The sequence below is a fragment of the Manis javanica genome, chromosome 14, assembly GCF_040802235.1.
Source record: "Manis javanica isolate MJ-LG chromosome 14, MJ_LKY, whole genome shotgun sequence".
NCBI lineage: Eukaryota > Metazoa > Chordata > Mammalia > Pholidota > Manidae > Manis > Manis javanica.
In genome coordinates this window covers 55,724,140-55,846,035 of record NC_133169.1, presented here as the reverse complement: position 1 = coordinate 55,846,035, position 121,896 = coordinate 55,724,140, and the positions used below count along the sequence as shown (strand labels likewise).

General features: G+C 38.7%; 1 long non-coding RNA gene across 1 annotated transcript; it reads left to right on the top strand.

Moving 5' to 3' along the window:
* The first annotated feature begins 866 nt into the window (after positions 1-866).
* On the top strand, positions 867-111,403 carry LOC118971979 (uncharacterized). The gene is made up of 4 exons (XR_005060728.2): positions 867-1,173; positions 1,755-1,983; positions 2,383-2,531; positions 110,794-111,403. It is a non-coding gene; the product is annotated as an uncharacterized lncRNA (long non-coding RNA).
* Positions 111,404-121,896: the final 10,493 nt, after the last annotated feature.

Genomic DNA, 121,896 nt, shown 5'->3' with positions numbered 1-121,896 from the left:
AAAAAGGACTTAGAGAATCCCCTCTGAGAGCCGGCAACAGTTAGTAGGGCTCTAGCTGCAAATGGGTGCAACAGATTTCTGTCCAGCCATATTTTGGGGGGCCCCCAGCCTGATTGTTGAGGGGCCTGCATATATAAGCATCTGCATGTTCCTTTCAGGCAGAAAGTCAAGCCAACTTCAGAGGATACAAAATAGGGCAAGAAGACAATCTCTGTTCCAGGGAGAGAAAGGATAGGCAACCAGCGGGTACTGGAAAACGAATTCACTAGCCACAATTCAAAGATCTAATGTTTACAAATATGGTTTGCCTGCCAGTTTGAAAGGAAGGCCCAATGTGACATTTTATCTTTTTCTCTCCCCAGGCAGCACAGAGATCTGGGAGAGCTGACTTTGGTAACAATTCTCACCCTTTGCCACCTTCTGCCAATATTCCAGGATCCCGTTTGCAAGCTCTGGAGCAAGTGCGGTGTCCCAGTGGATCTTGTGCAGGTCACCAGACTGAAGAGGGGGAAAAATAAATTTTCCTCTACCCTGTATAGTGAGACCCTCTTTTCTCTAGGCACCTTATAAATGTGTAAGTTTACCTAGTTTAAAAATTCTCCACTGTGGCCTCTGTAATTCAAGATCACCTTCGTTAAGGTTAACCTGTTTAGCCTTGGCACACCTGAGGCCTGTTCACCTGAGGCCTCACCTGGGATCCAGTCCCGCCCCAGACCCACTCCAGTTTCCAAGTCAGACTCAGACTGGCAGGACCAAGTCGGGTTTCTAAGTCAGATCTAGTCCGCCAGGGACCCATTCCTGTTTCCAGGTCAGACACAGTGCTTCTCAGGAGCCGGTCCGGCTTCCAAGTCAGACCCAGTCCAGTTTCAAATCCAGTCCAGTTTCCAAGTCGGACCCAGTCCATCCCTGGTCCCAGTCTGGTTTCCAAGTCAGGCCCTGACTGGCAGGACCATGTCAGGTTTCCAAGTCGGACATAGTCTGCAGCGACCCATTCCTGTTTCCAGGTCAGAGCCAGCCTGACTTGTGCCAGTTTGGTCCCAGTCTGGGAAAAGAAATGCTCCAATGAAGCCTGAAAGCTCCTAATGGCAAAGCTGCAGGGCTAGGATGTGCGCTCCAGAAGCAGCGAGACCTCCAGAGGCAGTGAGAAGGCTGCGAGCTCAGGGGGCTCAACAGGTAGCTTTCTGGTTGCTCATTGCTCCTGGGAGCAGTGGGGGAGAGGGAGGCTCCTGTGGTTGCCTTTTTTTGTTGCCAGAACTGTTAAAAAATCAGCTGAGATATATTAAGGATTTTAAGGATTTCTTTGAGCAGAAGTCATTTGCATCAGGTGGCATCCAATCTAGCAGATCGAAAGGATCTCCAAGGAGATGTACAAGAAGAAAGAGTTTTATTGACTTTTATAGGCAGGAGGGAGCAGGAAGAAGGAATTTATATGAGGCCAAAAGATTGGTTATTGCGTAGTTGCTTTTCTTCAGGGAACTCCGGGGGTCTCTCAGCAGTTACCTAGTTAATGCTGATCAGGCGATTTTTGATTGACCCGTTCAAGATTCCATTTCTGGAAGAGCTGAAATTGTAATTAAGTCTTGGTTGGGTTATGTGTGGTTTAGCATGAGCAATTCCATTTTGGGCCTGTTGTTTTGTTTTTTAACAGAACCACAGCTGACAAAATAGCCATGATAGCTAATTTGAGTCCTTACTATGTGCCAAGCATTCTAAAAAGTCTACAGATGTTTATCTTATTTTTATCCTTACTACAGGTGAGCATTATTTCCCCTCTTGAGATAAGGATATCCAGGTTCAGAGAATTTAACTAATTGACCACGGCCACATGACTGAAGACAACAGAGCCGGGGTTTGCCCCACAAAATCTTGATCCAGAGCACCTACACTCAACTGCCTTGGAAAAATCTCTACACACACGTGCAGGATTAAGACACAGAATATGCCCAGGATATAGATACAGAAATGAAATTGTTGGATTACAAGGTGTGAGAATTTTCCTAATTTTAAAGTCGTTGTGCCAGCTTCTATTCTCAATTCTGTTCTCATGAGTGTTTGAGGCTCCAGTCACTTCCCCGAGCTTACCGTCAGTGTTATGTCTGATCTAAATTGGTCGTCTACTTGCTGATCCCTTGAAGCCTAGGTCTGTGCCTTCAGCTCCACTTATTAAATCAAGTTTTGTTTCATTTTAGTTTTGTTCTTTTTTGAGCATGACCATCTTTAAAATTTTTATTTTATATTTAGTCTTAATTGTTACATTGTTTAAGGAGAGAGCATTCTCAAAACATGAACTTTAACACCACCTGGATATTCAGTTCTATTCATACTCCACTATAATCATCAAATAGTTCTTAAAATTCTTCTCCTTTTGTCTCATTTACCAAGGAATCAACTCCTATTTGCTGGTCATCGTTCTGATGAACAAGACACTATGCTGGATACAGAGCATACAAAAACAAACGAGGCAGAATTCCTCTCTGTGAAGAACTTACAGAGGAATTGGCCACATAAACAACGAATTATAATGAAATATGGTAAGTACTGGAATGGAAGTCTAATCATATGGCAAAAGAATACACATGACAAAGTATTTATTTTTGCTTAAGGTGGGGCTTAGGGTTGGTGACATATATACTGAGAATTGAAAAATGAGTAGGGTCTTCTTAAACTTTGAGGAGAAAGTGAAGATATTTAGTGAGAGAGCGAAACATAAACAATCCCTTGAAGGCCTGAAAGTTCATAACATGTTCAAGAATCAGCAAGTAGGGAAGTTTAGATGGTGGATGATGGGGAATTGGGAAAAGAAATTACAGCGTATCAAGCTGAGAGGATAGATTAGCCAAAACCTTGGAGGTGGTTGCCTGGGGTGGCTACTCAGAGAGGAGGAGAGTCATAGCTTACTGCCACCTCTCCAGCTTGCTTTTATTGGTTCTGTGTACAGTTTAACTTACATATTACTTTTTCCCTAAAAGATTTTTTTTTTTTACCACAACAGCTCTTCAAAACCTATACCACTTTTTAGATGATGACTCCTTTTTTTTCAGCATAACAACTTTCTCCCCCTGAAATCCACTAAAACACTCTGCAAATTTGTATTTCAACAGTACACTTTCAGGTAGAAGCACACTTACCTGTCATTTTAGACAATAGTTTCTAGTAAAAAAATATTACATGGGACAAATTGGAAATGCATTAGATGAACCCAAATGTTTTGCTTTGCCTACAGATGCCAAGCAAAAGGAATAAAGAGGTATCCTCTCCTACTACTCTGTCTTGTGCGTGTGTACTATTTCCTCATGTTTTGAAGCACATATTTTTCTATCCAAAGATTCCAGTCCTTTCCATTTATGTCAAAGCCTTCCATATCAGGTAGTTATTTTAGGGTTGAAGTCTCAAAGGAAAGATCGTCAGGCCCTTATGATTTTGATATTGAATGCCTGCCCAATATTCAAACGCCTGACTTTCCACCACCTTTCAAAGAATGATACCTACTGCTTCTTTCTCCAGTCATGATAAATAGTCCTCCTTTGGGACTATAATCAAATTTCATTGCATTACTTTGTATGTATAAACTGTATTCACTTTCAGATTGATTGTTTTATAGGTGTGCTTTTATTATTCAGTTGATATATTATCTGTCTGAGGAAAATGTTGGATATATTAGGTTGATATGTACATACATCCATATTTAAAAACTTTTCACGTAGTGGCTTTATTTTTGGTCATTACAGAAGGAATAGATGCATTTGGATTCCAAACAAGACCTCAGATGTAAAGGCGCAACTAATTAAAAAGAAATTGCAATCAACATCTGTAGGTTAAAAAGATTATGCCTTTATATCTGATTCCAAGAATTCAATTCTGACTACTTAAGAATAAATAGAAAAAACTATCTTTGGAAAAAAACTTACTGTATCAGTTATTTTATCAAGGGATATGCCAAACAATTAGTCTGTGATGGAAAAGAGTGAGGATGGCTGGGCAGCAGCCAGAAGTCCAAGAACATCTTTTCACCTGTGCTACCATTCTTGTCTACCTCATGAGGGCCTCTCTGCTCATCAGATTCAAATTACAAGCAGAGATGTCTAATCAGCATGGACTGGGTTATTCCTACACTTCAGTGATGACTTTGAATGGGAAACAGCGTCCCAAAGTAGGTTTCTGATTCGCTATGAAAATGAAGAAGGTGCTTGATGTAAGAAAAATAACAGATACCCACCAGATTCTGTCAACAGCCCACCATGCATACACACACTAACACATGCACCTTTGCTCCACGTATATAATACCTTTTAAATACCCTCAGGTGATGTAACAAATCTCTCTCAAACAGAAAATGCTCAGGCACTGTAGAGCAGACTAACCAAAATGATAACCATTTAGTGCCTTCAGCTCTGTGTCTGGAATCTCTGAATTACCTATCATCCTCATTCTGCAGCTACTCATAAAGCTCCACCAGGTGTTTATGTCTTCCCTTCAGGATCCTTTACACGTGTCGTGGTTGTCATCATTTTCCTGAGCACCTCTTAAACAGGGGCAAGCCTTCACATGGACATAAATATCATTAGTCTTGGTCTATTCTGAGGGTTCCATTTGGACCAACCATTAGCCAGTGCCTACGCATTGGGATAGAAACTCTTTGGGCTTTCCTTTTTTTAGCAGAAATAGCAGAAAAGGAGAGGTACAATTCAAAAGACTGCCCATTGGAAGAATGGTCCTTTTCCTCTGTCTTTCAGGGCCACAAATAAGTAGGACTGTAACTGAATAGTCGTCTGCACTAGCTGTCAGAGAGAAGTTTGGAGAACCATCTGGAAAACCAGCCAGTTGTTCATCCTCAGTCATCCGGTCCAAAGGAGTTGCCAATGAATCTACTGATACAGGTTTAGGAAGAAGTTCATCTTTTAAGTGTTTGACATGACATAAATCTCTCAAATTCTCCCATGTGGCAGGCTTACTGGCTATTCACCAAAATCTTTATCCTTTTGTTCTCCCTGGAATTATCTCTAGGCTATAGCTAGCAGTTTTTCTTCATAGTTAAGTGTGATCATGTGACTGTGTTCTAGCTAAAGGAATGTTAAGTAGAAATGATGGCTACCATTTTCAGACCAAGACACATAAAATGCCCTGTGATTCTTTTGCCGTCTTTTATCCCCCCTGTGACCGTGTAGATGCAGAGTGTTGCAATGCTCTAGAGAATGGCAGAGGTTTAAAAGGCGAAGGTCCTAGATTTCTGAACTACTATGTGGATGATGCTGCCATCCAGGACCACCCATACTGGACTGTCACATGAGCAAGAAACCCACTTCCATTGAGTTCAATGCCTGAAACTCTCCAGGTGCTGTGGATGTTAGTGTTAGGTCTGGCTTGGGGAACACTAATGTCTTGCATTTGACCCTTCTACCATAATGACCTTTGACATCACAGGTCATTGAGCTCTTGTAGGGATCCTGCCAGTGGCTAAAGATGTCCATCCAGGTACACACCAATAAGCTGGGAAATAATCGTTGGTGGGTTTGTTCCACTAGCCTTGGGCAAGTACTCCATTTTGGCATTTGACCCTACACGTCTGACTGTATCAGAGCACAGTGATTTTATAGGTTTCTGGAACCAAGGTTAGCTGGGACTCAGTATCCAATACTAGCTTAAATGTTTTGGTAATTCTCTTCCTTGTTTTTTGCTGTGCACAGTACCTTACGTTTCTTTGGGGAATGCTGGGGAGAAGGACAGGGTAACCTATGTATGGTGTTACAGTAAATCCTTAACATGTGTGCTTTTTACTTTATTGAACGGCCTCTAAGTATGGGGAGTTGGATCAGAGGCTGTGACTCTGTAGTGTGGGTAGCTCAGGCTGGTCTCAAGAATATTGTTGATGATAAAGTTCTCAAAAAACTTTATCACATATTATCTGTGGTCCATGATGAATAAACTTCACCTCAAGGTCTCTGTGTGTCCAGTATTCTTGGAACTTGAATGAGCCTTGTTGTTTGATATGAAAACCAGGGATGATATACTGCTAGTACACACTGGAACTTTGTAGTGGCCAGTCTCCATTCTTAGTATCTGTGCTCTACTGGTCATTAAGTATTTTGAATGTATCCTCTGATAATAAAGATGTGTGTTGTATTTCTCCCACCATCTAGACTTGACAGCCCAGAGTTCTTCCCGTTCCTCATGATGTGAGCAAGTCCAGTTATGATGGTCGAGGGCTAGATGGGGTTATATGTTTATCTCAGGGGATTTATATTTTAGAAAAATAAAGTAAAATTTCCCAGTTTTGAAATATGAGAAATTTATATCTACTCCAATCATTTAAAATTTATTATATATTTAAATCAGATTATTAAATTAAATATAATTAATGAAAACTTTCCACTTATTTGGGCTCCCAGAAGGAAATAAAGAATGGCCACCATGAAATAACCACTCTGCCAATTTTACTTGCTCACATTTGCGCAACTTTTAAAAGTTCGGTAATTCAAATCTTCTCCAAATATTTGAGTAAAAACTAATATTCCAAGAAGCTGTGAACCCAGTGCTCTGCCGCTCATCTCCATGTACACAGATACCCTATTGTGAGATGCATAGGGAAAAGTTATAGACACAATTGTGAGTTCATAAAAAGGTTTTAAAGTCATTCCTGATGCCTGTATTTTTTTTTTAAGTAAGGACTTCATGTTGACAGTCAAAAAGTGGGAGAGGAATAATGACCTTGATAAGAGTGGTAAATGGTTGAAACTTTACCATTAGCTTTGGGGAATTAGAAATGAAATGGATGGGCAAAATGACTACCAATTAGCAATAATCCTCCTACTCATACAGCTAAGAAATCAAGCTCTTGACTAGAACTGAAGCCAAACTACCATGGGGTTTTGCTCCTTCATGCTGACATCCATTGCCTGCCATGAGTACTGTTTGCAGCTCTTTAGATCACTCTGGATTATTTAGTCAATAAATTGATGTTTGCTCCAGGTATTCAGGTGGGTTTACAAGGGTGAGATTTCAACAAATATTCCTTTTCATTGATATTTCAAAGCTGAGCAATTAGAGAAAATGGTGAGGTGTTGGCTAATGCCCAGTGATTGCAGTTAGAAAGTAAAACGTAGTAGAAGCCTCCCTTAGGTATCAGAGTGACTAGTGTGTACCAATACAATGTGAAAAATCAAAGATGCTACTTGTTTTTCTCTAGCACTCCACAAAAGTGGAAGAAATGGCGTAACTTTAATTGGATACTCAAAAGATAAAAGGATTCATTTTCTTAGTATGGAATATTTTCTATCATTAAAACACCAGTTTTTTATTTTTTATTTTGATATCATTAATGTACAATTACTTGAACAACATTATGGTTACTAGACTTCCCCTATTATCAAGTCCCCCCCACATACCCCATTACAGTCACTGTCCATCAGTGTAGTAAGATGCTATAGAACCATTACTTGTCTTCTCTGTATATACTGCCTTCTCCATGTCCCCAGCCCCCTACATTATGTGTGCTAATCGTAATGCCCCATTTTCCCCCTTATCCCTCCCTTCCCACCCATCCTCCCCAGTCCCTTTCCCTTTGGTAACTGTTAGTCCATTCTTGGGTTCTGTGATTCTGCTGCTGTTTTGTTCCTTCAGTTTTTTCTTTGTTGATATACTCCACAGATAAGTGAAATCATTTGGTACTTTTCTTTCTCTGCCTGGCTTATTTCACTGAGCATAATACCCTCTAGCTCCATCCATGCTGTTGCAAATGGTAGGATTTGTTTTCTTCTCATGGCTGAATATAATATTCCATTGTGTGTATGTACCACATCCTCTTTATCCATTCATCTACTGATGGACACTTCAGTTGCTTCCATTTCTTGGCTATTGTAAATAGTGCTGCGATAAACATAGGGGTGCATATGTCTTTTTCAAACTGGGCTGCTGCATTCTTGGGATAAATTCCTAAGAGTGGAATTCCTGGGTCAAATGGTATTTCTATTTTGAGTTTTTTGAGGAATCCCCATACTGCTTTCCACAATGGTTGAACTAGTTTACATTCCCACCAGCAGTGTAGGAGGGTTCCCCTTTCTCCACATCCTTGCCAACATTTGTTGTTGTTTATCTTTTGGATGCTGGCCATCCTAACTGGTGTGAGGTGATATTTCATTGTAGTTTTAATTTCCATTTCCCTGATGATTAGCGATGTGGAGCATCTTTTCATGTGCCTGTTGGCCATCTGAATTTCTTCTTTGGAGAAGTGTCTGTTCAGGTCCTGAAAACACCAGTTTTTAAATGTTGTAGAACAAACACTGTGAAGACATTATATTCTTAATCATTGGCATGACCATTTGTCACTCGTGTGGGAGTCTGAAACTGTCACACAAGATGACCCACCCTCACTCTTTTGTTGAGACAATACCTGAAATAGAGAATCAACTATTTCTTTTTTCCCTTAAAGCTAGATAGAACAATATAATCTGAATGATTATCATTCTCTTTTCTCTTAACAAGACAATGTGCAAAGGGCCAAATATGGCAGTTTTGTTTGTTCAAAGGCCAAATACAGCAGTAGCCTTTGAAAAGTCTCTTTAGTTCAGCTCCAGGCAGCTCAAATCTTTTATAAAAACTCCAGCCCTCACTGAGTCCCCTAAGAGTGATCAACTTAAGATGTGTAATATGAAACTGCCGTGTGAATTGCTACTTCCCCCAGATGGGGCAAACCACAGTGTCTTTTAATGCACTAATGATATCAAAATACATAAACATCAGATGCAACTGTGCTGTCACATTGGATACCAATTTGGGAATATAACAGGAATTAGAACAGAGGGCACTAGGGAAATCACAGCACATCCTCACATCCTGCTTATTCCTGCTTGACGATTTCATAAAGGCCTCTTTCAATCAAACCCCCTTCCCAGGTTTGAATAATAGCATCATAACAAAGAGATAAAGCAGGAATTAGAATTTAGGACCCCCAATATTAATGACTAATGGATTTCCCATTTCCCATTGTACACTTTAACCCTTGCTCATTGGCTCATGGGGAATATTACTTTCTTTTTAGTCTCAAACGAAATAAAAATACTTTAGGGAAGTTCTTTTGGCCTCTGTTCTTAACTCATATTAACACTCATGGGAAGTTATGCAACTACGGGACTTTGAGAGACAAAAGGAACTTTTAAGCACTTTTTTTTTTAACTCCAAAGTTCCAACTATAAGATTTGACCTAAAAAAAAAAAAAAGCTTCATGATATTGTGATTCACATGCTTTCCTTCATAATTTCTTAACTTTCATCAGTATTTTATATTGAATGGAGAATCAATACTCTCTGCTTTTCCTAAGAACAGATGTTTCTTAATTGTTGAAAGTTTTACAAAATTAAAACATGGGACCTAGAAGGGGCATATGGATACACAATCTTCCAGACACTGAAAGTTCTCACATATTACAAAATGGAGAGGAGAGAAAATTATTGTTTTAAAAATATATGTAGTTTTAGAATTCTGTGCCTGTAGTGTTTCTGTAACAGTTTTAAAAGGCAACCCCAAACACTTCTCATCTCATCTTGTTAATAAATTAAATGAACCCAGACTTCCAACAGTCTTATTGTATCTTACAACTTTGACCACAGGTATTTTAAGAATGAATTAATTCAGCAGCGTTAATATCTTTCTCCTTCCACATCTTTTAAGCTAAAGTGTATTGAAGAATTGACAGCTCTAGAAAATATTTTCCCCAATTACTGCTGAATATAGTTGATTCTAAGAAATGTTATCAGGGTTGTCAGTGAAAGTAGCTGTTTTGTTAAATGGAATTTGGTGAGGTTTTCACAGATGGTTCGAGGTCTTCAGGTACACAGTGATTTTCCTCCTGAGCTCTCAGAGAAAACATGTAACAGCCATGGCAGCTCTTCATTTCTACATGCACTGCAGAAGAATTCTCCGAGAAGCCAGGTTTGGACTCTTTGCACTTTCAGTTCAAATGTACATTCTTTACTGAAATAGCATATGATTTCAGGCTTCCATGTTAAACAAAACATAAGCATTAGAGTGCAACATTGAAGTGTATGGTCAGCCAGGAGCTGATGAGCATGAATTTCGGGTTTCTAGAAAACCAAGAGAAAACAAGGAATTATCCTGCAAAAAAACTAGACTGAATGTTTGTGTACAAAGTTTACTACTATATAATCCCTGGGTGTGGCAGGGTGTTACAACTCTCATTGAGCCAAGCTAGCACACCATTCTTTACAAATGTGGTCAATTATTATTTCTTTAGTATCAAAAGACAAAGTACACTTCAAAGTGTAAAACTTTCTTCTATATTCAGCAATATTTTTTCCTCATCAGTCTGCTTGGCTTATGTAAAAAAAAAAAAATAAGACACTGCTTTAGTATAGGAATAAAACTTTGAAGGCCTTGAGACCAAGAATGAGATTTCACAAAATGGAAAAATATCTTACAGCCTGCATAGTGTGTCTGCTTATGAAAGGAAAAATAATAATAGGAAAGCACCCAAGCTTATAAATCATTCACTCATTCAGAGACTATTTATTGCTTACTGGGTCCCAGACAGCCTGACATTGAAGAGCACACAGCCGCTTGCCTCGGGGATACTGAGAAACAGGAATTACAACTCGGTAATAGCCTTCATAGAGCTGGGTGAGCAGCGCAAAGGTTGAACGATCAGAGAGGCTTCTGGCAGACACAATATCTGAGTTGTGGTTAGAAGGAGGGGCAGAGCTCACCTGGGGAATAAGTGTGTGGAGAGAGATGTTCAAAGCACAGTCTCCTCCCTCTTGCAGACAAAGCCTCAGCCACATGAAGGCTCCATACATTTGGGGAAGTGCAGGTGGAATTGCAAGAAAAGACATGTCAAAAATGATATCCAGTTTGCAGTAGAGGATCAAATTCTTTATGGCCTTGTAGATGCACGAAGGTGTTCAGACTCTTCCTAAGGCAGCGGGCAGCCATTGAATGATTTTACCCAGACGAATGATTTGTTTTAGAGAAGACATTTTGGTGTGCTGTGGAGCCAACGGGGGTATGTTGGGGGTGGAGCAGAGGGAGTCAGGCGTCCAGAGGGCTTGAGGCGTACAGCTTGAAGTCTGCCCAGGGGAATGTAGAGAAGTAGACAGCTTTGAGAGGTGTGGTGAGGAGGGGAGAGTTAGGGATCTGAGTCAGTTCCATGTATTTGCTTTGAGAGACCCGGCTGACCGTACTGCCCCGTGTCTGCCCCGTACTGAGAGAGGGGCTGCAGGAGAAGGCTGGGCTCGTGCAGGATGCTGGCCGTGGACATACCATCTAGGAGCCACACTGCCTCGCTGCACCTTCAAATGAGTAAAGCTGAATCTGGCTGAGACAGGAGAGCTGGCCGGGGCCAAAGCTTTATTTCCGGTGCTTGATTTAGATTAGTTGAGGGAACTTGAATTATTGGCCTCTATGGAAGCCACTGACTCTGGAGAAGAAATTCTCCCTTCAGCAATGCTGGGCACTAGTCCATTTGGAACAACAGAAAAAAAAAAGCTGGAAGAGGAAAAGACAGAAACTTCATTTGGATTTTATAAAAAGAAAGAGGCTATTTTAAAATTAAATAAAGAGGAGTTAATATAAGTATTACGCTCTATGGCAAAACTCCTTTTTATGTATAGTTGTTAAGTTGTAAAGAAAAGATATTTATGTGGAAAGTTTGTACAGTTCTTGAGCTTGTGCCTTGACTCACAAAAGTTCACTTTGTAGATTTTTTTCCCCCTCCATTCTCTTGCTAAATGTAATACTAAAGTCTGTGCTGTTTTCAAATGTTAAGCAAGAGTTCAATTAGTCATATCTAATTTGGGGATCCCCTTAGTGACAGCGTTCCTTCATGTTACTGTCTGTTGGATGACTATTTGTTTTGGGGCATCTGATTCAGGGAAGACCTTTTGGGATCCATGAACCCCTGCACAGAGCTCGTGCAGGTAATCCGCACCCTTGTCACCCAGGGAGCGTTCTGCTTGGACAGGCATGGGGTCAGGCCTTTTCCAGGTCTCATGTATCAGTCCATGTTCCCCCCTCCCTATTTTTTCACTTTGGTTAGCTTGGGGCAGAGGATTTGGCTCAGTGTTATCTGAATTGCAGATGAATTTGGTTCCTGGCTGTAGGCAGAAAGGGCCTCTTTTCACAAAGCCCCACATCCGTCCCTTCTGCTTGCAGAGGGGCTCGGCCTCACGGAGCGGCTGTCTTCTGCTGTAGTGAAACAGTTTTGTCTCATTTGGTTCTTGGTTGCCAGCAATGGAAAACAACGCTGTCTAATAAAGGCATGGCATTTGCTGGCAGGATGTAAGGTAGGAAGCAGGAGGAGGCCGTGCTGGGAGCGTAGGCACTGTCTCACCTCTGAAAGGCGCTGGTTAGCCAGCTGCCTGGCCCCAGCTCCTCTGAGGACAGTGTCCCGACAGTAAAGCTGTTGTCGCTTGCCCACCCCTGCCACCGCACACTGCGTGAACCTCATCTCTGCACCACTCATGGAAGGTAGGGTGTGCCTGGTGCTGTGGGAGGGGTGGGGTGGGGGGCAAACTTGGCCTCCTTTGGCCTTTTTTTCAGGAGGTGGGCCACCCCTCTCCCCAAGGCTCCCACCGTGAGGACGTCTCCCAATAGGAAGGGGTTTGTGTAGCCAGCAAGTGAGTAACGTGCCCTGCAGTTTACTCTGTGGCTACCTCTGTCCTTCTGCATATATTTACAGGAGAACATGCCTTCACCCGACATAATGCTCATGTTGCACATACAGTTTAAAACAGAGGAAAGAAGACCCAAAGCAAGTCAGGCTCCAAGTCCGAGTCTCTGGATGATGGCCACTTTCCCTAGTTCTGCTCTTCAGAATTTTGCCCCTGATGACATGCATTACATAATTATTACTACCAACAAACCACCCCAAGAGAAAGGAACTTCATTAAAATGTATAAATACAGCCATGCCTCAACATGAGAGAGGAAGTCAGTAGAGGCATTGGTCTTTGTTTCTACATGGGGCCATGAGGCCACAGAGGGTACTGACGACTCTCTTCCTCCCCTGTGCATTTCTGTTTGCTTTGCCCTCAGCTGGCTGGACTGCTTTACCCAGTGGGCTCACTCAAACCTTCATTCCCAGGGGATCTAAGCTCTTGGTGCTGCCTGCGTAGATTGCTAGAGTCTTTGATTTACTTGTAGCACTGGACTTGGTAATACGAGAAGGTGTTCTGTTTATTCCCCTCCCCGCTCTCATTGTATAATAGCATCCCTGTTCTTCCTTGAGAATTAGAGTCTAAGGCTAACACAGTCCTTTTCTTGTTATTTTTATTTTGCCTCTCTTCACTGTGGCATGAGTAGGAAATGGCCCAGTGCAAGTCTCAGCTCCATGAAATGCTGAAAGCATCCTCCCTTCTCTGTTATTTCCACACTAGCAGAACCTGAAGATGACGCTGTAGGAAGGAAAACAGTTGCAAGGAGTGATTAGTCGGTAGGTAAGTGGGGATACACCATCTTTCCAGCTCCTGGCTCCTGAACTAACAGTTTGGTTAAAATAGAAACAGAATGACTTAACTGCTTGCTGTTCAGAACAGATTGTATCTACAGAATCACACTATGAATTTCCAAGGAGTTTCTCCCACACAGTAACAAATCTTTACCAGCCTATTCTAGCTCTTGATTTTAGATGATGGGTGCACGAATAAACCGCTGAATCCATTGGTCATAGCTGATGTAAAGTCAGGGCCCTGATCAGCACGAATGTTGTGTGGGATGCCTAGAGCTGGCCCACCCTGAGGGGGACAGATGCACGTCGGCTTTCATTCTATGCACAGTGCTGAATATACTGGAATTCTCGGTTCTCAGGCATTAATGTTGGCTCCCAGTCACTGTCTTATCTTCTCTAAATATTGGGATATTTTTCTCTCCTCAAAACACAGTTAACTTGGTAAATGCCAAAAGTCACACCACACAGCTACTAAGTGGTAGAGCCAGAATTTGAATTCAGGTAGACAGATTTCCAAATACAAGTTCTTATCTCCACGCAATGCACCTCTTCTCTGAATTTGTTACTTAGAATTTTATTATCCTTCAGAGTCACTAGGCTCTTCTTTGTTAATGGAGCTTTGGGTCTGGGAAATGACCTTGTTCTAGAAACCAAGTAAGAGGTCAAGAATTTAATTTCTACTTTGGTGATATTTTTTATCAGACCCAAAAGTTTTTTCAATTATGTAAGTCAAGTAAGACTTTAGTGGGTTGTCCTCCTCTTTCAACCCCAGAAACTTCATGGTTAATGAACCTTTGCCACAAATATCTAAGTTGGAACATTCTGATTGTTTCAGTAACTATTCCTCCTCTTCCTCTGAAGGTTAAGTTCCACATTATGGATATCTTATTGAAATCAGGGAACCCTTTCATTGGACATTTCTCTCACTAGCATCCCCAACGGACCTATCATGAAAAAAACAAAGCCTTTCTGGGACCCTGGTGCTGTTCTCATTAATGTATGCCACAAACCTTGATGAAAGAAGTGAGTTCTGGACCCTCCCAGGGAATGTAGGGAGTGGATTAGACAGTTCACGCATTGTAAATCCACTGTGGTCTTCCTATGTTCTCAAGTCTTTTCATTCCTTCCTTTTGGACATGCCAAGGAACGTCTGGTATCTCAATAAATAGGTCCTAGAAAAATAAATCGTTGCTATATCTGCAGTGGCCCTAGATAGAAAAATCCTTTTCAGTTAAATGATATATTTTATCAAAGCAATTGCAAGCACACACTTTTCAATGCCCAGTAAGACAATGAGGCTTATGACAATAGACAGCAGGCCTCCCTCCACACCCAGTTTCTGCTTTCAGGGAAGAGGATTAGCAACTATTGGCTCTCTTTTCCACTGCATTTCTAAATAATCTGTTTACTTAAGTCATTTGGCTCTTTCTTGATTTTTCAATTATAGATATTATCCATCACTTCCAATATAGTTACAGCATAATTTTTGGTTTAATTCACTATTGGATGTCTGCCTGCCGTTGACTGCATTAATGTTGTCATCCACTGAGTTTCTAAGATGGTGCTCTTGCTCTTCTACTTCTAAAGTTTCTTGCTTTTCCTGGAGTTAATAATGAATTATTTTAACATCTCTGCTTATTTTTTTACATACACTTACTACTAACAGCCATCAAACTCTTCAGCTCTGTGGAAGTCTTCACAGTAAAATCATAAATCAATTGCCACAGATAATCTGTCAATCTCATTTCCTTTTTCTTTTTTCTGAGCAAGATCCCTTTGTGAGCTCTCTGTTCTGTACTGTTTGTTATTTACACCAGCTGCACATTTGCCATCCTGGGGCTTGTTATACTAAAGCTGGGAATTCTGTTTACATTGCCCCTACACCAAATCTTTCTTTCCTGGATGCCATATCTTTGTTTTTCTTAGTTTACTCTTTTGCATTGGTGGAGGATATCCTACTGAGAAAGGATTATTTATAAGCAAATTTTCTGAGATCCTTAATCGGAAAATGCCTTTAGTTTATCCGTACATTATCTTCTAGCTTCTAGTCTGATGCCATTGTAATTTTTCTTTTTTGTCCCTGACTTCTTAAAGTCTATAGGATTTCTAAAAAAGTCAGCAATAGCTGGAATTTGTTATTAAAGGTGTTAACCATACAGAAAGGGTCAAAGAGTTTTACTGTAAACATCCATATACTCTCACTTGGATTCTACCATAAACAATTTAATATACAGTTTAATATACTTGAAGATATTAGTATGCTCTTTTTTAGATATTTCAGCGTGGATATCAACTGGAGTTCAATAATTGTTAACTGTTTTTGTTTTGTGGTAAAATTTTCATGTGTTGAAATGCACAGATCTGAAGCCTGCCGTCATGTGAGCTTTGTGCAATCCAAACCGCTATCAAACCAGAGAACATTATCATCATCTTAGAAAGCTCTGTCATGTCTCTTCCCAGTCAATGCCAAGCCCTCAACTCTTGAGGCAACCATTGTTTTAAATTTTTTCCCATCATAGATTAGTTTTATCTGTTCTAGGATTTCATATAAATGGAATCACGTAGTAGAATTTATTCCTTTAAGTCTGAATTTTTTTTCAACCTGCATAGTGTTTTGGAGGTACATCCATGGTGTTCCCCATTCCTTCTTACCACTGCATAATTTTGTTAGTTAGGGTCCTCTGAGAAGCAGACAGAAAGACAGGATCCCATGTGCAAAAGGTTTGTGGAGGTTATGCTCCCCCAGCAGGAGGTCTACACAGTCTCTGCTTATGACCACCACAGTAGTAGTCTGGTGTGTGGATGTAACACCATTTGTTTATTCCTTCTTCTAGTGATAGAAGCCTAGACTGTTGACAATTTGGGGCTATTATGAATTATTCTATCAGTATTCTTGCACACAGTTCTTTTTGTAGTCCTATGTTTTCATTTCTCTACAGTAAATACCTAAGGGTGAACTTGTTAAATTACAGGTATATGTTTGTTTTTATAAGAAATTACCAGAGTTTTTCCAAAGTGGTTGTATAGTTTTTTTACTCTCACCAGTAATCTATGGACATTACAATTGCTTCATGTGTTGATTAACATTTAGTGTTTTTAATTGTAGCCATTCTGGTAGATGTGTAGTTATAGCTCATTGTTTTTATGTACATTTCACAGGTATCTAATGAACATTTTTCATGTGCTTTTTGAACATGTATCTGTTTTCTTTCTGAAGATGCCATTTGATTTTTACTTTACTGAATAGAATTGTCCATGGACCATAGTGTCTCATCATGCATCCCAATTTTCCTTCAAAATCCATATTGCAGAATTGAATGTGAGCAGAGAAGTTTGGCTCATGTAAATTCAAAATTTTAATGATGTGAACTCTAAACCTTTCTCTAAAAAATGATGTAGCTTTAATTAAAAAAAAATAGCCAGTGTTCTTTTTTTAGTTGAGAAATGTGTCAGGCACCTGTTTGGGTCTCTGGCTGCCTCTCAGAAAATGCTGCTTATTTATAGAATAAGTCAGGGTCTTTCTGGAGTGGTTTGTCAACAGCACTCTGAGATAGGAGCCAGGTGGGGTCTCTGGCCCCTGAAATAAGATAAAGACATTTGTATGTGCTACTATAAAAGGAAGCTATATTCTGTGCTGTTGAAAATAAATGAGAACTCTTCATTTTTCCTTTATTTAAATATTAACAGTGGGCAATATGGGGTCAAGAATGTGAATTTTAAGTTATAGAGATCTTGTTTTGAACCCTGATCCAGAAGTTACCTACTTGTGACCTTGGGAAAACAACTTAAATTCCTTGAGCCTCACTTCCTATTTTTAAAGAAATTTTGCTTTTTTATTGATGGCTCTGTGATTCTTTCTACAATGCTAATTTCATGATCTTCTAAAAGTTTCCTTTTTAATTTTTTGCTCTTAATCCAATGTTTGAATAATAGTTTAAAAATGTAAAGAAACACGAATACATTTTATTTTGTTTTTTGATTTCCTGAAATTATAGTTGATGGATGTTTTAAAACAAATATATTTTAAAACCAAAAAAATGTGATGTGAATATAAGAGATAATTCAAAATTATATCTCTGAGGGAATATAACATCTGTGTTTTTCATTTAATGTTTTTAGTTTCTACCTTCTAAACATTCATGATTCTTGGAAGGACTTTTTATTTGGGAGTGGTGGTGATTTACTTCTCTCTCTATTTAAATATAATTTTCCTAAGTTTGAAATTATAGAGTGGTGACAAAGTATTCTCTGAAAACATTTTTCACTAATAAAAAGCCATATTCATACTCTCAATGGTAAAGGACTTTAATAATAGTGCACATCACTGTTTAAGTACATTCTATTTGGGGATGATGATGGGAAGTGATGTAGGTAGTGGACACTGAGTACATATACTTTAGTAATAGGGTGTGAATGATTCATGTCTGAGATGTACAGCGTATACATTTTAAATGCAACTTACTGGGTAATCCTAAACTGTTCCCCCTTTCCTCTCCCCAAAAATCATTCTTGATTTAAATACATGTCACTACTACCTTTAACAAACCAAACTGATAGTATGAAACTTAAATTAACAGTAAATTTTAATTAAGAAACAAGGATAGAAGCTATTAATTGCTATGACCAACTCAAGCCAATATCAAGGGTGTGCTGATAAGAAGCCATCATTCTTGAAAACATGTGAGAATTCTCATTAGTGCCCCACTGCTAGGCTATGTATGGAAGCCAGCTGTTAACACTTTTCTAGGAATGCAGCGTAATTCTTAAGAACCTTATTTTTCTATTTTTCTAGGAAAATCATTAGAATATGGAAACTTCCAGCACTTACTATTATGATTTTTACTCCCCAACTTCTGGAAAAACTATTTGTGCCCCAAAATATGTTAGAAATATCCTAACAACCAGGGTGGTCTGTTTTCCTTTTCTGTAAAAATACACACACTCAGAATTGTCTAACCTTCAGCGTCAGGAAGTTTAATCTGCTTTGGGAAATCGGTTATAAAACCCAAAATGAGCTGGAGTTGAATAGCTGTGAGATAAATGTTAATCTCACTAGTCAAACCGTGGCTTGTCATTGGTGCCATTGGAAATGATATAAAGTGTACTAGAGCCACCATGATAAAATGTTCATTGTTTCTGAATTCCACTGATTTTTTGACTTATGAAAAAAAGTTTCCCTCTTAAACAGTGATTGGGGTGAGGCAGGACATACTGAGCTGGTTCGGAGTCCTTTTTGTGTGTGTGGACGGGGAACCAAATGGCTGTGACTGTCATTTTACCACTTGGTGGTCATTTCCTCCTCTTGCCCAGGAACTGAACATTACTTTTAGTCTTTTTTTTTTCCTAAAGATTTTTTTTTTATGTTCAAGTAGAATGTGGTGCATGCGGTCATGATTCACTGAACTCTAACCTGTATGCACTACAGAGATATCTTTGACTTTGAGCTGCAAAGTCTCCTTGTCATCCTCAAATGTGAAAAAATTTGGCTTTTGAGTCACTTAACAAGATTCCCGAGGTGAACTTTTAAATGAAAAATCAGCATTTGAAAATATTCACAAATATACATTCATTGTAGAAATCTCAAAAAATATGATTCAAAGAAAGAAAAAGTAATTTAAAAGCTCATGAGCCCCCCTGGTACACACTATTAATATTTTGGGGTATATCCATTAGGACTATTTTTGAGTAGATATGCATGAGGGGTAATTTGCTTTTGTTCTTTTGCTGTCAGTAATGTTCCTTCCCACATTCCAAGACACTGGCTAAGTCTTTCTTCCTTACTGCAGGCAGTTAATAATGCCTTTTGTGTAGCAGGACCAAAAGTGAAAGATGTCAGACAAAGAAAACACAATACCCACCGAGAGAGCTTTTGTTCAAGGTAGATTCCTGGAGCAATGGAATCAGATTGTCTAAGGAAAGAAGGACTTTTAGGATCTGGGTGAAGCTGGGGAGAAGACAGGTCTTGAGAGCTTCTCCCTGGATCGGATATGGTGGGTAGATGTACAAGACCTTCTGCACCCCCACCATCTCCTTGGACCCCAAGGAGTCAGGGCTTCTGGGGGCCTGGATGTGTGGCACCCTCTTAGGCTAGGTACCAGCTACTGTGATGCTTTGTCCTGGTACTGAGCCCTGGGCTCAGGCTTGGCTTATCACCAGGAAGGCCTCTGACCTCGAGGTACCAGGCAGGATCACTTGATAAACACACCCCCAGTGACAAGTTTGGACTAGAACCTATAAGGAGCCAGAGAGCCTGGAGAATTGTCCCAGCATCCTGGTCTGCCTATGCCTCTGGGATTCTTGCACAAACCTAAAGAGGAAGATGGCCCTACAAACCTGACTGAAATAAAACACACTATTCAAGTAGGTGGACATTTGGAGGAAATAGTGTTTTAGAGATATACAGCCATGTGGCATTTAGAGTACAGTTCTGAGCCACTTAACATAAGGAGTCCACCTGGGATCACACCCAGGCCGGCTCACAACCTGAGGAACTGCAGATGTTTGATTTAGTGCCCCAGTAGTGACTGAGATGGAATTTTTTCCCATCTGAGGGCTCAGGGAGTAATTTAAGTTTATTTAAAGAAAATAAAGAGATGGTGCTATCTTGAAAACTAGCATCTAGTTCAGATGTAAACTCTAAATTGCTACATAGGTTCAAGTCATGTGTCTGCTAATCACTATCAGCGTGACCTCAGACAGTGAGCTAGGCTCTCGGCTATGGGGTTGTTTCATCTATGCAAGGAGATCAACAGCAGTACCCATGTCATAGAGTCATTGTGGGGAATAAGTGAGTTAGAATGGTTAGAGAAGTGGTGGGCACATAGGAGGTGTTCAGTAAACAAATCCTGCCCGTGTTAACATTTGTGGTTACTTGGATGTGTTCTCACCACTTGCAGGTCCTCACCCAGGATTACTGAGCATGTTCCTCAGGACCCATGTGCTGCAAAGGCTCATTATAACCCCCCACAGGTTTCTTTGAACCACTATTTTCACCTTTGTCAGGGAACTCTTAGGCTGAGATGGAGCCACCTTGCAGAAGGCATGGTGGCTTCTGGGTCCATTAGTAGACAGTAATGAGGATGAGTTAGAAAGGAATTTAGGAATGCTTAAAAACCCCTCGGGCTACAGGGAGGTCAGCAGAACGTAGAGCAAAGAAGGGAAGGCAAAAACAACTTTGTATTTGCTTATGAGATGACTTTCTCTGAGATTCTTAAATCACAGGAGAAATGTAGAAAGTGAACTCTAAGAGTTCCATTTGCCCTTCGAATTTCCTCAAAAGCAAAAACTCTTCTTGGAGAGCGAAGGACACTCAGACGTGCTAGGGGACTGGGGCAGACATAGCAGGTCAGCAAATGAGGGAGACTGTTCTGCTCCGAGGGTGAAGATTAGTGATTGACAACTGAGAGCGGTGTCTAAGGAAGAGCCCTTTTACTAACTCCCAACACACCACCCACGCCATTTGAAATTTGCCTTGGGCATTTGGCTGAGATGTAGCAGCAAGAGTGGTTTCCTGGGCACAGAAACTGCGGCTGTCTGAACAATTTAGGCAGAGTGGTAGCGCAATTCCTTCTGCTCATTCTCTCTTAGGTGTGTTGTTCAGTGTAGATTTTTGGTATATAAGCATTAACACATTAAGGAGTTCCTCTCTTATTTCTACGCTGTTAAGGGTTTTGTTTTTGAATGTGATTGTGTTTTTTCAAATGCTATTTCTGTATTTGCTGGGATAGTCATGATTTCTCCCCCTTTATTGTAGTGGTGAACTCTAGCGATAGGTTTTATAATATTAAATTGGGGCTGCAGTATAGTGATGAAATTCAGTTGGTCATGGTATATTGCATGTTGTACATTGTTGGAATCAATTTACTGATATTTCATGAGGGTTTCTCTATGTTCCTAAGTTTAAAATTGGTATAGTTTTCTGTTCTTGTACTGTCCTTGCCAGGTTTGGCATTTGAGGTTTTATTTATCTCATAAAATGATTTTAGGATCCTTCCAGTGTTTTAATTCTCTGAGGTAGTAAGTGTAGGAGAAGGATTACCTTTTTCTTGAATATAAGCTAGAATGTGCCTGTCTGGTCCTGGTAGGAATTCTATTATTGTTGAAAGATTTTAACTACCAATACCACTTCTTTAAAGTTAGAAGGCCAATTCAGGTTTTTAAAATCCTTTGAGTCAAGGGAAAGGGACTGGGGAGGATGGGCGGGAAGGGAGGGAGAAGGGGAATCAGGGGCATTACGATTAGCACATATAATGTAGGGGGGGCACGGGGAAGGCAGTGCAGCACAGAGAGGACAAGTAGTGACTCTATAGCATCTCACTACGCTGATGGACAGTGACTGTAATGGGGTTTGTGGTGGGGACTTGATAATGGGGGGAGTCTAGTAACCATAATGTTGCTCATGTAATTATATATTAATGATACCAAAATAATAAAAAAATAAGAAAATTTAAGAAATCCTTTGAGTCAATTTTCATCTGTTATTTTGGGGAAAACTGACCATTTCACTCAGGTTTTAAAATTTATTGGTTTAAAAATGACTCATGGTATTTTCTTGTGGTCTCTTATTGTGTCTTTGCATTTATCCTCCTTATATGCATTGTTTTAGGGCTTTTGCCCTATTTTTCTTGATCAATCTTGTGGGAGGCTTGTTTTATGAATTATTATAAAAAGTTTGCCTTTAAATTGGTTGTTTTTTAATACTTCTTTTTTAAACCATATTTTTTATACCAACTAAATATATTTTAGTAAGGGCCTTTAGGTACAAAATTTTCTCAGTATTAATTCACCTAAAAACATCTGTAATTCGTTTTTTACTCTTGAAAGATAATGGCTGGTTTTATAATTCTATGTTGACTTATGTTCTCTCTATATATCAGCTATTCATCTAACTGTTGTCATTTGGAAATAATGCCTTTGGTTTTCTTTTTAATTCTGGCAGTGTTTAAGAGTTTCTCTTTTTCTTTGGAGTTTGACGTTTCATTATGCTAAGTCAAGAGATTGATTTCTTTTTATTTATCCAGCTTGTAGTTGTTAAGTGTTTTGAATGAGAGGGTTGATGTCTTTCATCAGTTCTGGAATATTCTCAAGTATTATTATCTTCAAATAATCATTCCTGACATATCCTCTTTTTTCCATGTGAAGCTATGTCTTTTGAATGAGAGGGTTGATGTCTTTCATCAGTTCTGGAATATTCTCAAGTATTATTATCTTCAAATAATCATTCCTGACATATCCTCTTTTTTCCATGTGAAGCTATGTCTTGAAATATGTTAGACTTCCTACTGTAGTCTCCAGGTGCCTGCTTTTCTCTTACACATTTCCTCTTAGACTCTGTGATAATACATTCTGGATAGCTCAGATCTATATTCCAGGCAACTAGTTATCTTTTGGAATATGTGTAGACTGCTATTAAATGCATACATTTATCATTAAATGTTTCATTTCTAGAATTTTTCTTTGATTCTTAAAAATATGCTTGGTCATTTCTTACAGCTTCTTGATACTTGCATGTGTTTTTCATTAATGTCTTTCCTTTCTTTAAATATGGTGAGTATAGTGTCTTCAGAATCTGTGTGCTGATATTTTTAGTTTCTGAAATTCCCGTATTTCTGTCCCCTCTGTTTGTTGTTTTTGCTTGTTCCTCAGGGGGCTTTATTTCTTTCTATGGTTATTTTTGCCTGTGATTTGCTATTTTTATTGTCATTTTATTTCCAGAAATGCTTTGAGACTACAGATCCAAGTGATTCTTCCAGGTAGAATTATGTTTACTTCGGCGAAGCATGTGGGAACATCACACTTCTGGGATCACTCTGAATTACACTAGGAATTGGGTAATTTTGGTCTGCCTAGGTAGCATAGTTTCAGGCTAAAGAAGGCTACTTTCTAGTCCCTAATTTCAAACAATATATCCCTCCCCCTTTTCTCAGTGTCTAAATAGAGGAGAGATTATTTCTATTCACCTTTGAGCACTTCACAACTTGAGATCCAAGTTTTATATACACAGAAATTCTCCTCTTAGATTTCTCCTTTTGACCAGGCTTTGAAGCTGATCTCTTACTCTTGCCTATCAAAAGGCCGTGAAAGTCTAAGTTTGGGCAGCATCTGGGAATTGTTTTTACTTTTCTACCAGTTCATTTGTGCTTTCCTGAAGATTTAAAAATCTCTTTTTTATCTAAAACTTTCAGTAGATTTCAGCAAAAGGGTGATCCAGGTACTTAGCCTACTCTGCTAGCAGAAACTGAACAGTGTTATGTATTTATGTTAATGTGTTTAAGAAATCATACAACTAGGATGTCTGATCTGTGATTTTACTGATATTTTGCATAGTGTAATATTTGATAAAATAAAGAATGGATTTGAAATTGGAAAGTGGTACGCAGATCAGGCATAAATCACGAACACGGTAAGTCACATGACTGCTGCCCTGACAGGTGTCAAGAATAGGTTTGCGCTGGTGGTGAGAGAAGACTCGGGGACTACTGGGGTGTGTTAGACAAAGCTGACACAGTCAGGGGATGGAGAATGAAGCCAGAGCTGCCACAGTTAAGAACAGAAAGATCAGCGTTCCCCAGGTCAGGTAGATGTGCAATTTTCTAGACCTTAAAATCGTCATTTGGGGGTTTCACAGTTTCAGGTGATAACATGAGTCATTAAAAGTCACATCAGCAAAACCGAAAGTTTCTGTGATGAATGCCCTTGTACTGTTCACCATGTAAGAATTTATTCACTATGTAAGAATTCGTTCACCATGTAAGAACTTGTTCGTTATGCTTCAGAAGATTGGAGACTGACGAGAATTAGGCTTGAGATGGATTAATGATTGTGCATTGAGCATTGACCCCCCTATACAGAATTTTATTGTTGTTAATAACCATTTGATCAATAAATATGAGAGATGCGCTCTCAAAAAAAAAAAAAAAAAGTCACATCAGAACTTCTGAGCTCACTTGTCTCCATCAGGTCCACCTGAAATGTGGAGGGCCGGAGCCATGTGTAGGTAGGTGCATTTGGCTCTGTGCTGGATGCCCCCCCACCCATCACGATGTCCCAGGTGCACCTCATTAACTTCGGTGTGTCCAGCGTGCAATATGACCATATAGCACATTTTAGAATAGAACCCCCAGGCCAGTAACACTGCCCCCATTTATCACCTACTCCCCATCCCAGGCTGGCCAAATCTGGCTTAAGGATGTTTCTGAACTCACTGCTGTGGCATGAGAACAAAGATTGGTTGCTCAGACTTCTCTGGCTACAGAGCACTCAGATGAATAGCTGAAGTTTTGGAAACACAGGTCTGGTAGAAATTGAGTTTGTCAGGAGTGATGGGTATCAGGCAGGATCTCAAAGGGAAAAGATACCACACTTAAATCAACATAACTTGAGGAGAGTTTATTTGTAAAAGGAACTCATTGTAAACGTGTGTGTGGTGGCTGTGGTGGGGAAACAGAAGGGAGAGGACAGAAACCTGGAGCTGGCAGAAGCAAGCTTTCACTACCTGTAGAGCTGAATGGACAATGGGAATAAGATATTACCAGAATCCAGAGGGAGAGAATGTCTCATATGCGTCAGCCACCAACAGTGGCAGTGGCCTTCTGTCAAGGCACACAGGCTGCCCAAAGCAGATTCACAGCACAGGGACTAGGAAAACCAGTACTCTGTCTTCATTTTCCTCCCATGCTCAGTTTCCTGCTGGCCAAACTCAATGAAGCCAGAAGACATGGGAACCCACTGAAGTTATCCATCCACATCAGCTTCTCCAGGAAGTGGGCAAGGCAGAGAAAGGTGGAGAGTTGATTTGGAGGAGGAGTTAGGTGAAAGATTTCTGGCAGATCAGAACTGTTCTGTAATCCAAGATTAGTAAATAACTGCATCAACTTATAAATCAACTGAAACCTCTATTACTTCACATGTGTAATCACCAGTAAAGTTGTTACACTCTGACTTCAACAAGAATTTGTTCAGTGTGCCCATCACTGACTTTCTTCACAATCTGTAGTTCAGTCTTTCTAATATTACATACTTTATTCTCTTTGGATGTTATTTTGATTACAGGTCTTTCAAAAGTTTTCCAAAATATTCTAGCATTTTAGGATCTCTGCCACTGGCCTATTTTTTTCCTCCTCAAAATTTTTGAACTGCTTTGGATAAAACCCATGTGGACAGAGAATATTTATTGATATTGGATCATACTAGCTCATTTATCACTTCTCTCTTACTGTGAACTCAGTGCAGAGGGGGAAGTAGCCAATTCAAAAGAATGTTTCCTAGGGCTTTACCTTTTCCAGGAATGATTGTATGGCACATAGGTGTGTATATGTGTATGTGTATTATATGCATATATATGTGTGTGTGTATATATGTGCGTGCATATAATACCCTTAGATGCATAGATGAATAATACATAACTTTGATGTACTTTGGAAAATTGGAAATGGAATTCTTAAAATTTAGGACATTATGATGTTGGGTTTATGATGAGGGAATAATAGTTTAAATGAAGTGGTGCGGTTATGCTGTGTTGTAGGGAAGGCCACATGAAGAGGAGGCACAGGGGAGTTAATACTTTTTGATCACTTGCAATAGGCCAGTTGGTGTGTTAGGTATGTTACACAGGGCTTCTGACTGAGTCCCACAAACATTACAAGTCAGATCATCTATACTGACAGAAACGTATTTTAAGCTTCCAGAAAATATTATTGGATAGAATTTTTAAGATCTTTACAACCAAAGTAAAGTAAATATTTGAGGTAGGAGTCTCTCTGCCTCATGGAAACCCAAGAGTGTATTAATATTTGGTGAAAGTGTGTATATATCTTGGACACCTGAGTCTGGAGAGTCCCCTGGGTGATTGTACTGGCTTCCTGATTGCTCTCTGCTTTTCCAGATGGTTCTTCCAATCCACCTCCACGCTATTACCTGTGTTCTTTTGAAAAATTCAGTCTAGCCACATTGCTTCTTTATTTAAAACATTGATTTCAATAATTGTAATGGCTCTTAAGCTAAAATCCAAATCTTCACTATGCCCCTACGAGGCCCTGAATGACCTGTCTAGCTTCATTTCACTTTACTTCCCCTACTTAACACTAACATTGCCTGGGTCATTCTTAGCAGTGTCTATCCCTGAAGAGTTCCTGTCCTTTCAGGTTTCAGATTAAAGGTCACTTCTTCAGGGAAGCCACCACTTGCCCTTCCCCTCATAACAGCATCGTACACCTTCCCTTCTGGTTCCTGACTGCACATTGTCAGTATACGTTTGTTTTTGTGATTGCTGTTCCAGTGTTTGCCTCTGCCATTGGACTCTGTTCCAGGGGGTCGGTTTTGTTACTGGGGTGTTTCTGGCACAAGGCTAGCACTAACTGGAGGGCATTCCCTAACCTATATCAAATGAATGAATACCTGACTATAGACAGTCTCTGTCCTCCAGGCATTTCATGTTAGAGTCTACACCATAAAGAGATGCAACACTGCAGGAGGCTAAGTGTTGGGAAAGGGGGCACATGCTGGCACACACAGTGTGTAGGCATCCACACTGAGCCTCACAGTGAGGAACTTGGGAAATTAATGAAAGGAAAGTGATCTCACCTCCTATACTCTTTTGCCTGACCTCAGTTCTGCTTCCCACTTTGTCCTTCACCTCTCCAATTTGTCCTTCAGCCTTGCTGGTCAGATGAATTATTATTCTACCAGTGATCATAGATGTTCCAAAAAACATCTGTGTTGGGACTTTTCTGGGACCAGTTTGGCCCGGTCCCAATAGGCAAGGAGGTTATCACCCTGCAGAGCCTCCCCCTACAAGTGGGACCCCCTAACTGGGCAGTTTCTCCTTGAACCTCATCTTCCCCTTCCCCAGCTGCTCATGTCTATCTTTCTGCCTAATATGTAGATGAAGAGAATTAAGCACCACTGACTGGAAAATGATCTTTTGGAGGCATCATTCTTTTTGCTCAGGAAGGCATTCAAAGAAGACAGAAAGACAAGCAGATTATCTTTGTTCTACTGTAGCCAAGGTGTTCCATAAAAAAAGTCCATTAAAGCTATTTGATCTATAATGTCCTTATTCTGGATATTAGTTAAAAATATTAGAAATATATAGTTGAGATTTTTTTTCATAGTTTACGGTTTTTCTGGATTGTAGTTTAAAAGATTATGTGCCCTTGTGACATTTAAAGAATTTTTAGTGAAACATCTTAAAGTGATTTTGAATATTTCCTCTATAAATAGGATTTGGTTGTTTCATTTCCAAGTTGTAGATTAAGAGGAATGTTTTTAGAGCTCTAATTTATGTAATTCTAGCTTGGTTTTACTTGGGATGAACCTCCATGAATCATATTTGTCAGATTTTTAATTATTATTCTATTATTTTCATATCACATTTGGTTTTCATATAGTCTTCTAGAATCTGAAATGAGCAGAGATTGTATTTCAGTAATCTGTAATTATCTTTATGTAATAAAAAACCTTTTTATTTGTTAGTAGTTTAAAAAATCAAATGTCAATCAACCAAGTACATTTCTTCAATTGAAAATCAGTAATAACAGTGAAATTTGCATTAAAAGTCATCTTTATTCAGGGCTTATTTCCCTAAAAGGTCGTATTTTCTGAGCATTTATTTTAATTCCTGTAAAAGTAGTATCTATATTCCATAACTGTATGTGTAATACTGTGGAAGGCAAGGTTCAATATAATAATGAAATAGCTTGCTCACTTATATCAATAATTCAGCATATATCACATATATTACAGGAAAAAATCATCTTAATTCTTTAAGGAGGGCAGTACATTTTAGAAGGCAGAAAAATCTTCCTCTTACCTCCCTATGTTTACTTCTAAATATCACTTTAGGACAACACTGGGTAAGTTTATCATTATGCATTGGAAACATTATATGCAATAGAGGATTTCTGTTGTAGAGGTTGCTATATGTTCACTCAAAGTAGTTTCTTCCACAACACACATCTGGACTATACCTTGGTGTTCTTTGCAATTTGATGTTGCCAGGCAGTTGAATTCTGTCTAAAGCAACTTGGACAGAATTGATGTTTGCCTCTTTCAGACCTAGTCCGTTAAAAACCCTTGCACCCCTTCCCATGCTTATTCTCTTCCTCATTTTCTTGGGAGTTTGCAGAAACTCCACCAGGAGAGTCCCAGGCCTTAACAAATGATTGAACCACACGATGGGAAAAGCCTTGCTCCTGAATGATGCTCATCAGGAGCTCAGACTGTGTGAGTGAGAGATGAACTTATGTCGTGCATACCACTGAAATTTGAGGATTTATGTGTTCCCAGTTAATTTACCCACCCTAGCCAATACAACATAGAACCAAGGTTTAGAATCTCTGATATGAAGTTCTGAGATCTTGAATTTTATTTTCTCAGTTAACTTCTAAGTTAAAAAACCAGGTTTCTACAAAATTTGGGGCAGTTCACTCTTCTATTTCCAAATGAGGTTGTGAAAGACAGTGAACTTAGACAATTAAAAAATGCTCATCTTTTAACAGTGAAAATTTTAAAATATAGAAAACATATACCATAAATCAATATGAAGAGTTATTTAAGAAAAGGAGAAACTCAGCAAAATAAGTAAGTTGTGTGCAGAGGACTATTAGCCTAAATTCACCTTCTGTGGTGGGTCAAAGAAGGAGCTAAAACAGTGCTTTACAGAAGGTTGTCTGTCAGGATAACAGGACATTCGTGCCTAGAATATTTAAATTCCAAGTTTGGTTTCTTTAAAGAGGGGCAAGAAATTAAAGAGAGTAGTGAAGGAATCTGAGTGCAGAATTTTTCTCCATTTTTGTTTCAGTCTCGTGTAATTTTATCACTTACACTTAAATTGACAGAATATTTTTATGGTGACTTGTCTTTATTGAAAAGAACTAGTTTTCAGAGAAACAGTAATTGTTTACATTCATTTTTCATTGATTTACATACCATTTGATGTGTTTTTGCAGTCACAGATGTAATAGGTTTTGAAGGGGAATGATTGATTCATGGTAACCACCCATGTGGTAGTAACAGAGATTGGCTTTGTAGTGGCAAGCGTTCAGCGTGCCATGGGCATTATTCATATCGTTTTGCAGAGGGAATGCTGAAAGTTGGCGAATCCAGAGAGCTGGCTGAGAGGAGCTGGGTTAAGAAAATACAGACTCAGATCTGATGATGCTCACTGTACCTGTAGGGTCCCAGCTGCCTAAGGCTTTTTTCCCACAACACTCGGTTTGCCTTGGAGGTTGTCACACCTGCTCTCCTCTGATGATCTCATGGATCTCCTATTTGATTCCTTACCATTTCTACCTGATTCAACCCAGCCAGCCACCATAAAGTCGCTGGGCACTGACAGGTCTTCTGTCAATCCTGTCACTCCTGCACTATCATTACATCTCCTAAAGACAGTCATTACCTGTTGGGCACTGTTCCTGGGGTGTGCTGAGGCTTGTGGGGTATCAAAGCTGCGCTCTGTAACAGTGTCTGCGTGAGATGCTTGCATTCAATATCTCACAGAAATTTAACTGAAATCATTCCTTCGGGCTTTGATTATAGTTCTCTTCCTCTGCACAACTCATCCCCAGCCTGTGGCAAACCCACCCCTATATACACAAGAATTAGGGCACTGATTCAGATGAGGCTGGGTAGAAAGGTAGTTAAACAAGAACTTTTATAGAAGTCTGTGCAATCTCATGATTAAGTAGGTCAGGATTTTCTGCCAGACTAGTGTCTCTTTAGGATTACTTATTTTCCAGGAATCTCCTTAGTTTTTCATGAAAAATGCACTTAGAGTCAGACTTGCCCGCTACCAGAAACGAACACACAAGCTTGTGATGAGGCTTGATAACCTAAAAATAAGCTTAATTACAACATTACAATCTCTAGAATGAAGCTAAGCCTAAATAAATACAGTGTTCAGTTAGTTCTTCCTTCATAAAGAACTACTCCAAAATTCAGTGGCTTGAAACAACAATCTTTTTGTCATGTTATGATTCTGTGTGTCAGAAATGCAGGCAGTGCTCACCTGAGCAATTCTTCGACTTTACAGTGTTGGCTGGGTTCAGTCGGTAGTATTCAGCTGATGTTGGACTGGAGGATCCAAATTGCCTTCACCTACATGCCTTGGGCCTTGGCAGGAATGTCTGGAAGGCTACTCTCAGCTGCTCTCCTGGCCTCTCTATTTGTTTTCTGCAGCATATAGTTGGACGTCTTTGGAAGTGGCCGTCCATATGAGATGGTTAATGTGCCAACTTGGCTAGGCTGTGGTGCCCAAATGTTTGGTCAAACACCAGTGTAGATGTTGCTGTGAGTGTATTTTTTAGATGGGATTGACATTTAAATCAGTAGGCTTTGAGTAATGCAGATTACCCTCCATAATGTGGTTGGGCTTTATCCAATCAGTCGGAGGCCTTAAGCAAAAGAAGCTGAGGTCCCTGAGGTGGAAGGAATCCTGCCTCCAAACTGCTTTTGAAACTAAGACATCAACACTTTGTTGAGCCTCCAGCCTGCTGGCCTGCCCTGCAGGGTTTGGACCACAATTACATGAGCTGATTCCTTAAAATAAATCTGTGTCTCTGTATCTATCTGTCTGTCTTGTCTATCTATCTATCTATCATCTCATGTTATTTGTGTTTCTCTGGAGAGCCCCAAAGGAGCATTCCAAGAGACAGGAAATGGAAACTGTCACTTTCTTAAAGGCCCACGCCTGAGAACTGGAGTGTCCTCCTGTTACCAGTTCCGAAAGACAAGTAGTCACAACGTACACGTGGATTCTAGAGGAGGACACACATCTTGCCTTGCAGTACAAAGAATTAATGACTGTTTTTACCACAGATAATAATACTTGTAAAGTGCAATGTCCCATTCTAATCTTACCCATTTACAACTGAGAAGCCGAGGGTTAGAGAGGTTAAATGGGGAAGACAATGTTTGACCTACAGGAGCTTAACTCCAGGAGCCTCGTTTTTCGTCTCCCTTTTCGTGCTGCCTCTAGTGGTGTGCTGGTGAACGGGCTCTCTGGGGGAAAAAAAGAATGACATGCAATATTTGCCAAATCATGTTGTGTAAGTCATCCCATTATGGCCAATTTCAAGTTAGTAAACTCAGAGCTGGGAAGGGATGTCCACAATCAGCTCTAGGGAGCAGTAGGAGCTCTCTGCAGGACACCACTGACTCTCTTACCAAAAGAGAGGTAATGTTACTGTTCTATAGGAGTAGAGCAAAGGAAAGAAAAGATAAAGGCCTTTCTCATGGAGATCCTAAAGGGGAAGAGAATAACTTAACTCAGGAAAAATCTTAATAGATTTTAATAATCAGATTTTCACAAGGCTGTTAACTACAATTGCCTTTTCTGATTGTTTAAGGGTTGCTGATCCACTTGGTCCAGGGTGATATCTGGCTTGATAATGAGGATGCGGTTTGCTTTTCCCAGCCTTCAAGTGTTATATACTTAGAAAAGACTGACCCATTTTATAATTATACCAAAGAAAATGCAAATGAAGTAAGTAAAATTGTTCATCCTCCCTCCCTGAGCATTCCAAAGGCACTGGAGCATTTTCACCCTATTTCAATCTCTTTAGGCTCTATATCTGTTCACCTTCTCCATTGAGCACATGACTTACATACAATTATTTGCCTTTTTTAAAGTCAGTTCCTTAAGTGCTACATTAAATGATCATTTAGTGTGGCAATCTTAATTAAGCAATAACAAAGGGACCTTAATTCATTATTTTACAACTGAAAGAACTACTTAATGATAGCAAATACTGTTGGTTGCCTGCTCTAAGGCCTTATTGACACAAACCTCATTTTTTCAACTGTCAAACTCTTCCCAACAAGACTCTGGGTTAATCCCCCACTTGTTTTACCCAGTTGTGGAAAACTCATTGTTCTTGACAATGACTTCTTTGGAAAAGGCTGTGTGACCCCATCCTAGCCAATGAGGCCCAAGAAAAGATGCTGTAATGATTCAGGGGAAGGTTTTCTTCTTCTTAGACAGCACCCTTTCTTCCATTGTACCTTGTCGTGTTTCTGAGTGGCACGTGGCCCAGTTAGCCTCATTTAGTGACTATGAAAGAAGAGGCAGCAGCCTGTACGTGGGCAGGGTTGGCCTCAAGGGAGTCACAGAGGGGCAGAGCCAAGGCCTAGGGGTGCTGTGTGTAGAGTCTGTTCCATTTATGGGAGTCTTGTTAGTGAGATAATGTCTCCTGATTGGTTAAGATAGGTGAGTCAGAGTTTTCTGGTCATTCCTGCCCAAATCATTGAGCTCCAATGAGTTGGAATCTTACTTAGCAGGTCTTGGCAAAGACTTGCTCCTGGACCTGACACGTCAACGTATCCTACTCTGTTATGTAATGTAAGTGAGTAGGAGGTACCAGATTTCAATATATATAAATGAATATTTCAAAATTGGTGTTATAAATTAAACATTTTCACCATTACATGTTTTTGAAGCCTCATTCTATAATTGCAGTGAAATATTTCAAAGCACACAGTGAAGTAAGTTAAGTACTTGTCAGTGTGTAAAATTTCTGTTCCTATGCATATACTATGTTATGTGCGTATATTAGGTATGCAGTGTTTCATTACACAAAATTTTCATGTCATCCCTCCAGTCCATAAAATCTCTGGTATGCACTGAACATTTCTTGCTGACTCAACTGCTGCTACTTGCATGAGCTTACCCAATCCTCACAAGAGCCCTGTGAGATAAGTATTACTGTTCTAATTTTAGAGATGAGGAAACTGAAACCCAGAGCTCAGATGAAAGTAGTTTGGTCAAACACACAGGGGGATGGCAGGTATTACCTATGGTTAGTCCTGAGCCCCACCTCAGGAGTCTCTTGCTTGGAGAAGGGGGCATGGTGGAGCCTAGAGTGAATAAGGTGGGGATGAGGGGTTGTGGGTGATGGGGTCATCTCCAATGGGGCCAGAGTGAACGCTTTTAAGGGGCCTAGGGGTCAGGACAGAAGGCAGCAGGGACCCAAAGCTTGGTAAGTGCCAGTAAAAGCCCACTCCACCCTTCTTACCCAGCCACAGCCATCTTGAGGCATTTACTTCCAGAGAACAGGGCTTCTATCAGGTCTGTATGGAGATATAGGAAAGACAAATATCTGGCCAACATCTGAACTAGCTCTTTAACAGTAACCATTCCATAGAGACTGATGGTCTAGACATTCTAATAGCATGCTGTCTAAGTCCTTCACAGTGGCTGGATCAGACATAGATGTAATAATGCCTTGGAGCACTAATGGGCCTGAAACATTTACAAGTCCAATAGCCTTGCTAATTTGTATTGTAATCCCTGAGCAACATGGACAAACTGATTTACCTGAACACATTGGTTCATTCTGGACATAAATCCTAGAACCCCTGTTGACTTCATCCTGGCCAGATGGGGATTGTTCAGTGGGTCATCTTGCACCATTTACTTGGAAGTGTTTATTGCAGACGTATATATTTTCTCAAAGTTTACACAGAATGGATATGTAAGTGTCTAGTGGCTACATGAAGTTCAGGCCTTATGATTTATAAGCATTAAATGATTCAGGAGACAGCTAAGTCAGTTTTTCAGAATTTGATGTATTTCTCAAACTATTTACACAGTCATTACTTAGCTTTTTACTATTTAATGTTGCTGTGTGGGATTATTGGCAGTTGGCAATACCAACAAATAGTCGGTGATTAAACTGAAACACTGAAAACAATTAAAATGACATTCCAAGTGAAGTGACAGTGCAGAAGTAAATACTTAGAGGAGAAAGCAGAAAATTAGATACAGTTCTCTTAGACCCTTCATCCACATACAGAATCAAAGGGTTAGTGTGTGTAGGGTCGAGAGACCATCTGGAGGGAATTTCTTTAGAGGGACTGTTGAAGAGAAGGTGTACCTTCTTACCCTTAAGCTTCAGAAGAGCTCTTTAAAGAGAGGACACAAGAAGAATTCCTTAGGAGAGATCACTGAGTGCTGTGGATAGCCATCTCTCCTCTTAGACACGTGACGGGTGGGGTTGTATTGCCTCTTAATCTCACATGTAGGAAGGAGGTTTTAATGAGACTAGTCTGATAGTGAGGTTTACTCTCCCCTGTGAAATCTCTAGGATGAATAATGTCAGGCAACATGTTGGCACTTAGCAAGGGGAGACTGGCCTCACTTGGCTGCACTTGGATTTCAGATTTTATTGGGTCTAGGCAACGTAAACATGTCACCCATGAATTGGAGTGGAGATGAAGTCAATACAGGGAAGGCCCTAAGAGGGCAGTCTAGACGGGATAAACAGATCTATGCAGGGGGAAGCTGAAGGTATTGTCATGCTTTTATGAGTTGAGGAAGGACTACAGGAGAGGTAGGAGATGCTTTCATTTTAAAATAAATTATGACTTTTAACTATGATTTGGTTTGGGATATTTTAATGTCTATATTGAGACTGTTACTTCCAAAGACAGGGTAAATCTAGCCCCACCAAATAAAAATCAGAGATATTAGGAGACAAAACAGTGTTTTAATATTCCATCCTGAGAATGAGCTGTGTCTGTCCAATACAGTGCTCTGCAATGCAGCATTAAATGCTGGTTGTCAATAATCAAATACATTAAACTATTTAGAAGAATGGTAGATATTCTGAAGTCTATCATAGGAACCAACTTACAGTACCTATATTTTCAAAACTTGTCACATTGCTTTCTCAAAAGTTCAAATATTGAACTGTTATATAAAGAATAGAATAAATGGTGAGTCGAAATAGTACTGAATGAATGAAATAAAAATAAAATGTGTCAACCATTACAATCTAAAATAATTTATTTTCAATTTTAATCCAACTTTCTTCCATACTTTCATAAGACCGCCTCCTTTACCTCTGATAGCATCAAACTTTTTCTCATGTTTGAGTTCATTTTTAGTATGATTATATCTACTGAGCACACTTGAGACAGGACCTCATTATTATCATATCTTACAATGATAACCTCTTTTCCATTTGTGTCTTGGAATAATCTGTCACTGTGTAGACTTATTATGTTTGAGTATAGTCATAGCAACATTAAAACCAGGCTTTATTTCTATGAAACATCTGCATCCTCTCATTCATAACTACTTTTTATTTATTTAGTATTTTTTCATTTCCCAGAGGAGATCTGTGGTAGTTGTCTCTATATTTTCCTAGAGATAAATTCCAATATTTCAGCAACCTCATATTTGAGCACATTAATTGCATCTTTGTTAAAAGATTTGTTAACACACTATGTTTCTGGTATTTGTTCAGGTGACATTTTCCTTAATTCAGGAAGTCAGGAAATAAATTGTTGCTGCTCTTCTTGCTGATATAATATGGCATTATTTTATAACTGACTTGAAAGTGACACTTTGTTTTTATTACTCGAGGAAGAACCTAATGTTCTTAGATTAGAGTCTCAAGATTAGATGAGATTAGAGTCTCAAGATTTGCTCAGAAAAACTGAAGTACGTAAGTCTAGAAAAGAAAGGTACCATAAAAGGTAGATGTTGAAGTAAACAGAGTACATGTCTCCATGAACTTAAAGGGGAGTCTGCTCGAGAATGGAGGAGCCCAAAGTGTTACAAACAATCATAGGCTCACTCAAGGGAAGGGAAGGTTTACAGCTTTTAAGAAAAGGGGGTGACAGAAAAAGAGGGGTAGGGAAAATGTCAGTCATTGAGATTCATGGTTTACAGGTTTGGAAATTGGCTTTAGGAAAACTAATCTCAAATTGGTGAAAATATTCTACGATAGTCATGATTTTAGGGTTTTCTTCACTGTCATCAATTTTCATGTTATAAGCAGAAGATTTATCTTTTTGAAAGGAAATAGAGCTTTTACGGAGCAGAATAGGAGACTGTAGGTGAGTTGTAATTGCTCAGGCAAGAAAGGCAAGCAGAATTTGCACCTGGAGGGACACTAATGGTAGTTAATTTCAAGAGAGACAATGGGTGGAAAGAGTGTGCGGTAGAGATCTTGTAGCTGCTCTACTGTGTCTGACTCAAAACATAACCTGGGTCAGTTGCTTAAACTTTCTGGCTCAACTGCCACTTGTGGAAAATGTAAGAAAATATTGCAGGTCTTTATCAAAGATGATGTCATGCATTTACAAGATGTTCTGTTAAAAGCCTAGAAGTATAAGTAGCTCATTTAAAGAATGTATGCACAATGGCACCACACTAAATTTATTCATTTGTGTCTTACTACTTATAAAAGATTGTATTGTTGGTCAGACCTGCTACCCTGGCATACTTTATCATTATGGTCATGAAAATGGAGTATTTTACAGTGTTCCTATCTTATGCAGTGTCTTGGGATTAAAGCTTAGCACAAATTCCTCCTTGGAAAAGGTGCATGTTGAGTCCAAAAGGTGATAACTTGATTATTCATTCTTTTTTTTTTATTTTGGGATCATTAATCTACAATTACATGAAGGACATTATGTTTACGAGGTTCCCCTCTTCACCAAGTCCCCCCCACATACCCCTTCACAGTCACTGTCCATCTGCACAGTAAGATGCTATAAAATCACTACTTGTCTTCTCTGTGTTGCACAGCCCTCCCCATACCCCCCATGCACTATACATGCTAATCCTAATGCCTTCTTTGTTTTTCCCCGCCCTTATCCCTCCCTTCCCTCCCATCCTCCCCAGTCCCTTTCCCTTTGGTAACTATTAGTCCATTCTTGATTTCTGTGATTCTGCTGCTCTTTTTTTCCTTCAGTTTTCCTTTGTTGTTATACTCCACATATGAGAGAAATCATTTGGTTCTTGTCTTTCTCTGCCTGGCTTATTTCACTGAGCATAATACCCTCTAGCTCCATCCATGTTGTTGCAAATGGTAGGATCTGTTTTTTCTTATGGCTGAGTAATATTCCATTGTGTATATGTACCACATCTTCTTTATTCATTCATCTACTGATGGACATTTAGGTTGCTTCCATCTCTTGGCTATTGTAAATAGTGCAGTGATAAACATAGGGGTGCATCTGTCTTTTTCAAATTGGAGTGCTGCATTCTTAGGGTAAATTCCTAGAAGTGGAATTCCTGGGTCAAATGGTATTTCTATTTTGAGCATTCTGAGGAACCTCCATACTGCTTTCCACAGTGGTTGAACTAATTTACATTCCCACCAGCAGTGTAGGAGGGTTCCCTTTTCTCCACAACCTCGCCAACATTTGTTGTTGTTCATCTTTTGGATGTTGGTGATCCTTACTGGTGTGAGGTGATATCTCATTGTGGTTTTAATTTGCATTTCTCTGATGATTAGCAATGTGGAGCATCTTTTCATGTGCCTTTTGGCCATCTGGATTTCTTCTTTAGAGAACTGTCTATTCAGCTCCTCTGCCCATTTTTAATTGGATTATTTGCTTTTTGTTTGTTGAGGCGTGTGAACTCTTTATATATTTTGGATGTCAGTCCTTTATCAGATCTGTCATTTATGAATATATTCTCCCATACTGTAGGATACCTTTCTGTTCTATTGATGGTGTCCTTTGCTGTACAGAAGCTTTTGAGCTTGATATAGTCCCACTTGTTCATTTTTGCCTTTGTTTCCCTTGCTCGGGGAGATATGTTCATGAAGAAGTCACTCATGTTTATGTCCATGAGATTTTTGCCTATGTTTTTTTCTAAGAGTTTTATGGTTTCATGACTTACATTCAGGTCTTTGATCCATTTGGAGTTTACTTTTGTGTATGGGGTTAGACAGTGATCCAGTTTCATTCTCTTACATGTAGCTGTCCAGTTTTGCCAGCACCATCTGTTGAAGAGACTGTCATTTCCCCATTGTATGTCCATGGGTCCTTTATCATATATTAATTGGCCATATATGTTTGGGTTAATGTCTGGAGTCTCTATTCTGTTCCACTGATCTGTGGCTCTGTTCTTGTGCCAGTACCAAATTGTCTTGATTACTATGGCTTTGTAGTAGAGCTTGAAGTTGGAGAGAGAGATCCCCCCAACTTTATTCTTCCTTCTCAGGATTGCTTTGGCTATTTGAGGTCTTTGACGGTTCCATATGAATTTTTGAACTATTTGTTCCAGTTCATTGAAGAATTCTGCCGGTAGTTTGATAGGGATTGTATCGAATCTGTATATTGCTTTGGGCAGGATGGCCATTTTGATGATATTAATTCTTCCTAGCCAGGAGCATGGGATGAGTTTCCATTTGTTAGTGACCTCTTTAATTTCTCTTAAGAGTGTCTTGTAGTTCTCAGGGTATAGGTCTTTCACTTCCTTGGTTAGGTTTATTCCTAGGTATTTTATTCTTTTTGATGCTATTGTGAATGGAATTGTTTTCCTGATTTCTCTTTCTATTAGTTCATTGTTAGTGTATAGGAAAGCTACAGATTTCTGTGTGTTATTTTTGTATCCTGCAACTTTGCTGAATTCTGATATTAGTTCTAGTAGTTTTGCAGTGGAGTCTTTAGGGTTTTTTATGTATGATATCATGTCATCGGCAAAGAGTGACAGTTTGACTTCTTCTTTACCAATCTGGATTCCTTGTATTTCTTTGTTTTGTCTGATTGCCGTGGCTAGGACCTCCAGTACCACGTTGAATAACAGTGGGGAGAGTGGGCATCCCTGTCTTGTTCCCGATCTCAGAGGAAAAGCTTTCAGCCTCTCACTGTTCACTGTGATGTTAGCTGTGGGTTCATCATATATGGCCTTTATTATGTTGAGGTACTTGCCCTCTATGCCCATTTTGTTGAGAGTTTTTATCATAAATGGATGTTGAATTTTGTCAAATGCTTTTTCAGCATCTATGGAGATGATCATGTGGTTTTTGTCCTTCTTTTTGTTGATGTGGTGGATGATGTTGATGGATTTTCAAATGTTGTACCATCCTTGCATCCCTGGGATGAATCCCACTTGGTTATGGTGTATGATCCTCTTGATGTATTTTTGAATTTGTTTTGCTAATATTTTGTTGAGTATTTTTGCATCGACATTCATCAGGGATATTGGTCTGTAGTTTTCTTTTTTGTGGGGCTTTGCCTGGTTTTGATATTAGGGTGATGTTGGCTTCATAGAATGATTTGGGAGTATTTCCTCCTCTTCTATTTTTTGGAAAACTTTAAGGAGAATGGGTGTTATGTCTTCTCTCTATGTCTGATAAAATTCCAGAGTATATCCATCTGGCCCAGGGGTTTTATTCTTGGGTTGTTTTTTGATTACAAATTCAATTTCGTTTCTGGTAATTGGTCTGTTTAGATTTTCTGTTTCTTTGTGGGTCAGCCTTGGAAGGTTGTATTTTTCTAGGAAGTTGTCCATTTCTCCTAGGTTTCCAAGCTTGTTAGCATATAGGTTTTCATAGTACTCACTAATAATTCTTTGTATTTCTGTGGGGTCCATCATGATTTTTCCTTTCTTGTTTCTGATTCTGTTTATGTGTGTTGACTCTCTTTTTCTCTTAATAAGTGTGGCTAGAGACTTATCTATTTTGTTTATTTTCTTGAAGAACCAGCTCTTGGTTTCATTGATTTTTTCTATTGTTTTATTCTTCTCAATTTTGTTTATTTCTTCTCTGATCTTTATTATGTCCCTCCATCTGGTGACCTTAGGCCTCATTTCTTCTTCTTTTCCCAATTTCAGTAATTGTGACATTAGACTATTCATTTGGGATTGTTCTTCCTTCTTTAAATATGCCTGGATTGCTATATACTTTCCTCTTAAGACTGCTTTTGCTGTATCCCACAGAAGTTGGGGCTTTGTGTTGTTGTTATTTGTTTCCGTATATTGCTGGATCTCCATTTTAATTTGGTCATTGATCCATTGATTATTTAAGAGCATGTTGTCAAGCCTCCATGTGTTTGTGAGCCTTTTTGCTTTCTTTGTATAATTTATTTCTAGTTTTATACGTTTATGGTCTGAAAAGTTGGTTGGTAAGATTTCAATCTTTTGGAATTTACTGAGGTTCTTTTTGTGGCCTAGTATGTGGTCTATTCTGGAGAATGTTCCATGTGCACTTGAGAAGAATGTGTATCCTGTTGCTTTTGGATGTAGAGTTCTGTAGATGTCTATTAGGTCCATCTGTTCCAGTGTGTTGTTCAGTGCCTCTGTGTCCTTACTTATTTTCTGTCTGGTGGATCTGTCCTTTGGAGTGAGTGGTGTGTTAAAGTCTCCCAAAGTGAATGCATTGCATTCTATTTCCTCCTTTAATTCTGTTAGTATTTGTTTCACATATATTGATGTTCCTGTATTGGTTGCATATATGTTTATAATGGTTATATCCTCTTGTTGGACTGAACCCTTTATCATTATGTAATGTCCTTCTTTATCTCTTGTGACTTTCTTTATTTTGAAGTCTATTTTGTCTGATACTAGTATTGCAACACCTGCTTTTTTCTCTCTGTTGTTTGCATGAAATATCTTTCTCCATCCCTTGACTTTTAATCTGTGCATGTCTTTGGGTTTAAGGTGAGTCTCTTGTAAGCAGCATATAGATGGATCTTGCTTTTTTATACATTCTATTACTCTGTGTCGTTTGATTGGTGCATTAAGTCCATTTACATTTAGGGTGATTATTGAAAGATGTACTTATCACCATTGCAGGCTTTAGATTTGTGTTTACCAAAGTTTCAAGGTTAGCTTATTTACTACCTTACTGTCTGACCTCACTCGCTTATTGAGCTGTTATAAACACAGTCTGATGATTTTTTCTTTCCCTTCTTTTTCTTCCTCCTCCATTCTTCATATGTTGGGTGTTTTGTTCTGTGCTCTTTTTAGGAGTGCTCCCATCTAGAGCAGTCCCTCTAAGATACCCTGTAGAAGTGGTTTGCGGGAGGCAAATTCCCTCAACTTTTGCTTGTCTGGGAATTGTTTAATCCCTCCTTCATATTTAAATGATAATCGTGCTGGATACAGTATCCTTGGTTCAAGGCCCTTCTGTTTCATTGCATTAACTATATCATGCCATTCTCTTCTGGCCTGTAAGGTTTCTGTTGAGAAGTCTGATGATAGCCTGATGGGTTTTCCTTTGTGGGTAACCTTTTTTCTCTCTCTGGCTGCCTTTAATACTCTGTCCTTGTCCTTTATCTTTGCCATTTTAATTATTATGTGTCTTAGTGTTGTCCTCTTTGGATCCCGTCTCTTGGGAGTTCTGTGTGCCTCCGTTGTCTGAGCAACTATTTCCTCCCCCTGTTTGGGGAAGTTCTCAGCAATTAATTCCTCAAAGACACTTCCTATCCCTTTTTCTCTCTCTTCTTCCTCTGGTACCCCTGTAATGCAGATATTGTTCCTTTTGGATTGGTTGCACAGTTCTCTTAATATTGTTTCATTCCTGGAGATCCTTTTATCTCTCTCTGCATCAGCTTCTATGTGTTCCTGTTCTCTGGTTTCTATTCCATCAATCGCCTCTTGCATCTTATCCATTCTGCTTATAAATCCTTCCAGAGTTTGTTTCACTTCTGTAATCTCCCTCCGGATGTCTATAATCTCCCTCCAGACTTCATCCCTTAGCTCTTGCATATTTCTCTGCAGCTCTGTCAGCATGTTTATGATTTTTATTTTGAATTCTTTTTCAGGAGACTGGTTAGGTCTGCCTCTGCAGATCCTTTCTCAGGTGTTGTTTAAAGTATCTTGGACTGGACCAGATTTTTTTGCCTTTTCATGGTGATAGCAGTGGCTGTAGGCAGATTGCGGGTGTGTCAGCTGGAAGAAGAAAGTCCTTTCCTGCTTGCTGGATGCCTTGCCCTTCTCCACTGACTGTGATGGTTACTCGCACTCCTGGAGCAGCCTCCGGGTTAGTCCCCTAAGCTGCTGTGGGCAGGGTCTCCCTCAGAGCAGCACAGAGTCCTGCAGGGAGTGGCAGGCACATCAGGTCCGCTCCTCTGTGCTAGCAGTGACCCTTCTGGGCAGCTCTGTGCCAGCAGCGGCCTTTGGGTCTGGTCCGGGTGGCTGTGCATTGGGCTGGGATTCCGGTCAGCTGCTGGGAGCGTGCCTGCTCTCTCTGGCTCTGCTGCAGGTGCGCAAGGGGCTCTTGCACGCAGGTGTCTACCGGGCTCCTCTGGCTTTACTGCCGTGGGTGCATGCAAGCTGCACCTGGGCTGTTCGCTCATGCCGTTCCTGGTTAGCACAAGCCTCTCCTGTGGCACACGGATATGCTTCCGGTCCCTTCTGGCACTGCTGTCCCCAGTACACGGTGCCACTCTCCCACTACTGGGCTCATGTGTCGGGGTCTGCGCCAGTTGGAGAAATGACTGGCAGGCTGCTTAGTGTCGTGAGGGGCTTCAGAGCTGCACTGCCTCCCTGGGGTTTAGGGTGCCTAAGTTTCCCTGGTATTCCCAGCTGCCGGGACAACTTCATCCAGCTATGGGGTCCCTGTCTCTTTAAGACTTGCAGAAAGCACTCACTTTTCTTTTGTCTCAGGGGCGCCAGTTGCGGGGACCTGCCCACAGGTTTTGCTTTTCTGTTTCTCTAATATCCAGCACCCCGTGCACCTTGTGCCTGCGTTCCGGGTGCGGATTTCTAGAGCTGGTTGTTTAGCAGTCCTGGGCTTTCACTCCCTCCCTGTTCCGACTCCTTTCTTCCTGCTGGGTTTTGGGGTGGGGGAGCGTTCGGGTCCCGCCTGGCAGCGGCTTGTATCTTACCCCCTTCGTGTGATGCTGAGTTCTCGCAGATGTAGATGTATCCTGGCTGTTGTACTGCATCCACTGGTGTCTCTTTTAGGAATAGTTGTATTTATTGTATTTTCATAAATATATATTTTGGGGAGTAGATTTCCTCTGAACTACTCATGTCGCCATCTTCCCGTGATCCCATGAAAAAGTGATTATTCATTCTTGACTTTAAATTCTAGTGTGTGTGTGTGTGTGTGTGTGTGTGTGCTTACAGAGGATAGAAATGTAATTTCTACTGCATGTTTTTTAGAATGAGTAAAATTGAAAACACTGACACCACAAAATGATGGCAAGAATGTGGAGCAACAGGAACTCCTATTCATCAAAATGGTACAACTACTTTGGAAGACAGTTTGGCAGTTTCTTAAGAAAGTGTACTCTTAAGATAGGATCTTGCAATCCACACTTTGTGGTATTTACCCAAACGAATTGAAAACTTTTGTCTATACCAAATCTTACATGTGGATATTATAGCATCTGTATTTATTATGGCCCCAAATTGAAAGCAACCAAGATATCCTTCAGTAGGTGATTCAGTAAATACACTGTGGTATATCACATAATAGAAATATTTTTTTGTGCTAAAGAGAAATGAGTTATCAAGCCACAGAGACATGGAGGAATCTTAAATACATATTACTAAGTGAAGCAAGCCAACCTGAAAATTAATGTATTGTTTGATTCCAAATATATGACATTCTGGAAAAGGCAAAATCATGGAGCTAGTAAAAAATTCAGTTTCCAAGGGTTCTGAATGACTAGTTGAAGCACGGAGGATTTTGGAGGCAGTGAAATTGTTTCGTATGATTCAGTAATGGTGGATACGTGTTACTATACATTTGGTAAAGCCCATAGAACTACAGCACCAAGAATGAACCCAAATTTAAAGTGTGGATTGACACTGGTAGCAGCATTGGTTCATCAGTTGTAACAAATGTTCCACTTTGAGTGTGCATGTGAAGGGGGAGGGGAACCTATGGAAACTCCCTGTTCTTTCAACTTTTCTGTGAAACTAAAACTGCTCTAAAAAATCAAGTACACTACAAGATAATTTCTCTATTTTAGTTCATGGAAATTCCATCCTCGTTCTTGCTCAAACCCCTTTCCCCCAAAAAAACCCTGACTTTACAGTCATCCTTGAGGTCTATGTTGTTCATATGCCATATCCTATCCATCAGCAAATCCCATTGGCTTTATATTTAAAATTTACTCAAAATCTACCTACTTCTCACCGTCTCCACTGCTACCACCATAGTCCACCCCACCACAATCTGTTATACAGATTATTAAAATCACTTCCTAAGAGGTCTTCCTATTCTACCTTCTATCCACCCTTCCCTAAAAGCCATCAAGATATTTCTTTCAAAATAGATTACATTGGACAAAATATTCAGTAGATGTAGAGAAAATATTGGACAAAAAACCAACCAGTATCCATGATAAAACCTATCAACAAACACGGACTAAAAGCGGGCTTCCTTAACCAGAAAAAAAGACATTTACAAAAAATCTACAGGTAACATCATACTTAACTGAAATGCCAAATGCTTTCCTTTTAAGATTAAGAACAATACAAGGATGTCTACTTTTATCACTTCTTTTCAACATTATATTCGAAGTTCTACCTAATGCAATTAGGAAAGAAAAAGAACTAAAATTACTCAAATTGAAAAGGAAGAAATAAACTCTCTTTATTCACAGATGACACGATCCACTAAAACAACCCTGAAACTGACAAATGGGTGCAGTCAGCCTTTAGGATACAAGGTCATTATGCAAACATCAATTGTATTTCTATGCATCGGCAATGAGCAATTCTAAAAATAAATTAGGGCAATTCTGTTCACAGCAGAATCAAAATCAACCACACCATGTTTCAGTTCAGAAGCCTCCGGTAATTCCCCTTCACACTTAGGGTAAAATTCCAATGTGCTCATCACACCTTACAAGGCTCAGCAATGATCTTACTCCCGTAATATCTCTGAGCTCCCCTCGTTCCACCATGCCTCTTGTTCTCTCGGTGTCAGTCCCATTGGTAACTTCTGTTCATCAAGTATGGCAGGTCTGCTGCCTGGAGCTCTTGCTTCTCAGATGGCTGCCCTTTTGCTGTGCCCTCTTTGCTCAAATGTCAGAATCTTAGAGAGGGGGCTTTCTCATTACCAATGTGAAACTATTCTCCTTCCTCCACTCTCATTGCTCTTTATTCCCTTATTTTGCTGTACATAAGCACACACATATGCATACACTTTTTGTTTACTATCCTACAGTATTTCATTTGAAAATTTTCAAGTTTATGGAGAAGCTGCAAGAATAGTCATTTGACACCTTATACTGTTCACCTGGATTTGCCTGCTTCAGTGTGCCTTTCCCAAGAAGAAGGTCATTTTTAAATATGATCACAATAAAATCAATCACACTCAAAAATTATATTGATCCAATGCTATTGTTTAATCAAAAGTCTATATTTAAATTATTCAGTTCTAATAATCTTATTTATAGATATTTTTTTCTTCAAGATCTTACTACATCTTACTACACTACATCTTACTACATCTCTTCAGTCACCTTTAATCTAAAACAGTTCCCTACCTTCTTATTGTCTTTCATGTTATTAACAATTTTGAAGAATATCCGTTGATTTCCTTGTGTTTAGTTATTTCCTCATGGTTAGAGTCCAGCTGAACATTTTTGGCAGGGAGAGCATACAGATGGCTCCTCTGTCTCCTGTCCGGACGATGCGATGCTGCCTGGATTTAGGTTTTCCTCATTTTCCTCCTTGTTTCTCTTCTTTCTCTCCTTCAGAGTATAAGCTCTATGAAAGCTGGAACTGTGTCTCCTTTGTTCACCTTTTCATCTCATTTCCATAGGTGCTTGGTAAATATTTGTTGAGTGAATGATTGAGTCCACAGCCCACTAGATTTATCTCTAGCATTATAGAGCAGCTGACCACATCTGCTTGCCACCAGGCAGTGCCAGGCAGCGGGTCCCTGACCCTATGGCCCATGTTCTCAAATGGCTGTGAGGTCCCAGAGGGGAGCCTACTTTAGAACCGAGATATCCCTTTAGACAAACATCATTGATGATGCATCCAAACAAATGTATCTCTGTTTATTTATGCATTGCATCCATATGCTAATCCATATTCTAATCTGTTAGGTACATTCTAAATGTATTCACTAAAAATATTTTAGAGTTAAAAAGTAAATATTGGTAGAAGTTATGTTGTTTTCTTTCTAGAACTGGTGGATAGCTTTCTCCATTCCTTGGGAGTGTATGGACTCCCCTTTTGGAGATGACTGTATATAACTATTTTTGAACAGAGATATTTTAACATTTTGTCCATAGGCATCTCTTTGCTGATCAGATTCTGGGCTGTGTCCCAGAATTCTTAGGTGGCTTCTGGATGATCACATACTGCCTTGTTCTGTCAAATCCCAGCCATACCTTTTGAGGCCTTCCTAAGAGACTTTTAAAAGTTGTTCAAAGTTGATAATATTTAAGACAAAGATGCTCTACATCCCGATTTTGTAATGTTAGATGTTTGGCCAGGTAATTTCCTCAGTTCTTAGAAAATGATAAGTCTCAGAGGATAGCCCTTCCAGACCAGGCCTTAAATGATGCAGCTCAGAACGTTGCTAGGAATCTGAATCATCTAGCACGGCTTTGACAATCAGTCCGTAATTATCTGAAGGGCTCCTTTAATTAAATCCATGTTTCAGGATGCTTAATCCAAACTGAAACATTCCTGAAGTGTACTTACCGAAAATAATATATTGTGACCGTTGAAACCCCTGGTGCTTTAAATCAGCTACACTATAGTAGGTCCTTTGGTATCAGGGTCTTTGTTCCCATTTCAAAGGCTCATTTATGAAGGATAGGGTTCTTAAGTGTATTATCAATTCATACCATTGCTTCCTTATGAAATGTTTTTGCATGATAAGTCCACATGTACCCTGCTTTGCTTATGATATTACATGAAATATGTGCAAGGCTTTAGTAATTTACATTTTCAATGTGTTTTTAAGTTCTTGCTATAGTTCTGTGACTGAGGACACAGTTACTTAATGAATAATCAAATGAAGGTGTAAACAGCAAGGCTTTCAAAAAGGTTAGGTGTCTTTGTTTATGAAACACAGATTTGGGGGGAGAGCAGGATTATGTGGTATCTCCTGAATCATGTGTCTTCAGTTTTTTCAGTGTATGTATGGTGGTTGGGTGTTGGGTGAATGCATCTCGCCACTTGTTTCAATTAAGGAGATGGTTTTTAGAATTTTTCTACATAATGCTTTTAGAACTTAAAAAGAACAGTTTAACACTATGAGATTTCATAAGGCTTTGATGATGTCCTCTTTATTTCAAATGAGCATACAGCTCCTAAGCTTCAGGCAGTATTACAAGTTATGTTTGGCAAATGTTGGAGAACATTTAAGATATTTTAGCAATAATTCCTGCTCAATCTTTTATTTGGGACACGTTGTCATTTTCCTTGTGAGTCTGTGAGTGATTAAAGGTCTTTTGGCCCATCTCATTAGACAGAAATTGTTGACCCCATAAACAAGACATTTTAAAAGACAGATGCCCGGAGATTCACAAGCAAAGAATAAAAAAAAAAAGAGCCATCAGTTTGAAAGCGTACACACACACACACACACAAACATTTTTCATGTATAATCAGCAGCTGTAGTAGTTGGCATCTGCTCTGGGTGTGCAGCATTAAACTTGATGGTCTCCTAAGCATCTCAGGTACCATTTTATACCATTCAGTTGCGTCCAGCTTTCCATTATTGTTGGCAGGCTTTCCTTTGGAATTTCTTCTCTACTCAGGGGATGATCTGATGCCAGCCTCTCTCAGAGAAAGAGGTAAAAAGAATCTGTAACATAAATAAAAGATAAAAAATTGGGAAGGAGGCAGATGTCCTTAAAATCATCATAGCCTGAACAAAACACAGTTTCAGAAGGGCCGTCCTTTCCCAAAGCATTTAAAAGCTCTTGCTCAGCGATAAGGATCCTCAGAGAAAGTTAACTTCCCTTAGTCTCAAAAGTTCCTTGGATTACTAAATCTGTAAAACATTTCAGAGACATCTAAGCACGTACTTTTTAAATTAAAAACTGGCTTTGCTCAAAGCAAACTGAGACAGAAATGGTCTCAGATATATTTTCCATAGAAGCACCTGCTTTGGGTGCAGCCACGCATTGAAGGGTTTTGGCACAATAAACTGTCTAACCTATTCAAAGGATGATATTTTGGATACCATTCATGGAACCTTTTAAAGGCAATTTTTAGTGTTCTGTCTAGACTTATGTTCCAAGGTCAGCACACAGCCTTAGGATACTGTTCATTGGTTGAAATCAGAGAAAAGATGAGGAAATTCAAATTAAAGCCTCACTCTCTGTCCTGAGACTGTGCCTCAGACTACAGGGCTTTTTGGGAGAGCCCTATTTAAGAAGCCCACTCTGTCCATCTGAGCCAAAATGGATTGCCTTTGTGACCAGGTAGTACCCTGGTAGCCTTATAATACATTTTAAAATCTAGAAAAAAAAATACCATGTGCTAAGAACATTACCTCTGATGCTTGAAACATAGGAGGGTGACTCAGGTCATTTGATAAAGTTATATCACAATTATCCTATCTTGTTTGTGATATACATACATACATACATACATACATACATACATACATACATACATACTTTTTGGTAATGTTAAATATCTTTTCTGTCTAGCTACTTTTTGATTCACTAATATTGGGAACAACCTTGTAAAACGTGTCACTCTGTGGGATACTTGAATTGCTAAGTAAGCATAATTAATTGTGCCCCCCTGATATATAGTGCCCTGTCACTTGGTGACTGTGAGTGTCCCGTAGAAGGTCCCCCTGCTGAAGCTGGGCTCCACCTGAGCCGTGTGTATCAGTGCCATGATACTCCCTCTTCTCAACTCTGCACTTAGAACGTTGGAGCTTGAGATGCACTTTCTGTGAGATCCTTAATCCAAGACTAACAGATTTGAACATGAAAAGCAAAATCTAAATGAAAATTTTTAATGCCTTTCAGACCATTCCATTGAAGTTGTTTCCCTGATATTTAAAACAAACATTGATCATCTATGTTATATGCCCTGGTCATGTGCCTTATTTACTCTTTACCTGCCCTAATCCTTGCTCCAACCCCATTTCATACAGGAGTATAACTTAAGGTAAAAGTTGTTAAGTGCTTGGCCAAGATCATCCAGCTGCCAGGTTGCTGGGTCAAGACTTGAATTCAAATCTAACCGACTCAGAGAAAGACAAGTACCATTTAATTCCACTTGTATGGAAAACTAAAAAAGAAAACAAGTGAACAAACGAAACAGAAACAGATTCATAAGCACAGAGAACAGGCTGTGGTTGCATAGCTTAGGGGGGTCGGGGGAAGACAGGTAAAAGGGATGCAGAGGCACAAACTTCCAATTACAAAATAACTTAGTCATGGGGATAAAAATACAGAATACGGAATATAGTTGATAATATTCTAATATCTTTGTTTGATGACCGATGGTCACCACACTTATACTGGTGAGCATTTAGTAGTGCATGTAATTTGTGTATCAACTGCATTTTAATTTAAAAAAATGTAAGCCAATGATTAAAGAAACAAATGTAACTGACTCCAGAACTCATGCTTTTGAACCATGGTGCTGTGCTGCCTATGCCATGCTTTGTATTTTTCCTTTTGGACAAGCTCATCTGTGACTTAAAAATGGTTAAGAACTCTGATAGCAAAGAGTGCCTCCACCACTCTAAATAAAGAATCAGATACATCATTTAGGTCTTTTAAAGAATGTGTGATGTATATGCAACTTACACACTGACGTGTGTATAAGGAAAAATACATGGTTTGTTACAACTTATATTTATACCAATAAAATTTTGTAAATTGTTGTGATTATAATGTTCTTCAAATTCTAGACTTAGCTTATGTTAGGTTATGTCATGTTAGAAACCAGAAAGAAACCGTCGTGTTCCAAATTAGAAGTGAAGGAAAATATGTAATTTGTGTACAGAATGTTACTGAGAAAACGTATTTTCTTCATGCTAACTACATTAGCATAAGGAGAAAACTAGCCATTTCTTGTATGGAGAAGCAAGCACTACACCAGGAGAAAACTGGTGACACCAAAGGAAATAATTGGCACATCATGATGTGTCTGTGATGAACCAGATGTGTCAAAAGTAGTATCTTTTTTACAGAGAAAATAAGACGAAAAATAAACTCAGAGCCTCAAGATATGTAGAGATGATCCTCATGGGAGTTTATTAAGAGTATTAAGATGCTATTCTTAGGAGTTATGTCAGTTAATACTGGCATTGTATATTTCCTGTTCTGACCAACTTCTAGCCACGAGGCATGTTCCTGTCTCATCAAGGCGATGATAGCCTCTTCTCTGCCTTCAGATTCTCCTTCCATCTCAGTACATGAACAAAATTTAATCTTTCCCATCCTATAACTGTCCCCGTAATCGACATGATATCGACCTCTTTTTCCTTCTTTTCATATCCATTATGAGTCTAACTCTTGCTAGGTCACCTCCTCAATGCCACCTTCTGTTGGTATTTTTCAGACCTCACCTTAAACATGGAGCAGAAGCATTTAACACTACTAACCAAGCTCTCTGTAAAATTCTCCTTTCGTTGGGTTTCTGTGGCCCTACTTTTCCAGAGGTGCTTCTTCAGTTTTGGCCTTCAGTCCATTTTAGTCTCTGTTGTGGACTCCTTTTCTTTGGCCAGCTCCTTAAATGTTGTTCTCTAGGGTTCTGTTGCTAACTTTTGTCTTTTTTCATTTGATATTTCCTTTCCCCCCCTCACATATCATCCCATACCTTGGTTTTAACTACCACCTAAATCATGAAAACAATTTTATTAAATAGGATCATTTCATAATGATAAAGGGGGCAGTGTTATCAAGAGGACAGAAAAATTCCAAATATTTATACACTTAATAAGAGAGGTTCAATGTATGTAAGGCAAAACTTGATGGAACTGCAAGCAGCGATAGAATTGTGCATTTGCACAATTTTAGTTCAAAATTTGAACACTTCTTTCTCAGTAATTGATAGGAAAAGTAGACAGAAAATTTGTATGCAGGAGACTTAACCAACTTGACCTTGATACTGACGTTTATTTAAAAAAAACAACCCAATAACAGCAGACCACAGATTTCTTTCAAGTTCACACTGAACTTTCACCAACATAGTAAATGCCCTGCATTGTGAAACAAATCTCAGCAAATTTAGAAGAATGAGATAATGAGAATGTTTTCTGACCAAAACAGAATTAGGTTAAAAATGAGTAACAAAAGCAATTTGGAAAATCCTCAAAGTATTTGGAAAGTAAACAACACACCTTTAAATAAGCCATTGAGCAAACAGGAAACACAAGGGAATTAAAAAGTATTCTGAACTGAATGAATATAAAATATAACATCAAAACTTAAGGATTGCCATTAAAGCATCAGTTAGAAAAATATAGTTTTAAATGCTTATCTTAGCAAACACAGATCTAACATCAGTGATGTGAACTTCTACTTTAAAACACACAAAAAGGAAATAAAATTACGCCCAAAATGAATAAAAGAGTGAGAAAATCAATGAAGTAGAAACAAATACAAATAGAGAAAGTAAACACAAAGCAGGTTCTTTGATAAAATCAACAAACTGTTAGCTAGAATGAACAATGAAGAGGAGACAAATTACCAATATCAGACAAGAAAAAGAGACATCAGTATGTGTCTTACATTAGCAATAATAATACAGCAATAGCATAAACATCTTTATACAATAAATTTGGTAACTTAGATGAAAGACACCAATCACAAAAACTAAAATAAGAGAAATAAGAAATCCAACCATCTTGATACATATCTAAAATAATTAATGCATAACTCAGAACTTTCCAACATACACAAAACTCCAGGCAAGATGGCTTCACTGGTCAATGCTACCAAATATTTAAAAAGGAATTATACCAATCTTAATAATGCTTTTTGAGGAAATAGAGGAATTGGGAACACTTCCCAATTCATTTTATGAGTTAACCATTATTCTGTATCCAAACAAGGTATTAAAAGAACAGAAAACTTTATACAAATACCTTTCTTTAACTTAGATAATAAGTACTCTTAATAAAGCAAAGTATACATGGAAATATATATAAAGGACAGTACATCACGATCAAGTGGAATATCTTCTAGGAATCCAAGGTTTGTTTAGCTTTTGAAAACCAGTCAATAAAATTCATTATATTAAGAGCTTTAAGGAGAGAGTCATATGATCATATTAATAAATGCTACTCAGAAACATATTTGACAAAATTCAATACCCATTCATGTTAAAAACTCTTAGAAAACTAGGAATAAAAAGAAATAGTCTCCAACTATATGAGGAAATACATTAGTTTGGACTATAGTAACATTTCACTATATATGTTTATCAAATCTTAATGTTGTACACCTTAAATATGTACCATTTTTCTAAACAAAAAAACCCTTTAAAACAATACCAAGCTAATATGTAGAAAATGTATCTTATTTTAATTTTTAAAATTTGTGATGTTGGTAAATAAAGTTTTCTTTTATTTACTGGCCAGTTGCATTTCTTTTTCTGAAATGCCTCCTTATATACACCTTGCCTTGTTTCAATGTAGTTATTCATCTTTGTCTTCCTGATTTATGAAAGCTTTCTATGTATTAAAAACCTTAGACTATCTTCGGTCAAAAAGGAAAGGAACTTTCTCAACCTGAAAAAAGGTATCAATGAAAAACTTAAAGCTAGCATCTAGCATCATAGAAAACAAAATGTTTCCCTATAAGATGTGGAAAATGCAAGTAAGTTTGTTCTCAAGACTTCTACTCACCATTGCCTGTAGATTCTAGCCAATGTAATAAAACAGGACAAGGAAATTAAAGGCACACAGATTGGAAAGGAAGCTTACATGCATAACCCAAAGGAACCTACAAAGAAAACTAATATAACTATTCAGTGTATTTAGTAGAGTTGCAGAATACAAGATCAAACTGCAAAAAAAAAGATCATATTCCTATATACTAGCAATGAACAAGTGGAAAATAAACTTTTAAAAATATAACTTAGAGGAGGCGGGAGCCAAGATGGCGGCGTGAGTAGAGCAGTGGAAATCTCCTCCCAAAAACACATAGAGCTATGAAAATATAACAAAGAAAAATCTTCCTAAAATAGAGACCACAGGACACAGGACAACATCCAGACCACATCCACACCTGCAAGAACCCAGCGCCTTGTGAAGGGGGTAAGATATAAGCCCCAGCCCGGCGGGACCCGAGCGCCCCTCCCCCCGGCTCCCGGCGGGTGGAGAGAAACCGGAGCAGTTTTTTTTTTGGCGAGCGCTTTTTGGAAGCCTTAGAGGGACGGGCCCCCGTTGCTGGGGAGGCAGGGTGGCGGGACCGGTGAGGAGGTGCCTGGGAACAGCGCCGGAGGACAAAGAATATCCCGCGTTTCTCCCTGCGAGACCTGGGGGCGGGTGCCTGAGACCGGTGCCTGAGGACGGAGGAGGTCGCGCGTTTTTCCCCTTTTTTTTTTTCTCTTTATGGCAAGCGCTTTTTGGAAGCCTTGAAGGGACGGGGACCCCAGTGCTAGGGAGGCACGGTGGCGGGACTGGTGAGCGGGTGGCTGGGACCGGCGCCTGAGGACAAAGAATATCCCCCGTTTTTCCCTGCGGGACCGGTGGGCGGGTGCCTGAGACCGGCATTTGAGGACAGAGGAAATCGCGCGTTTTTCCCCTTTTTTTTTTCTCTTTTCTGCGAGTGCTTTTTGGAAGCCTAAAAGGGACAGGGACCCCGGTGCTAGGGAGGCAGGGCGGCGGGACTGGTGAGCGGGTGCCTGGGACCGGCACCTGAGGACAAAGAATATCCCGCATTTTTCCCTGTGGGACCGGTGGGTGGGTGCCTGAGACCAGCACCTGAGGACGGAAGAAATCGCGCGTTTTTCCCCTTTTTTTTCTCTCTTTTTGCCAAGTGCTTTTTGGAAGCCTTGAAGGGACAGGGACCCCGGTGCTAGGGAGGCAGGGCGGCAGGACTGGTGAGCGGGTGCGTGGGACCAGTGCCTGAGGACAAAGAATATTGAGCGTTCCTTCCCTGCGGGACCGGTGGGTGGGTGCTTTTTGGAAGCCTTGAAAGGACAGGGACCCTGGTGCTAGGGAGACAGGGCAGCAGGACCAGTGCGCGGGTGCCTGGGACCGGCACCTGAGGAAAAAAAAAAAAAAATCGCGTGTTTTTTCTTTTTTTTTTCCTTTCTGTTCCCTCTCTCATTGTTGCTGTTGTTGTTTTGGTTTGGAGAGTGCTTTTTGGAAATCTTAAAGGGGCAGGACAGGTCACTTAGACCAGAAGCAGGGAATCTGGGGATCTCTGGGCACTCTAACCCCCTGGGCAGCAGGGAGCACAGAGGCCCCTTACGGAGATAAATAGTCTCCTGGCTGCTCCCCCTCTAACGGGGCTCCACCATTTTGGAGGAACAGCCCCAGCCAGGCCAAGCCCACAGCAACAGTGGAGATAAACCCCAAAGCAACTGGGCAGGAAGCAGAAGCCCTGTCTGCGCACAGCTGCCCAGCACAAGCCACTAGAGGTCGCTATTCTCCCAGGAAAAGGCTACAAACCAACAAGAAGGGAAGCTCTTCCAGCGGTCACTTGTACCAGCTCTGCAGACTATCTCTATCACCATGAAAAGGCAAAACTACAGGCAGACAAAGATCACAGAGACAACACCTGAGAAGGAGACAGACCTAACTAGTCCTCCTGAAAAAGAATTCAAAATAAAAATCATGAACATGCTGACAGAGATGCAGAAAAAAATGCAAGAGCAATGGGATGAGATGCAGAGAAAAATGCAAGAGCAGTGGGATGAGATGCAGAGAAAAATGCAAGAGCAGTGGGATGAAGTCCGGAAGGAGATCACAGATGTCAGGAAAGAGATCACAGAAGTGAAACAATCCCTGGAAGGATTTATAAGCAGAATGGATAAGATGCAAGAGGCCATTGAAGGAATAGAAGCCAGAGAACAGGAACGTATAGAAGCTGACATAGAGAGAGATAAAAGGATCTCCAGGAATGAAACAACACTAAGAGAAATATGTGACCAATACAAAAGGAAAAACATTCGTATTATAGGGATACCAGAAGAGGAAGAAAGAGGAAAAGGGATAGAAAGGGTCTTTGAAGAAATAATTGCTGAAAACTTCCCCAAACTGGGGGAGGAAATAATCGAACAGACCATGGAATTATACAGAACCCCCAACAGAAAGGATCCAAGGAGGACAACACCAAGACACATAATAATTAAAATGGCAAGGATCAAGGACAAGGAAAGAGTTTTAAAGGCAGCTAGAGAGAAAAAGGTCACCTATAAAGGAAAACCAATCAGGCTAACATCAGACTTCTCAACAGAAACCCTACAGGCCAGAAGAGAATGGCATGATATACTTAATGCAATGAAACAGAAGGGCCTTGAACCAAGGATACTGTATCCAGCACGACTATCATTTAAATATGATGGTGGGATCAAACAATTCCCAGACAAGCAAAAGCTGAGGGAATTTGCTTCCCACAAACCACCTCTACAGGGCATCCTACAGGGACTGCTCTAGATGGGAGCACCCCTAAAAAGAGCACAGAACAAAACACACAACATATGAAGAAGGGAGGAGGAGGAATAAGAAGGGAGAGAAGAAAAGACTCTCCAGACAGTGTATATAACAGCTCAATAAGCGAGCTAAGTTAGGCAGTAAGATACTAAAGAAGCTAACCTTGAACCTTTGGTAACCACGAATCTAAAGCCTGCAATGGCAATAAGTACATATCTTTCAATAGTCACCCTAAATGTAAATGGACTTAATGCACCAATCAAAAGACATAGAGTAATAGAATGGATAAAAAAGCAAGACCCATCTATATGCTGCTTACAAGAAACTCACCTTAAACCCAAAGATAAGCATAGACTAAAAGTCAAGGGATGGAAAAACATATTTCAGGCAAACAACAGTGAGAAGAAAGCAGGGGTTGCAGTACTAATATCAGACAAAATAGACTTCAAAACAAAGAAAGTAACAAGAGATAAAGAAGGCCACTACATAATGATAAAGGGCTTAGTCCAACAAGAGGATATAACCATTCTAAATATATATGCACCCAATACAGGAGCACCAGCATATGTGAAGCAAATACTAACAGAACTAAAGAGGGAAATAGACTGCAATGCATTCATTGTAGGAGACTTCAACACACCACTCACCCCAAAGGATAGATCCACCGGGCAGAAAATAAGTAAAGACACACAGACACTGAACAACACACTAGAACAGATGGACCTAATAGACATCTATAGAACTTTACATCCAAAAGCAACAGGATATACATTCTTCTCAAGTGCACATGGAACATTCTCTAGAATAGACCACATACTAGCTCACAAAAAGAGCCTCAGTAAATTCCACAATATTGAAATTCTACCAACCAATTTTTCAGACCACAAAGGTATGAAAGTAGAAATAAATTCTACAAAGAAAACAAAAAGGCTCACAAACACATGGAGGCTTAACAACATGCTACTAAATAATCAATGGATCAATGAACAAATCAAAATAGAGATCAAGGAATATATAGAAACAAATGACAACAACAACACTAAGCCCCAACTTCTGTGGGATGCAGCGAAAGCAGTCTTAAGAGGAAAGTATATAGCAATCCAGGCACACTTGAAGAAGGAAGAACAATCCCAAATGAATAGTCTAACATCACAATTATTAAAACTGGAAAAAGAAGAACAAATGAGGCCTAAAGTCAGCAGAAGGAGGGACATAATAAAGATCAGAGAAGAAATAAACAAAATTGAGAAGAATAAAACAATAGCAAAAATCAACGAAACCAAGAGCTGGTTCTTTGAGAAAATAAACAAAATAGATAAGCCTCTAGCCCAACTTATTAAGAGAAAAAGAGAGTCAACACAAATCAACATAATCAGAAATGAGAATGGAAAAATCACGACAGACTCCACAGAAATACAAAGAATTATTAAAGACTACTATGAAAACCTATATGCCAACAAGCTGGAAAACCTAGAAGAAATGGACAACTTCCTAGAAAAATACAACCTCCCAAGACTGACCAAGGAAGAAACACAAAAGTTAAACAAACCAATTACAAGCAAAGAAATTGAAACAGTAATCAAAAAACTACCCAAGAACAAAACCCCGGGGCCGGACGGATTTACCTCGGAATTTTATCAGACACACAGAGAAGACATAATACCCATTCTCCTTAAAGTGTTCCACAAAATAGAAGAAGAGGGAATACTCCCAAACTCATTCTATGAAGCCAACATCACCCTAATACCAAAACCAGGCAAAGACCCCACCAAAAAAGAAAATTACAGACCAATATCCCTGATGAACGTAGATGCAAAAATACTCAATAAAATATTAGCAAACAGAATTCAACAGTATATCAAAAGGATCATACACCATGACCAAGTGGGGTTCATCCCAGGGATGCAAGGATGGTACAACATTCGAAAATCCATCAACATCATCCACCACATCAACAAAAAGAAAGACAAAAACCACATGATCATCTCCATAGATGCTGAAAAAGCATTTGACAAAATTCAACATCCATTCATGATAAAAACTCTCAGCAAAATGGGAATAGAGGGCAAGTACCTCAACATAATAAAGGCCATATATGATAAACCCACAGCCAGCATTATACTGAACAGCGAGAAGCTGAAAGCATTTCCACTGAGATCGGGAACCAGACAGGGATGCCCACTCTCCCCACTGTTATTTAACATAGTACTGGAGGTCCTAGCCACGGCAATCAGACAAAACAAAGAAATACAAGGAATCCAGATTGGTAAAGAAGAAGTTAAACTGTCACTATTTGCAGATGATATGATACTGTACATAAAAAACCCTAAAGACTCCACTCCAAAACTACTAGAACTGATATCGGAATACAGCAAAGTTGCAGGATACAAAATCAACACACAGAAATCTGTAGCTTTCCTATACACTAACAACGAATCAATAGAAAGAGAAATCAGGAAAACAATTCCATTCACCATTGCATCAAAAAGAATAAAATACCTAGGAATAAACCTAACCAAGGAAGTGAAAGACTTATACTCTGAAAACTACAAGTCACTCTTAAGAGAAATTAAAGGGGACACTAATAAATGGAAACTCATCCCATGCTCATGGCTAGGAAGAATTAATATCGTCAAAATGGCCATCCTGCCAAAAGCAATATACAAATTTGATGCAATCCCTCTCAAATTACCAGCAACATTCTTCAATGAATTGGAACAAATAATTCAAAAATTCATATGGAAACACCAAAGACCCAGAATAGCCAAAGCAATCCTGAAAAAGAAGAATAAAGTAGGGGGGATCTCACTCCCCAACTTCAAGCTCTACTACAAAGCCATAGTAATCAAGACAATTTGGTACTGGCACAAGAACAGAGCCACAGACCAGTGGAACAGATTAGAGACCCCAGAAATTAACCCAAACATATATGGTCAATTAATATTTGATAAAGGAGCCATGGACATACAATGGCAAAATGACAGTCTCTTCAACAGATGGTGCTGGCAAAACTGGACAGCTACATGTAGGAGAATGAAACTGGACCATTGTCTAACCCCATATACAAAGGTAAACTCAAAATGGATCAAAGACCTGAATGTAAGTCACGAAACCATTAAACTCTTGGAAAAAAACATAGGCAAAAACCTCTTAGACATAAACATGAGTGATCTCTTCTTGAACATATCTCCCCGGGCAAGGAAAACAACAGCAAAAATGAGCAAGTGGGACTACATTAAGCTGAAAAGCTTCTGTACAGCGAAAGACACCATCAATAGAACAAAAAGGAACCCTACAGTATGGGAGAATATATTTGAAAATGACAGATCTGATAAAGGCTTGACGTCCAGAATATATAAAGAGCTCACACGCCTCAACAAACAAAAAACAAATAACCCAATTAAAAAATGGGCAGAGGAACTGAACAGACAGTTCTCCAAAAAAGAAATACAGATGGCCAAGAGACACATGAAAAGATGCTCCACATCGCTAATTATCAGAGAAATGCAAATTAAAACTACAATGAGGTATCACCTCACACCAGTAAGGATAGCTGCCATCCAAAAGACAAACAACAACAAATGTTGGCGAGGCTGTGGAGAAAGGGGAACCCTCCTACACTGCTGGTGGGAATGTAAATTAGTTCAACCATTGTGGAAAGCAGTATGGAGGTGCATCAAAATGCTCAAAACAGACCTACCATTTGACCCAGGAATTCCACTCCTAGGAATTTACCCTAAGAACGCAGCAATCAAGTTTGAGAAAGACAGATGCACTCCTATGTTTATCGCAGCACTATTTACAATAGCCAAGAATTGGAAGCAACCTAAATGTCCATCTGTAGATGAATGGATAAAGAAGATGTGGTACATATACACAATGGAATACTACTCAGCCATAAGAAGTGGAAAAATCCAACCAATTGCAGCAACATGGATGGAGCTGGAGAGTATTATGCTCAGTGAAATAAGCCAAGCGGAGAAAGAGAAATACCAAATGATTTCACTCATCTGAGGAGTATAGGAACAAAGGAAAAACTGAAGGAACAAAACAGCAGCAGAATTACAGAACCCAAAAATGGACTAACAGGTACCAAAGGGAAAGGAACTGGGGAGGATGGGTGGGCAGGGAGGGATAAGGGGGGGGAAGAAGAAGGGGGGTATTAAGATTAGCATGCATGGGGGGGAGGGAGAAAGGGGAGGGTGGGCTGCACAACACAGAGAGGACAAGTAGTGACTCTACAACATTTTGCTAAGCTGATGGACAGTAACCGTAATGTGGTTGTTAGGGGGGACCTGATATAGGGGAGAGCATAGTAAACATAGTATTCTTCAGGTAAGTGTAGATTAAAAATTTAAAAAAAAAAAAAAAGAAAGAAAGAAAGAAAAGGGGGATTACTCCTTAACAGGATAAAACTATTGGTAAATCAAAGATCAACGCATGCTTTAAATATCCTTAATGTTGATCACTTAAAGGGTGTCAGATGATCAGCTATGGAGGTACTCTTTTCTGATAATATTCCTTTCTCTTAATTAAAAAAAAAAAAAAAAGCAGTTACTGTGTGCTGACCTCCAATGAGTTCTGCACAGTGGTATAGAGGGCATGTCAAAGTGTGGGCAAAGGGTCTGTTTGTTTCTACGCAGAAGATCAAGGCCTAGCTTGGATACCCAGAAAATGAACTAAGATACGATATGAGGAGGAGCTTCCGGCATCAGCACTCTCTGGAGGACTCGTGCCGGGGGATGATCATCAAAAAGCCTCCACAGGGATCCGGACGATGCTGCGGTTGTGGCTGCATCCAGCCCACCATCTCCTGGACTTGCCATGAGAAGGAGGAGGGAGATGTCTAGGCTGGCATGTGCATACAGTGAGACAACGAATTTGACCGGATCTGTCTGTTGGAACTCAACCAGGAGTTGGGAGGGGTGCAAGTTGTAGCACCCCAAAATCTCATGACTATAGACTATCTATGGTTAAAAGAACATATGGGATGTGAACAGATCCCAGAAATGGGCTGCTTTAATTTGTCTGATGGTTCAAGTACAGTTGGAAAATATCCATCATATCATAGATAAATTTTCACAAATGCCTAGGGTGCCTAAATGGTTTTCTTGGCTTCACTGGAGATGGCTGGTAATTATAGATTTGCTTTGTTTATGTCACCGTATTCCTATTATGTCAATATGTGTGTGCAAATTAGTTAGTAGTTTAAAACCTATACATACTTAAGGTACTATACAAGAAGATATGTCAAAGAAATAATCAATCCTCCCAAGTTTCCTTCATATGCTACATCTATAGCTTTTCTTCTTCCTTCCTAATTACAAACTTTAAATAGAATTCGTGCCTCATATCGAATTTACCGAGTATCATAATTCCTCCAGGTGGTAAAGATACCTCGAGACAAGTGCTGGGCATAGAAGCCACAGGGCATAAATCTGCAAAGAAGTAAAAAGCTAACCTTTGCAAACAATATGGCTTCTCTCTCACTTACCAACTTTACATTTCCCTGTATGGCCCCGGAAGATGACTGGTTAGCCAGAGACGGGTAAGATTCCTCAAGGGAGGAACAACCTAAGACAGGCACAGTCGCAGGGGGGCCATCAGGTGAGAATTTGGGGATCAACAGAGGTGAGGCTCAGAACCTCACCCCCCCTGTTTTGAGAGAAATCTTCTGCATCCGTGGATGTTTTGCTGCCCTTGTCTAGCCTGGATTAATACTTAGTCCATAGGCACACACCTGATCATCTGATCATCTACATTTGCCTTCTTACAGCACTAAACTATGTTTTCTACCTTTATCTTGCATCTACCTACCACTTCAGCATTTTATTAAAAATAAAAATAATAATAATAATAGGAGAAATGTGGGATCAACATATAAATCAAGTACAAAAATCAAATGAATATTCATATTTGACCTGATGGTTTATAGGTCATATTGCATGATCAAAACCGAAAGTTTCTGTGATGACTGCCCTTGTACTGTTCACCATGTAAGAATTTATTCACTCTGTAAGAATTCGTTCACCATGTAAGAACTTGTTCGTTATGCTTCAGAAGATTGGAGACTGACGAGAATTAGGCTGGAGATGGATTAATGATTGTACATTGAGCATTGACCCCCCTATACTGAATTTTATTGTTGTTAACAACCATTTGATCAATAAATATGAGAGATGCCCTCTCAAAAAAAAAAAAAAAAAAAAAAAAAAAATATAACTTAGAAAACATTCTTCTATTCTTCTAAATACACTGTTAACAAAATGAAAGGGCAAAATTTGTCATGCATGTATGTTTTTATCTGACCAAGTATTGGTATTTTCTAGATATTAAGATAGCAAATTTTTATATAGAGTGCCTTCCATGAAATAAATTTACATCACATATGCATTTTCACATATTATAAGGATATTCCTGGATATATGTAAGTAAAAGTCTTGCCAGAATGTTATATAGAAAGGTGTACCAATAGAATCAACTCTGCTAACTTCAGCATTCTCAAGTATAAAGCATTCTCTTTATGTCTTCAGGGAATTGTTAAACATAAATGAAAGAAGTATTTTGTTTTCTCCAGAGAACAGCTACATATTAATTAAAAAATTTATACACTTTTTCAATAAATACCTAGAATAGGGTTTCTATCCCAGATGACAGCCCAATCTCTGGAGTATTATCTCTCTACTGTAAACCTCACTCAAAGGACTGATTTACATAGTCCATAGACCAGGATTTCTGTAGAGAATTGTGAGAACCTCTTATAAAAGCCGGGCAAAAACTCAAATCAATTCCAAATGTTTTATGCTTCACTTAGTGTTTATCTTGAAATTTTTATTCATTACTGAGAATTGGCTGTGTATACATAAAGAATAATACCTTAAGTGTCTAAATTTTAAAATACATGTGCATTATGATTGTTGACAGGCTAGTCTAATGGCATTTTGAATTATGTTTTTATTATATACTATTATTAACTTCATAAGTTTCCTTTTCATTATTATGCAGTTAGGCATTTCATGTTGTCCTTTGTTAATATCTGTAGTGGTAATGCCTTACTTTTTAGGGATAGAAATGAGTCTTTCCTATCAAGATGAAAACTACGAATGATCATTTACATGAAAGTAGAAATAAAGGGAAAGTGGAAAATTTCTACTTGGTTCTACAAGTTTTGGAGGAAAGAAACATCTATGTGCAGTTAAGAATTTTTTTAAGTGGAGTAATTTGTAGAATGAATGTCTTCAAAAAGAGAAGCCAGATGAGAAGAAACATGATAAAGTCTTTCTAGGTCGATAACACACAAAAACATCACGAATCCCATCGACCTGAAATATCTTTTTCTCATTAGTTCTTGTTTTTGGTATTCTAGATCCACATATATACTGGTATGTATACCATAAGTCTAGAATTTATACTCTTCCTTTCACTCATCTGCCAAGTTTAATTGGTTACTGCTTCATAAATTTTCTCTCTCAAATCACTCTTGAATTCATCTCATCCTCTTAATCAAGCTCCTCTTTTTTTTTTTTCTCATTTATGATAAAAATTTCCTGTATTCCCCAACCTTAACACTAAGTCTACAAGACCGGGCTGCAAACAGAAATTACAGGCAGTGTGGAAGCTGTGACAAACAAGAGAGTTGAAGCCTTGTCAAAACAACAGTTGCGAACCAACCTTATTGGTCATTCCCATGAAGGACTATGGGCCCAATTTTTCAAGTTTACTGTTTTTCCAAGAAACTCCCCTCCCTTACGCACAGACATGCACAGTATAAGAAAGCTCATGAGTTCTCCGTTGGCAGCTGTGCTCCTCTAGAAGCACTGTTCATCCTCTGTTGTGTCCTGTGCCTCACAATGTTGACCTGTGTATAATATATCTCTCCAACCCCTTGGGTTTGGCTTGTGAGAGATACAAAAGCAAGGGAGGACAGTGAGGTCAAGGTCTTTAGTCCCCTGGAACCTCCCTGCATATACTGGCTGTGTCTCTATACTAAAGCCCACAGCTCCTGTTGGGTGCCTCTCTCCACACATTCCTCTGGATTCCAAGGACACCTTCCTCCGGCTATTCTGAAGGCCTTTGCAGTCTTGTAGCCGAGAGTCAGGGCAGAGTGTGCAACCAGTACTGTCATGTTCAGAAGGGCCTTACAGTTGGAGTTTAATGCTCTGCAGTTATCCACTTGAAATTTTTAATAATTTTAGCTTAGAATTTATGGTTTATAAGTGAAGTTTGATGGGGACAATGGTGTAAATGCTGGGGGCTCAGAGTTTCATCTCAAGCACAGTTCTGACTGAGCCCCTGCCTGAATACCCTGAACAGGTTCTCAGCTGCGTCACTTGGCATCCTGCTCCCTATCCCCACCTAGTGACTGCTGCTGCAACTTGATGCAAGGCACTCTGAACCCCTTCCTTCCCTTCCCTGTCTGCTTCAGCAACCACAGCTGCCCTTTGTCAGTAATGGGGCCTGGACATGGGAGAGGGCTTGGGCTTGGGTGGATTAGGTGGTGGCTGTCCCCACCCTGGATTGGTAATACCTTAGGAAGTTCAGTGGTGACTTACCAGGGATGAACCACTCACCTGTCCTTGATCTAGGTACTAAGTGTCTCCCAGCACAGAGGTTGTATTCCCTTGGGTGTTGCTCATCTGTTATGGGCTGGGAAGGTGGACCTATGACAAGGAGAGATTAACTTTCTCAGCCCTGGCTGGGCATGGCATATTTGTCTGGTGGCTTACAGAAGGGGAAACCTAATGCAAGAGGGCTGATTGTGACAAGCTATAGGGTGGCCTGTAGGTGAACTGTGAGGGTCTGCATTCATCCAGTGAGTGTTCCATGCCTGAAGGAGGGTGATACTAAATAGGAAATATAAAGCCCAGTGCAGGACAAGGAGAAATTATGGAAGGAAGGAAAAGTTTGATATATTAGTAACTTTAATGTTAACTTTCCCCCTGCTTTTTGAACATGGGGACCCATATTTTCATTTTGCAATGGGCTCTACAAATTACATAGCTAGTCCTGCTGAGAGTCTTGGGTTCCATTAACCACACGGGGCACAGGAGCCATGTAAAGCCGGACATTTGAATTCAAACTCCTGTGGAAGTCAAGACTGTGAGAAGACCATACTTGCTGTGAAAAGGAAGACTAGGGGGAAAAATCCATTGCAGAAAAGGGAGACAGTAAGGAAAATATTGTATCTCAGCTCGGGCCCTGGGTAGAAAACAAATTTTTCCTTGTGATATTCTTGAAAGATAGACATTCTGTCATTCTGATTTTCAGTTTGAAATAATTTCACTTTGTAGTTAAGGGAAACCTCAAATCAAGAAATGATCCTAGAGTGGTAAGGCAGTGCTTAAGGACACGTGATAGGAGCAAACAAAAGTCCTTAACACAGACCTAGAAGAATTTTCACAGGGAAAATCCAGACATTCAAACATGAGTTCACAATCCAAAATGATAAAGAAGAGTTATAGTAAAAGTATAAAAGTAAAAATAGAACAGAATAAAACAAAACAAAATAATAGTAAATAGGAGAATTAGTCCCACAAGAACTTCACATATTGAAATTACTCCATATACAGTATCAAGTATTTATACTTAATATAGTTATATTGTTTAAATATATGAAAATGGATAAAAATCTTTGCACAGATAACTTTATGAAAAACAAACAAGCAAACACATATTTGCAAAATAACTACATAGAAATTCAACAAAAAAAATATATACCATGAAATTCTCTCCTAAGACTGTAACTCCTAGGTAAAATAATGGAGTAGAGGCAGCTGAAGAGAGAACTATTAAACTGGAACTCAGAGCTAAAGGTATTAACTAGAAAGCTACACTGAAGAAGAAAGAGATTGGAAATATGACTATGTAGTTAAAGAATATATTGAAGAGAATGAGAAGTTTTAATATTTGCCTACTTGGAGTTCCAGAACACAGAACAGAGAGAATATGAGGAGAATCAATTTTAAAGAGGTAATAGCTGAGAACTTTTCAGAACTAGTGAAATAATGAAGCAGAAGGATCACAAGAATCCCAGTAAAATATGAAAAAGAATATACACAAGATACAATGTATTAAAACTATAGTAAAATAGAGATAAATAAGAGATCTTAGAAAGCATTGAAAGAGGAAAACCAATTATCTACAAATAATCTGTTTAAAGAATGATAGAAAAATTATCAACAAAGAGCAGAGAAAACTGTTAAGTTGGGACTTCATATTGTTTAAATTATCACTAAAGAAGAGTGTGTAAGGAAAGCCATTATCAGACAAGCAAAAGAAATGACTTATTACCCATGGGTACTTGCTAAAGGAACTCCCAAAGGATGTATTTAGAAGGAAGAGAAATAATCCCAGAATGAATGTCCTAAATTCAAAATTTAACAGTGAACATAGAAATTAAAAGTACATGGATAAAGACTTTTTAAAAATGACTATATAAAACAACAATGATAATATCAATTTGGGCTTATTTAAAAACATAAGATAGAAATAAGAGACAAAGATAACATATAAATTAGGAGTATGGCAATTGGAACTGAGGTGTTTCAAAGACCTAATATTGTATTGGTCAACTTTAAATTCTATTAAGTATATATGATTAGAAATAAAAATGGTCACTCATACTCTTGTATTCCTTCAGGAGTAAAGCTTGGTGGTTAATTTTGTGCCAACTCGTCGAGGCTGTGCTGCCTGTTTAGTCAACTAACTGTCTAGATATTGCTGTGAAGGTACTTTTTACATGTGGTTAACATTTAGATCAGTCGCCTTGAGTAAAGTAGACTGCCCTCCTTAACGTGGGTGTCCCTCTTCCGAGCAGTTGAAGGCCTTAGGAGCACAGACTGGTTTATTGGAGAAAGACATTCTTAAGACTGCAATTATAGAAACCCTGCCTGAGTTTCCAGCCTGCTTCCCTGAGGAATTTGGGCTTAAGACTACAACATCAACTCCTACCTGAATTTCCACCCTGGCGTTTTACCCTGCAGATTTCAGACTTACTGTCCCCACGATTGGGTGAGCCAATTCCTTAAAATAAATTTGTCAACCTTTCTCTCTCATCAGGATGTGACATTTTAATACACTTATCTTTCAGTATTTCAAGTATCAAGCAGACCAAAATTAGTATGATTTTTGAGAATTTGAGCCATATAATTAATAATAGGACCCTGTACCTGACTATTAGAATACATACATTCTTAAGTTCACATGGAATGTTTACAAAAGTTGGTTAGGTTATTATAAGGCACATCTTACGGTATTAAGGAACTGATATCATAAAGGCCAGTTTTTGACCACAGCAGCAGTTTTGGAAATCCATAAAAATATCTAAAATACAGTTGATTAATTCAAAACATAGTTTTATCAATAACTCATGAATTATAGAATCAAAAATACAAAATGTTTGGAACCAAGTGATAATGGATATACTACTTATCAAGATTAGTGGGATATTGCCAAGGTCCTTGTAATTTATAAACTTTAAACTTCGTATAGATAATAGAAAAAGAACTGAAAAAAATAATGAACTATGTGTTTAGACTTAAAGAGTTAAAAGTATCACAGAATAAATGAAAAGAATAGGAAAAAATAATGAAGAAAGCAGAAAATGGTATAGAAAACAAAAATTGCTTTTGATATATATGGAATTAACTTATTTGTTGATCAAAAATAATTGAATATTAGCAATTATGGTTTAATTTAAAACAGTAGAGATAGTTATCAAGGCCTAAAGTTGATCCTTTGGAAATATAAGTAAAATGGAAAGAGAATGATCATTGGTGGGAATGAAGGAAAACTGGAAAAAACCCTTCTTGTCAGATGCTATTCATGTGATGTTGAACAACTTAAGTTTTCTGACCCTCAATTTTCTTAATAGACAAGTGCAAAGAATAATAATTACCTTTAAATATTATGTAAGAATTTAATGGATGTGTAATATGTTTATAACATGACTATAATTTGCTATGTACATTTAGTTCCCTTCCCTTTTTTAAAAAATACAAGATAGCATTCTTTCAGTCATCCATCTATTCTTTCAAAAAGCAGTAACGTTTGCTAGATTTTACTTGTATTGATTTGAAAAACAATATATTTGAATCCATTTTCTATAAAGGAATCTCAAAGAAAAATAAATGTGAATACAGATTATTTATTCAATGCAGATCACATTATAATTATTATTATTATGTCCAGCCACATTATGTTCCTAAGCAGCTGAGTTCCCAACCTAGCAACCAGTCTACCACTCCCCACCCCCTGGCCTTATAGCATTTTACTATGGATCATGCAGAAATCAAGGGGGGAACACATAGCAGCAAAAAAAGGCCCTCAAATAGGGACTTAAATCAGGAGTTAGATTCTAATTCTGTGCCAGTTGGATAGGCTTCCTCCTGTCTCCACTGCATAGTTCTCCATATGTCTCCAATTTTAAACAAAGTCACTCCCAACAGGAGCTCTACCTCGAAGCAGCCTGAGAAATGGTTGGGAGTCAGAGTCGTCAGCGTACTTCAAATGCATTTGCTCTGATAGGATCTTGAACACCTGCAGTTATTTCAAAGGAATTTGATCCAACAATAATTCACATAATTTATCATCTGGAAATACCAAAAATTCTTTGAAAAACTCTGCTGTAGTTAGAAAAGAAAAAAAAAGTGGTGATGGGTGGCAGTATTTTCATGTAGGATGTTTTTACAGGAATCATTACATTCTTAGTTTTTTCTTTCTAGTCTTTGTCTCCTAGTAGTTGAAACACGGACTGCTGCTTGTTTGGAACTTTATTGTGCATTTGCAATTAACACATCAAAGGGACTATTATTTCAATGGATTTGAATTTTCAGTTGTTTATGTGAAGTGAGAGAGTCTCACTCTAATAACATCAATAATTTTTAGAAATGCCATGGTTTTCCTTGCAACAAAATCACACCGAGATTTGAAATATTTAGTGAATAAATAACGACACATATTTAATCAGAAAGAATAAGGACTTGGATTCTTTACAGTCACAGTCATAAAGTAAATGTCTTTCATCCAAACTGAGGGCACCGAGCAGGCTGGAGCAGAAAGGATACTGTGTTGTGATGCCCTCTGTGAGCACAGTCATAAAGTGCTCGGGGAAAATAATCTGCGGGGATGGAAGGGCAGCCCAGACATTGTGGATTATAGAAGAACCAACTTTGAGAGAAATTAGGTAATTATTGATCATTTGTCATCAGAATAAGTAAGAGAAATAATACTTTCTAAAGCAGATGGAGGCAAAGTGGAGCTGATTGGACCAAATCTATAAAAAAGCTCCAGGTCATCATTATGGATAAGTTAATTAGAAAATATGCTTTATGAAAGTTAGTTTCTTTTAAAGTTAACTCACTGGTAAAAAAATAGAAATACTACTATTTAAATAATAGTATAAAATAGAAATACTATTATTAAATAGAAGGCAGTTGGTGCTATCATGTAAAAAAAACACACTTTAACACATAAAAGTATTGATTCTATTGAGAGGTGTTTTCCACCCCCTCAGCCCACTACTGAGATAAATGTAACTCGGTTGGGCTGGTCCTCTGCAGAAACCACTGGGCACGATGTTGTAGCTTTCTGGGTGAAGGCTGAGTTTCTTGGAGAAACAGAAAAACTTACATTTTCCCATTCTCCAGTTCTTCCTGATTAAAAGAAATGATGTTTTTAAGAGCAGAATTACCAAAAATCAGTGTCCTTTCAATCAGGTTCTGACTGAAAGTAGCATTTCTGATCCTTCATCCTGAAAAATTAGGTCTTTTTTTTTTTTTGCATGAATTAATCAGGATTCAGAAAGGGTAGTTAAAGGATGCAGTGTATGTAAACATAAAGTGCCCGTTTTTCAGACTGGATCAATTTGCCATAGAAATTATTGCCAACATCATTTTAATTTAGTTCTTCCAAACCTCAAGATTTGGCTTTCCTGCTTGGAAAAAATATAATTGCATGACTATACTCGTGGGAGACTTTGTTCTGAGCTTCAGAAAACCAAGTTACACCCATAGGCGTGAATGAAAGAGCACAGCCTAAATGGATCACTCTCCCAAATGGGTAAAGGGAATTAGGCAGCAGAACACTGAAGAAACATTCAAACAAGTAATTCTTCTTCATCCCTTTTTTTTTTCAAGTCCAGATTGACCTACCAGAGAGCAGAATTGAAGAATGTTGTGGTTTTACTTGGGACGTGGATTCAAAAGCTTTTTCCTTCTAAATAGTAGGATAATTTTTATTGTATTTTATGATGGAAAAATAGACTTATCCTGAGTAACCCTGTTAGCAAAAACCCAGTCCAGCTATTCACATGGATACTATTGAACCAAACACTCTAAATTGATCTTCAGTTTTCTGGCTTCAGAAATAAAAAATACTATGTCCATTCTGCAATGGAAGGAAGTTTAAACACAGCTTTCTCTTGTGCTCCTGGGTGGTTTGACACAATTCTAAACTAAAGACTTGTGCACTCACAGCACCACCAAGATTACCTCCCCCTCTCCTGCTGTTTCTTTATGGTGGCCCTTGATTGCAAACCTGCTATTACAGCCTTCTGGAATCCTTAACCCTTTCAAAGTAGTTCTTTCTTCCCCCTCTTTGTTAGCTTGCTCTATGTTTCTGAGGTAGTTGTCAGATCTTGTGATTTTTGTAGACCTGTTGCATCACCATAATGTTCAGAGGCTTCCACGGTGCAACAGTGGAGTCCATTACATTTTAATTTTTAAATTGTACTCGTTGTTTTTAGGGCCTGCCTTCAAGTTTTGGAATGAGACTGTTGGTTGAGGCAGGGGTTCAGGACCAGACATCACTCTTTGGTGTAAATCTGAGCATCTCTTACCAGCATCATGACTTTTGGAATGTTTTGACCTCTCTGATTAGTTTTCTAATCTGAAAAAGAGTTGGAATGAAAGCTACCTTAAGAGAGCTGTGAAGATTAAATGAGTCAGTGTATGCAAAACACTTAGAACTGTGCTTGACACCTGTGAACTCAGTAAATGTTAGCTCTTAATGACTAAAGGTAGAATGCAACTCTTAAGGTATGGGAAGGAGTAAACTTTTCAAAATTTAAATGATCCTTGGAATTCTGTAATTGGTCAATTTAAACTATCTAGTTATATTGGTATAAGCCATTAAAAACTAATATATATGTTTTTGTTTCTTTATGTGTATGGTAGGAATAGGATTTTTTCTTGATATAGATTTAAGAAGTAGACAAAACAGACATATCATAAAATAACTGGCCATATGAAAGTATTTTTTAAGAATTACAAATAGACATCAAATGAAAGTATACAGTCCTAGGAATGTGGAATCCAATGATACTCGAGATATGCATGGAAATAGTTTCCTGCTGCCCCTTAGTGGCTGTTGATGTCAGTGCGGTCTTCTTCCTGGAGTGGCTGGGGGGACGCTGTGAGAATACACCGGAGAGTGCTTCAAAGGTGAACACAACCTACTCAAGTCTTATTGGTAAAGACTGTTGGGGAAAACAGATGATGGGGAAAGAAACAGGGTCCCATTCACATAAGAAAAGAAATAGAAGTGTCAGAAAGAGCCATCCTGGGAAGGATGTTGCCAGCAAAGATGCCATCGATCCAAATGGCATGGGAAGAATAACCCAAAATTGCTTGTTAGTCTGCATGGCAGGGCTATACAGACTGGCAGATCTGATCCTTTGTTCTATCTATCTAGATTATTTTTCAAGCGTACTAACCTTGTGGTAGTATCCAGTGTAGGTGTACTTGGAAAGCTGGTAATTTGGTGACACTTCAAGCCATTGTATTTGAAAACAATATACATCTTTTATTTAGAAGGGAGGCTGAGCTTTTAGGGCAAATGCATGCCACTGAAAATCACAGCTACCTTAACTCTTTCTCTGCCTTCCTGAACAATTCAGCTCTGCCTCCAAACTTGCATTTCCTACTCAGCAAGCAAAAGTTATATTATTAGCTACCCTGCTCATTCTTAGAAGGCAATTTGTGATTAACTGTTGTTTCTAGAGAACACCCATTGTCCATGCCAAGCAGCTTATCAAGTATTCACTCCCCATATACAAGTGTCTCTTTAACAGCAGTCTTGGTAGGTAGATTTTTCTTCACCTCATTGTAATTTCAGCTAGGTATCAGCAATTGCTAGACATTGCTCTCTCAGATATTGTATGGCTCTGCTCTTTCCAGACTTTTAAACTTAACTAGTTTAAATAATCTCCATTGTTTCTTTATCCAATATGTTGTCAGATTTGGTCCATTTTGACCCTGCAGTACCACCCTCCACCCCATTTTTTTGTTCCATCCTCCTGATGCTGCTGAGCTTAAGCCCCAATTCCAGTTAACCCTTGAACAATGTGAGGGTTAAGGGTGCCAACCCCCTTTGAAGTTGAAAATCTGTGTATAACTTCTGACTTATCCAAAACTTAACTACTAATAGCCTGTTGACTGGAAGCCTTACTAATAGCATAAACAGTTGATTAACAAATGTTTTATATATATACATGGTATTCTTACAATAAATTATGCTAGAGAAAAGAAAATATTTTTTCAAATTATTGCAAATCTCCAAAAAATTTCCAGTCTACTTACTGAAAAAAATCTGTGAATAAGTGAATCCAGACAGTTCAAACTTGTGTTGTTCAAGGGTCAACCGTACATCTAAATTTTATCAGAGCCTTAAAACTCACTTTCCTCCACCCCATCAGTAGACTCTGTGATAGAGTAGAAGTAGTATATGCTTTAGATTCAGAAAAAAACCTTGGCTTGAATTCCAGCATCACCCCTTTGCTCTGTCATCTTCGGCTGTGGATTCTAATGTTTTTCATCTTAAAATGGCAAGATAATAATTTCTTCAAAGAATTATTTTTTATGTAAGAATCCAATATACTGTTTGACCCAATATAGTGTTGCTATTTACTGAAATGCCAGTTTCCATTTCCTTATTTATCTAATTCAGAGCAGGGCAGTGAAACTGTTGCCCTCGTTATATGTAATAAAGGAGTACATTTTAAATTATAGGGAATTGAAAGCAACAATGTAAATGACTAACAAATCATTTGCTGGTTATTATATCAGGCACTTATAGCTCTATACAATGTCAGTGATAAAATGTTTTTTCTTCTAAAAACTCCTTTGTTGGTGTAAGTTCTAAAAAATTGCTTCTTGAATTTTAATTGAATTGCTATTGAATTTTAACAGTAACTTCAAATGAGCATGTTTGTATTACTGACCTTTCCATAAACATTGTATTTTACATAGACATTAATCCAGAGAACTTCCTGTTATACAGTCCACCCCTGACACATGCAGACTAAGCTGTTAGCCTTTTTCCTTGAGTACGTTCATGACAGGTTGGAAGTGTTCAAGCATGCTTTAGGTGCAATTTGGATCTCCCAGCCCTGTGGTATTATATATTCTTGCATTTAGAAAGTACAACTGAAATAAACAATGATAGCCTGGAGTTTATAAAGGTAAAAAAGCGGCATTTGAATTAGTTCTATTCTGGCACTCTGTGTAAGCACTTGGAGTTTCTGTGTTAATATTTTCTAAAATTATTGTGAAATGAGACTTTTATGAATCTCTGCCAAACTTACCCTCATGTTTAAGGCTATAACTACCCATAAAATATTAGTTGCTTCATGTGAAAGAAAACTTTCAAAACTAAAATTGTTAAAACATGCTTTTCAATCACTCCAAATGAAGAGAGCTGACAAATTTGGCTGTATTTGCTATTGAATGGGAATATGTAAAAGTCTCAATTTTTATAAAGTTGTAAGAATTAAGACTCTAATAGAAACTTGAATGTTAATATTAATTGCTGTGGCAGACCAATACGTATATATAAGATATTTTCCTTTTTCTAAAAGTACATTTAAAGACATTAAAAACTATATATTGTGTGTAGGTATATATGTATTTGCTCTACAATACTGATTTTGTTTTTAATTTTTTAGTGACTGAATTATATCACAAAGTTACAGAAAAATATCTTAATAGCATATTTTCATTCCTATCCATTATCATTATTTCATCTCATGGTTATTACTGAAAATAATTTTGTCATGTAACTGTGCTTGACCCGTCTTAATTCAAGAAGCCTTCTCTCTTCAATTCTTTTTATACAGTAATGCAGTTATATTTCTTGAAGCACAGATCTGATCATGCAATTTACTTGTCAGATATTTTGGGGGGCTTATTCTGTCACATAGAATAAAATCGAATTAAACTCTATTAGTGTCTGGCACTCATGGCTCGCCACCTCCTTGAGGACATTATCTCCCCATCCTTTTTTCTTGTGTTCTCTGCTGTAGCTACTTGCAAGCTCTCACATAGGTCCCCTCAGGTCCTGCCCCCTTACCTGTGCTGACTGTCATCTCCAGCTGGAATGCCCAGTCCTTCCTCTTCACATTTCCTAGTCCTGCACAGGGCTAGAATCAGCTCTATGCTATCCTTTCATAAATCCTTCTCTGATGCTCTCAGAAAACAAACAAACAATCATGCTCTGTTACTCTGAATTCTCATAGCTCTTTGGGTTTTAAGGATTTCCCTCTTCTGAATTCTTCTACCTCTCATGGTATTTTGTACATTTCAACTTTTATAATAATTTGTTTGTATTTCTTTTCTCTCTCTATTAGAGTCAAAGCTCCCAGAAGACAAACTTCATGTCTTATTTATCTAATTCAGAGAATCATTAATGCTGCTTGGATAAGCATGCTGCCTCTTTCTGCTTCTGGTTTCCCCTTGGCATACACCCCAAGATCTAGCTCATGGATCTTCACTTACACAGGGATCTGAGAAATCCCCAAAGTTGAACATACAGTCGCATGTCCACATGTGTAACTGTTACATTAAATGAGCTGAACTCCAAGGGGTTTAATGAGCCACCATCCTTTCAAGCATTTCCAGGACTCATTTTTCTTGTTCAATAAAATTTTGGTGACTCTAATAGCTTTTCTGGGTCTTTTCAATCACCATTATGGTCTTACTGTAGAAACTGAAAAGTCCTAACAATGCTAAACTTTACCTGAGCCCTTGGCTGCTGGAAAACAATGAAATGGTTAAGAGATCTCTCCAGTCTTCTGTGTTCTGAGAAACAGCTTATTGCAATTACCCTATGACTTCACCATATGACTTAGATAAGACAAATAAATGGCCTCTTGTTTACCTATGACAAGGCCAGGGACAGACCCTGAAAATTCTCCTTCTTTGCTTCATAAATGATTAGCTGAACCGCTTGTTACCACTGATCAATAGGAACAAAATCCTTTGTTAACCAAACTGGTTAAGTTTCTCTCTTTTCTGGCCCCTGAATTTCAACCCATCCTTAGCCCAAGCCACTTACAACCTCTACTTAGAGTAAGCTGGCTTCAAAGTAAAATACTCTCTGATCTACTCTCCAATCACACGACCTTTTCATCCCACTTCCTGATGCTCTTTTAGCCGTGTTTATTTCACTCCTCCCTGTAACAGAAAAGCTCTTTGCCTTCACCTTGAGATGCATGTACATCTATGGTCAGGGTGTTCTCCTTAATTATTATTGCAACAGTCCTTTCCTCGCCTTGCAAGAATCCTTTTGAATCAAGTCTTCCCTTACAAAATCCAGATTTGCTTTGTATTGTCATTCCAGTGCAGTGTAACAATCAAAACTGCAAATCTCCTGTGACTTAGAGCTGCCCACTGCCCAACTTTCCGTCTGGAAGGCCCCTTGCCTTCTTTGCTCCTTACTTTTGTCAGCTCTTCACCTCTAGCGAAGGCGTTGGCCCCTTCACAGCTGGCTGAAGCCTGGGGACAGGTTTTGTGGATGGGATTCTAGCGAACATCATTGATGTTTGGTGTTGGTGATCTCTGGTCTTTTCCTTCTGGTTTCATTTTTGTGGGTTTCTCGGAAAGTTCCACCACTGTGAATATCCTATGCCACTTTCCCTCCTCCAGCTGGCTGCCTCAGCTTCTTCCACCTTTCCGCTGGGTCTATGGCTTCCTTCCTTCCCTCTAGGCAGTACTTCTGAGTGGAATCCCTTTCCAAAGGACCCCAGGCCCATTGCCTGCTGTGGAGCCATTTCTCTGGAGAAACACCACTCACTCCCATGCACCCCATCTCTCCTTGCCTCAGCCCCTCAGTGTGCTTTTATATCTCAGCTGTGAGATCAAGCCCTGCTCACCATGTCTGCAGTACTCTGAGTGGATCCCTTGTAGTCCTCACTGGCTCCGTGCACCTCCGTCTGCTCTTATCTTCCTCGCATGAAGCAGTGAGGGAAATACCTCAGCCCCACACAGTTCCCTTACCTTGGGTACCACCTTTCTCCTTCTTCAAATCTCAAGTTCCACGAAGAGCAAAGGATTTCCAAACCAGGTTTTGCAAATCCTACATAGGTGGTAGAGAACCTTCACTTGGAATATGGAGGTCTGTGACACCATTTGCCAAAACAATGCAGAAGAATGCCCTCTTAGTTGTATGTAAGTGTATTTATTTTCTGGACCAGTTCGGTCAGCATGGTCGTCAAATTCTCAGAATGGTCTCCAAACCAAAGAGTGGTAAGACTGACGGGTCATCCCAGACAGGCTGCTGCCGCCCTGCACATCTCCCATGCTGTTCACCTAGGCTCAGCAGCTCCTACCCCTTTCTCAATTTAATACATTTCTATTTATCATTCAAGATTTAGTAACAATGCTCTCTTTTCTGAAGCCACCCCTGTGCCTTCCGAGTGCTTTACCACCAGCTTTGCCCATACCTCTATATACACATCACTTTAATTAAATTCTTACTTCAACACTTCCTGACTGAATGCTGCAGATACTCAAGGACCTGTGTCAAGCCGTGAGGACATAGCGGGGAGCAAGGTGGGCGTGGCCTCTGACCTCATGAGGCTTTGTTTCTCCAGCTACATCAGGAGCTCAGGGAGGGTGAGTTTTTGTTTATTAATAATTTATCCTCAATATGTGCCTTATGGCAAGTGCTCAGTATATTAAATAAATGAATTGATGAAGAGACATATAAAACATTAAATGTGTCAACTTTTATGGCCCTGAATATGACAGGCTTGTTAAAACTGATTAGGTGGAAAGATGATAACTGTCTCAGAGGAAAGAGAATTGGCTTATTAAGCCTGGAAGAAGCTTGTAAAACTCACTTTACATTGAAGACTTGGAATCTGCTGGTCTTGGAGTAGCTGCTGGCTCCTGGGGCTCTTCCAGAGGTACAGTAGGAGCGAGGCCAGCTCATGGATTTTTGTCACATTCTTTAGCATCTAGAAGTCTAGGACACTGTTGGTAAATTGTTGTATTATTGCATCTACCCAATGAATAATTAAGGAGGAGCTACAATATGGGAAAACATACAATGGTGATGATCGAAGAATAATAAATCAAACTCTCTGTGCTAGAGGAGTTTACAATTTGATGAGGAAAAGAAAGGCAAAACCTAATTGTATGATATAAAGCAAAATATGTCATAAGGAAACTGTAAATGTTGGTATGAGAAGCTTCAGAGGTGGAAATAATCACTTGGATTATGGTTCTGGAAGAAAATCATAAAGTTGATGCCATTGGAGCTGAAACTTGAGAGCTATAAAGTGGAAAAAAGCAGTGCTATCAGAGAAGAGCAGGAAAAAAAGCAGGAAAATGGGAAAATACAGCTTACATTAATTGATCTGTGAATATTTACAAGGGAACATGGGTACTAAGCATTTTCTATGTAGAGTTTGTCATTGGATCCTAAGCACTCGCTTTAGTCCCTGAAGAACAACAACATCCTCAGAGTTCATGATGCCCTCATGACCCCACAGAGCAGTCCATCTGCGATGTGTGTGAAGTCTTTGGGAGCTATTTGTCCCTTTCTTTGGTGTCTGCTTTTGGTGGGAAACAGAGAATGTGGACAAATTTCTCATTGAAAACCAACAAACGATTTGCAGCTATTTTCCTGTTGTAGGTAAAGTCTTACCATGTTTCAAAATTACCATTGACGTTACATACAGGTTCACTAAAATCAGTATCTAGGTCAGTATGTTCTTGGGATCACATTTAAACTCGGGTGGCCATCGTCTGCCCTGCCTGGGAAGGGTCACAGTTTTATCGGACACATACTTGACTTAGAATCAAAATAGTTTTCCTCTTAGCTTAGCCTTTTTCTCCCACATTTATCTACATTCTCCTATGTTGATTTTTTTTTTTTTTTGTCAACCACCTCTCCTCTCCCTTGTTTTTTTTTTTTTTTTTGGCATACTCCACTTTGAAGGCTGTCTGCATAAAGCCAGGAAAATGGATGCTTGCCTGGTTTATTTCTCTCAGTCTTTAAATCTGTGTAGTTTGCTGCTCCACTGATAAGGCTGATTCATGCACTCCACTGTGGTGTGGCAGTCATTGGCAAATTAATTTACATCACTTATTTCATTAATCCTCACCATAATCCTTCAAACAGATAATACTAGTCCACAGACGGGGAAACTGAGCCTCAAAGAGATGAGTAAATCTCTTAGCAAGGATCAGGGCGGGACATTAAAAAAAAAGTTCTGTCTGCTTTTGAAACTGCTTCTTTCATTGCATGGTTCTTGAGCTTTGAGATGTGCAGTTAAAGTTGGGTGTATTAAAACAATTTGCCATAAATTAAATAAATCAGTAAATACTTAAGAGAAAGATAAACAAATAACTATTCTTCTGCGGTAACTAGTCGGTTTGTTTACACTACTGCCATAAATGCTAATATTATATATCATGTTCTCCCTTCACACGTTTCATCTGCCACTATGTTCAAATTACAGACCTGGTGAAGTAAATGCAACTAATTTTTGTGTGTTGATCTTTATATCCTGCAACCTTACTAAATTTACTACTCACAGGTTTCTTGTAGAGTCTTCAGGGTTTGTTAAGTATAAGGTCATGTCACCTGCAAACTCATAGTTTTACTTCTTCCTTTCTGATTTGGATGTATTTTATTTTTTTTCTTGTGTAATTGCTCTGATAATTCCAGTATTGCATTGAACAGAAGTGGCTAGAGTGGGCATCTTTTTCTCATTCCTGATCTTAGAGGAAACATTTTCAACCTTTCACTGTTGTGAATGATGTTAGTTGTGGGCTTGTCCTATAGGGCTTTGTTATATTGAGGTACATTCATTCTACACCTAGTTTGTTGAGTGTTTTTTTTTTTTGAGAGGGCATCTCTCATATTTATTGATCAAATGGTTGTTAACAACAATAAAATTCTGTATAGGGGAGCCAATGCTCAATGCGCAATCATTAATCCACCCCCCGCCGAATTCTCGTCAGTCTCCAATCTTCTGAAGCATAACGAACAAGTTCTTACATGGGGAACGAATTCTTACATAGTGAATAAGTTCTTACATGGTGAACAGTACAAGGGCAGTCATCACAGAAACTTTCGGTTTTGATCACTCATTATTGTTGAGTGTTTTTATCATGAAAGGATGTTACATTTTGCCAAATGCTTTTTCTGCATCTATTGAGATGATAATGTAATTTAATCTTTCATCCTGTTAATGTGGCCTATCACGTTTATTGGTTTGTGCATGTTGAATGATCCCTACGTTCCTTAGGATAGATCCCACTTGATCATTGTGTATGATACTTTTAATGTGTCATTGACTTCTATTTGCTAGTATTTGTTGAGGATATTTGTATCTATGTTCATTATGGGTATTGTCTTATAGTTTTCTTTTCTTACATTGTCTTTGGCTTTGGTATCAGAATAATGCTGTTCTTATAGAATGGGTTTGGAAGTGTGTACACTGTTGTTAGAAATGTAGAGTGCTGTGACCTCTTGGAGAACAGTACCTCTAAAAATAAAACTACCATATGACCCAGAAATCTTACTCTTGGATATATATTCAAAATAATTAAAATCAAGATGCATGGATGGACCTGGAAGACAATATGCTTAGTGATAAGCAGGTCACAGACAGACAAATCTTATGTGATTCCACTTACATGAGGTATTTAAGGCCGTCAAACTCGTAGACACAGAAAAGAGAACGGTGATTGCCAGGAGATGGGGGTGGAGAGAATGGGGAACTGTTCAGGGGACATAAAGTCACAGTTATACAAGATGAATAAGTCTTGGAGATCTGCTGTACAGCATAGTGCCTATGGTTAGTAATATGATGCCATGTATTTAAATTTTTAAAAATACTTATCTCACAAGAAAGGAAGGAAGGAGGAAGAGCAAGGGAAATGGAAGAGATGGAGGGAGGGAGGGAAGAAGGAAGAAAATTATTGTTGAGACAAAACTGAGTATAATTCAGTGGTGAATCATTGCAGAATTAGCTGTAAAATACATATAAACATAAAGTACATGATTTTCTCTTCCACTCTTTTATCTTATTGGCATGTTGTCATCTCCTCTGTTTGGTCTGTTTAGACCATCTCATTTGTTCCTATGTATGGAATTCTCAATTTGTACCCATATTTTCTCCTTGACAGCCATTACTGTTCAGTTCTTGGTCAACTTAATATATTTCTAATTTACTTATTTTTGTTAACTAAAATGTGTTGAAATTGTTCCCAATTCATCCTTTGATGTGGTTTACCCTTGCAGTATCATGTCAATATTAGTGACTCTTTTGTAATTATCCCTGATGTTCCATTTTTTACATACCTTTATGAGTCCTTCAGTGTTACCTCCTAGGTATTGAATATTAGCTGTCATTTTGTCATTATTATATAATCTATCAATATTTAGCTTTCACTTCCATAGAGCAAGCACTGTGGATATATTTTATCTTTCCTAATTATTAGCAGCATAGGTGTGTTGCTAAAAAATGAACTGTGGGTTCAACACCTGCCTGCATCAGTAATTAGCTGGGTAATTGTGGGCAAGTTACTTAATCTATCTTTATTCATTTTCTTCAGCTGTGAAATATGGATAATAATGACCCTACTTTGTATGTTTGAATGGATTAAGTAACGCATTTGAAGCCAGTGTTTAAAAATGCATTCCCAACTTAAAATGATGTATCCTAACACATTCATTTTCATCATATTCAAGGAAAACTGGCATCTTTCCTTTCTATATATATTTTCACAGATATCTTTAGAACATCAGTAAGAACTATATTTAGAATACTTTGTAGTACTATTGCCACTTTATCAAAAAGTTTTTACATAATAGTAACCATAGGATAGCTACAATGTGGAAATGTTCATGGAACAGTTATCACAAACTGTGGTGTTAAATTTCATAAATATAATTTTAGTGCTATATAATACTCCCAGAAATTGATAGTTTGCAATTCATCTTAATCCTCTCTTGTTGCTTAATATTTATGTGTGCAGCAGAAAGTGCATGGATTTTGCAGTTAACATAATTGATTTGAATACTGGTTGAGCAATACTGGGCAGACTAACACCTCTGAACTTTAATTTTCTTATGTATAAAATGGAAATACTTATTTTTATCACCCAGGATTGTTTTACTTTAAAAAATTATTCAGTCAAAAATACAACATAGTTACCAAAATACTTCTTTTTCACCCTAGCTCAAAATTGTTTCTGTCCATCCCCATTCCAATTTCTGCTCAGATATTTTTCTTAAATAGAAGGTATGTCTGGCAGTATTTTAAGACAATCATTGGGCTGGATATGGTATATTTTACTAAAAAACTAGGTTATCAAGTCTGAACTGAGCCTAATTACAAAAACCTTTCTTCAAATGCTGTTCTTCTGTTCAAATTTGACCTGAGATGTTTGACTTAATTCATAGTATTGGAATTAAGAAGTAATTATTTTACTTTGGTGCTGTCATAGCAAAACCCAACTAACAAAAATACATTTTTTATTCGTATCATGTTACATAGCTATCAGATATAACAATGATCTGTTTCTTTATCTTTAAATACAAAGAATAGGGGCACATTTAGAAGTTTGTCACTCTGCCTATATATCTTTTAGTTCCAATAGATTAAAACAACATTCCAATAGATTAAGTCAAGTTGGTTATCTTTTTTTAACCTGAAAGAAATTGCATTAGAATTTTTACAATAAATTCACAGTTGAAATAGGTGATAATTATTCAAATCTCTTTCCTTCCTTGACAAGGATATATTGAGATATCATTAATTTTCTGTGTCATTTCTCAAAGGCTTCTCCAATTTCAAAAATATCTGTTGCAACGAAAGGAAAAAGATTTACAATAAACTAAATTCCCAGAATTGCAAGTGAAATCACCAAAATATGAGAAGCGAGTGTTGGATCTATGCCCAATGCTAATCAGCCTTCTCTTTTTCATGTTTCTCTCTCAGAATATCACATTGCTTAGGGCATTAAGTAGTTCTCCTGGACAGGGATTTTTTCCCCCCCTTCATATCTGACCTAAAACACAAATGGCACTGAGCTAGCAGTTAATAATATGTATTATGTGTTACATTTTTGGTGAGAGGACATTAAAATGAAATATTTTCATCTGAAAATATCTATTAGGACTGACTTAGGAAAGGTCTTCATAAGCTATTGAATGTATAGATGTTCTAAGAGGTATAATGCATGGGCAGGTATTTGAAAGACTAAGTGAGAATATGATGATGATTAGCAGATGCGGATTATATTAAAATTGTGCCTGAACGTTTTTGTTAAGCTTCCAAACTGGCACCATGCAGCGTAACCAATGTGAGGGGGAGAAGGTATAAGAAGGACTGAAGCTCAGTTTCTGAAATGTGCTTTGAGCCAACCTGGCAGTGACTTTTCGCTCTCAGCTCCAGGATCAATCTTGTAACCCATTAGCAGTGAGTGCTGAATTATCAACAGAAGTTTAAGATTCATGTTTCTGAAGATAAACACAGGCTTAGATTTTCAAACTCATATTTCAGATACAAAAGGGTTGGAACTTGGTTGATGCTTAGGGCAGACCTACTATCTTTCTTGAATTGTGGGTGGGTTTATTTTTGGACCAGGTGGTTTTCAGTCCCAAGTCCAAGGAAGAGGTGGCATTCAAGTGGTGTGACCTCGGGGTAACTCGGAGCCCTTCTCCCCCTCCCAGCTTTCTCCCGTCTGCACTCCAGTGCTCGAAATTCCCTTAATAAAGAACCTAGATTTAAATTCCACACTTGAAGATAAGAGAAGTGGGGATTAAAACACAAATACTCCCTTTGAAAGAGAACACGCTGACTTAAAGTCACACTAAAATAGCTGCGTATATCAGATCCTTGACTCAAAGCAGGTTTTGTTGTCCAGGTAAGAGAAGGAGAAATGAACTTCATAGAGGGAAATATGTTTTAGCAGAGTTTTATAATGAAAACTGTTTCTACTTTTTCACCTTCCTTATTCAATTTCATGTTAGTTACATTCAAACATAGGTTCCTTTCTTTCATTTGATAAATACAGTACTTCTTTTTCTCCAGACAGTTTGCTCTGAAATGCGGAATGCTGTAAGTGCATCTCAGTCTCCTAGTGTGGAAAAAGTTGCAGAATAGAACATAGAGAATGTCTGTTTGGCACTATTAAGCCTTTGCTTGACAATTTATAAAGTGTATAAAGAAACTGTCTGAAGATGAGATTTCCTTTTTTTGGTGGGGACTGTGGGTCAGGACATGGGATGGCCAGAGTGCTACCTAATTTCAGTAACGCATTTGGTAGACGGTCAAGCTACTAGATGGAGAATTGAGCTGGAAAATAGTATAGTTAGGTAGATGTGTACATTGTAGGGGAACCATGTGCAAAGATCACTGATTAAAATTATGTTATCCTTGGTCCTATTCTATTCAGTGTTTTCAATTATGACCTTGATAAAGTTGTAGATGATGTGGAATAGCAGGGGATCTAATATATCAGATAATGGGATTGATGTTCAAAGTTGATTGGCTTGAATTCTATACTGTCAAGTGTATAATTAATAGGAATAATTTAGGATCTCAATCTCACTGCACAAACTTAAGATGAATTACACATGACTTAAGAGCAACATGTGTGTGAAAGGTTTATGGGTAGAAGTACCATATGCCCAGCAAGCACGATGAGAGACCTATTCTGCTCTGCACTGGTCAAACTGTGCAATATAGTATGTTCAAGACATGTCACATTTTAATTGGAACACAGATAAACTACAACGTGTCCAAGGAGAGAGACTGTCATGAAGAAACCTTTCTGTTTATATCATGAAAATTATCTGTATATAAAATTTGGATATTGCTATTTTCATAATTCTCTTATGTGGAGCTGTCATTTGTTGAAGAGCCATGCAAATTTTCTGGGATTTTAGTCAACACTGGGGACAGCAGTCGTTTCCAGCAGGATATTGTCATTCTCTGTCTTCAGTGTGCACTCTGGGAAGTTAGGGATCCAGGTCTGCTGAATTAGAGGAAACATTCTTTCCCTTTCCAAAAACGAGGAAAAAACAGAGAGAGTGCCTAGATTCACTGTATGTCAAAAGGCAGTGCAGAAATCCAAATTTTAAGTTTTTTTGTTGAATTGTTAAGAACTCTTACTGAATCGTAGGAACCAGTGAAACCCTGGTCATTCCCAGTTTATCTTTTTTTCTATATTATTCTATTGTTGATCTGAAGGCATCTGCATATACTCAGTACATGTTAGATGAAAGTTTTAATTGGCTTTTTAAAAACTTATACCAGTAATAATAACCTAAATATTTTTCAAAGGACAAAAGGATTCATTTTTCATACAAAGACTGTAGAAAAGAGAACCTGGAAAGTTTGAAGTGACACATTTCCAGAGCTGCAAAACCAAATCCTGCTTTAAAAAACCGAAGTCCAAATCATTTGGGCTGGGGTGTTTTTTCAACCTCTGTCAACGTAACAGAATTTTATTTAAAAATTTAATTTGGAAGCACATGCTAGCCATTTCATAACACAAAAAGGAACGGAACAGTGAAAAATAGCAGCAATTATAGAATTTGTCATTCCAGAGTCTCCAAGGTAAAGTATTAGTAACTAGAAAGGGTAAAGTGACTTGTCCTTTTGTTGCTGGCACCACTAAGAGAAGAAGAAGAAACTGGGAAAGGAAAAGAATAAGGTCTTCACAATTTTGTGGCTTGGGTTAGTAAGTACTTACAATAAGTAATGCTTAAAACACAAGCACATCATCTAAGCAGCTATGTATTAAAAATCAAAAAGAATCTTCAGGATTAAATCACTTTTTCTTTCCCCAGAAGCTGAACTAAATTGTTTTATAGAAACAAAGCACTCTGAATATGTTGATCATTCACATTATTCAAAACAGTCATTAATTTGTTTGTTTTAGCTATAATTATTGAAGTACTCAAATTGGCTGGTTGATCAGGTAAAACCTCAGATAGAGTGGGAGTCAGTATGATACGTACAAATGATGTTTATGTGTTCTTGGGATGTAAGTGGTCATCAGGGTCACAAAACAAATGATTAATCTAGATACTGAACTCTTCAGATAGCTACTGAATCTCCTAAAAAGAAAATGTGTCAATTCATCAGGTGGTAATTAACCTATGGTTATAATACAGAGAAATTACTTACCTTCGTTGTGGTCAAAATGATGTGCAAGTGATTTAAGAGAAATTCTGGTTGTTACTACTATTTAGCTAGGTAAGATCCCCAAAGCAAATGAAAATAACTGTGAGCAGAGCTTGCAAATTTATTTTTACAAACCTGAGTACTTTGGCTGTTGGCAATTGCAAGGTCAGGTTAATCGGAGAATTAGTGGAAACACCATTGGAAGTCTGTCAGTGTTGCAAGTGAGAACATCGTAGGACCCAGTGAAATAATATAGTCACACAAGAGCAAGCTTCTAACTCTGCTGTCATCATTAGGAGGCGCTGGAAATAACATGTATATCAGCTGTGGTGACTACTTAGCTCATGAAACTTAGTTCTTATCAAGTGTAAATATTGTAGGAGATGGATTAAAAAAAATTTCCCCAAGAGAAACTAGTGGGCATTCTTGGATTGTCAAGAAAGAAGGGCTTACAGATAGTATGCTGAAAGATGGAAATGTTACTATTAATTAAAGAAAATTTAACTTCTAGAATTTCAGGGAATTCCAGTTTTTTTAGACACCATGATGTTTAGTAAATCACCTGCAGAAGTAATTAAATTTAGTGGAAGACAGATGAGAAATTTGTTTCAATTTAAAAATCAGTAAGTGCTCAATATATTCATACAATTCCCAATTATACAGTATTACAAAGATAAGTATACAGAATTATCAATCAATAGGTTTGTTGGATCCTAAGAAACAATTATCTTGTTAACATGCAGATAATTTTCAATAGCTCTCCATTTTTAACATTAAAAAATTGTGAGGTGTATACATACAGAAAATATAGAAAATATAAATATTCAATATAACAAGTATTTATGAAGTCAGCTCCCATGAAACTCCTTCCAGGTCACAATGTAAAACAGAATTAGTACCTTAGAAGTTCCCTATGTGCTCCACCTGATCACAATGTCTTTTCAACTTTTGTTACAAATGTTGTCTTGTTTTTCTTTATAGCTTTATCCTCTCTGGATGCACATCCAGACAATATAATTTAGTTTTACCTATTTCTGATATTTATATAAATGGAATTTTTGCATGCATCTTTTGTTGCATGCTTTATTTGCTGAATCTTATGTTTGTGAGATTCATCCATGTTTTGAGGAATACCTGTAGAAAGAATTATTTCTGCATAGTATTTCATTGTATGACTATACCACAATGTATTTTTCCATTCAACTATTATTGGACATTTAGTTTGTATTCTAATTCTTTGGTTGTTATGATCGATTTCTATATCTGTTTATCTTAGATCACATGTACATGAGTTACTCTGGGAATATACCTTGAGTGAAACTGCTGAGTCATAGGATATGCATGCTTTCAACTCTATTAGATGACCTCAAATTTTATCCAAAATAGTTAAACCAATGGACATACATTGTAGCATTGTATGAGAGTTCCCATTGCAACCCATCCTTTATAGCAATTGATTTTGCCAGATAGTTTGATATATTCCTATTGAAGAAATAATGGCATCTCATTGTTGCCTTATTGTACATTTTCCTACAAATAAGGTTGGACAATTTTCGTGTATTTATTGGCTATCTGAATTTCTTTCTTTAGCTGTATCTGTTTGTTTCATCTATGTGGGGAGGCATTTATCTTCTTTTGATTTAAAAGAGTTGTTTATGTATTTGTGACACTAGTCCTTTCTCAGTTTTAAGTACTGCAAAACAAACAAAACAAAAACAATCAATGGCTTGTATTATTTTCACTTTCTTTATGCTGTCTACTGATTAACAAAATTCTTATTTTTAATGTGGTTATATTAATCAGCTTTTTCTTTGAAAATACTTCACTTTTTCTTAATTGAGGCACTTTCCTACCTTACAATCATTAATATATTTTCCTGTGTGATCTTCTTAAAGCTTCCTTTTTCCTATTCTCTCAAAAGGTTTGTATAGGAATGGAATTTATTCCTTAGATGTTTGGTAAAACTTACTGAGAAAGCCATTTGAGCTTGAGGTCATCTTTGTGGGAAAATTATAAATTATTGACTCACTTTATTCAGTGATTATAAGACCTGTCAGGCTTCCTACAGTACTCTTGAATTTATTTTTTTCAGCTTATATTTTTCTAGGAATTGTTTCATTCCATCTGTATTTTCAAATTTATTGCTCAAGTTGTTCATAACATTCTTTATTATCTTTTCAAGTCTGCAACACTCACCATAATGTATCTTTTAAGAGTCTTATTATTGAATATTTGTTTGTTCTCCTTTCCATTGGTCCTTATAATCTCATAGTAGTGTTTCTTTTCTTTTACTTTTTTTTTTTTGAGAGGGCATCTCTCATATTTATTAATCAAATGGTTGTTAACAACAATAAAATTCTGTATAGGGGGGTCAATGCTCAATGCACAATCATTAATCCATCTCAAGCCTAATTTTCGTCAGTCTCCAATCTTCTGAGGCATAACAAACAAGTTCTTACATGGTGAACGAATTCTTACATAGTGAATAAGTTCTTACATGGTGAACAGTACAAGGGCAGTCATCACAGAAACTTTCGGTTTTGATCACTCATTATGAACTATAAACAATCAGGTCAAATATGAATATTCGTTTGATTTTTATACTTCATTTATATGTGGATCCCACATTTCTCCCTTTATTATTATTATTATTTTTATTTTTAATAAAATGCTGAAGTGGTAGGTAGATGCAAGATAAAGGTAGAATACGTAGTTTAGTGTTGTAAGAGAGCAAATTCAGATGATCAGGTGTGTGCCTGTAGAATATGTGCTAATCCGAGCTAGACAAGGGCAATAAAACATCCACGGATGCAGAAGCTTTCTTTCAAAACAGCGGGGGGTGAGGTTCTAAGCTTCACCACTGTTGTTCCCCAATTTCTCACCTGATGGCCCCCCTGCTACTATGCCTGTCTTAGGTTGTTCCTCCCTTGAGGAATCTTACCCGTCTCTGGCTAAGCAGTCATCTTCTGGGGCCATACAGGGAAATGTAAAGTTGGTAAGTGAGAGAGAAGCCATATTGTTTGAAAAGGTTAGCTTTTTACTTTGCAGATTTATGCCCTGTGGCTTCTATGCTCAGCACTTGTCTCAAGGTATCTTTACCACCTGGAGGAATTATGATGCTCGGTAAATTCGATATGAGGCACGAGTTCTATTTAAGGGTTGTAATTAGGAAGGAAGAAGAAAAGCTATAGAGAAAGCATATGGAAAAAAACATGGGAGGATTGATTATATCTTTGACATATCTTCTTGTAGAGTAACTTAAGCATGTATAGGTTTTAAACTACTAACTAACTTGCGCACACATATTAACATAATAGGAATATGGTGACATAAACTAAGCAAATCTATAATTACCAGCCATCTCCAGTGAAGCCAAGAAAACCAGTTAGGCACCCTAGGCATTTGTGAAAATTTGTCTATGATATGATGGATATTGTCCAACTGTACTTGAACAGTCTGAGAGAAATCAGACAAATTAAAGCAGCCCATTTTTGGGGTCTGTTCACATCCCATATGTTCTTTTAACCGCAGATAGTCTATAGTCGTAAGATTTTGGAGCGCTACAACTTGCACCCCTTCCAACTCCTGGTTGAGTTCCAACAGTACAGATCCACTCAAATTCGTTGTCTCCCTGTATGCACATGCCAGCCTAGACATCTCCCTCCTCATTCCAATGGCAAGTCCAGGAAACGGTGGGATGGACGCAGCCACAACTGCAGCATCGCCCGGATCCCTGTGGAGGCTTTTTGATGATCATCCCCCGGCACGAGTCCCCCGGAGAGTGCTGATGCCGGAAGCTCCTCCTCATATCGTATCTTAGTTCATTTTCTGGGTAGCCAAGCTAGGCCTTGCTCTTCTGCATCAAAACAAACAGACCCTTTGCCCACACTTTGACATGCTCTCTATACCACTGTGTAGAACTCATTGGAGGTCAGCACACAGGAACTGCTTTTTTTTATTTTATTTTTTATTTTTTTAATTTTTATTAAGAGAAAGGAATATTATCAGAAAAGAGTACCTCCATAGCCGATCATCTGACCCCCTTTAAGTGATCAAAATTAAGGATATTTAAAGCATGCATTAATCTTTGATTTACCAATAGTTTTATCCTATCAAGGAGGATTCTCCCTTTTCTTTATTTCTTTTTTTTTATTCTTTAATCTACACTTACATGAAGAATACTATGTTTACTATCTCTCCCCTATACCAAGTCCCCCCTAAAAACCACATTACAGTCACTGTCCATCAGCATAGCAAAATGTTGTAGAATCACTACTTGTCCTCTCTGTGTTGTAGAGCCCTCCATCCCCTTTCTCCCTCCTCCCCTATGCATGCTAAACTTAATATCCCCTTTCTTCTTGCCCCCCTTATCCCTCCCTGCCCACCCATCCTCCGCAGTTCCTTTCCTTTTGGTACCTGTTAGTCCATTTTTGGATTCTGTAATTCCGCTGCTGCTTTGTTCCTTCAGTTTTTCCTTTGTTCTTATACTCTTCAGATGAGTGAAATCATTTGGTATTTCTCTTTCTCCACTTGGCTTATTTCACTGAGCATAATACTCTCCAGCTCCATCCATGTTGCTGCAAATGGTAGGATTTTCCCTCTTCTTATGGCTGAGTAGTATTCCATTGTGTATATGTAGCACATCTTCTTTATCCATTCATCTACTGATGGACATTCAGGTTGCTTCCAATTTTTGGCTATTGTAAATAGTGCTGTGATAAACATAGGGGTGCATCTGTCTTTCTCAAACTTGATTGCTGCGTTCTTAGGGTAAATTCCTAGGAGTGGAATTCCTGGGTCAAATGGTAGGTCTGTTTTGAGCATTTTGATAAACCTCCAGACTGCTTTCCACAATGGTTGGACTAATTTACATTCCCACTAACAGTGTAGGAAGGTTCCCCTTTCTCCACAGCATCACCAACATTTGTTGTTGTTTGTCTTTTGGAAGGCAGCCATCCTTACTGGTGTGAGGTGATACCTCATTGTAGTTTTAATTTCCATTTCTCTGATAATTAGCGATGTGGAGCATCTTTTCATGTGTCTCTTGGCCATCTGTATTTCTTTTTTAGAGAACTGTTCAGTTCCTCTGCCCATTTTTTAATTGGGTTATTTGTTTTTTGTTTGTTGAGGCATGTGAGCTCTTTATATATTCTGGATGTCAAGCCTTTATCGGATCTGTCATTTTCAAATATATTCTCCCATACTGTAGGGTTCCTTTTTGTTCTATTGATGGTATCTTTCGCTGTACAGAAGCTTTTCAGCTTAATGTAGTCCCACTTGCTCATTTTTGCTGTTGTTTTCCTTGCCCGGGGAGATATGTTCAAGAAGAGGTCACTCATGTTTATGTCTAAGAGGTTTCTGCCTATGTTTTTTTCCAAGGGTTTAATGGTTTCATGACTTACATTCAGGTCTTTGATCCATTTTGAGTTTACCTTTGTATATGGGGTTAGACAATGGTCCAGTTTCATTCTCCTACATGTAGCTGTCCAGTTTTGCCAGCACCATCTGTTGAAGAGACTGTCATTTTGCCATTGTATGTCCATGGCTCCTTTATCAAATATTAATTGACCATATATGTTTGGGTTAATTTCTGGAGTCTCTAATCTGTTCCACTGGTCTGTGGCTCTGTTCTTCTGCCAGTACCAAATTGTCTTGATTACTATGGCTTTGTAGTAGAGCCTGAAGTTGGGTAGTGAGATCCCCCCTACTTTATTCTTCTTTTTCAGGATTGCTTTGGCTATTCGGGGTCTGTGATGTTTCCATATGAATTTTTGAATTATTTGTTCCAGTTCATTGAAGAATGTTGCTGGTAATTTGATAGGGATTGCATCAAATCTGTATATTGCTTTGGGCAGGATGGCCATTTTGATGATATTAATTCTTCCTAGCCATGAGCATGGGATGAGTTTCCATTTGTTAGTGTCTGCTTTAATTTCTCTTAAGAGTGACTTGTAGTTTTCAGGGTATAAGTCTTTCACTTCTTTGGTTAGGTTTATTCCTAGGTATTTTATTCTTTTTGATGCAATGGTGAATGGAATTGTTTTCCTGATTTCTCTTTCTATTTGTTCATTGTAGTGTATAGGAAAGCCACAGATTTCTGTGTGTTAATTTTGTATCCTGCAACTTTGCTGTATTCCGATATCAGTTCTAGTAGTTTTGGAGTGGAGTCTTTAGGTTTTTTTATGTACAGTATCATATCATTTGCAAATAGTGGCAGTTTAACTTCTTCTTTATCAATCTGGATTCCTTGTATTTCTTTGTTTTGTCTGATTGCCGTGGCTAGGACCTCCAGTACTATGTTAAACAACAGTGGGGAGAGTGGGCATCCCTGTCTTGTTCCTGATCTCAGAGGAAATGCTTTCAGCTTCTTGCTGTTCAGTATAATGCTGGCTGTGGGTTTGTCATATATGGCCTTTATTATGTTGAGGTACTTGCCCTCTATTCCCATTTTGCTGAGAGTTTTTATCATGAATGGATGTTGAATTTTGTCAAATGCTTTTTCAGCATCTATGGAGATGATCATGTGGTTTTTGTCTTTCTTTTTGTTGATGTGGTGGATGATGTTGATGGATTTTCAAATGTTGTACCATCCTTGCATCCCTGGGATGAATCCCACTTGGTCATGGTGTATGATCCTTTTGATATACTGTTGAATTCTGTTTGCTAATATTTTATTGAGTATTTTTGCATCTACATTCATCAGGGATATTGGTCTGTAATTTTCTTTTTTGGTGGGGTCTTTGCCTGGTTTTGGTATTAGGGTGATGCTGGCTTCATAGAATGAGTTTGGGAGTATTCCCTCCTCTCCTATTTTTTGTAACACTTAAAGGAGAATGGGTATTATGTCTTCTCTGTGTGTCTGATAAACTTCCGAGGTAAATCCGTCCGGCCCCGGGGTTTTGTTCTTGGGTAGTTTTTTGATTACCATTTCAATTTCTTTGCTCGTAATTGGTTTTTTTAACTTTTGTGTTTCTTCCTTGGTCGGCCTTGGGAGGTTGTATTTTTCTAGGAAGTTGTCCATTTCTTCTAGGTTTTCCAGCTTGTTGGCATATAGGTTTTCATAGTAGTCTTTAATAATTCTTTTTATTTCTGTGGAGTCTGTCGTGATTATTCCGTTCTTATTTCTGATGCTGTTGATTTTTGTTGATTCTCTTTTTCTCTTAATAAGTTTGTCTAGAGGCTTATCTATTTTGTTTATTTTCTCAAAGAACCAGCTCTTGATTTTGTTGATTTTTGCTATTGTTTTATTCTTCTCAATTTTGTTTATTTCTTCTCTGATCTTTATTATGTCCCTCCTTCTGCTGACTTTATGCCTCCTTTGTTCTTCTTTTTCCAGTTTCAATAATTGTGATGTTAGACTATTCATTTGGGATTGTTCTTCCTTCTTCAAGTGTGCCTGGATCACTATATACTTTCCTCTTAGGACTGCTTTCCCTGTGTCCCACAGAAGTTGGGGCTTTGTGTTGTTGTTGTCATTTGTTTCTATATATTCCTTGATCTCTATTTTGATTTGTTCATTGATCCATTGATTATTTAGTAGCATGTTGTTAAGCCTCCATGTGTTTGTGAGCCTTTTTGTTTTCTTTGTAGAATTTATTTCTAGTTTTATACCTTTGTGGTCTAAAAAATTGGTTGGTAGAATTTCAATATTTTGGAATTTACTGAGGCTCTTTTTGTGAGCTAGTATGTGGTCTATTCTGGAGACTGTTCCATGTGCACTTGAGAAGAATGTATACCCTCTTCCTTTTGGATGTAGAGTTCTATAGATGTCTATTAGGTCCATCTGTTCTAGTGTGTTGTTCAGTGCCTGTGTGTCCTTACTTACTTTCTGCCCAGTGGATCTATCCTTTGGGGTGAGTGGTGTGTTGAAGTCTCCTGAAATGAATGCATTGCAGTCTATTTCCCTCTTTAGTTCTGTTAGTATTTGTTCCACAAATGCTGGTGCTCCTGTGTTGGGTGCATATATATATTTAGAATGGTTATATCCTCTTGTTGGACTGAGCCCTTTATCATTATGTAGTGTCCTTCTTTATCTCTTGTTACTTTCTTTGTTTTGAAGTCTATTTTGTGTGATGTTAGTACTGCAACCCCTGCTTTCTTTTCACTGTTGTTTGCCTGAAATATGTTTTTCCATCCCTTGACTTTTAGTCTGTGCCAGTCTTTGTGCTTGAGGTGAGTTTCTTGTTAGCAGCATATAGATGGGTCTTGCTTTTTTATCCATTCTATTACTCTGTGTCTTTTGATTGGTGCATTAAGTCCATTTACATTTAGGGTGACTATTGAGAGATATGTACTTATTGCCATTGCAGGCTTTAGATTCGTGGTTACCAAAGGTTCAAGGTTAGCTTCTTTAGTATCTTACTGCCTAACTTAGCTCGCTTATTGAGCTGTTATATACACTGTCTGGAGATTCTTTTCTTCTCTCCCTTCTTATTCCTCCTCCTCCATTCTTCATATGTTGTGTGTTTTGTTCTGTGCTCTTTTTAGGAGTGCTCCCATCTAGAGCAGTCCCTGTAAGATGCCCTGTAGAGGTGGTTTGTGGGAAGCAAATTCCCTCAGCTTTTGCTTGTCTGGGAATTGTTTAATCCCGCCATCATATTTAAATGATAGTCATGCTAGATACAGTATCCTTGATTCAAGGCCCTTCTGTTTCATTGCATTAAATATATCATGCTATTCTCTTCTGGCCTGTAGGGTTTCTGTCAAGAAGTCTGATCATAGCCTGATGGGTTTTCCTTTATAGGTGACCTTTTTCTCTCTAGTTGCCTTTAAAACTCTTTCCTTGTACTTGATTCTTGCCATTTTAATTATTATGTGTCTTGGTGTTGTCTTCCTTGTATCCTTTCTGTTGGGGGTTCTGTGTATTTCTGTGGTCTGTTCGATTATTTCCTCCCCCAGTTTGGGGAAGTTTTCAGCAATTATTTCTTCAAAGATACTTTCTATCCCTTTTCCTCTTTCTTCTTCTTCTGGTACCCCTATAATACGAATATTCTTCCTTTTGGATTGGTCACATAGTTCTCTTAGTGTCGTTTTGTTCCTGGAGATCCTTTTATCTCTCTCTATTTCAGCTTCTATACGCTCCTGTTCTCTGGTTTCTATTCTTTCAATGGCCTCTTGCATCTTATCCATTCTGCTTATAAATCCTTCCAGGGTTGTTTCACTTCTGTGATCTCCTTCCTGACATCTGTGATCTCCCTCCAGACTTCATCCCATTGCTCTTGTATTTTTCTCTGCATCTCATCCCATTGCTTTTGCATTTTTCTCTGCATCTCTGTCAGCATGTTCATGATTTTTATTTTGAATTCTTTTTCAGGAAGACTGGTTAGGTCTGTCTCTTTCTCAGGTGTTGTCTCTGTGATCTTTGTCTGCCTGTAGTTTTGCCTTTTCATGGTGATAGAGATAGTTTGCAGAGCTGGTACGAGTGGCAGCTGGGAGAGCTTCCCTTCTTTTGGTTTGTGGCCTTCCTCTCCTGGGAGAATAGCGACCTCTAGTGGCTTATGCTTGGCAGCTGTGTGCAGACAAGGCTTCAGCTACCTTCCCAGTTGGTTTGGAGTTTATCTCCGCTGTTGCTGTGGGCGTGGCCTGGCTGGGACTGCTCCTCCAAAATGGTGGAGCTCCGTTGGAGGGGGAGCGGCCAGGAGGCTGTTTATCTCTGTAAGGGGCCTCTGTGCTCCCTGTTGCCCAGGGGCTTAGAGTGCCCAGAGATCCCCAGATTCCCTGCCTCTGGTCTAAGTGTCCTGTCCTGCCCCTTTAAGACTTTAAGACTTCCAAAAGGTGCTGGGTTCTCGCAGGTGTGGATGTGGTCTGGATGTTTTCCTGTGTCCTCTGGTCTCTATTTTAGGAAGAGTTGTCTTTATTATATTTTCATAGATATATGTGGTTTAGGGAGGAGATTTCTGCTGCTCTACTCATGCCGCCATCCTGGCTCCGCCCCAAAGTCATAGTAGTTTTTCAATTGTTATTTTCAAAGAGCAAACTTTTGGCTTAATTTTTCTGTATATTATGTTTGTCCTCTTCTCATTAATTTTGTGCTCATCCTTATTTTTCCTTTCTTTTATTTTTTGTATTTATATTATTGACATTTTCCCATATATGAGTATATGCTTAGCTTTACTCTTAGCTCATTAATTTCAATTATTCTAAGAACTGCTTTAGGTACAACACAAAAGCTTTGATGTATTGAATTTTCATTACTATTTGCTTAAACATTTTATATTTCATTTTATAATATTTAACTCTATGGATTACGGAACTGTTTCTTATTTTTAAATAATACTGTATTTTTTGAAACATTATATTCCAATATTCTCTTAACAATATACATTTGGTTTTATAAATAAATATATAATCACTTGAGATTATTGAACTAGAGAAAAATGAAGATGACAAATTAGAGAAATTAATTTGCTTTACTTCAGCTGCTCATGTATGTTACAACTGTCAAAATGTAAAGATTAAATCACATGAAATCCAGGATTTCACATCCTCTGATTACATCTCCATTGGCCCCACACATCCGCTTTGCTGACTTTATCTCCTACACGTCTCTAATCCCTGAAAGTTATCTGGGCCCCTGAATATCAAGCTAGTTATCATCAGTGAAATCCTTTGTATGTTTATGAAGATACCTTCTGCCTTCATGTTATGGCTGAAACCTCACTCTTAACCTCAGTAGAGACTGTCTGCCCTTCCATACTCCTGAACAGCTGGGCCTGGAAGTGGTCTAAGTGCCTCTTTGCATCCTCGTTGGTGCTTCAGGATCTTTCTTACCCTGCTTCTTAAAATCACTTTGATTCTCATGTCTTTGAACTGTATCAGACATTATCCCTTTTTGTTGTTTTCATCTATAGTTCCCTCAGTCATTCTTTCACAGTTTTCAAAAATCTTTAGCTCTTAACTCACTGCCACGTTCTCTAACAACACTCCTCATAACTTTTGGTGAATTAAATATCCTCACAGATGCTCTCTCAAAACTCTGCACTATACGTTTCCTCATCTCTTTCCTCCATTGAGCTTGTCATCTATTATTACCTTGGCTTTTAGTCCTGGGGTCATACCCTTGACCTTGTTACTAGTAATAATTGTCATCCTTCCATAATATCATTTTAAAGCATCATATTCACCCATGACTATCTCTTCCTTTTTCCTTTATTTCCTCGAGCAACCTGAAGCAAAGACTGCTGATGTTCCATCTACACCCCCTGGGCCCAGCTGTGCTCACCTGAAGTCATGGTCCCCAACACCCCATTCCATCACTTATGCCTTTCTGCTTTTCTCTGCCTCTCTTCTTTTCAAAGGACTTTCTCAGGGAAAAAAACTAGCCAAGGCAACTTCCTCCACTGGATGTACACATGCCCCAGAAGTTTAGGGGGATGGCACAGAACATCCCCATGGGAAACCCTCAGCCAGTGGGGACAGAGAGTAAGTGAGTGATGCCCCAGTGTCCAGTCTCTGGTGGGGTAGTTCGGTCACATGTGCGTCATGGTCTCCCCGTTGTCCTTTGTGAGGCTGAATCATGGCTGCCCAGCAGTACCGGATTTTCTTGCTTCCTTGTCTTACTTCTCCACCTTCTCATTTCCTCACTTGTGCTTCTTGAGATTGCCTCCCAGATACACTCAAGTCCGTGTCTCAGGGTCTCTTTTTTGGGGGAGCTGAATCTAAGCTATATAACAACTTTAGCAATTCTTCATCTCCATCTGGGACTACATTCCACCGACCCTGCTGTCCTTCCTTTATCCCTCACTGCATCCTCTGCATTCTGATTCTTCTTTTAGATTTCATGATACGTGGTTATATTTACTCCCTTGCATAAGCCCTAAATCCCCTTGGCCTTCCTAGTCTTTGTCGTATTGTCCTGGCCAAACCTCTATCTTTCTTAAATCTGACTCTCAGTCACTGTTTGTTCCTTTCTCTGATTTATGATAGATTTAGAATAATATATAATCTACATATTTGTTTGTCTGTAACCCCTACTATAATCAAACATCATAAAATCAGGAACTTTTCCCTGTCTTCTTCATTTCTGTGTCTGCAGTACAAGAAAGGGGACTTGTACATAGCAGGGGCTCAATACATATCTGGTGATTAGCTGGATAAGGCTGGAAGCACCCCCCAAATACTCTTTCATACAAGTGTTTCAGGCCGTGTGGGGCTCAGAGGAATCTTCAGATGGTTCATAAGGAGGACAGCATCTTTCCATATATTTCCTTTTCTCCACTCTCCCCTTTTTCTATTCAAATCTTCTTATCACAGGTGATATCATGCCTCTGAAAAATCTGTGTAGAGAAGGAATTTCTTTGTACAAAATCTGGTATTTGGGGAATTATTTTCAAGTCTGTAGCATCTGCTAAGGTGATTTTCCTCCCTGTTAGGATGGATCAAAACACACACCTAGTTTACTATAGTTCGGTACATCTTCCCCAGTTGCATAAACAAGGACTAACACTGATGTACACTGACTTGTCATGTTCTTTTCATTTAAAAAAGTAACTAATTTATTGAACACTTACTATGTGATGGGCACTACTATAAATGCTTTATATGTGTTGATTCATTTAATATACAAGCAGTCCTTTGAGGAAGATGTTACTTCAGTTTTTGCATGAGGTAGAAGACTTTTGGAGACAGCTAAGTAATTTTTTCAAAGTCTCATAACCTGTGAACAAGGGAGCTGGTATTCTGACTGCCAAACACTGAAACCAGTTTTTTCTGATTTCAAGCTCTAGGCTCTTCTTTACTGTCTGCACTACTATTCTCTTTTCCTTCACATAAAAATAAAATAAGAGAGACAGTATGTTGGTAAGCATTTACAATGTGCCAGGCATTGTTTCATGCATTGCATGAGAAAGCCCCTGAACAGCAACACACAGTTCTGAGAGCCTTAAGATTGCAAGCTGAGAGACTAGATCTGTCTCTGTCATCCTTGGAACCATAGATTCATTCACAGAGCATTTAAGTTTTCTGGTCTTAATTATTTTATCTGTCCATCCATCTGGTAAACACCTCTTAACTGCCTGGAACAGTGATGATCTTAGGAAAAAGATAAAGAAGGAGAAAGTGTCCAACCTATTGAGGCCATTGGAGTCTAGTGGGAGAGACAGTTGTAAGTGGCCAGTTACCACAGTGTAAAATGTGCCGTGACAAACAAGTGGGATGCTTTGGAAATATGTGGAGGGAACGTGAGTTAGGGAAGGCGTGTCCTCTGTAAAATGAAAGCTTTGCCACGAATGAACTTGGAAGTCCCTACCAGTAACCCATGATACTCTGTATACCTAAGGGGAGAACCTCAGAGAGGGTAGTCATACCCTTTTGCGTTGTTAATATTTGTAGAAACTTAAGGTCTCATTGTGAAACTATCACTTTATACTTTTAGCATCTTCTTTTACCCAAGGCTGAGCCATCCCATTCACCCTATCTGTAGGCAATCTTTTTTACATGTAGTGCCCCTGCATCATTATCATCTTGTGTTGCAGTAAAAAATGTCTGTGTTTCTCCCCAGACCTACTGATTATTAACTCTCAAGAGTTGCAATCTGTAACTATGACTCTAACTAGCTTCCTGGGGGATACCCCAGAACCCACACTGGGCTCCAAAACCACCTCATAGTAGGAACACTCATAAGCTAAGTCTCTTTGGTTGTCAGAAATCAAGCCCCGATCTAAGCCATAACGAGGAGCAGCTTCAAGATCAGTGCTCTGCACGTGCGCCATGGTTTTCACTTAGGAAGGAGCATCTGAGGTAGTATCTTTGTTGTTAAAGTGGTTCACTTTTAAACCAGCTTCTCCATCAAAAGGCGAGCTACTAATTGATTTTGTACTTCCGCTGACAAATTTCTTGTTGAGCAGGAGCTCAGGCCTAAGTTTTTATAACATTAATCTCAGAAAGTGTTGTCCACATGAAGAGGTAAGTTAGGCTTCTCTTGAGAATAGCTGGGAAGTAGCTCCCTCCCACCTTGGAATTCATCCATGCTGGGGGGCGGTTTCAGAGGAGCAAAGGTCCTGAATGCTCCGTTTGTCACCAGACTTCCAGAGGCTCTCCTTAAGTGTTTGCAAAATATTAGAAGATCTGGAACCCTTGACAACGGCCCTGCAGTCACCACAGGATCCATCCTAATACAGATTTAGGAAGTCGGTGCTTTGCAAAATTAAGCCATCTGGATTCATTATGATCTCAATGCTACCAGCGAATAATAATTACACTTTGCATAATGTAAGTTCATTATCATCAGTGCCTTTTATACAAATGGTCATATCCTTATAGGAATCCTGAGAAGTAGATATATTAAAGTCATATAAAGATATATATAAAGTGGTATATACATAAGTATACACACACATATACACACCACACACACACACACACACATATATATATATATAATATATATATATAAAGTTATATATATTTTAGAGAAATGAGAGAAAAAGGTACAGGACACAGAAACGTTAAATGGTTTACTTAACAGAGAGAATAAACATCATCTGGGTCCCTTTACATCCGTTCCCTTTACACTGCTTTCTCCTTGACTATATCACACAACCCTGAGATTAACTTCTTGCACAGCAATGGTTTGTTGCATGGTCAAAAGGCAGGAGGCATTAAAAACTTATCCTTTTGTGGCAGATAAAAGGTGGCCACCAATTCTTTGCTGTTTCTCCCCTGGGGGATAGAATGTATCGCTCTGCTGCCTTCATGACTTACTTGAAGTGGAACGTGAGGCCAGGCCAGGACGCAGCTCCTGCCTGCACCCTGGGACATGCACTTCAGAGCCTTGGGTTGCCGTAGAAGAAGTCAGACTGTGCTGGAGGGGCCTTGCAGAGAGACCCTGAGACTGAATAATGATTAATGCCAAACAGAGCAAAAGAATCAACAGGTGAGCCTTGCCTGGATTTCTATCACAAAAAATCATGAAATATTTAATAAGATTGTTGTTGGTACAGCCACTACGTTTTGGGGTAGTTTATTACACAGCCATTGATAACCAGAATCTTACTGGAAAACCTAAAAGAGTAAACATTAAAGGAAGTACCGCTGAACCCTCAGTAAAATCTCCAGCTGCAGTGTTGCCCTCAATGTCTGTCGTTTCTCTTCCCAAATGATGTCTACTCTTTAAGGGTAAGAGTCACAGTGAATCTGGGCTGTATTAAACTACTCGTACTTTAATCATAGCTATTTGGGATGAAGAGTAAACCACTCCCCGTTGATCCTCTCCGCCACTGATTGGCCATCATTCCCTGACTGTCCTTCAGACCTCACGCTGTCTGTATCGTCTTTGCATCTAATACTCTTCGGTCTCCTGGGAAACTCTCCCCCTACATCCTCAGTGATTTCAACCCCTGCTTCTAAATCTTCCTTTATATCCCTCCACTGTCGTAATCATCGGTATCCACATTCTTGCTGCTTCTAACACTTTGCCCTCATGGTTTTCTCACCCCCTTAATTCTGTTTGATTTATCTCCATTTCTTTCTAATCATCCACTGGTAATAATCTGTCTCTGACCTAGACATTCTTGGAAAGTATGCAATCTCATCTTCAGTTTCACTGTCAGCCACAAACTCCTTTCTCATACCCTTAAAATATAAGTGTTCTCCAAAGTTTTTCCTGAGTTTTTCTCTTTCCATTATTTCTAGTCTAGTGGCTTCCTCACTGCCTGGAAGTTGATGACCTAGGTTACGATTTCTCCTATTAAGTTTAAAACGACATGCTCCTGCAGCCAAACCCTTTATATTCAACATAACGGGACTGTTTCATTTCTGTTTCTAACATCCCATTCTATAAACTGCACAACCAGTTTTCTAAACTCTGCGCTCTAATCCCTAAGCCGTTTGAACCCTTCCCTTCCTGGGTCCCACCCACACAGCCTCATCTGACTTCCTCTCCCCTGGGCCTCTCACCACTCCAGCCATATGATGCTTCCATTTATTCCTGAATAAATTTCAGTCTCTCCCAGCTCCGGGCTCTCCCACATGCAACTCCTTGTCTTTCCTAGAGTGTTCTTCTCTCTTTCTTCACCTGGCTGCCTCCCGTTCACCTTCTTTGTCCAGCTGCTGCTCTTATTTGTCACTCTCATAGCTCCTTCCCTCTTTCTCTTTTGCTGCAGAACCCTCCCCCACAATTTTATTCAGATACTGTTACATACGCCTTTCATGAGCTCTTCTCCGTGCTGAATACTTACTCAAAGTTGAATATTGATTAATAGTGAGTCCATTTCGGCAATTCTGTTTTGTTCATCATTGGTTTGTTTGGGCACCAGCATGGTGTACCAATCAGGGTCTATTCAGGAGACAGAAACCATATCAGTTATTTTAATAGAGAGATTTAATATACTGATTAACCAGATATTGGAGAACTGGAAAGGCAAAAGTGTCACACAAGAAGTAGCTGCAGGAAGAAACCCACAGAAGAAAGAAGCTGGAATTAGGAAGCCAGCAGTGCAGAGAGGGTGTTGGGCCCTGGACAGCCACACAGTTCTGGCCCGCTGGCGGTAGTGCTCCCGAAAGGATATAAGAAGGTTGGTTCTGGTAATGTGGCAAAACATTAAACTGAAAATATTTTGTTGCTTCTCCAGGAGCAAAATGCTCCCACCAGACTGAAGAAACACTGGTCAGGGCTACCCTGACAAGAACAGAGAGTAAACAGGAAGGAAAAAAATTCCTTCTTTCCTCTAGCCGTGCAGTCTCTCTCTAGCACCCCCTATCGGCAGAGCATAGCAGGTAGCAAGAACTCCCTGTTCCCAAGCATGTCCCACCAGGCTTCATTTTCCTTTTATTGCATTTTTTAATGCCATTCCTTTAGAATGCCCCATACACAGACTCCTCTCATAACTGTAGAATCCTCTCCATCCTGCGTGGTCCAGCTCACAACCTTTTACATTCCAATTTAATGTGACCTTTCCCTTTTCTGATTTGCATGCCTTTCTTAAAATGTTTATGTTCTGCCTTCTCTTATGGTGAGTTAGTATATGCCATATCTCAGGTGTTCAAAGTGTGGATTTGGAGTCAGATAGAACAGGGTTCAAATCCTGAGTCCATTACTGAGCAGCTCTGTGTCCTTGGGTAAGTTATTTAAACTGTCTTAAGTCTCAAATTCCCCATGTGTTCATTTAAAGGCACATGTTTCTTGCAAAATCTCTGCTCAATAAAATTCCTTTAATGAATAGAGTTCAAAAGATCTTGATATGTTTTAGTGATCTTTTAGACAGAATTATAATATCTTTAAATGTTAGTTTTTTTAATATCACATCCTTATGTATTACTAATCAAGGTATAGGCATATCACTGGAAAGATTTCTCTGTAAATTTGGTGAATTAAAGTAGAAAAAATAGAGTGCATTCTCTTCTTTCTTGAAGAGTTAATGACACTAGATTCCTTTTGATTCTTTCATAGAATGACAGGCTGAAACAAATGGCTTCTTCAAGTATGACAGACAAAGTTCTAGCCATTGAGAGTTTCTATATTTTCACCAGTATTTCCACCAGTAAAAGTCAAACTCCTGTCACCTATGGCTTTATAAATTATAAATAAGTCATAACAAATTTACATAAGTTAAAAGAGTAATTTATTGTTAGGTCTTGTTCACAACACATATGCCTAGAAACCCATCAGGAGAACATAAAGAATTCTGATAATGTTGAATTTGGGGGATCCAAAGAAATCCTGGGGATTTGTTGGCTAATCTTTTGTCCTTTCAGAAATGTGCTATTAGTCATTAGAAAGAGAATTTTCCTAACATTTCTGCAGCTGTTTCAGATTGGAAGTGGTGCTGTCCCGCCAACGGCTGGCTTTGCAAGAGCCTGTTGCATTTAACAATGAAAAGGAGGGGAGGAAAGTATCACCAACTTGGATGTGGGCCAAGCTGAACGGGAATTAAATTCCTGCTGTTTTACTCTTGCTACGGACAGAATATGGTCTTGGTGAAATAATGAAAGTTTTGCATAGTCTAAAGGGAATTTAATTTGTCTAAAAGCCTAGGCTGTTTCCAAAATACAGTGAGGTCAGCTGAGAGGTGAGGGTAAAGGAGAATTTGGCAGATTGTTCGGAAAGACAAGGATGTCACATATTGAAGGCTAAATTGTATATGCATAGTTCAGTGGATCTTTGAAAGCAAAGCTTAAGTTTCCCTGCTATATGCTTTATTTAGTGTTTTTCAAGAGTGAATTTCATCTTTTCCTAAAAGCAGGTTTAATGGCTAGTAATGAGGACATAATCTAATCTCCTGCAAGAACTACGTTAGGGAAATAAAGGTCATATTATTCCACATGGTTTGAAAGTGAATGGAAATTCTACCCCCAGCTCCATCAAGATTGGCTTAACCACCAATGTAAATTACTCTTATTTGGTTATTGATGTCATATGCTAATGTTTTTTGAAGCAAAAACAGACAACCAGTACAGCTTTGCAGTGAAACAGACACAGGCCTCAGCACTGTTAATAGGCTTGGAGATCATGGGGAAGTTCCTTCGTTCCTTAGACTCAGTGTTCTCATCAGTAAAGAGGCCATGACGCACAGGTTGCTGAGTTGAAAGAGTCCCATAAAACTTCTAATCCAATTCGTGTTACACAGAGGACACATATAGGAAGTGATAGCTGGTATTGTTATATTTTTCTAGTGTTTTGAACTATAGGTCCTAAAGAGGTTTTTGTAAAAAGGCAAAAACATTCCTACTGAACCTAAAATGGCAGAAGCTTACTGCATTCTCCTCTGCCGAGCAGAGCTAAGCTAATAAAAGATGTTCACCCACTTCCCCTCTGAATTTACCCATAATGCTGAGTTGCTTTCACTGACGTTATTCCTATTTACTTGCCTCTGTCAAGTCAGCAACGTGAAGAGCAAGGCTGACATTTCTTTCAGCCTCAGGTATTCTTGGTACTACTATGGAGAAAACGACAAAATGACCAGTTCCAGCCTAGCAAGCAGCCTAAGGAGGAGGTGAGACAGGAGGGTTTTCCAAACACGACTTTCATTTTGAAACCGAGCTGGAAATTACAGAGCTTGCCCCTTCAACTCCATTAGCTCCCTAAAGTTAAATGAAGCTAAATTATATAGTGCCAACTTATGTGAGGAGACTTGTAGGAAACGTCTCCCGCACTCTATAATGTATTATTCCACATGCCAACTTTGAGAATTGTGGAGCTGAATAATTAAAGTTCAGCTGGGTCATAAATCTGGTAACATGATATAATTAATTCTCTACAATTTAAAACAGGTCATCTTTCCCTCACGGTTTTCTTTCAGGTCCAATGAGGGATGGCTAGGAACAGATGGGCGGGACAACGCCGGGACTCCCACCTCTCTGTAACTCAGATGATTCTCATGTTCTGTTCTTATTCACTCATGTGCCAAAGAAATAAAGACCAAGAGGCAACTTCACTGTGTGACTGAAGAAATAAATCTTAACTATCTCTCCGCGATGTCCCAATATTGCTTCCTAGTTCTCTTCTTTACTTTTACTTGCTCATAATTATTCGTGCTTACCAGAAAGAAATTTTAATCAAAGTCGTTTTTTCTCACCCCTTTTTTTCACCTCCCTTTCTCTAATCTCATGGTTGACTGGAAAAATGAATAAATAAATGCCTAAGAGGCCAAACCCAGGGCCTTTTGATGATACAGAGGGAATCCAGATGTTCACCCTGCCCCCCACCGCCTATAAAGGGTTTCATGGAATTTGTTGCTGGTCATAATATGCCTCCTAAAAGAGAGGAAACTCTTTTATATTTGCAGGTAATATTAAATTAAGTTTCTACCTTTTGTTTCAAGGAGCAGATGAAAAGCATACCTTTCGATGCTGGCTTGTTCCCTCTCCTGCCTAGATAATGTGTGTTCCCAGAGCTGTACTATCTCAGATAATTCTCATTTAAGAATGACTTAGATTTGAGGCCATACATTTCATTTCTACTCTATACTTTTGTGCTTCTGACAAGTCATAAGCACACATTGCACTTTTCTGCCGTTTAGAAGAAGGTCAATACCAGGATGGTTGAAATAGGCTACTTTCTCCTAGCACTTTTCCTTTAAAACAGTTATTTTAAAACTTATTTATGAAATATGCTCATGGCAATGAATGAGAACATTCATAAAATCCACATACATTTAATAGTGCTCCAGGTCCATGAACTGTTTCCTCATATGACCCTACCCCCACTGAGAAGTAAAGAATAAACAAGGGGATCCTGCCCTATATCTGTAAAGTTAAAAAAATACAGGAAGATTTAAAAATGAAATGCCTATCATCATTTCCAAGGTAAATCACTACACTCTAACCTATAGAATTTCAGGTCCAATTAAAACAACAAAAAATGAATGAATACAACTCTAAGGAGTCCCAGAAAATAAAGTGGGTAGGATACAGAAATAATCTCCAAAGCAGGACACTCCTACATTGGAAAAGGAATTTGAACAGGAAAGTCAATAAAGTATATTAGTTTAGTAACTGATTTCAGGAAACAAGTCCTTCTGAACCCATGTTTTATGGATGAATGAAATTCTGATATTTGAGATAAGTCTCCATGAATTTCAGGGCAGCAACTAGCAAATAAAATCACAGCTGGGACCCTTGTTGAAAAAAATGTCTAGATTTTCTTTTTTTTAAGTGGGTTAGAAATGGTAGCAATTCTTAGGAAAATAATCTTTTAGAAGTGTAAGGTTGGTTTAGATTTTCTATATTTGCCTGACTAAGGAAACTTGATACATGGTATTCTATTTGTTGGAAAAAAGAGGAAAAAAATTAAAAGAATGTATAAACTATCCAAGGTAAAACAAAATCTCAGTCCAAGTTTTTCTGAAACAAATATAGGTTCTGTTTGAAGAATAAAAGGTTTCAATTATTACACTCTGGCTCTGCCAAGAGAGCTAACACGGCAGACAGTTGAATTTATGAGACTGTCAGTGTCATTTTACCTAAAACAGAACTTCGCTCCCATATCTATTCTCACCCTCTGAGATATGGGATTAAGATGCTATTCTCACATTCTGGGAGAAGGGATTAATAGTTCTCCACTATTATTTATCATTTCTTATAGCTCTATTACAGCACTCCACTGAGAATTACATGTAAAAAAACTACAGGAGAAATCATATCAAAGAATTAATGAAGAAAGATGTAAGAAAAGAAAACTTGGTGAACCACAGAATATATTTATGAAGTCTTTGTGTCATTTACTTAAAATACTTTATATAATTAGAAATAATACAAGGAGGAGACCTGGTAGAGAGTACTTTTTGTACCACACATATCAATCCCATGGAGTGTGCCCACAGCCCTTACATGACTGCAACCATGAGAAGCTCCATTCTGGACCCTGAGGCCCTTCGCAGATGGCTGCAGCCGATTGGACCAGGGGTGGGCACCTGCAGCGAGGGCGCCAATCTGTAGATGGGGCAGAAGCCCATTACTTAGTCAAGCATGGAAAGCCCTGTGCAAACAGGGACAGCAGTAATTAGCTAGACCTCTCAGATGCTTATACTCTCGGGAATTTGACCTCCTGAGAATATGAAAAGAATCAACTAGACAGTAAGAGGAATAGAGTAGATTGATTAAAAGGGAAACAGACACATTCAGCATAGCTTTGATATGATAATCAGGCTGACAGGCCCAAAGCTGCCTGGGCTCCAGAAGATTCAAGAGGTGGAAAACAAAACCATAAACAGTATGAAGGGTACTATGTGCCAAATACTTCGTATTTACTGAAAACCCTATTGGAAAGGAGCGGATTAGTACTAATGTACTAGTTAGGAATGAAGGCTTTGGATGCCCATGTACATGAGCACAAATCCCCGCTGACTCTGCCATTTGTTTCTGAGTAAATATGAGCAAGTTACTAAACCCAGTGGTTCTCAAAGCATGGTCCCCAGAACAGTAACATAAGCCTCTCTTAACATGTTAGAAGTGCGAGTTCTCAGGCCCTCTATTCTCACTGACTCAGAAACTCATTGGATGGAAACAATTTTTATCTTAACATGCCCTCCAGCGGATACTGATGCACACTGAAGTTTGAGAACTACAACTTAACCAATGTCTCAGGATCCTCTATATGTGTTGTTACAAAGACTAAATTGTTACATAAAAATGGGTTCTCTGAAAGTGGCAGCTAATTTATTATGATTGAAATGCAGTGAGAAGTTTTACTTGAGCTGAGGTTAGAAAGTAGAGAGGATTAGGTCTTTTTGAGAGGTGGAAAAGTCTACACTGTTTTCAAGGGTCGGTGGCTAGAGATTTAAGTTCAAATTAGAGTCAGGCAGATTCTAGGCAATGTTTTAAGTAGACAGATCTGGGTTCAAATACCAGTCCCACCAGTTACTTTCTCTATGATCTTGAATGATTTATTTAACTGGAATAAGTTTATTTACAATTGGGATAATAATTTCCTGGAGAATTATTGGGAAAATTAAAGGAGATAATATATGTAATGTCCAGAATGCTTGATATTAATATTAACTATTGTTATTAATTAAATATTAACTATTATTATTAATATTATCTGTTCATTGCTAAATTCTTCTATTCTGTTTTCTTTTTCTTTGTTTTGTTTTTTGTTTTTAAATGATTAATTTCTCCTCATCCTTCAAGACTTTACTTAAATGTCTTCTCCTCACTGGAACTTCCAAGATTAAGGAAAGTAAATAATAACTCTCCTTCCCTTCCTCTATTTTAGCTCCTGCTTGTTTTCTTCTTTTTTAGTTTATTTAAAGTACTCTCCCTAACACCAAGCAAGTCGTTTTAGTTGTAGTATTTCCTCTTACAACAGTACCTGGTTTAGGTAGAACTCAAAAGTATTTGTTTAATAGATGAATGAATCATTGTCATTGGTATAAATGTCCATGGGTTATATCTACCAATGGGATCTTTGAGCCAGGACTCAACTTACATCAAGCCACATTCTCCAAAAACATCTCAGTTGCACCTGTGGCCAGTGGCAGATGCTGAAATGAACCATCTGGAAGGGAGAAAAATGGAAAAATGCTTTTTTCTCCTTTGTGATGATTTGGTAACAGTGATCAAAACAAAGTCATCTAGATACATATTTACCAAATATGACAATCTGATGTTTAATTTTTACACATCTCTCTGCCTCTCCTTTCCTGTTTGGCACATTCCACAAACAGACATTCATGTTTCCTGGAAAGATGCTTCTTTCTTTTAGCGAGTGGCAGTCATTTAAGTTTTGTTAATTCCTACTGAAATTTCTGAAAGTGCAAAATCAGCAGATTTCTAGCAAATGCCTTTTTGGAAAGCATATGGGAGGTGGGGTATTTATATCCAACTGTGGCTGAGAATATACTTCCTATTCTGAAAATTTCCTTTCTTACAGAATTTTGCAAGATTATTTTAATAGTTGCAAATCTGTAGTACTTTGGTAGATATCAAACATTAATGGTTAAGATAAAAGTATATGTTTAAATTTCTTAAAAGATTAGCATATAGAAGAGTATGCAGTGGTTACATTATTCTGAAGAACAGAGTCAAAATTTACACTTTAAAAAAGGTTAAGTGAAATATAAGAAAAAATATAGGGGGAGAGCTTCTTCTTTCCTAATGAATTGTTACAGAAATGTAACTTTCTCTGCATAAACAAAGATGCTGCTGTCTAAGATTCGCATTGCCTTCTGCAGGTAGGATATATTTGAGGTGTACGTGTTCAACTGATACCTTTCAAGATTCATGTTTGAGGCATTTCAAGACTCAATTTTCAGAAGCTCAAGGCAGCCAGGAAGAGGTAGAAGTGGGACCTTGTATAGAACTTCTGGTGGGGAGGACAGACACTAGGGGGTGGGATGAGGTTGCTGAGATACTTTCTGGAATTTGCTCTGTGCTTTGAGAGAAGTGTGTGACCAATGCTATGCAAAGACCCTGTTTCCAAAAAAGATCACATTTTTAAGTACCAAGAGTTAGGACTCAGACATCTTTTTTGAGGGTCACTATTCACCCCATTACGCCCAGATTACTCTAATTTTTAACATCTTATAAAACTATAGTATAATTATCATCTGAATAATTAACAATGGTACAATACTATAAACTACATATTTATTTGAAAAGAATTAGTTTTTCTACTGTGCAGGAAAATACTAACTCAGCAGGCCTGAGTTTCTCAAATCTCCCCAATCTTTCTAAAAATTCCAAAGATAGGTTGGTCTTCAGGACTGGCTCTTGACTAGGTCTTAGAAGGTAACATCTGATATTAACTGCTACGTCTCTTTACTGGTGCTTTCAATCTTGATTCCCTGGATAAGGGGGTATTTGCTAGACTTCTCCAAGTTACTCTTCTCTTTGTAATTAGTACAGACTGTTAGGGTAGGGGGTTGCTTTGACACTCAGCTGAATCATCTGATTTCAAACATTGGTAACTAATGCACAGTTTTAAGAAACATAATGTAGTTTTCCTCCAGAGTTATTTCAGCGTTGATTCCATTCAGGGCCAAGCTCTGGACAAAATCAATAATGGAGGAAAACGAGGCACCCAGGTGGGGTAAAACTATGGAACTTTTCAGTAGGCTTGATGTGGGCACAAAGGAGATTTAGGAAACAAACTGATGCATAGCAGTCAGTGCCGTGACACCCAAAAGCTGTCCAGGGCAGAGTCTGAGATTACCTCCCGTCACTTTTGTATGAGGCAAAGGTAGGGTGGCCTTCAGCTATTGTGGGTGTATGTACAGGAGCAGCTGTGACACAGGAATGCATCAGTGGCTCTGCTGAGAAAAGCCATCAGCATTGCTCCCTGTTCTGAAGCAGCTGTGCATTCGCTGAACTGGGAACACCTCGTGGGCTGTCATTCCTCCTCAGTGCTATGAGCCTTTGATATCAGGGGTCATCTCACGAGCTGCTCCTAGCATTCCTGGAACATGGGGAGGCACATTGTAACTTCTAGGAATGGCGAGTAGGGGGGCAAAACAAGGAGAGCATTAAAAGGACCTTTACATCTTGGCATAATTGTAGAGGAAGATTGTACAGATGAATGTCCAACATCAGGTTTTGATTTGGTTTCTTTTATTTGTAGCAGGCTGCCTTCCCTATTATCAAGAATAATGAAGTATAATCCTCAAATAAATACCTTTTCCATTAATGCAACAGGTATTTGGTGACTTTAGGTCATAAAGAAAAAATGCATTTAGTAAACCATTCAAGATTCAAATGATAGGCTCTACAATGACTATTTCAAGTTTGTTTCTTTGTAATTATTCTCTAAGCCTCAGGAAATTTATCCATTAATCAGTCGATCACAAATCAAGATCTCTCTTTTTATTTTCAAGCATGTGTCATGTTTTTCAAAACGTACTGGTTTTTAAGTAACAGGGATGTCAGCTTTGTCAACAGGGTAATCTGTATATCATAGATAAAAGGAAAGAAGAGGCAAATTAGAACATTTCTCACCCATGCTATTTCTTTCAAGTAGCCTGAATAAGAAGGAAATCAGTGATAGAAATTGGAAAGACTTCATCAGCTTTTTGATAGGACTCACAATTTAAATTCATATCATGGAACACAGATACGATATTTACAGTTTTGTTACTTCTTTCATTAAGAAAATGATAACAAAATGCATGTTCTTCATCATACTTTAATTTCTTCACTGATAGCTTGGCAAGCAAATATCATGGCGTCATCTGGGATGCAATTAGGCTATCTGATAAATGCTAAATCAAAATTTGTTTTATCTCATTCCTCTTGTAGGCTCAGCTGATAAGCTAATTCAAGTGCCTGCCGTGAAAGCAAGCATCACGAGCCATATCCTATCTTTGGAAGGCAGGCTCTTGGCAAGTAAAGAAGCCCATATCTGTGAAGTCTACAAGCATGTCTTCTTTTTTGCCCCTATCTTTCTGAGATCATTGTTTTCTATTCTGTTATACCAAACTGCATAGCCAGTTGGAATTCAATCCCTGTGGCCTCAAGTACTTGCGTTTGGATTGATGGATGACTGAACATGGGTTTGAAACTGTTGTTTGAGCTTTTTGGGGTACTGACATTTTTTCAGTCAGCCTAAGTTCCCCAAACCAGTGCTGTTCCAGTCTCTGTTTCAGTCATAAAAAAGACGCTTGCTAGAGAAGAGAACTTATTGTCAACGTTGGGTGGCCACACATCCACCCCACAGATTCTAGCCACTCCTTGTTTGGGTAAGTTATATAAAAAGTCCTTTGCTATAAAATTTCAGTGCAACCTGTGGAAAGTCACTTAATGAGATTGTTTGCATCTGTAAAATCAAGGGACTAGAACAGAGGTAGATCGTTTCAAAGATGGCTTCAAATTCTGAAATCCTTTATTTACATTGAGAGTTTTTACACAGAGTGTGCAATTAAAGAATTTACCCCGTTTTATCCTTTTTCTGGATGGTGTTGTCTTTTAGTATTATGCACTCGATATAAATGACTTCTTTCATGGAATGATCTCATTGCTGCTGCAGAATTACACACTTGACCTAAGCAACTCCTGTGTTGCTTACCTTCACAGACGGGATGTTTTTTCTTTTCATCTTACTGAAGACTGTTATCAGAAAGCATACATTGCATAGTTTTTGAATTCAGGGAATGTTCAGTAATAGTTTTTAAAATATGAGTACCTCTTCTGTCACAATGTATCTGCTCTCCATGCAAATCTGTATGCAGCCACATAGAAGTATTTTTCAGTTTCTCAAATACTCTGCACATTTCCTTCCACTTCTGCATCTCCAAAATAATCAGAAAAACAGCAGAATGACCACGAAGCAGGACTGAAAAGGGAGTAAAAGCTCTTTAGATTTATTTTTACAACAAACTGACACCTTTTAAAAGCTGTCATATCTTTAGGTGTTTGTTAATAAATGTTGATATTCTGTATTAAAAAACAATTTGGGGAAAGAAAGTTAAAAAGAAATGGAGATATCCTGACTGTTGGAGAGTCCTTTGATAGAGTTACAGCAACTAAGTTCACACATCAGCGGTTGGAATCCTGGGGCCCGGCTCACTTTGATTTCTCCCTTTAGAACGCATAGGTCTGGCTACTCCAGCTTTTGGGCTGCTGCAGCTGCCGGGCAGGCTCAGTTACAGCTCCGGAGGAGGCCTTCCCCGCTTCTTTATGGTCTCGCTTCTCTCCTTGGTGGCACTATGCAGATGACCTATATTTTACATTGATAATTAGTGTCACCTGGCTGGGGGCCTGTGCTGTTTTACTGGGTTTCCACAGCCCTTTGCATGCTGCCCTTTCTCCCCTTTTCTGTTTGTCACATGGGACCATCTCAAATAGCCCCAAAAAGAAAATCATCTGGCTTTTCTCTTCCTTTTAATGCGTCCACTTCCCCTTAAATGCAATTTATTTTCTTTTTTAATTATGTATTAGAATTTCTTAGAGTACGTCCTCTTAAATGTCACATTTTTTCTTTTTAAGTTGTGTATCAGGATTTCTTAGAGGGGATGTGGTCAACCATTCCAGTCCCACTATATTCACCAACTGTACATGGTTTCATATAGTTTCTAGGGCACTGATCTGCTCATATTTACTTAATATAAAGGCCTTTAGCTCAGTGACATGGGCTAGTCACTGAAGGCCAATGTCATAAAACTCACCACACTAGTCACACTTTGTTTTAACTACTTCTTTCATGGCTTCTTTCCCTAGCGATACTCCAGGCTCCATGCGGTCAAAACGCTTTTGTTTTGGTTTGGCTCCGTTTACTTCCATATCCCCCAGGGTGTAGCAAAGCACCTCATATGTAAGAACTCACGGGATTCTGGTCACTACTGAATGTTGGTGCTGCTAATGTTCAGGTGACATCAAATAATGATAAACATTCATTGAGACTTCTATGCATAACATAAATAAGAAAACCTTTAGAGCATGGCTGAGCTGGAAGAAAACTCAGGGAATTTATAAGGAGGTTTCTCCTGAGGTTATACACTCATCTTTGAAGGCGCAGAATCTGAGTTATCATGGGCCACACTTGAGAGATGGACACAGGACAAAGAAGGGTCAGAGCAAGACTGGTGTTTAGATGAGATTTCTGTATAAAACCAAGTACTTCCAAGGCAACGTCTTTGCTGATGTGAAGCAAAACATAAAACAGAAACAGAAACAAAAACGCAGGCCTGTGGAGGTAGAACGTGATGGTGTGCACCTTAGCTCTGCACAGAGCAGAAGGAAAACAACTCGCCTGGGAATTTGTAATCCCAGTTCTATCCTCATTCAAGTTGGACATCAGAGCTCATGCTGCCTGTGTGACTCTCAAAACAAAAACAAAACCTACTGAAACTAGAACTTGAAAACATTACTTTAAGTGACAGTACTCCCAGATGTCTGCCAGAAGCAAATGCTGACCTTCTTTGTGGACATAATATGTTTTAAACCCAGGCTGCAAGGAATTCTCCTAGATTATGGCTCAAAAGTACATTATCTCACCATTAAAAACACCACTAATTCACAAGGAACAAATCTTTAAGAATGAGAGTCATGGAAACAATAAAGCGCATAATCCAATTTGTACAAATTGAGGATATTAGCAATAAAAACTACAGGATATAATGTATGCTCACTATGTTTAAATGAATAAGGGAAAAAATTAAAAGTATTAGGGACCAAAAGAACAGAAACTGTAGATAGTCATGTTTAAAAATGAATCAGATAAGATTTCTAAAAGTGAAAAATGAAACTATCTAAATTAAGAACTCATTGGTATAGCTCAACAGCAGCTTTGATCCAGCTAAAGATAATCAACTGGAAGACCTTCTGAATAAAGTATCCAGAATATAGTACAGAGAGAGAAAACAAAGCAACTGTGTGAAAGAATGTTAATAGACATAATGGGCAAAGTATGAAAATTCAACATACATTTAATGAAAGTTCTTGAAGGAACAATTAGAAAGGATGAATGAGAGGCAATTTTCTTTAAAAATCACTGAAACATGTTCAGGAATTGATGAAAGACACCAACCTATGGATTCAGGAAACCCAACAGTATAATGATTAAAGAAAGAAAATATTACACCTATAGTCATGGTAGGGTAGGTAGATGGCTGACATGAGCAGGAAAAGGAGGTGAAGTCTTCATCCAGCCGTTGTGTACACACAACTGGTTGTTTACATTCTAAACATTCCACGTGAGCTGTTCTCCCGGGATGTGGGGAGTGAAAATGTAGGTTACAGACCACAAAAACACGCTGTTTGCAACATGGAGGAGAAGTTGACCCAAACTTCACCTCCAAATACATTATATGTTCTTTAACATAGTAAAAATCATGCCCCTCTGCCATGAACACAGTAAAAAAATCACCCCTTTCTGTGTCACGACAATTCTGATGAGAACCAAATAGAGCCCCAAACTCCCTCGCCCAGTGTGAGGGTAGAGTTAGGCCCTCCCTGAGAAGACCCTGCCTGTTCCCTTTGAAACCTATTCCCACTTAGTAAATATTCATCTCTCTTGGCATAGAAACTCCCTATTATCTCCTTGGCTCCGAAAACCCCTCTGGGTCTGCCTGTGCTCGACTCTCAATGTATACTTTCTCTTTTCTTTAAGCTCTTAATTCTCCAAATAAATTCCTAAAACTCAAGGGCTTTTTGCATCCATTCTTGTATTCTTTCTCGAGAAAAGACCAAAACCTGTCCCCAGTAACAGTCTCTCATGAAAATGCAAAATATCAAAGATGAGATTTTTGTCTCAAAAGTGTTTTTATTTTATTATCATTTTTTAACTTATTAGAAACTTCTTTATTACAAGTCTTGTTAAACTTGACAAAGAGAGTCTTAAAACAGATGGAAAGAAAAGAGAGAAAGGCATCACTGAGTCACACCTAAGAGCCAAGGACTTTGGAACTAGGCAGACTGTGTTCAAACACTGGCTCAGAACCTCACTAGCTGGGTGACATTAGGCAAAAGGATGAAGTCTCTGTGTTTCAAATTATTAATTTATAAAATAAGAATGACAGTTACGGTATATACCTTGTAGGGTAGTTATGAGAATTAAATAAGTTAATGCTTGGCTAAGTGCTTAGAAAAGAGTCTAGCATGTGGTAAATGTGAGGTGAATATTGTTTTAAGTAACAAAGTTTAGAGACAACAGAATATAACAGCTGACTTCTCAATAGTAGCAATGGAATATAACAGAATAATAGGTTCAAAATCACGGAAGAAAGTAATTACCCATCTACAATTGTGCACCCAGAAAAAATACTTTTAGAAATGTGCTAAATAAATATGTTTTTAACAAAACAAAGGATAAACAAATTATGAACAAACTCTGACAGTTGCTGAAAGTCCTTTTAAAGGATGTACCTCAGGAAGAATAAAAGTGGTCCAGAAAAAAGGCCTGGGGTGCAGACAGCAGGGCTGAACACAGAAAATGGTACACAAGAGGGTAATCTAAACAGATGTTGACTGTTTAAGAACAGGAAACCAACTTCTTTATCAATATGGAGTAAACTACTAGAAAACAAAGGCATGTCATCACAAATGCAGTGATAGGAGTAAGCATTCTGAGATTCTTTTAGTCCAAGAAGGGGGTAAAACACCACCTAACTTTACAATATGCAAAGATAAAGATAAATATGCAAGTTAAATATGCAAGATAAAGTTTCCAGGGGACCCTAGAGAACACTCTAAAAATAGAACGAGAGTGTGTCGGAGGAGGAGGCATCAGGAGAGTGCCTGGGTGCTGGGAGTAAGATGGGCCTCTGCAAGAGCTCAAGTAATTCCGCTCCTCGGTGCGCCACCCTTGCGGGGACAGGGCACTGCCTGCCTTTCAAGGAAGACCACCCCTGGTAGCTCTCCAGGTGTCCAGCAGCAGGCGTCACTGGCCAGAACTGGCCCCCTCCTGACCCTCAACGCTCGCAGCTTCCGTGGCCGTTGCAGCCCTCCCGCCTTGGGATCACTGGCCTTCATGGCTTTTTGCTTTCATCTCTGATCACGTCAGTCACCACAAAGAAGCAAGAATTTAAAGGTCATCCCTCATCCACCAGATATTAATTCCCTTATGACATCATGTATTGCCTTTTCTGATTGCTTCTCATTTTCTGAAGCCTTCCGCCTCTTCTACTATGAACATTGCCCCTCACATTCTTGCTTTAATTAAAACCTGGCTATTCATTGGTGATCTTGGTTCTCTTTCAGGCCTCTCCAAGGATGGACTCTTTTTATCCCCAAAACTGGGCCTGTAGGTCAGGTAGGTGTCTTACTAGATCGTCACTGATAGTTCCAGACCATTCTCTCTTCCTCAACCTATGTCTCTGAACCACAGATCATCAGATTAAACCATTTGCTACTTGAACTAAGTGCAGTTACCTACCGCTTCTTTCCCAGGGACATGTCTCTTCATTCCTTGATGATTTTAGCTCCTGGCTCACTGTCTGCAAGTTCCTGTACACATAAAGCCCAGATCTCAGTGGCTTAGTTTTTATCCAGAGTTAATTTGAAAATGGTGGGGAGCGGGGAGGCTCTGGTTCATGTGGTCATTTGGGGATTCAGGTTGATAGCAGCTCTGCCATCTTTACACAACTTCCAAGGTCATCCTGGAGGTTGCAGTCCTAGCTGCATATGGAAAAAAGAGAAAACAGGATCATGAGAAAGGCTTTTCTGAGGCAAACAAGGGATTTTGGGAAAGGTAGTCTGGATGAGAGTGCCTGGGGGGAAGGAAATGAGTTAGTGAATAGCTAGTAGTCTCTGCCTGGTCTTACAGCACCAACTATCGGTTTTGTTCTTCCTCCCACACACTCATCCCCCAACTCCAGGGAAGGAGGTAACCCAAGTCCCATTCATTAATTGCATCCATTACAGAGGTCAGAATCTTTGGGTGCTGCACTGCACAGCTCTATTCATCAGGTCTGAATGTGGCTCCTGAGACCTATAAACTAAAGACAGATTTATGGCCTCTCCCCTTCCAATCCATTCCCCTAACACACACACACACACACACACACACACACACACACACACTACAGTGGTGGAGCAGATGCAAGATACTTACAATTCAGATTTCCACTTTGAAAAGGGGAATTCCTAGTAATGATGAAGGGAGCATCGTCAGAGCCTCTGCCGGGCGGGAGTGAAGGTCCTTGATGAGACCTGCTTCTGCTCTCTGGCAGGGCCATTCTTGTCACTGTTCTTTGTGACCTCTAGTTCCACTTCTGGGAGGTTTGTCCTTGCCTATTGTCTTCCATGGCCACAATTGAAGTGGATTTAGGGGAGTTTGACTTCTGGGGCTATAAAGCTTTTGTAGCCTAGTCTATTCTGGCATAAATTTGGGACCTCAAGGATTGTTCTGTGGCTCAAACATTCAAAACCTTTTTCAGTTGAGGCTTGTCATTTCTTGGTCAGGACAATCTCCTTGAAAATTTAGTAGGCTTTGGATTGATTTGCGTTCATTAGTTTTGTGTGTCAGTAAACATACCCACATCCTTCCCTGAACATAATACTCAGGCCTTAGGTCTTTGCTTCCTTGCCTCCAGGCCTTTCTCTCAACAGAATGGCACCAACCAGGAAGCCATTAGCTTTAGGAGGAAGGCTGCACCCTTAATCTGATCACTGACACAGGGCTGAGCCCTAATGGGACTTTGTTGTTCAAAGGCCTTTTACTTCTCTTTCTATGTTTGCAGTTGGTACCAATGAACATTGCAAGCAAGCATTCTGAGGCCTCCTATCACTACTCCTTTTGTTACTGCTTCTAAACAGTTCTTCCCTAAGCTTATTTCTTCCTTCTGAAATACTGCTACCTGCATCCAGTAAAAGTTTTCTGATGTTCTTGTCTGGAGCCAAAGGCTCAGAGGTAGTTGATTGGCCTCCAAGCAATAGGAGATGTCAGGTGATTTGTCACACTGCTTAGCAAGGGCCTCCGTCTTCCTAGTGTCCACCATCATCACTGTCCCTTGGCAGTAGTTGATGCTATATGTTTCTACTGTGATCTGGACCATTGCTGCTCTGATATGATTTTTCACTTTTCTCCCCTGACGCATGTACTCCGGCAACTTGTGCTTTTCAGTACTCCAGGCACCCTCCTATTTCAGGGCCTTCACCTTTGCTGTCGTCTGTCTGGGTTTAGGATGCTCTTCCAGAGAGTCACATGCTAGGTCCCTCTTACAGGGTTTACTCAAACATCAGCTTTTTTGTGTGAGGCCTCCATAGCCATCCTACCACCAATCCATTAAGTTATTATTTTGTTGCTCATTTTATCTACAGTTTTGGCCAGAGTGACACCTTCAGATGTGCATGTGTGGTTTTGACATGAGCCCACTGAATTTGGAAAGCTTCTTTGGTTCTGGCACAGCAGTGCCCCAGGCTCACGTCTTGCCTTCTTTATCCCAATTTTGAAATTAATATTTCTCCAGAGAGCTCAGTCTTTTAGAGGATGAAGATAGAGAATAAAATCCATGTTCTGCGGGTGCTCATTGCTCCTGAGCTGACATTGCTTTTAAACTATCTGTAGATAATTTCAGTTGTAGGAATTGTTTTTTAACTAGTTTCGAGTAATGATGCGCCTTCATGATTCAAAAGTTAAAATCACATAGAAATATACACCAAGTGTTTTGCTTCCATTCCTATTCCCCTGGCCTCTACAGGCAACTATATTGATTAACATGTTGATTGGTTTCTTTATGTCGTACTTACCCCTGTCCATCTACTCTGTAACCTTATCTCTACAGGTAAACAATCTTTATTTTCTTACTTATCCTTCTATTGTTTCATTTTGCAAACACATATATGTATACATTTTCCTCTTTCTTACACCAAGTGTGGCATAAAATAGACACTCCTCTGTGCTTGCATATATTTGCTCAAGGATGTGTACAGGCACCATGTCCACATCAGTACCCAGAGGTTTTCCTCCTAAAAACTACACCTTTCAAAACTTTTAGGACCTTGCACTGAGTGGCTGCACCATAGTTTAGTCAACAAATTATTTATTGCTGTATACTTGGGTTTTTTCTTGACATCTTTTGCTTTTACTAACATTATTGCAATGAATGAATTACCCTTGTGTATACGTGATTTCAGCTGTGTGGGTGTATCAATAGGATACATTCTTGGAAGTGATGTTTCTGGGTCAAAGATATATCTGAGAGTTTGTTCGAGATGGCAAAATTATCCTTCATAGGAACAATACCTTTTTTTTCCCCACAAAAGCAATGGGATCATTTGGATGTCTGCCAAGTTGGTAAGTAAGAAATAGTACCTTGGTTTATGGGTTTATTTTACATTTCTCTAAACATGAGGGAGACTGAGAATAATTTTCATGTGATTCAGGGGCATATTTTTTCCCCTGTGAGCTCTCTGTTCATATCTTTTCCTCATATTCTATCAATATCTGTGGTTTTTGCTCAATTTCTAGTGGCTCTTCACATATGAGGAATATTTATCTTTGTGATTGTTGTCCCAAGTTTTTTCTCAGTTTGTTATTTGTCTTACAATTTTCTCACTGTGTTTCTCCCCATACTCTTGACATGTGAAAGTTTTTAATTTTATGTGCTCTCATTTGTCAGTCTTTTATCTCAGGACTTTTGCACCATATTTAGGAAGGCCTTCCTTAGTTGAAGGTAATAAGAAGTTCACTTCTGTTTTCACTTAATATATTATATAATTTTCTTTAAAAAAATTATAGAGCTTTATTCTTTTTTGGAGGGGGAGTTTTTCCTGGAGTAGGTAGTCAGGTATCAGTCCAATTTTACCTTTCTCCAAGTAGCTATCCAGCTTTTCCCATATGAGTTATTAAAAAGTGCATCACCAGCCTATTAATAAGAAAAACCTGAATATTATATTCTTATTACTCATCTGTAGTTGGGTCCATTTCTAGAATTTCTTTTCTGTTCTGGTGATCTACCTGGTTATTCATATCATATGCAATACAATGCCATTTTAAGTATTGATACTTTATAGTATGTCTCAGTATCTAGTAGGACTTTTCCCTATTATTGTAATTTTTCAGAATTTCTTAGATACTATTGCATTGTGTTTATTTTTCCATATAAACTTTAGAATAAAACATTTCCATTCCAGAAAAAAAGCTTATTTCAGCACTTTCATTGGGATCCTAAGCCTCTTTTTATTATAAGATATTTGAACTGAGATGGTCACACTGAGTAGTCACATCTCAGTTCTTGAAGTTCCTAACTGCTAAACACAGAGGCTTTTGTGACTTAAATTCAGACATAACAACCGTAGAAAACTGACCTTTATGTAAGGCACTGAATATTTCTGGTACCTGCCATTCCAGGGTTTTGAATTCATAGACTTAAAAGCGTTCTGGATGCTTTGCCTGTGGTGGTCACTCGCAGGCGAGGAGTTCAAGGTCACTTTGCAAGGCCATGTTGTCAGCCTTTTTGTTCCCAGCACTTTGTACAGTTCCAAGTTTTAAGCTTTTTATCATAAAATTTTTTTTCTAGAATGATTGCAGGAGCTCTAGGGAAGAACCGCTGGTTTGGAGGTCTGTATACAGTTGTGTCATTTCTGGCTCAAATAATTTCTAGGTTGCTGGAATTTTAACAATAGTCCTGAGGTTTTGCACATTGAACTGACATTGAGCACTTCAGCCAGGGAGTCCGTGACTGATTTGAATATTTCTGAGACCTGAAAGCCTGCAAATGGCAGTAGAAGAATGTATTTGTCTTACTACTAAAGACTCTATCCTGAAAGTGAAATTGCATTTTCTTAGAGAAGTTACTTGAGAATATATAAATACTTCACTGATACACAGAAATAAGGCCATCCGTAAAGAAAACAAAGGAATCCAGAAGTACATAGGGTAAAGTTCTCATAATAACTATGTTTCACCCATACTGCGAATACATAATTTTTGTGATTACAAGCTATGCTATTAAATAGGGTACCTTAACAGATGTTATGTGCAATGTGGGTAAACTTCAGTTCCTTACAACTATTTTAACTTACATTTCCTGACAACTGTGGTATTTTATGCAGTTATGGTGAATGTTGGTTTCCTTTTGGTATTTTTTAAAGGAAAGAAAAAATGTAGGAATTTAAAGAATTGATCGATGTCTAATTACGTTTATGTGTGAGATGTTTATGTGTAAGAAGTTTATGGAACTTCCGATACCTGTATGTGTGATCAGATTTCACATCATTATTATTAATTCATTTATTCAGCATCTTTGTTGAGAGCTGCTTCTGTGTCAGGTAATAAGGTAGTTTCCTGGGACCCAAAGATGAAGATGATGTAATTCCCCCTATCAGCAACCTAAAACTAGGAACCAAAGTGTTGGGGGATCTCAGGCATATTATAAATAATTGCAAAACAAAGTGATGAGAATTTTTCAAGTCTTCTCATTTACTATTTATAGCAACCCAATGACTTAAATCCTATTATAAGCTCCACTTTATAGACTGGACTTGGGATAGTGAGATAGATGGCTGTACATTCAAAGCACAGGAGAGCACAGAGTACTGGGAAGCTTGGAGGGGTGGGGCATGGTGCTCAGATGAGTCTTTGTGAGAAGAAATTCTTGTGTCCAATTGATGGGCTCTGTGCTAGGTAATATGTTAGAAAGAAGGCAGTTAGTAAAGGAAAATGTAAGGACAGGCTAAACATCACATATTAATGGACTGGATATGCTTGAGTCAAGAGTAAGTAAGATATTTCTTTATTTCTTGCTTAGAGAATCAGTAGGATGAGGTGATTAGAGGAGGTTGTAACTATAGAAGATGAAATGGGTATGGAGAGAAAATCATTTGCTTATTTGAAGTACAATTTTAGATTTTTCTAACTTATGATTTTTAATTCTTCTGTAAATATTTTCCTTTTTCATTGTGTATTTTCTTTATTTATAAGAAGAGATGATCATAATGTTTTATTTCATTCAACCAAACTAC